The following is a 144,179-nucleotide window of genomic DNA, read 5'->3' on the forward strand; positions in this document are numbered from 1 at the left end:
TGCAAACAGAAACTGCAAAACTTATTTTCAGGAGCATTTGAGATCTTGCTCCCTGACAAACATCATCAGTTTGGTCCAGATAAACTCTCATAAAAAAATCTCTACAGGTTTGGACATTTCTTACATCAACAAAGGTAAGTAATTTGTAGAGTTGGTTTTTACCTTAAGGGACAAGTGAAGGGACCTTAAGTCTATATTTTGAAACATATATGGTATGCAGAGGATAGAAGATAAAGCCAAATATTTATGGAAATTCATTGCATAGATTTGGAATTCTAATGAGAACACTCTCAGTATAAGAGTGAATAAGAAATAAATTTACCTTAAAGATCTACCTTAGAAAAGATGATGTTGCAAAGTTACCTTTCCTTTGGGAAAATGGAGAAAAAATTCCCCCAGTCTTCACAACCTCAAGCAAATGCTTATGTGGATTTGAAGTCCAATTCAAGCTATGTATAAGGTTGCCAGATTTAGCAAATAAAAATAGAGAATGCCCTGTTGAACTTGAATAATCTTGTAGTATATGCCCTAAATATTGCACTAAAATTATTCATTTTTTTAATCTAAAATTCAACTGGTGTCCTGTATTTTATTTGACAACCCTACATATAAAGTATAAAACATTAAGTAGGGCAATTTAATTTAAATTGTTCCATGTTAATAGTGCCCCCTGGGGACATAGAAACAAGCCTATGTCTTTTTTGAAAGAATATAACTTCAAACCAGGCTTGAAAGAATTTACAATCGAAACTTACAATAAAAAATCACAACATATATAAGATATAAAGGAAGTGTAAATAGGAACCTGGAGTGAAAACTAGAAAGTTTAATCAAATCCACAAAGACTTTAGCTATTAGAATCATCAGGTATGGAATATGAAATTACATTGCTAATATGCTTAAAAATATAAAAAAGATACTTAAAAACATAAGCAATAGACAAGAAGAAAATACAAGCAGATTTGAAAAAGAACCAAATAGAGGCTTATGAATGAATAAACAATATAGTCCTTGAAATTCAAAACTCAATGGCTGGGTGAACAGCATATTATACAAGGCTGAAGGAAGGATTAGTGAACTGGATGAAACATGTGAAGAACTTATCCAAAATGAAGCTCAGAGAGAGACTAAGAATTGTAGAATATAGAGAGGTTCAAAGGAACTGAGGACAAAGTAGAGATTTCTAACACATTTCAATTTGCATTCTAGAAGAAGATAAAAGGCTATCTATACAGGCAATTCTAAGTCCTTCCAGATAGTGATATGAAGCTGCTGAGAAATTTCTTACTTCTGTCAGGATTAGCTCAAGGTCTTGGGGTCAAATACATTGAGGTACCACCCAGGAAATTATGAAAGTTAAATGTCTACCAAACAAAAACAAGACAAAGACTGAGAAAAAAAAGTGTAGCCACTCAAAGGCTTTGATCATGAAATTGCTCAATTATCAATTTAAAGATATTATTTAAAAGTATTAAGAAATCTCCTAGATTTAGATGAGATGAGACTTTGGTTTGAAAACATTGATCAGTCAACTCCTTGTTTATTTCAGAAAAAAAAAAATCAAGTCTGTCCTAAGTACTAAGCTGAGTGCTAGGCTCCCTTAATGTACCATCAACAAGAGGATTACCTATAATAAAAGGTAGACTATTTTAAAAACCCTAACAGAATAAAAAATAAAGTACAGGAGAATTTCAGAGTAGAGAATATTCCCATTTGGTTGGGAAAAATAAAATGAAGGGGACATGTGAGATGAATATTAAAGAACTGGTATTTTTTCTACTGGTAATGAAAAAGAGAGAACATGAAATAAACATGATACATTAGAATGTAATTGTTGGAAGTCTTCAAGGATGCTTAGGGAATAACAAATTATTAGTTTTCTTAATGTATTTGAAAAGTATTAGAGAGTAGTAACAATCTATGCCCCCCCCCCAACAAAGAATGTAGAGATGAATTCATAGCTGAATAACTCATATTTAATTTGCTAAGAAATTGTAACTGTCTGGGCAGCCTGCCTCAAAGCTCATTACAGATGGGAATCTGGCTTTCAGACTCCATGCTCTTAAGCCTCCGTGGTGCTGCCTGTGGACAATGATGCCTGTTTATGAGACCTAGTGAATTTTTGGCAATATATTAAGTGCTTGATGCATATTTAACCATTAGAAAAACTTCAGCATTGCCTATGATTTAAGAAGACCAATCATAGAGCTCTCAGTCAGATACACCAGGGGACACTTCTAGTAGTAACACCACAATGGCTGCCCAAGGAGAACCCCAAGTTCAGTTCATAGTTGTATTGGTTGGTGACAGTGGGGCTGGAAAACTACATTCATGAAATGTCATCTGACTGGTGACTTTGAGACATATATAGCTACCTTGGCTGTTGAGGTCCACCCCCTTATGTTTGACACTAATGGAGGATCTATTCAGTTCAATGTATGGGATACAGCTGGTCAGGAGAAATTTGGTGGACTGAGAGATGGCCAGTCAAGCCCCTTACAGTGCTTGATGGTAACTTCAAGAGTTACTTGTAAGGACGTGTCTAACTGGCCTAGAGATCTGGAATGAATGTGTGAAAACATCCCCATTGTGTTGCATGGCAGCAAAGTAGATATTAAGGACAGGAAAGTTAAGGCCAAATCGTTGTCTTCCTCTGAAAGAAGAATCATTGGTACTATGACATTTCTGCAAAGGTAACTACAACTTTGAAGAGCCCTTCCTCTGGCTTTCCAGAAAACTAACAGGAGACCCTAACTTAGAGGTCGTTGACATGCCTGCTGTGCCCCACCTGAGGTTGTCACAGCCCAGCTCTGGCAGGAAATATGAGCATGGCCTAGAGGTTGCTCAGACCACCGTTGATGACGATGGTCTAGATGACCTCCTAGATGACGATGATGATCTGTGAGAAAGGGAAGCTGAAGTCCAGCATCAGAAGTCGAGTTTTGTAGGCAACTATCTCTTGATGTCATTTTGCAGCATTTTGCCACTTTATTAAATAGCTACGCAGAACATGTGTTTGATCTTTGGGATGGTGAGAGAGATGAATGGGCTTTGGAATAAATACAGCAGTTAAAAAATACCTTCATTTTTTTTGGACTTCCATATTTAGCTGTGTTGGAACCCAGTTGTTCCTTAGTGAGTTTGAAATATCACGCTACAGTCACATCTCAATGTCCAGCAGTGAAACCTTGCTTGTTCCCGTCATTCCCATTTCTTTTCATTTAGAATCAGAATAAAATTGTATTCCAGGTATCTAAAAAAAGAGAGGTACAAACAATTAAAAAGTTGAATAATAAATCCAATGTGTTGGGAACTTCGTTGCCTGGTTTCAGAAGCTGTAACTGCCACCCCCCCCCCCACCCCCGCACCATGGGTAAGGCTGAGGGAGCGACCTTGAACATAAGCTACTTAGGAGACAAAAGCTTATCTCCCTGGCAGGCGCGCTGCTTCTGCTCCTTTTACTTCATCCATAACTGGCCCCCAATGCTTGGTCAGTTAGCCAATGATGGGTAAGATTCCCCAAGGTGGGAACAATCTAAGACAGGCACAATCACATGCAGGCCACCAAGGAAGGACTTTGGGGGGTACAGCAAAAGCGAGTGATGGATCCTTACCCCTCAGCTTTGACAAAGCCTGAGTCCTCATTCTGTCTTCAAGAAGTCTACTAATCTCTTGGCTGTCTTACATCCCTTGCTCCACCTAAGCCTGAAACAATGACAGGGTGGTGCAGCTCCGTGCTGGAAAGGGCGGGTTCCCCGGGTAATCAGGCCTAAGAAAGAATATGGAAAATCCTGTGAAATCTTCTTTGTTTAGAATGCTCTCAATTAAATGATAAGGGTCGAAGCAAGAAGTAAGTTTGTTCCTCAAAGTTTTACAGCTCTTTAGCTATCTGACCCTGACTCAAAATAAGCCCTTAGTGTTCTTTGTTATCTGTTGTTTGATCCTTACTGTCTGACAGTGATTAATGAGCTTTACCTGTATTCCTGTGCAAATGAACCCAATAAAAGCCCATTGAGGAACAGGCTCCTGGTGCTTCTCCTTTGAGAGATCAGCCACCTTTCTTCCCCAAGCAGATCATGTCTTGGCAGACTTATTCTCATCCGTGGAGGCGGGTGGTGGTGGGGTCCTGCAGACAGAGCCCCCCCCACACCAATGTAGTGAGGGTTTTTTGGAAGCAGATGCCTTTTACACTATATTTTTTCTTTCTGTCCATCAATCTGATATACTACTAAAAAAGCTGTAATATCAAACAAATTCTTCTTACCTTTGTAAATTTGCTTTTGATGCTTTTGTCAAAAAAAGTATAAAAGAAATAAAAAAAAATCCAAGGATACTTGTAAGTATATTGGTAAGTATACTGAAAAGCCAATGACCAATAACCAAAATGATTGAGGTTTAGAAATTGCTTAAATAATGATGGTATAATAAAACAAAACATGATAACATAGTTTAAATTATGCTATATAAAAAGTACGTATTTGAAATACCTATTTGAAAAAATATTAAATAAACAAGTGGCATAAACTATATATATTGTTTATTTAAATGTAAATTATATTTATAAAATGTATTAAGTTTCTATAAAGTGATAAAGACTGAAAGAGTCAGAGGATTTTGGAGAGTTGATACCTTATAGTGAAGGAATGTTTGTACTTTTGCTGATTATAATGATTTTGGATTTTTTCATTGTAGACCTAGATCAATAGACAATGAAATATGTTGTTTGAACTGATACAATACAATATTTAGGCAAAGAGCTGTTAGGTAGTGACTGTATTCAAACAGATGACTGTCTGTAAGGAAATCCTTTGCTGTAAGGCAGAATAGATCCAAGTTTCCTTCTACTCTGATTCTATTTCTTCCTGGAACTTTTAAACTTGTTCTATTTTTTCCCATTCCTTTTATTGACAAAGGAAACCTCATGACATAGTAATTATCAATTATACTTTGATTGGCATACAAATAAGGTTAATCTGACAGTGAAGTCTTATGTGATATTGTTTGGAATATCAATTACCCTATTAAAAACAAGAAATACTTAAGCCAAATATGCAATGACTAAATTTAAAAAGATGTGACATCTACTAGCCCAGATGTTAATACCATATTAACATAACCTTTGTTAAAATCTCTCCAAGAAAAAAGAATTATAACACACATTTAAAAGGTACAACGGGAAGTTTAAAGATAACCTGAATTAATGCTTTCTAGCACATCAAGAGGATAATGAAGCCAACAAATAATAGCAGCCTTGATGACCCAGAAAGTGGAATTTGACATAGCTCTTAAAACTTTCAGTATTTAGAAGATCTTACTAGAGAGTAACAACAACAACAGAAAAACAACAAATCATTAACACAGAATGGTCTATTGGAAATTATAATGATAGCTGACATGATGTATATGATACAAAAAATAACCAAGAAAACATATGGTTTTGAGCTTAGAAATCTTGTAAAATAAAACTCTCAGATGAGAAACTAATCCCCAGCACTAATCAATTTCAGGAAGCCTAATTAGAGCTGTTAAACCTAATCTCCCAATTTGGCATTTGCCCAAAATGTGGTCAGGAGCACTACTTTAGTGTATAAAAACAGAGATTATCCAAAAACAATATAAGAACATCATTATCTTCTGCATAATGATACAAAGTAGCATATACCTCATAAGAAATTAATGATCCATTTTTGTCTTTTATAAAGATTTTATTTATTTGTTTTTAGAGAGAGGGGAAGGGAAAGAGAAAGAGAGGGAGAGAAACACTGATGTGTAAGGGACACATCAATCAGTTGTCTCTCACACACTCCCAACTTTGGACCTGGCCTGCAACCCAGGAATGTGCCCTGACTGGGAATTGAACTGGTGACCCTTCAGACTGGAGACGGGCACTCATTCCACTGTGCCACACTAGCCAGGGCTATGATCCTTTTTTGTTTGAAGAAAAAGAATCATGTTCTTGAAGAAAATGGTCTTAGCAATTATTTCTTATTTTTACCCAGAAGGAAAGAAACTAGAAGGTATGTATTAGTACTGGCAACTGATGAAATATACAAAAAAAGAATCAGATTGTTTTCCCAAAGATAGAAAGTATTCCATTCACAGTTGCCTAATTTCCTACCTCCATACACTCTTCCTGGGTAACCTCGTTCAAATGCATAATTTCAATGACTGCTTGTTTATCTATAAAGCTTCTAAATTACCAAGACTATGATTTCACCACCTATTTTCCTTTTCTTTTTTTTTATACTTACATCAGACAAAATAGACTTGAATAATTGATGTTAGAGGGAGAGGAGGAGTGTGTGAAAAGAGAGAGAGAAACATTGATTTGATTTTCCACCCATTCATGCGCTCACTGGTTGCTTCTTATATATGCCCTGACTGGGGATTGAACCTGCAACCTTGGTGTATCAGGACGATGCTCTAGCCACCTAAGATACCCAGCCAGTATTTCCGTCACCACTTATTTCCATTAGGAAAACTGACACTTTTAGAAAGTAGCTCCCTTAACCGAGACTCCACGCAAATATGGACAGGATCCATCTATTTTAACTTGCACCCCTCCTGTCTCTCCTAAGATCATGATCTTGGTCTTGTTCTGACTTCTAATATTACTCAATCAGTTTTCATCTTTTACTGTATCTCTCTCTTTACTGGTTTCTTTCCCTGGACATTTAAATGGAATCCAGTTGAATGCTGCTGCTGCCGCCTCTCAATAGCTAGCAAAACGGGCTCAAGGTTTGATGGCATATGGAAATCCAGCCCTCTCCCTAAGATTTCTGCAAATCCTTAGGTGTTTATAATCACAGGCCCCTCCCAGTCCTGGTGTGCTCTCTGTTCTGCAGCCCTGTCTTCGGTTTCCACAACAAAATCACTCATACTTAAGACTGTTGGATTTAATCATTGACTTGTCTGAGATGGGGAGGAGGGTGCCATTACCCAGAGCACACTATCTGCCATCTTGCTCACTCAACTCGTGTCTGTTTCTCCACCCTCTCACTTCTCATCCTCTTCATTTTGGATTGCTCCAGGAACATCCAATTAATTCAATTCCCTCCCAATGTCTTGGTGCCAGCCAACTCATTTTCTTTTTCCATACATCATTAACTGCTAAGTTCCATCAACTATTGTCTTGCAATCACTTAATTCTGTCACTTTTATTTTATTTCTGGGCCAACACATTAGTTCAGATTTCTGTCCCTCACACTTGGTCTGGGTGCCTATGGGAGTCAACCAATCTCTCTTTGTCTCTCTCCTTCATTCCCTTCCTCTCACTCTGAAGGTCAGAGAGGGGTCGTGGAACCGAAGCAGTATGGTAACTTGAACCTGAACCCTTCTGTTAAAAACAAGACAACAGGCCCCAAATGAAGTTGCTTATGTTAAGTCCCAAGTCACCAAGCTAAGACTTTATTATAGTTTCGCCTCTCCCAGACACGGAATCTTAAACCAGTCAATCAGGAATCACCTAATCAACACTATTAGGTAATCTTCCTAAAGAAAAATGACCTTGCCATAACCAATCTGCTTTTTGCCTAGTCTAACCTCTTTGTTCCTGCTCCCTTCTGCCTATGAAAGTCTTTCATTTTGTAAAGTTCCTCAGAGCTCCTTTCAATAAGATCTTTAAAATTTCCTCAGTTGAATTTTGTGTTTTAAAACTTTCAATCCAGTGACCTTGAAGTGTACATGGTCCTCCTGGGAAAAAAATGTGGTTGTAAAAGAACAGGCTGTCTCAATGAATTCTATCCATCTCAGAAATCCAGATAATCCGACAAACACCCACCTTTGCATAGTCTTATGCAAAGCGTAATTTATAAGGAAGGCATTGCTCTTCTAATTTGCAAGAAACTGTTATCCTGAGGGCTGAGAGGATCCACTTGGCCAGGTAACCCACCAATCAACTATGTCTGAAGAGCTGGACTTCCTGGAAGGGAGACTGGACCAGGAGAGCTCAGTGAGGCAAGGACTGGGCCTAGGTGGCAGCCTGGAATGCTTAAGTAGTGATGTCAGGAACTGTTTGGAACAGCAGAAGAAGCATATTTTGGGGTGGCATATTCTGATGCTCTTTGATATTAACGTGGCTTGCTTTTTAGCTTATTACTTTTTGCAGTTCCTCATATTTCTTTCTCTATTAGGTAGGTGATCAACTCCTTAGGAAAAAGACCTGCCTTATTCACCTGCTTGACCTCAGGAGGGAGCTCAGGCATTAAATATTAGGGGAACCTATCACACCTCTTAGTCCCTAACTGCTATGAGTGTGCAAACCACTCGATTTTCTATTTTCTTTTCTTTTTGTTTTTGTTTTTAAATGGATTTTATTGGGTTTGCAAAACCATACAGGCTTCAAGTGCACAAGTCAGTAAAATATAATCTGCACACTGTGTCTTGTGTCCATTGTCCCAAGCAAAGCCTTTTTCTGTCCCCATTTTTCTCCCCCTTGCCCAACTTCAATTAGCCCCCACCCCCTTTCCCTCTGGCTATCACCACAGCATTGCCTGTGTCTGTGTGTTATGTACGTATGTTTTTTAGTTAATCCATTCACCCTCTTTTATCCATTCCCCTACCCCTCTTTCCCTCTGACCTCTATTCAGCCCCCAGTTGCTATGAGTGTGCAAACCAAACACTCAAATTGCTAGAATTATTTTAATATGAGGGTAACAAGCTTTATAACTTATTTTGTATGATCTATATTGTCCTGAGGTCTTTGCTTCCATCCCCATTCTAGGATGCATTCAAAATAAGTCAAATGTCATTCAAAAGAGAGGCTAATTTGTTGAGAAACGCAATTTGCTGAGAAATACCTAATTTTCTTAACGCATGGTTTCTTTGCACTTAAAAGAAAAATTCAGTAGAATTCGGTACCAAGGTCAAAATTTTTTTTAAAAATAAAGTTTTTCTTCCATTTTACTTATACCAGTGATTTAACCTGCAATAACCTGCAGCTGGTTCCCTTTTAATTCGTAGCCATAAACAATTGTTAAAATTGAGATTTTGTCACAATTTGGCTTTTTAAAAAAGCTAAATAAAATATCTAACTATACAGACGGCCAAGGTGTCGTTCCTGTACAACTTGCTCTTCCCAAATATTTTGTAATCAGAGCTGTGTTTTGAAAGCTCTTTGCAAAACTAAACACAAGGATCCTCAGGAGACCCTAGGCCCGGAAATACTTTCAGCCGGGTCCCAATGTCACCCCTCAAAACATGGGGCAGGAAAAGGCGGCCACGGGAAATGACTGAAGGCAGCCAAAGGCGGCAGAGGGGCCACCCCGCTTGGGGCCGAGGCGGTGACAGTGCAGCCCCAACTCTTTGCGGCCCCAGGGTCGCGGCTCCCCGGCTCCTCCCACCCCGGCGTGCAGCCCGAATCCGGGTACCACTACGCATCGGGGCGTCCCCTTCCGCCCCTTCCGGGTCTCCGGCCTGGGCATGCAGCTCCTCCGGGGACTGCGGCTCTGGGGGCTCGGCGCCTACGCAGACCAGATCGCCGCGGCCCGAGCCCCAGCCGCCCGCCGCGGCCCCCGCCCCAGCGCACCGCCCACTGGGTCCCGGCCCCGCCCCAGCCTCCGCTGGGCGCGCAGGCAGGGGCCGCCGAGCCGGGCCGCCACTACTGCCGCCGCCTGCCGAGCCGCGCTGCCCACTAGTGCCGACACCATGGAGCGCCCCGAAGCGGGTGAGCCGGGGCTGCCCAGCTGGCCGAGGGGTCCGATCGGAGCCGGGGGTCGAGGGCCCCACTCCGCCCTCGGCCTCGGGGAGGGCTCCGCCTCGCCCCCGCGCCCCGGTCCCCCGCGCGCGTGGAGCGTGACCCCACGCTCGCCCCGCGCGGATTCCCTCCACAGCAAGACTCGGCGTAGCACCGAGCGGCCCGGTGCCGCCGGTTGTCACCAGTGCTACTCGTAACTAAGCGGTTTACTGCGCGCACTGTTGATGCAACGGGGGCGATCGGTGTGAATGCACCCAAGGTTTCAATTTCATTACCCCCTTTTTGATCTTGTGATCCTTACTTAGTATAGACTTCATGCCAACACACTTTCCTACGGTGTGTGGTTAGCAAAACCTCGAGAATCTCGACTTTTATTCTGTATCATAAACATGAAAGACCTGACCCACCATAGTGTGTCGTTGAGAACTTAATTCTAAGTGTTTGAAGGAGACCTTTTTAAACTGGTGCCAAATTTGTAGTAGGGCCCAGAATTAATTTCCAGCTTAGGTCAGCATTTACTGCGAAACTTAAGAGCCAGTTAGGGGTTGCACTTTAGGTGAAATGGACAGAAATCAATTAGACAAAAGGTGCTCTTCTGCAAGCCCTTTGTAGTGTAAACGCAGAAAAAGATAAAAAGCATTAAAAGGTTAATTGTATTATATAATAGCTGTTAACTAGTGTAAATGCATTTACAATTGTCTTGGAAATAAAATAATTAAGGCTTTGTGGGTGGGTCTGAGGGTTTGGGTGGTTGAGCATCTCTGGGTTTTTTCAACACAAAGTTTAAGATATTTTTGGAGGTTACTGTTTCCTTGCATTCCTTTTCAGTTATCATTATCTTATTTCGTCCATTTCTCTCTAGCAATTGCATTGTCCTTTTATTTTTATGATAAGGAAACTGGAGCATGGCGGTCAAGTGACTTGTTGATTGTCACGCAGCTGTCAGCATTTATCCAGATGTAAGATGCTACTGTTTTTACTAGCTAAGCCAGGACTAGCATAGATGGCCTGGACCCTGTCCTTTGGTTCTTGGGGAATATACCAAACATATATACTTAATAGGGTGAAGAGTGTTGCTTAATAAAGTCATATTTTATTATCCAAATAGGAAGCTGGCATTTTGTGTGGCAAAGAGCAAACTGTCTTTTTTCGTCCCTACTGGACCGTCTTACGATGAACTCATTTGTTGCAGTGCACATATATTTGAATATTAGTGTACACTTAGTGTATGGTTTTTAAATACATTTTAAATGTATACTTTTTCTTACAAAAGTAATAATAATTCTGTTTAAAATATTTGAATAGAAGAAAGTGGGAAAATACCAATGTATTGAAGACAACTATGCCAGCATTTAGAAATTTATATCCTTTAGGCTTTTCCTACCTAATTGTAATTGTAGTGTTACGTTTGCTTTTTTAAAAGTCAAGGTTTGGTATACACTTTTTTTTCGGTTGTTGCAGTCTTCGTAGCCATTATTCTTAGTTGCCATTAGAGTGAGTACATTTTGTGTAACCGTATCCCTATTAGGCATTTAAGCTGTTCCACTTTTCTTTTTTTTTTTTTAAACAGCAATTTATTTATTTATTTATTTGTCTATTTTTTTAAGATTTTATTTTTATTTATTTTTAGAGAGGGAAGGGAGAGAGATAGAGAGAGACAGAAACATCAATGTGCGGTTGCTGGGGGTTATGGCTTGCAACCCAGGCATGTACCCTGGCTGGGAATCGAACCTGGGACACTTTGGTTCCCAGCCCGTGCTCCATCCACTGAGCTACGCCAGCCAGGGCCACTTTTTCTTTTTTGTTTAAATAAAGCTGTGGTGAATCTGTCAGCATACTGTATATGACACATATATGATATATACAGCATACTGTATATGTCATTAAGAAGAACATTTTCATGGCTCCTGGTCTATTGCCAGACTGCTTTCTGAGAGGATAATTTCAATTTACAGAACTATGAACTGTGTATATTAAGAGGCAGCAGGACATGTTGCTGGAAGGAGCAGGTTTGGCAGCAGAGTGACTGGACTTAAATTCCATCCCGAGACCTAGCTGTAACTTTGAAGAAGTTACTTAATTGGCTAGTCTGTAAAATCACTATAATAATGTTGGGTTGGCCAAAAAGTTTGTTCTCCACCCCCCCCCCCCCCCCAGGATGGCTCTAATAGTGCTTAGTTGTCTTTAAGTTCATTCGAAATAGTTTTGTTAGATTGTATTGGGACAGCTGTTGTATCAGTATGCACTTAAAAAACTTATCAAAATTGGTGGAATTTTGCGTTCATTTTAATATTGAAGATGGAAGAAAATAAGCAATATTTTTGACATTATGCTTTATTATTTCAAGAAAGGTAAAAATGCAGCTGAAACACACAAAAAGATCTGTGCAATGCTATGACTGATTGAATGTGTCAAAAGTGGTTTATGAAGTTTCGTGCTGGAGATTTCCCCCTGTACTATGCTCTGTGGTCGCTGGGGTAGACCCGTTGAAGTTGTTAGCGATCAAATAGAAGCATTGAAAACAATCAAGGTTCTACCATGCGGGAGAAGTGCCCACATACTCAGAATTTCCAAATCAATGAAATTATTGGTGAAAATGAAAAATGTCTTTTATTTTGTGGAAAAAACCATACTGACTTTTTGGCCAACCCAATAGTACCTCCCTGATAGCATGGTTGTGTGGAGTTACTAGCTGTAAAGTACTTCTCTGGCTGTGCTGGGCACATAGTACAGGCTCAATGTTGGCTCCTGTTGTGAGTAGTAGTAGTAGTAGTTTGCCAGTTTGACCTTGTTTTTATGTTATTAGTGCACGTCGAAACATTGATTTTATTTGGACTTTTACAAAAGATAGAATTTTATTTTAACTAAGGTTAGACCAAATTTTAAGTACTGAAAACAATGAATTTACAGTTTAAGTTCTTCATTTAAGGGTCAGTTATTTTAAGGCAGTTTCTAAAAATAAAATATGTATACCTTCTATAAAAGTTATGATGGATATGTTTGTCTGTGGATAATTATTGTCTTCCAGCCTCTGCCTAATGCTAAAGCTTAGATTAAAGAACTGAAAGAAGGCTTCTAGATTTGAACCCTGTTGAGAAACATTGCTCTGTAGAATGGCCAGCAGTTTTTTCAAGAGTTACTGGAACAAAATGTTCTCTGTTTCCTGAGTTAATAATTAAGAACTATAAAAAATAGTTTCAAGTATTCTGCAATGTAATGCAACAAAGTTCATTTTTCATGTTCTAGACTCTTGTGGATTTTGACATAACATTGCCATCGAGAGTTTCTCTATGCTTTATTTAAGATGGAGAATGGTGTTGAGCAAGTCATATTATGCGTCAGTATTTGTTTTTGTCATACGGGATGTAGTACCTTTCCTTCATTCATTCTGAGAAAATGAGAATCTGATGTGTTGAAGCTGCGTTTAAGCAGCAGGAGCTATTTTTCGTGGGCGGTGCAATAAAGCTGTATTGCAGCGCGGCTGGAATAATTTATTAGCCACTCCCAAATGTGTACGTGACCTTTATTCAGTCATTTAGTACAAATGTATTGATCACCTACTGTGAGCTGAACACTGTTCTACGCATTGAGGAATCCAAGGAGAATAAGACATGGCACTTAAGAAATTTAGAGTAAAATGACCCTACTAACTGATAGGAGTGTAATTATGAAAAGCTTCCCTATTCACTTTCAAAAGTGCCTGGGTTTGGGCTGCAAACTGTAGGCCCCTTTACCTTAGAGTCTAAAGGGGAAGACAGCCACGTGGACATCTGTAACAGGATGTGTTCGTGCTGTGACGGGAGGAAGCACGATTACCTAGAAGGAGACCGCATTACCTAAGTCAGCCCTGAACTGGGGATCAGGAATGATTGCCTTGATAGTTAACGTCTGGTTCGAGTTTTTACCTTTAAACCAATTGTTATCAGTCGTTAACACAGTCCCTTAGTCTGGTGTAGAAACAAAGTATGACAGAGGTGAAAGGGGGGGTTTTCTAGGGTAGTGTTTTTCAAACTTCCATTGCACATTAGAATCACCTTGCAAGGCTTTAAAAAAATACAGGCGGCTGGCCCGGTCCCCAGAGATTGTGATTTACTTGGCCCCAGGAGGGAACAGACACTGGTAATTTAAAAACACCTCCTCAAGTGATTCTAATGGGCTGCCAGGGTTGAGAATTTTTCAACCACGATGGCCTTGTCATGTAAGAGATCAAATAACTGCTGAGGCCTAGATAGTTCACACGAGTTGCCCAGGATCACACAGCTAGACTGATGTCTAGTCTCAAAACCTTTCTGTTACAGCAGCCAGCTTGCCTTCATCATTACCTAAATGCCACTGTTGTCACCCTTGTCACTGCATGATTCTCTTTTTGGTACAGCCAGTGACCTGCATAACTCTTGTTCTCTGTTGTTGATTAATTGAGCATAACATACTAAATGTTAAACTACTGCAAGAACTCTTTTCGCTAAAGAAGGTGACTAAATTTAATTAACCATGCTATTTAATGTTCCTTCTTGACTTCAGAATGTGTCATTAGAGCATAAAGGTTCACATAATGCCAAGAATCCAGTATATTTCCAAGTGGCCTAGAGACTTGGGAGCTAGTGTTAAGATGTCAGTGTTAAATGGGCCAATTTCATATTACTGTGTTCTTTTCCCCTTTTAGCTTTATTGAGGTATAACTAACATGTAAAATTGTATCAGTTTAAAGTGAACAGCCTGATGATTTAATATAAGTATACACTGTGAGATAATTATCACAATCAAGTTAATTAACACATGCATCTCCTCACATAGTTTTTTGTGTGTGTGAGAATGCTTAAGATCTACTCTTAGTAAATCTCAAGTGTATAATACAGTATTAACTTTAGTCACTATGCCGTACCTTAGATCCTTAGAAATTATTACTAATTACTTAGATTGAGAATAAAATAGAGAACAACAAGTGATGGGTTTATTTCATTTTGTTCTGACTTTCATTCAGACTGTGCATATTGAATTGCACAAACACTACTCTTTGTTGCTGCTAGCTTCCCAGGTGTAAGTGCCACGGTCAGTGATGGCCCTTTGTGTGCAGCTGCGTGTGCCCAGCGGTACAGGAGACGTATTTATCGGTTACAGCTTTTGTATTGGTCTGTTAGAATTTTTATTTAAGTATAAAGTATAGTTTTCAGTGCAAGCATAACAATAGAAAGGAAACAGTTACTTGTTCTTACATATTTAGAATAGTTGCGAGTTTATGATTAGACTCATAGTAAACTATAAGGTCTTTTGTCTTTTAATCATTGAATTTCCATAATAGTATATTTAGAGCCATATATTTTTGACTGAATTTCCAATTTTACTGTAATAATGGAGAGAAAAGATTTAAAAGTCTTTACTGAAGAAAAAAATAAAGGTCAGAACTTATACGAATGAGAATACATAGTGATATTGTTAAAAAATAAACATGAGAAAGGCCTACAAAACTGTGTTGGTCTGTTTTCAAAAGGTATGTGAAAAAATATAGGTTTAGAATTAAGAAAATATAGCTGTAAAAGATCTTGAAGATTGTTTTTAACTAAGTCTTCATCTAACCCTGATTTGAGTATAGTGCTTCAGAAAATTATTACAGCTGCTTAGCATAAAAGTGCATTTATGAAAATGTAGACCATGGTATATATAATATTAATTTAAGTAGTTTCATAATATATTGAATAGAAGTGGTATCATTTCTTAACATGTTAATTTATATTGAAGTCAGTTATTTTTAGCTTAGAATATAAGTTAATTACGTTTAATAATACATCTTTTTTCTTTTTGACATGTTAAAGAACGAGTAAATTCCAATGGTTGTGAAAATATGTCAAGAAAAAGGGAAATAGCAGAAGAATCTGAAGCCAATACTATGGATCCTCTGGTAGATATGCCATTCGCTACTATAAATATTAAAGATGATTGTGGAAGTAAGTACTTTATTAAATAAATATGTATTTAGAAACAGTAGTAAATTTAGCAATATGTGTATATATTTTTCCTTAATAAATTCACCTTAAACACTTGCCATGTTTTTGAGTTTGGGTTGTTAATTAATGGTTATCTGTTGGTATTCTATTGTCAAAAGTATCACAGGGAATATTAAGACATGTCCCACAAACTTTGGGCCAGATCATCCTGTAGTTCATAAGGACCTTCAGCAATCAGGGGGGCAGCACACACCGTAGTTCGTGGCCTCCTTCTTCGGTTATTCTGGAGCCAGTGCTGATTTCAGCAGCACCTGTTCACGTGACAAACCTTCACTGGCCCTGTGATGTGAGCCAGGCACTTTGCTAGGCATTTGGGAGAGTCACCAGTGAACAGGACAGACGTTGTCCCTGCTCTCATGGAGCTTAACAGGCTAGTGTTGAAAACAGTTAAACTTTTAATCAATTATGCATTTACTAGACTGATTAGTCCCTCAGAGCTCCATCCACAGACTTCAGAGAACCGATGCTTACTTGATTAAAGTGCGGCTGGAACTACATAACTCTCTAAATCTGAATTTCCTGTCATTGTGAAAACAGTTCTGTACATGATATGTGAGGCTACCACCACTGAAAATGTGACATATTTGCTTTTTGTCAAAGTTACCTATGAATAGGAAAATAAGGAAAAGCACCAGTGTATTCCACATATATTTACTGACTGTATATTCTGTGCCACCCACCGTCTGCAGCCTTACCTAGAACCTTGCTATGAGTTGATAGTTTTATCTTGACTGGGGGTCTATAACTGGAGATAAGAAATTATCTTGTTCAATGTCTTCATTTTTGAGAAGAGAAAATGAGACTCAGAGAAGTTCATCAACTAAAATCACACAAATGAAAAGAACTAGTTATGAAATCTGTGATTTCTGATTCATTAGTCATTTATTTGATGAACATTCATTAGATACCTGACAAATGCCAGGTACTGGTGCCAGCCAGATATTGGGAAAATTGAAACACATAACAGTGTTGAAATCCTTGACCATCAAAAACTCACAGCTTCAAGGAGGAGCCAATACATTAACAGCCCTAATTCCAACAGATGAATGCCATGCAAGATGCTGCGGGAATCCGTGGGGTGAGGACGTGTGTGAAGAGGGGTATAAAACCTGGATATGGGGGTAAAGGGAGTCCTGGAAGGCTTCCCAGAGGTTTGAGAACAGCGGAGGAGGCCTGGCCGATGAGTGTGAACTATGCAGGATTCTTTCCTCTGTGCTGACCATCTTGAACTTACCTGATCATCAGAATTTTCTGTGGAGTAATACAAAATTGCAGATTCCTCTTTTCCATCTCTGTGTCAGGTGGAACCTTTTTGTTTTATTTTTTAAATATCCCGTGTGATTCTGATGCTCACACGATCTTCCAGTACAGGAAACCTGGTTTACATTTTGGGGAGAAGTAAGGAGGGGTGCTTAAAATGTATGAAATCTCTGGACTCTTACTAGTGAGTTTTTCCTATTCCATGATATTAAGGGGAAAAAGAAGTGTGAAGAGGTGTTTGGTCAGTCAGGACCCAGGTTTCCCATCTTTTCCTTTATAGTTGTCCTGCAGAGAATAGCTTTTATGGTTTTCACAGCTGTTAGAGAAACCATCGTTTGAAAAATGAGTATGCCTGCTAAGTAGAAGATACCCTTTGGAAATGAGAGGCAAGAATAGCAGTGATTTAATCATGTTTTCCTCTTAATGTCCTACTTTTGAGCAAATAAAATGAATATATTTAAAAAATGCAGTCCCTTCTTTCTGTTTTCATTACTCCCTCCAATTTGGATATAAAATGAAGAAGAAAGCTCCTGACTAATCGTGTCTGCGTGCCATGGTGGGCATCTCCCATCCACTCTTCTTCCCTCTGATCTCTGTCTCGGTCTCTGAATCACTGCCTCTGAGTGCTCGTCAGTAAGATGGAAAAAGAGGTGAGACATGTCTACTGTTCCGGCTATCGATACTTCTGACTTACATGTATCTAATATACATGAAACAACTGCTTCTTCTACTGGGGATTGAGAGTGATATTACCACAATCCCAGAAAGCAACTAGTATTTCTATAGCTACTGTCTTCTTATATCTCCGCTGGTAAGGAGAAACAGTGACCAGGGGGACCAGAAAGAAGGGGCGGGATGTGTCAGTGATTCTGCAGTCCATTCTTGCTCTCAGAGATATAGCCGCTTCTTCAGAGGATGGGTGTCGGGAAGATCAGCCAGTCCTTCATAGGAGTAGGGGTCTTCTCCTGCAGTATGTGGTACATTTCTTACCAAAGATGTGATCTTATTCATTAAGTTAGGGCCCTGCTCAGGTCACCCCACAGAAATCCATTTTTGGGCATCCAGCGCTGTACCACTTTTTGATAGTTCAGACTTTGTGAGTTGAAAGTCTTTGTGGCTCAGTCTAGACTCCAAACCACCATGTGTCATATTAACCTTTGTGGGAAGATCGATTTCAAATCCCAAGCTTCAGCTTGCACATAGTCAGTGTGGTATAATTAGAGAAACAGAAAACTTGTGTTTTAAGTTTTGGTTACTTTGTTTTCTCCTTTGTGACCTTGGACACTTAAACGGTGTGAGCTGGCCTTCTTCCACTGGGAAATGTGGGTCATTTCCTTCTGTTTACCTCATGTGGTGCTGCTGTGCAGATCACAAGAGGTAATGTGTGGAAAGGCAATATTTTTAATTGCAAAATAATGTACAAATGCTACTTACTGAACCCTTGAAGTGTATCCCGTAGTTCCTTGGGGGACTACTTGTTCTCTCAGTTTTATAATAGCATTTAGTAAAACACAAAGGAACAAATAGTAAAGTTCTTTGCAAACCAGAAACTGCTAACTAGTTTTTGTGAAGAGAGACTTTTATAGAAATACACAAAATGTGGGATTTTTGTTGTCAACCCTTAAACCTTACGATATAGTCATAGTGCTTGTGTCCAAAACACAGGACAATTCGTTGGTAGCCTGAACGGATTTGGGGCTTTCTCTTACATTTAGTAACATGGAAATTTAATCAGTTGAATGGCTCCGTGGTAGACGACAACCTCAAAATTCTCAAGTGGCTGGTTGTTGCCTTTGGTTCTTTCAGTTTCCTTTGGTGGGTGGAAATTGTGAGCTAACTGCCAAGAAATTCTTGCTGATTGAAACCCTGGCAGAGCGGTGGGGAAAGTGGTGCTAATAAGAAGAACACCGTGGGAAGGGGAACCCTTGCCAGTAGGAAAACTCCTCCCCAGATATTTGGTTCTGAGTGTGTCTCGGTTGCCAGCCGTGCCGCCTTCAGTGTGGGTGCAGTGCGATTGGGTGTCATGCAGTCCGCTTGGCTGCAATGAGACTATAGTTTCTGAGAGGAGACTGTTTTACTAGAGTTATATATTAGAGTGTAAAATGTATTAGAATATTATTAGAATAAATGTAAAATATATGACTTTTAGAATATAAATGTATATTAGAAATAAAATATTCAAATGCATATGCAAAAGAAAATCTTTTAGAAAATTTGAGGAAGCCATGCACCCTGAGCCACACCTCTGGCTCTGTAGGTTGGACGTGTTCTGGGGGAAAATCCAGCATTAGTGAGTTGTTGACCTGGACCTGGATGGGTCTGTTCTCTTTTCAGGGGGAGGTGTCACTCACAGGTTTGAAACCCAGCAGACCACCCAGAAGATGGGGTTGCTGTTAGTCCTGCCCCTGAAAGGTGAATGAGAGTGTGCAAGGGAGAGTCATTTACTGCTGACAGGAAAAACTGAGTGTGCTTCCCATAAAGTATACATTTGTGGAGAGCTTTAGTTTATTTGATCTATTCTCGTAAGAGAATCACAGCCTTTAACTGTCAAGCCATACTTAATCAAGATTCACAATGAAGCATTTGAGTGAGGGTTTTTTGGTTGTTTGTTTTTAAGCAACATGTCTGTCCTACGTGTGGAATTCAGTCCTCCTCGTGGGGAAGTTATTACAGTCCTGATCTCACCTAACAGAGAATTCTAACCTTGTAGTTATTGGAGATTTTGGAGATGTGGGAATTATTATTTTATTACTTATTTATTATTGAATACTATTAAGTTGTATTTTTAAAAATACTTTAACTATTTTAAGTATTTTAAAATATCAGGAAACATACTTTTACCTGAAAAAAATTCTTATAGAAAATGCTGCATCAAATAAAAATTGAATCACTATCTCTGTTATAGTAAGTGATTATCCTCAATTGTTTTTATTTTTTAAGATTTTATTTATTTATTTTTGGGGAGGGGAGGGAGAAAGAGGGAGAGAAACATCAATATGTGGTTGCCTATTGTGCACCCTCTACTTGGGGCCTGGCCGACAACCCAGCTATGGGCCCTAGACTAGGAATCAAAGTGGCGACCCTCTGGTTCGCAGGCTGGTGCTCAATCCACTGAGTCACACCAGCCAAGGCTTAATCAGTTTTTAAAAAGGGTAAATTATGTTCTGTTTCCTCTCTGTAATTGATTGGGGAAGCATACTCCAAATTTTACTATGAAAGACTTAAGGCAAATATTCGTCCCAGATAATACAAAGGGTTGATATCTTTTTCCTTTTTTTTTTTTAAACAAACAGGAAAACAAATACAAATTAGAAAAGCCTAATAGATATATTAATTTACTCAACACTTAATTATTGAATGCCTGCTATGTACCAGCTACTATTATTGGTGTTGGACAAAGGTGTAGAAGATAAAATTCATTTAGTAGACAAATATATGGAGAGTTATTTAACTTTATAAATATCAAAGGGCATATATTAAAATATGATTATAACCTACCAGATTGGCAATATCTTTAAAAAATAGTAATTTTAATGTCGTATCAACGTTGCTCCTGACAGTGTGCTGTTGCAGCTGTTTTAGAATGGAGTTTGTTGAGATCTCTAGCAGTGTTCACATGTGAGAGCCACTTATGAGATTCCCAATAAAAGGACATAGTCTTACTTATGGAGAAAAGTTTCATTCATAAACATGTGTCACAGTGTCTTTGAAATAGTAAAAATATTGGGAGAAAACACAGATGTACAGGATTATGGAATGGTTGAATAAGCTGTAGAAGTGCCTTAAATTATATATCATGCAATTATATATTATGAAAACAATATTTCTAAAAAGTATGTTAAGGGAACAGTTCTATATAGAATGCAAAGTGAAAAAGTGGGGGAAAATATATGTGCTCTTTATGTTTTTTTATAATCATGTAAACACTTTGATTTGTCACCCAAATTCATAGTGATTATGTTAAGATAGGTTTATGAGCAAATTTTTGTTCCTTTCTCTAGTCTTCAAATTTTAGGAATGTTCTTGATTTTTTAGTGAAATAATACAATTACACATTTTAATTGTGATTAAAAACTTGCTTGTAAAGATAAAAGCTTCATTGATTTAGTCAATGGAGAGCTGCATGAACTCATTCCTCTTTGATGTTGTCCTTAACATATCGCTAAGGGTGTTGAACTGTGGTGATGGGGGCAGTGGAGTTCAACGGTCAAGGTTCAAAATCTGCTGCTACACTTCCTTAATGTGTATTCTGGTCAAGTGTCTAGGATCAATTTCATAATCTGCAAAATTGTCATAATAATTGTAGTTATTGAGTTTTTGGGAGGATTCAACTCATGGACAGTTCTTAGCATAGTGTATGGTATGGAACTAGCTTCCGTAAATTAAAAAAATTTTTTTATCCTCACCTGAGGACATTTTTTTCAATGTTGTTTTTTATTTATTTATTTATTTTGAGAGAGCGGAGGTGGTTGAGGGGGTAGAGAGAGAGTAACATCAGTGTGAGAGAGAAACATCATTTGGCTGCCTTCTCATACATGCTCTGATTGGGGATTGAACCTGCAACCTGGGTGGGTGCCCTGACTGGGAGTCGAACCCATGACCTAGAACCCATGGTCTACAGGATGACATTCCCACCAACTAAGGCCCACCAAGCAGGACTCTTGTATGTATTTTTATTAATTTAGTAATACCAAATTTTTTTGCCTAAATATATTTGCCAAATTACATATTTTAAAAAAAATTTACCCCTTGAACACTACTTTATAAGACTATTGGGTGCTTCCAGCACCATGGTAAATGCTGTATATTATCTTACTTAATCCTCACAGAAACTCAGTAAGGAGAGTAAAATTACAGTTTTTAGTGAATTGCCAAAGATTTTCAGCTAGTAAGGGGGAAGAATTCTATCAACTATAAAATGTAATATACTAATTCACATAATTTGGGGGTTTTAAGAATGGTTACTTCAAAGACTTTGCTGAAGTAATAACAAGAAACAAAAAGAATATCAAAACAAAGTGTAGTTTATCTCAGCCTTTGGGGCTAAGAGCAAGTGAGAGAACAATCAACCACAAGTAAAAGATGGACTACCTAATTAAATTAATTTTTTCCATAATTCATTCCCTTGTAGTTTTTGAGGGAATAAATAAAACATTAGGAAAAATTAGATAATTTATATAAAATGACATGTAGTGCTTTAGGTAAAAAGCAAACAAACAAAAAAATTCATGGATCACAGAGTTACAGCCTTTGTCAACAATACTAGATTCATTGGAGCATATTAAATGGCTACTGAAGTCATTATGAAAATTAATAAGTATAATAAATTTATGAGATAGGTTTACAAGGCATATGCTACTCATAATATTTTTCTAAACAAGAAAATTACTCTAAATAATCTAAGGAAAGGCCAGGGCATATGGCCAAAGCTTTCTGCATTTAGCTCCTATGGTCACTAATCTTTAATGTTAAACTAGATCTTACACGAATACTTCATTCATTATATTTTCATATGAACTAAATAAAAAGAATAATAGCACATTGAATTTTGGAACTTAGATTGTGATTTCAAAGTTATAAAGAAAATGAAGTTCAGTAAGGAAAAAAAGGGATTTTATATTCTGGCCAAATAAATAAAATTTACAAATAAAAGACAAAGATGTGCAAACAGGAAAAAAGAGGTACTGTGTTTGGTAGGTAATGGTTGGATATAAATCAGCCGAACTAATTGAATTAAAAAAAAAATATATATATAAATTAACGAGGTTAAATAAAACTGTAGCAATAAATACTCATAGGATTTATCTCCTTTTTTACCAAGCTGTCATCAGACAATTTTAAGTTTTGCCCTGTCTGTGATGCCTACCAAAATAAAATTTAGATAATCCAGTTCACAGGAAAGTTAAATAGTTATTGGTAAGATTAGAGAAAGCTAAGGAAGTCAGAGAAACTTTGTACTACTTTATTTTTACCAAGAGGCTGTATTCTGAATTGGGGTTTTTACACTATGTCATTCTCATGATACCAGAATTGCTAGTATAACTAACAGTATTGCCTTCAGAGATTATGTTTTTTTCCCTCTCTGGATGTCTGCAAAATAGACTTATGAATGTTCAAAATGGCAAAAATAGTTGCTATCCACAGAACAGTTTAATTTTAAACAGTTAAGGTATGAAATAATTTAAAATGCCGAAAGCTTCAGTGGTCTTTTAAACATCACGTTATTGAGTCTGTTTCCTTTCTTAGTATTGCTCATATTGAGTAAAATACAGCAAAAATAATTCTGTGTCTTATGTTCACAGTAAGAAATAAGTACACTTTAATTCCTACCCAATACACATATGTATGCAAAAAACTCAAATTTCATGAAGCAGTACTTAAATTGACCATAAACAACGTACTATCTGTAGTAATTCTATTCCATTTTTTCATCCCATCCCAGTTTTTGAAAAATGCTTTTTTATTATTTTTAAAGATGATTTCATAATCCACAAGTAGATTGATACTTGCAGTTTTAAAAAAAGGAAAACTAGACTATAGGTTTAGGATTCTCTTTCTGCTATGTTAAGTTTAGTCTGGATACTATTCTTTATTTAATTTCACCACCAGATGTGCTAGGTGATAGTCATTGACAGTTAGTACCTTGATCACAGATCACAGAAACGAGAACTTCCCTGCCCTTGGGCTGTGTCTGTGTGTTTAAATTTTGCTCTAGAAACTTCTAAGCATATTCAAAAGTAGAATATTATAATGAGCCTCATATATTCATTACTTCTTTCTCACTGGGTTATTTTGAAGTAAATTGCAGATATTTTTTTTCTGTAAAAAACAATGTGTGCATCTTTAAAAGATACAGAATCTTAAAAAAAAAAACCCAACTATATCCATTTTTACCACACTAGAAAATAACAGTAATTCCTAATTTCATCAAATATCCTGTCAGTATTCACACTTGTCTATGTCATAACTTTTAAAAACGATTAATAGAAAATTTATTTAAATAATACTATGTATAGTCATCATTGCCAGACTTTACATGAGATGTTAAATGTTCAGGCCAATTTTCCTTTCTGTGTAAGTTTTTGTTTCCTATCTCTGGCAGTTTTAAAAACATAATGCTGGTCTTGGGAGTGGGTCTGAAATTGGGATAGACCTTGCTAGTGTTGTGTATGTCCAGCGCATCAAAGCAGGACCTTCGATGGGCCCGTGGCAGCCGGGGTCATTGTACTGAGCAGATACTCCCTTTTAAGCCAAGATCTTATGACCAACTGCTCGGCTCGCACCTTCTAGGTTTATGGAGTCTGTTTACCTTGGTCAAGGGTAGGGGGCAAGGCAGCCAGGTGCAACAGCATGTACCCAGGGAGTGACATCTTGGGGACTTGGTGCACAGCTGCTCTGTCATAATTTTTTAAAAACTGGTTTGAATTGGGAACCAAAGTCTATATGTTATATTTTTGATTGATACGTCTCTTTCATCTCTTTTCACCTGTTGATCTTTTTTTTTGGTGTGTGTATGTGAGTGTATGCATTTATTGTTGAAGAAGTCATGTTGTGTGGAAGTATCCTATTATGGTCATTGAACATAATTCTCTGTTCTTTATGTTTCCAGTAAACTGGTAGTTATATTAGGAGCTTGATTAAATTTTGTAATATTGACAACAATGCTGCACATTAAAAGTGTTTTGAATTTCCTATTGTGTGATATCGGGAGACACATATGTTTGGTGGCCTTGTCTTTTTGTGACGTTAGGATTAATCAGTGGCTTTCCACTGTGTCATCTGATGTGTTCATTGTGAAAGTTCCCCTCAGCTTTCTATCTAATGGATTATTCATCGATGAACTTTGGGTTGATCCATTACTCTATCAAGTATTTCAAAATGGTGTTATTTTAACTCTATCCTTTTGCATTTATTAGCTAAAAATTTCTATAAGGGAGGACTCTACCTTAGTTAACTCTTTGATTTCCTCTATGACTCTTTGGTCGTAAGAAAAGATAGGATAAATGTGTGATTTTTTTTTCTTTCCTTTCATCATCAGATTTTTAGAATAACAGTTCTTTAGATTCCTCAAAAGCTGAACTACTAAGTTTTTTATTTTAAATTTTTGCTTATTATTCTGAACTGAGGGATTTAAAGTTATTTGAGATATTTTACATCATTGAAAGTACTATTTTATCTGACACTCGAATTGTCTCGTCTGTGGCCAATGGGGAGACTTTCAAATTGGCTCTAGAGACCTTCTGACATAGTCTCGGGAGTCTTTGAATGTCCACGGTCCTCTGGTGTGTTTGTGCCCCGAAACTAGAATCAGCTACATCTCCAAGGATTGGCCAGACTCTTAAGTTCTCAGGTAAAGAAATGAAGTGACTTGACGGAAAGATGCTGTTGGAAGACTAGTTTTGGGGTCAGGGCCCTTTTCACTGACTCAGTGCGGCCTCTGCAGGTCTGAAGCAGGCACGCTCGTTGCCCTGCCAGCAGCCTTTCCCTTTTCCATCTGTGAATTACATTTTCCACATCGGCATTGGTTGACAGCTGCCATGTACTCACTGTCTCAGCTTCCTGTGTCCTGATTTGGGCAATGAGATATAAGGGGAAAGGTGTTGGGAACTTATTTAGAATAGGTTTGTAATTTTAGTTTAAAAAATGGGTGTTTTGCCTTTGAAATTTTTTTCAATATTATATTTAGTTTGTAAAAAACTATTATGACTGCTTTTCATATTCCAAGTGGTCTGGACGATAAAAAACATTGGATAGTTTATAAATTATCTCAATTTCTTTTTGAAGCCTCTTAAATGATCTTACCAGGTACAGATTTATCTCCCTAATTACATTTTGTTCTGAGGAATATCTAACAATTATAACTAGTAATAATCTTATTTTGTACCAAGAAGTAGTATAAGAGCTTTCATGTATTAACTCACTTAATCCTCAAAATGACACTATTATTATTACCCTCCAATTACAGGGTAGGAAACTGAGGTAAAGAAAGTTCATGTGATTTTTCTAAGATCACACTAACAAGTCAGGGAGCCAGGATTCCCACCTAGACCCTCTGGGTCCAGACAATATTAAGACTGGTTTTCATTTTCAGAGTACCAGTTTACTAGGAGCAGATGGAGTTGGGCTAGAAATGTATTTAGGAGTGGATTAATATGTGTGGTCCTTCATTACCATGTCTGTGGCCTCGGTTTAAAATTAGTATATTTAGTTTGTGTTACTCCAATCAGATATGGGACCTTTTCTTAGATATCTAGAATTCTAAATAGCTCATCAAACATATTGATTTGATTTTCCATGTTAAAAAATTGCATGGGAAATAAAACCCAGTGGCATCATACGAGGCAATTTAGATCATGCTCATAATACTGATGAGAATGTTGCAGACTACTTAGCAATAGAATTTTTAAAGTTCTGAGAAGCTCGTGAAAGAAGCCAATAATAATTTATATTTGAAATATGTGTTCTCTGTTTAAGCACATTAATTTTTTAACCACATTAACCACTAGGCATATTGTTGAGAAATACATCATTTTAACCACATTGGCTGTTGAGCAATGTAGTAGTGAAATGGATACACACACACGCCAGGATATTTGTCTCAATTCACAATGACACAGTTGGACTTGTTACCCACGTCACCTGCTCTTATTTACCCCGTCTTCTACGTCTCACAAATATATGTTAGTCCTAGAAAGAAAGCGTGTCTATTTCTACCACCCCTTAGTTTAAAAATTTTAAACATACTCTATTTTCCTTAGAAGTTTGCATTAAAATACTATTTGTGGCCTTCACTTAAAATTGTTTGCTATTATCGTTTCAAAGAATAACAAAGTATGGACAATTACGTCTCTTTGGTTTTGTGTGTAATAATAACTACTTAGGCAGAACTGAAGTAGAAAAGTAGTTTGATTGAGTAGAAAGTATACTAGGAGAGTTGAGGTTTAGATATCAGACTTCACTCTGTGGTAGTGAGCAGTTTTTAGAAGTTTTTCTGCTCTTCTGCTTCATCATATGTAAAATAAGAGGCTCGGTAAGGTTGGGGTTGCATAGGCACACGGGCATGCTGTCAGCTCAGCCCCTTCTCAAGGAATTGGGTGTAGGTGGTCACTATGGTCAATTAGAATTGATCCAGAGATGAAACCAACCTATGGGATTAAATGTAAGGTAAGTTGGTTCCTCCCTTCCACCCCTTTCCAAATCACCTGAGAAAATGTATTTTTACAAAGTCCCGATGGGGCATTCTATTTTGAAACAGTAAACTGCTGTTGAAGAAGACACAGCCTGAAAACTCAGTTAATGGTGGGTTTGTATGCATATGGACGTCCCCTGACAGAGTCTGTAGGAAAGGAGACAATTTCGCACTGATTTGGGGCATAGTTTTATAATTACAATTGTTAGGTATTGTAAATGAGTCTTTTAAAGATGACTTTAAAAGGAAGTACGCTAAGTGCTTATCAAATTATGTTCAAGGACAAGTTTTTTTTTAATTACCCGTTCATTGCCAACTGATATTTTTGTAAAATAAGTAAGTAAATAAATAAATAATGAAAAATGCTTTAAATTAGAAAAATGCTTTACAAATGACCAACACAGTAGAAACCAAAATTCAATAGACAAAATTATTTTATCTTATTGCTGTGAAAGTTTCTAAAGCAGTCTTTTAATTTTTACAGGAAATAGTTTGTAGTGTGACATTGGCCACAAACCAAACTTTGCGTGGCATTGCTGCAAGTGGTTATATTGCAGGGGTCACAAATACACATGTACAGGATGGATGAAAAAATAATGTTTCCTACTCATGAAAATTGTGGCATGGGGGTGAGAATGGTTGTTGGTCATGCGTTAGGTCAGAACTTAGTAACACTGGCTATCAGCTTTGTAGGAGTGTTATTGGAACACAGCTCTACACATTCATCTGTGTTTTGTCTACAACAGACTTGGGTAGTTGTGACCGAGAGTGTGTGATATGCAAAGCCTAAAGTATTTACTGTGAGGTCCTTTATGGAAGAGTTTGCCAACTCCTGCTTTAGGTCTGAAAATGACAATTATGAATGACTGCTACTTATATAGTGCTTATTTCTTTTTTTGGACTATATTATCTTTGTTTTAATGCATTGGATATATTATCATTTTGCTTTTTTCTTCTAGTCACTGATGCACCTCAAATAGATTTGGAGAAAGGTGAAGAAAATGAACGGATCAGTAAAGATCAAATAAAGAAGAGGAAAAAAAAGCACAAAGACTATCAACCCAACTATTTCCTATCCATTCCGATCACCAACAAAGAGGTGCTATTTAAAAAAAAAACACACAACTATTTTTACTATAAAGTTTTAAATTATATTTAAAGTACACTAAATACTTAACTTGTAAGCCCATCTGCTCTCAGCTTTTAAGAGTTTTTGTTGACATTGTAACTGGTCCACACAGGGAATATTCCTACTTAAATGGAATATATTTTAAAAATAAGTTTGAAAAATATTATTTCGACAATCATATTTAGACAATTTTGCAAAAGCCATTTGAAAAAGTACTGCCAGATGGCATGTTAAATTCCTTTCTAAGCATTTGTTCACAATCACAGGAAACTTTCAGAAGCTGAGAGCAGGGACAAGGCGGTAAAAGAGGCGTCTGAAATCTTTGCTGGGGAGGTAAGCTGGGATTTCTTGCTGCTTAGTCCTGTTTATAGTGATGATTATTACAACATAGTTTCTTTAAAAATTACTCATTGTCGTGTCAACTTAGTATTACATGACAGACTTGGTAGAAATCTACTAAAAATCTGAAAAATTAATGATATGAATAGGAAATTCGATCAGCCGATTAGCCCATACTAGGAAACCCTTATGTGTGGCTGAGGAAGAACACTACAGTGTCTACTTAAAACTGCCACAGCGGGGAGGTCGGAAATGAGATGCCTTACAAAAGAGTGCCTCACCTGCAGGACTGACTGCATTCACACTGGCCCAGTTTAAGAGCCAAATATGAATTTCTGTTTGATTGTGGGTTATAATCTCTTTTACTAGGCGCATTTTCAGTTTGCTTCTCCCCTTATTTAACTAAAATATTTCTAGGGCATGCTAATGAATTTCTAAAAATCAAACAAAATTGAAGTAAAAAAAAATAAAAAGAAAAAAATTCTGTTGAGGCACTTTAGGAAATATCTGGTCTATGAGGTAAGGTGTAGCCAGGAAGAGAAGACAAAGAAAAAGAGATATTATATATTCCTAACAATAAGATTTTAGAATCACATTCTGATTTTACTGGTACATACTAGTGGGTTAACAGTTCAATAATTCTTAAAAGTATTTAGTTTAATGTAACCAACAAATATATATTATTTTGAAATACTTGTGAGTTATTTTGAAATACTTGTGAGTTATTTGGAAAGGTTTCTCGGAAATAAAGGCTCTCGTGTGCACATGGGATTGGAAGAGAGCAGGAAATCAAAGGTTAGCCCAGCAGTCAGAAGCTAGGTCCTACAGAAACCGAATATGAAATAGGAGAAGTGACCTCCCCAAGGGCATGTGGCTGATGACTGGAAGAGACTCCAATTTCCTTTTTTGATTTGTTGCTTAAAGAGTGTTCCCCTACAGAGTCAGTCAGCGTAGGTGTTGTTAAAGCTTCCATACATTGCTTTCATTAGGCCCTTCCCCTTCCCTTTCTCTTCACCCCTCCCCTGGTGGCTTTCCTGGTGACCTGAACAGCAGCTCCGTGTCTCCCTCCACACCTGCTCCAGGGTGACAGACAGGAAGGAGGACGGGAGACTTGTCTGCAAGTCTTAGTTCTCACGAAACAGCCTTTGTTTCTGCTTCTCAGCTTCTGGGATGTTGTGTGGCAAGAGTACAAGTTTGGAGTCTGACAGACCTTGTTCGAACACCAGCTGGGTCACAAACTCTACTGTGGATGTAGGTCAGGTTACTGAACTTCTGTAGTTTGTTTCTTCAGGTGTGAAATGGAGGTGGTAATGATTATTTTCTAAACCCAAATCTGGACATGTTGTCTGCCTCCTTGCCTGTGTATTTCAGTCTTTTCCCATTGATTTTAGGATAAAGACAAAGTCTGTCATATTCTGTAAGATTCTGCATTTTCTGACCTCCCCTACAGCCCGCTTCCTCCTGCTGGAGGCCCCTCTGGCCTTCCTTGAACTTGCCAAGTGCCCGCTGCCCCAGGGACAGCCTTCTCTGGCTGGGCATTTTCTTTCCTCTCTTGGTTTTACTAATGCCAACGTCTCAGCTCAAGCCTCTCGGCCATGACCACCCTGACTAGGTCAATCCTCCCTTCCCCCCAGAAGATTTTCATAGCTTTCCTTTTGTCATTTGTCATCCTTCCAATTTGACACTTGTTAGTTTTCCTCACAAAGATTTTCAGCTCATTCTCAGTACCTAGAACAGTGGTTGGCCAAGAATAAACACAAGATAATGTCATTTCAGGGACAAAGGATGTGCTTTTGGCACACTAAGTTATAACCAGAACATTACAAATAGTAAATACAATGTTATAAATGTTGGTTTTATAATATAGGTTCAACAGTAGTTTGTCTTCAAGGGGTTAGGGTATCTTGTAATAGTGGGGAATACAGTTTTCAAGTGACCTCGAAACCAAATAATTCAATGTTTCTCTCTCAAGAGACTTATTTGTAGGTAACAGGAAGCTTAAGTATAAACATGGGGTTGAACAATAAGAATGGGACCTCAGGAGATACATTTTATATCTTTTGTATGAGCATCTTCTTTGTTTGTTTGTTTTCAAGTATCTAATGTTAATTTTCTTTTTAGCTACTTACTGGAGCTTTTGTGGGAAGGCCTGGGAAAAGCAGCAGCATTTAGAACATGGTTTCAATGGGAGATTGTATGCCAAACTTCAATTAAGTGACCTGCAAACAAGCTTTTGGGAGCCAGCGCAGTCACAATGAGTTGCTCTACTTTTGGCCTCTACTTGTTGGCATCTAGTTTTAAAGAAAAAAGTTTTCGAACTTACGTGGATCTTTGATTTTTAAACATGTTCTTAGATGTTTCAAATTCTTTATTAGTGGAGGATCATGATTTCATATTTTTACAAAATGGAGTTCGAAAGTCAATTGGACTGGCTGCATAAAAATATCCTAATTTCAAGTATGTGGAAAGTATGTGTTTCTCCATTACCTGCAGTCATATATTAGTTTAAATATCAAAATAAAGAAGAAAATTTAATGGAGTTATAATAAATCTTCAGTGTTTCATAACTGACTAGATTTTATATGCTCTCTTATGAGAAGTAATAATATAAGGTAAATCAACATTAAAAAATGTAAGGGAACAATCAGAAGTGGATTGAAGAAATTAGGAGTATATTAATTTTTTGGTAAGATTTTTATACTAATGGAAAAATACGATTTTCTTTAGAGATTTTAAAAGGCATTTGTTACATTTGATTCTGTATTTCATCATTTTGTAATGTGAAAATTGCTGGTCTTAGGAAAATGTGAAAGTAGACTTGTGCATTCAGTTTCTTTCTGGGAAATGCGATTGTGAAAGGACTTAACATCATGTATGTTAAGCACTTGGTGGATATAGAAAATTCTATTTGAGGATAATGTTTTACTTTTCTTCAGTTATGACTGTATCATCCCATTTTAAAGTTCTTTTTATGGTTGTAGACAAGCAAGGAAAAAACCAGCTTTGAAGACAAGTTAGGTAGAGACATGTGGAAAGTGGAGGTCAGAGACATGGGCTGTGTGGCACAACATGCACACACTCCCTCAGACACTTACTTTAAGGTATTTTCTTTGAGCTCATATATGCTTGACTCAGTTAGAAAGCTTTAAAGATATAAAAATGGATTTTCTCATTGCATTGTTGTCATGCATGTGGAATGTGGCTTAGTGGTGAGGTATAGCAGATGGATGTCTGATTTATCCCCTAAACACCAAGAAATTACTCAGTGAATGAAATATTTAAGAAGTTAATAAAACTTTTTTTAAAATTATATTTTATTGTATGCTATTACAGTTGTCTTGATTTTTTCCCATTTGTCCCCCTCCACCCGGCACCCCCCACTCCCTCAGGCAGCTCCCCCACCTTTGTTCATGTCCATGGGTTGCGTGTATAAGTTCTTTGGCTACTCCATTTCCTACACTGTACTTTTCATCCCCACGGCTATTCTGTAACTACCTATTTGTACTTCTTAATCCCGTCACCTCTTCACACATTCCCAACACCCCCACCCATCTGGCAACCATCACAATGCCGTCCATATCCATGATTCTGTCTCTGTTCTTCTTGTTGCTTAGTTTGTTTTTTAGATTCAGTTGTTGGTAGGCTTGTATTTTTTGCCATTTTATTGTTCATAGTTGTGATCTTCTTTTATTTAAATAAGGCCCTTTAACATTTCATGTAATAATGGTTTGGTGATAATGAACTCCTTTAGTTCTTCCTTGATTGGGAAGCTCTTTATCTGCCCTTCAATTCTAAACAGTATCTTTGCTGGGTAGAGTAATCTTGGCTGTAGGTCCCTGCTTTTCATGACTTTGAATATTTCTTGCCAACCCCATCTAGCCTGCAAAATTGCTTTAGAGAAATCAGCTGATGGTCTCATGGGAACTCCCCTGTAAGTAACTAACTCCTTTTCTCTTGTTGCTTTTAAGATTCTCTCTTTATCTTTAACCTTTGGTGTTTTAATTATGATGTGTCTTGGAGTGGGCCTCTTTGCATCCATCTTGTTTGGGACTCTCTCTGCTTCCTGGATTTGCATGTCTATTTCTTTCCAAATCAGGGAAGTTTTCTTTCATAAATTTTTCAAATAGATTTCAAGTTTCTTGCTCTTTTCTCTTCTCCTTCTGTCACCTCTATGATGCAAGTGTTAGAATGCTTGAAGTTTTTCCAGAGACTGTGTATACTATCCTTTTTTTTGGGGTGGGGGTGTGTTTCTTTTTTCTTCTTGTTCTGATTGGTTGTTTTTTTCTTCCTTATATTTCATATCATTGATTTGATTCTCACCTTCATCCTCTCTACTGTTGTTTCCCTGTAAATTGCTTTTTATTTCAATTAGTGTATTTTTCATTCTGACTGGATGTTTATTATGCTGTTAATATCCTTACTAAGTTCCTTGAGCACCCTTATAACCAGTGTTTTGAACTCTGCATCTGATAGATTGCTTGTTTCCATTTCATTTAGTTCTTTTTCTGGAGTTTTGATCTGTTCTTTCATTTGGGCCATGTTTCTTTGTCTCCTTGCTTTGGCAGCCTCCCTGTGTTTGTTTCCATGTATTATGAAGAGTTGCTTTGACTCCGTGTCTTGGTAGTGTGGCCTAATGTAGTAGGTGTCCTGTAGGGTCCAGTGGCACAGCCTCTCCTATCCCCAAGCTAGGTACTCAGGGTATACCTTTGTGTGGGCTGAGTACACCTTCCTCTTATAGTTGAACCTTGATTGTTGTTCACAGGTCAATGGGTGGGATTTACCCAGGCCAGTTAGCTGTAAGGATTGACCATGACCTCTGATGACCAACCTCCACCCTCTGTGGAGGATCAGCTGTGCGGGGGCAGCATGGTGGTGCTCTGGTGTGGTCTGTAGATGTCCACTGGTGTGAAGGTTGACAGGTTTCCTGGGTAATGTGGGGCAAGGTCAGTCTTGCTTGTGTTTTTGTCTGAGTCTACTCTGCTTGAGCTTTAAAGCAATCTGACATGGCTGCTATTGGTGGTGGGCTTGGAGATTCCCAGGAGAAGCTGTGAATCTAGGCTGGCTGCTGCTTGTTTGATACGATTTAGGAAGTTGTGAAGCATGAATCAAGACCAGCCATTCATATGGAACAACAGCTTGGGTGGGTCGAAAGTTGGGTGGGTTTGTAAGTTGGGTGGGGCAGATTCTCTGTTGGTGAGTCAAACAGTGTTAGCCAGGTTGATGAGTCTCAGATTTGGCACCAGCTTGCTGGCTCTGTGTGTAGGAGGAGGGTTTAGAAAAGGGACTGTGGCCTCTGCTCATGTTGATGCCAGACCCTTCAGTTTCTGTCTGTATACTACTGGTGCCTTTCAAACTTCCACCCTGGTGCTGGAACTCAGAGGGAGTGAGTCTGAGTAGATGAGTCCTTGTGTGGGTTCTTTAAGAGGAACTGCATGGGGCTCCAGAAGTTTCTTCCACCAACTTGATCCCCACTGGTTTTTGCAATGAGAAGTTACAGGGGCTTTTCTTCCTGGCACTGGCACCCTGGTCTGGGACTCCGTGCTCTGAGATATTCCTCCCGAATTTGTATGCACTATATGTGGGGGAGGGGCCAGCTGGTTTTGCATCTGCAGCTCTCCTACTGGTCTAGATGGATGAGTTTATTTAATTCCATAGTTGTGAGAGTTCCATTCAACTCAGTTTTTGATGGTTCTCAGTGACTGTTGTTGTATATTTTAGTTGTAATTTTGATATGGTAGTAAGAAGAAGTGAGCCATGTCTGTCAATACTGCTGTCTTGACCAGAAGTGAAGTTAATAAAGCTTTTTATTTTTAAAAGTTTCTTTCAATGTCATATTTTAACATGACTTTATAGTATTAGTCATTGTGCAATACTGCCAATGGCTGTGGGTTATAGTGAAAGATAAGCTTTAATGGATTTATAGCATTTTAAACAGTGGCTATAAAAATTAGCTTCCTTTGGCCTTTAATGACTTTGGTACTTTTTTAATGGCACACGGACAAGACTCTGAAGTATTTTTTCTTTTTATCCTTTAAGAATGCAATTAGGAATAAAATGTGTTTCAAAAATGTTAAGATGATATCAAGGAATACATAAATTAATCTGGCCCATCAAAGAATAATTAGACATATGTTACTTGATTAGGTTAATGTTATAATTTTCATAGTTTTGAGGTTAATCTTGCATTATAAGTACTGTGCGACTTCAGAGAAATCGTCTTCAAAGTGTTGTACAATTTTTAATTAGCAACTTTACAAGCTACTGGATAATTCAAAGATATGAATGGTCTAAAACTGTTTTACCATGTGTAGGACATTGCACTAAAATGTTGTGTATGCAAATAAATGGAATTCTTTGAGTGTTGTCCTGAATTTACATATAATTATTATTTGACCTTAGAATGAAAACTAATGTTTTAAAACTAAGAAAATGCAAATACTGTACCCATGAGATACAGTAGCAAACTTTAAGTTGTTACAACCAAAATGTGACCAGAGATTGCCAAATAAATATCCTCTGGGAGGCAAAATTGCCCAGGATAGAGAACCACTGATTTTAACAATATCGCCAATGTTGCAGACCTTATGTTAGGCAAATGGTAGAGTTTACCGTGTAGCTTGTCTGCCGTGGTCTTTAACACACCTATGTAAGTTTGGCAGTGCACATTTCATTATTCCTGTTTGGCAGTGAGAGAAACCGAGACTCAGTGAGACAGGGTGACTTGGACGGGGTCACACCTGTGGCAGACACAGGGTTCAAAGTGAGGATTTCTGCGGCATGGCCGGCAGCCTTCGTTGGTTACATCATTCTGTTACATAACAAAGTTCGAATCCTCAGCCACTTTTTCATTACAGCTGAACCAGAATTACTATCAGTATCAGCTAAGGTTAGCAGATGTAATTATATTGTTTTGAGGTCTGACATCTTTGAGGACCTGTTTAGGCCCTTTCTATATGAATCTGGACCTTTCTGAGCTGCTTTGTTATTCCCAAAAGCAAATTTCAGCTCTTTGTTGCACCAGGAAAAAAAAACTCTTAAATTAAAATTTAAAATTTAATATAGACTTACACTATAGCCTTTTTTGGGGGGGGGGGGGGATGGTGTATTCCATTACTTAGTATCTGGTAAGATTTCCTGAAAGAAATCTCCTTCAGATGCCTTTTTCCCCTTGGTGTTACATCTCTTAAGTCAGCGCCCACATCTCTGAGCCTTTCCTTGCCTCCGTGAAAACAAATTTCTCGTAACTCTGACTCCATTGCCCTTTAGCTACGTCTCCTCCTCCTCCTCACCTTTCCTGATCCTTTTCTTCTAGGTGCCTCCCTCATCTTTTCTCATATACTGCAATTTATTCTTGTTTCAAGGTCCTTTACTGTTTGGGGTGTATGATCTTAAAGGGATTTTTTTAACCTCCTGTGTTTCAACTTTTTAGCTAGAAATAATACCGATGTCTACCTCTTAGGATCAAAGAGAGGCTTCGGTGAATTAAGATATGTAAGATGTTTACTGTAGTGCCTAGAACCAAGTGGCCACACAATAACGGTTAGTTACTGCTGTCATTGGTTAAATATTGTTTTTATTATTATTAGCCGGCACTGTGGTAAGATGGTGAGCTAGAAGATTTAGATGTTGCCCTTCAGAAGTTTATAATTTAGTTTTATCAAAATAGAGCAGAGGAAACTGTGGCTCTATAAGATCTTTGCACACTGTTATGTTATGAGCATTTTATATTTACCAGGCCATCAGTATTCTTTTCTTGGGTGGCATAGAAGTGCCATCTTGTGTAGGAAAATATTATGTTCAGTGTTATTGTGTAAATTCCTCCCAGGAAAATGCTGTTTCCTGTGCTCCTCTCTTCTAGATTAGAAGGAGTAGAGAAATGCCGAGGTTCTTTTGGGTGATGTAGATTTATTGTAAAGACGCGTGAGCAGTCAGGTCCCAGGAGAGCATCCCATGATTCGCCCAGTCTCTCTCTTCAGAAAAGGGGATCATTGTTCAGGATGAAACAGCTGCTCCAGTCTCAGCAGTCTGCTGTGCTCAGGATTCAGTTTTTCCTTATCTCTCTGGCTTCTCACTGACTCTGCTTCTGTTGCCAGGCCCTCCTTCCCCTTCTCCTTTCTGACGGATTCCGCTGCCTCAGGGCTCCCTGTTGCTCTCTTTTCTCAGGTAGGGCCCAGGTTACTACTTCATATTTGAACTGTTTTCCAGTACATTCACATTTAGAAGTTGGCTAGCACTGGATGTAACTGGACCCAAAGAGGGAAGAGGCATCCTTCTTCTTCTTGTTTCCAAGTAGAGAGTGAGAGGAGAGGCTGATAAGGGACCTGGGACTTCCCCTGCATGCAAATGGTAACGGCTTTTCTAACACACCTGTTTGCACTTCTTTGCCACTCTTCCTCCTCACACATCTGGAAAAATGACAGTGGTCATTCCAGTTGAAATTATTACTGTTTTAAAAAGTCTTAAATAAGGCCACGAAGGATGAGTTCTTAGACACATTCATTAGGAAAAAAAATAAATATGACTTTCAACAGAAATGGACTGTTGTCTGCTAGTTTGATCTTTCTATGCAAGAATAAAACTTTTTTAGGAAAGATCATAATTATAGTAAGTCATACTGTACATTCAAGGACAAGTTTCTGAGGAAATGCATAGCCATTGAAAGTTTTTCTACTCAACCAGTGACCCAGCCTGCAAAATAAGGATGTTAGGCTCCATGTTCTCAAGATGGACAAGCACTGTATGATTTTTAAAATTTATACATGCTATTAAGCTTTCCAAGCCATCTATTAGAATATTTGAGAACAAATAGACAATTAAGTATTATTTGGTTGAAGAATTTTGCCATTTCTAATTTTAGTTTGTTGCTTAATTTTATTTTTGATTTACATTTTGCCATAAGGAAATTTTGCTTACTTAATCTCCATTTTGTGTGTATGTGTGAGGATTAGATTACAAGAGGAATTAAGATCCTGCAAAATGCAATAATCCAAGAAGATAAGCGGCTGGCCAAGGCAATGACTGGTCATGGTTCCTTTCACATTACCCTGCTGGTGATGCAGCTGTTAAATGAAGATGAAGTAAACATGTGAGTAATGTGTCTCTCTTGAACATTGTTTTTCAAAGTATTACTTTGATATGAATACACATAGCAGAACCCAACAGGCACTTAAATTCTACAGAAGTATTCTGTATTATATTAATTTATTCCAATTAATAGTCAGTGTATAGAATTAGCTGTGTAAATGCTTTTTCTAATCTCTGTTTTTCTTATCAAATGGTAGCCCTTGATTATGCAGTTTTTTGCCCATGTTAATTACGCAGGCACTCTGGAGCCTGGCCGTGTAGGTTAGGATTCTAGGTAAAGACTCTGGAATACGGCATGGCATAATCATCTCCTAATAGGTGCCTGATTTGGGGAAAAATTATTTACTTTTTAAGTAAATGGAGAAAATAACAGAACTAATACATGTAAGAGTTCTCAGTATAGGGCCTGGCACATAGTAGACACTCAGTATTATTATCTATTAGAACTGTTGTTCAGCTAGGTCAGTGTAGAATTTCAGCTTTGCCTCTCTCAGTCTTGGAATCCCTGTACTTTTCCCACTCCCAGTACTAGACTTGTGCCACAAAGGTTTTGACTGTTGCTTTCCAACCTGGAGTCCAGAAACCTTGCTCCCCCCGGGATTCTCTGGGATACTCTGTGTATATATGAGATCACCTCTTTCCTGTTACCTCCTGTATAGCCCTCTGGAATTAGCTTAAGTTTAAGGAATCGAACTGGCAACCTTTTGGTCCATGGGACGACACTCCAACCAACTGAGCCCCCAGCCAGGGCATCATTGTGATTCTAGTAGTTCTGTCTTTTAAACAGTAGAACCTCTTGTCTTCGGAGATCAGGCTTCTGATGTACCCCAACCTGCTCTACCCAAGAGCAAGTCTTGAGCATCCTGCAATGGCCAAGAGGATTGGAAATCTTGGCTTACTTTAACTGTTCATTTTGCCAGTCAGAAGAAAAATAAAAACAAAAACAAAACTCTGTTGGTCGTAAAATAAAAGAGACCAAAGAAGCGGTGGCACAGATGAAAGCCCTAGGGAAAAAGAGAACTTGCCCTGTGTGTGTTAGAAGGGTGTGAGCCAGCGTGCGCCAGAGAAACAGAACCCATCAGATTCCACAGAGCCTCTATGTGGTTATCTAGATATTTTGATATCCCTCTCTGCCTACCTCTATCTATTTATTATTATCTATATCTACCTGTGTATCACCTATATCTATATGCATATTTACTTTAAGGAATTAGCTCCTGTACTTGTGGGGGCTCGCAAGTCCAGAATCTTTCGGGCAGTCTGGCTGGCGGAGACCAGGAAGAGTTGATGTCGCAGTCTCAGGTCCAGCGGCAGGCTGGAGGCAGAATTCCCTCTCCCTCGGGGGGTGGCTGTCCTGTCTAAATTTCAGATACAGTCTTTGGGGCTGACCTCCAGTTTCAGAGTTCTGTTTCCTTTATGTGTATGCTTTTTACTCATTTTACCACACAGAAGTCTTTTTGTAAACTACTCTTGAAAAGATACTCTATTTAAAAGAATTTGAAAGTTAGTGATACTTACCGTAGATCTCTGACTCCTTCTTACTCTGTGATTGATGACATCTCTGTAAGACAAATGTATTGATTTATGCAACTAGAGAACTGAAAGATTGGGTTAAGTTTAGATCATCTATATTTCTTTAAAGAAAAATGGGATATAGAATTTTCTGTCTCTGGAAAGCCCTAACCTCTAGATGGTTTGCTTTAGCACATAGTTATATTTAAAATGAGTATTTTGAATTCTTCTGATTTATGATAGATGAGCCAGAAGTAGCTGTTCTGCTGTTACATGCTTTAACTCAGAGCACATGGCGAGGGACAGTATTCCAGTAGAAATGTGTGCATTGTGTCTTTTTGGATGAACATAAATACAGTCAAGAGAGATTGGATTTAGGATGGGGATTTGGAGATCTAATGAGAAATGTTGACATTTCCAGAGCTATTTTAAGTATTGTGTATTATGCTGTGACAGAAATGAGTCTCACAGTGGAAGCTATGGAGGATCATCACTTAAAAACTTTATGTGAAAACTAATTTATAGATAGGAAATATCTAGAAAAATACCTAAATTTTATATACATTTAACATGTAATTATTGTTGAGCAAATCACTGATCAAGATAATTTAATGGTGGTTCACTAGGAAGGTATTTATTTTAAAGCCCTCTCCATAAACTAAGAATACACTTATTTCTTTTTTGAGTAATTGCTGCCCTCTAGTGAGATTTTAATTTTCTTTCTCATAACAGAGTAGCTGTACCCAAATCCTTTTAAGACAGAAATAACTGATCCTAATTTATAAACTATTCTAGACCTAATAATGTCTAATTAATTAATATAGTAAGTATTTGATTTTATAAGGAAAAATCAAGGACTTGAAATAGAATAGCTCTATAATGACATAGGTGAAGCACATATAACAAACTTATATAGTTGTATTTGGCAAATATAAACTGACATTTATTGTTGAATCCAAGTACAGTAAATTATTTTATTATGGAGACGTATTTTAAGAGATAATTTATATTAAGTTTTAGTAGAGTGCCTTGCAAATAGTAAATACTGGGTAAGTATTAGTACTTTTAACAAGATTCTAATGTACTTTTCACACAATCTGATGTAAGCTCTTGTAGGTGTTAGGGTTCTTGAAATATAAGTCATTTTTTTCTGAAATGTACGTGCAGTATTTCCTTGTTGAAAAGTTTTTGATGAACTATAAAATAGTAGTTTCTTTCATGTCTTTAATATAATAGACATTATAATTAGGTAAAGATTTAATTCAGTTCTTCCATAGTTTCTGTTTAAAAATGAACATTGTGTTTATTTTAATTATACAGATTAGATTTTGAAGATATTTTGTGCTTTAAAATAATTAGTACAAATATCAAGATTACTTTATATTTCTAAAACTGATGACTTTATTTCATGTTTGGTGGTGTACATTTTATCACTTAATATGTTACTGAAAAAGATATTATCTCTTGCTAGTGGTATTGATGCTTTGTTGGAATTACAACCACTCATAGAAGAAATCCTTCAGGGAAGACATTTGACTTTGCCCTTTCAAGGGATTGACACATTTGGAAATCAGGTTGGATTTGTGAAGTTGGCAGAAGGAGATCATATAAACCCACTTTTGGAGATTGCAGGTAAAACAAAAAGCAGCACACTCATATGAAATGTCATCTGTTGAAGAAGTAATTTTTCCCCTAATTCTGCTTATAGAGATTTGACATCTTTTAACTCTGAGAAGCCAGTATAACCTTACTTGATAAGTGAGCTGCTTCAGCATTTTCTTGTGTGGGTAAGAAGCTACATTAAAGGCCCGAAAAGTCATCTTGATTCTTGGACCTGAGGAATATGTTGATTCTGAGGCTTTATGAAAGGTGATGGACTGGATTCAAGTATTTGTTAGGACTCTCCTAATCCTGAACCTGAAAGATCTGGGATGAGCATGACACTTGACATGTACTTGGCATTTGATAAGTATTGAATGAATGAAGAAGAATCACCAGTTGTCCACTCAGAGGTTTGGGGGATTGCCAGCCCTAATCCAGAGAGTCAGTAGATGACCCAGCTGCATTTTCCTCTGTGCTACTTTCTCCCCTCCTCTGTAGGTACTACTTCTGAGCAGAAGGTCCACTTCTCATGGTACAAGGTCTCACATCCACTGGAGAACATGTTACTTTGTGCAGCACAATTGAAAATTGTTGGGGAAGTAGAAGCAGAAAATTATATAACCTGGATGAGTGACTTTTGAGTTGATCCAGATCATAGATTGGGTGCGAGTCTAAAGACTGTAAACCACTTTCATTTTCTTTTCCTTTCATATCTCATCATTTCACATTATGTCATTTCAGGTTCAGTAGTCCTTAGTTCATAACACACCTCGTCATTGGTCTATGCTTAGTCTACTTTTACCTGTTTATCTGTCTATCTAACTAGCTGTCTTAAATTAATATCATAATCACCAGGGAATCCCCAACCTAAAATTAAAGCTATGCAGTAATCTATGATATTGTTTTTGGTAGTAATCTGACCTTATTTTTCTTTTCATCAATCCATCTCTTAGCCTTCTTTTACTTAAGCTAACTGTAATCTTGAAGTCAGCATTTATTTCTTTGTATTCTCCCAAAGTATATGTATTTTTAATTGATTTTAATCTTTTTTTAATCCTTACCTGAGGATATGCTTACTGATTTTAGAGAGAGACAAAGGGAGTGAGAGAGAAAGAGAGACAGGGACAGAGACAGAGAGATAGAAACATCAGTGTGAAAAAGAAACATCTGTTACTTGCCTCCTATACATGCCTGACAGGGGAATTGAACCCACAACCTAGATAATGTGCCCTGATTGGGGACTAAACAGCAAACTTTGGTGCATGGGATGATGCTCAAACCAACTGAGCCACCAAGCCAGGGCAAATTATAAAAAGGGTATCAGGTTGTACATGATCTTTTGAGACATACTTTTTTTTACTTAATATTATATTGTCTCTATGAAGATTTATAGTTTCCCGTTCAAAAGTGCACATCTTTTAGGGTGAGGCAAGCATGAAGATTGGGTTTCATTTCATTGCTGGTTAAGTTCTTTTGTGGAGCAAAGTATATATATGTCTAAACAAACAAATATGCAAATAATTAAATAATATTTATGAGTCAAGTAGGACTAGGACTTAACACGATTGCTCGGCCAAGGAGAAGACGACTCTTGACAGTTTTGATGGGAAAGCCCACAGTTAACAAACTCAGTCTGTTCTCTCTGACTGCTCTGGAGAAAGTGGTTGATGCAGGTCTCTTCTGCTGTGATTTAAATATCTCTGAACTCAAGAAACATTTTAAATTAGTCGCTAATTTATTGTTCTTTTAAATAGTTAAATGGGTGCTTGAAACACTGAGAATTCCATCCATTCTTAGCAAATATTCCCACAAAGACAGTTTCCAATATTGATAAAAGATCCATTGTGTGCTGAGGAATGTGAAATTCAGTATGACTGTGAACCCAACTTTAGCTGTAGTATGACTGTGGATCCAAAGGCGTTGTTTGTCATTTTAGAAAAGACCCCTATCCCTGCAATTCCCTTCTTGATCCCAGAGACTGCTGCTTAAAAAAATGTATATGTTTTTCCATAAATTTAAAACATTACCAAAAAATGGAAAATAGAGGGAGAAAAGCACTCAGTCCCCCTTATATAATCACTGTTAATCTTGCTTTAAATCTTTATGTGTATATTGCACTATTGCTTTTGATTATTGTTTTTGTTGACTTTTATAAGAAATATAAATATTTGAATATGCATATGCAAAGTTTTTATTGAAGTCTAATTCAGTACTTCATTTGTGCATTATTCAGATAGAATGTTCAATATATGGACTTTTGTCAATATTTTACATCATTAGATTTATTTTTTAAAAGAATAACTCAGGTTCAGTTTTGCTTAGTTCAATAGTATCAGTAAAATAATGTGATTTTGTTTTGTGTCATGTTTTATAAACTACTGAAATGGTATAGTCCAACTTTTAGAAGAATATATCTATTGATCGTAGATATACCCATGGATATATAACAAACTTTGTAATAAACTATGTATATGTGTATGCCTATACAAAAATATTAAAATCATATTTGTTCAAAGTAATGGAGGCAGAGCTAGTTTGGCTTAATGGCAAGCAAGATAGTTTCTAAAGAAAATAAATTTAATCATTAAAATATTGATAATGAACTTAAGTACATATCATGAAGTAAAACTAACTTGAAAAGTAGTTTAATATTACAATTCATGAATAATCTTATTTGTCTAATTTTCATAGTGTTTTAAAATTTGCAAGTTAGAAGAAGCATATTATTAAAATGTAACATTTTTGTTTTAAAAAAAGAACTGAATTTTAGATACAAATATGTGAACATATTGCTGAAAATTTGCAGGACAATGAGTAATTTAGAAATTTTAAACTAACAGGTTCTGAATTGATAAACTTTTACATCAATTCTTGAATTGTACATCTGGATATGATGCCAATAACTTAGTTCTGGTCAATACCTGATGAGTAGAGACCGAGCACTTCTTTGTGCACGCCACGTACACACAGGTCTATGTTGGTAGCTGCTTGAGGGAGCTGGGGGCGGTTGACAGCAGAGTCTGTGTCTCAGCTTCCTACTTGGATCCTCTTTTCCCAGAATAAAATAGCACCTTCTCCCTTGCTAGCATTGCAGCAGCTCATAGAGCTAAGAAGATATTGAAAATTATACATTTCTATGGCATTTCTCCACATTTTACAATGATAAAATTGCACTGAAAGTTTTTTGCATACAAATGAATGTGATTTCTTTTTTATTTTAGTGAACTGTAATTTGTTAAGATGTATTTAGATTGAGCTATTGCTAAAAATTAGGCTTACTGGAATTATAATAGTCCTTGCAATTTTTTTAAAATGAGAAAAGTGTGCTGGTTAGCATGATAAAGATTCAAGTGCACTTATCTCATAAAAAGAAAAATGAAAAATTTTAGGATAGTTATTTGAATATTACACTTTTCTTGCTTTGTATTTTCCTCCGAAAGATGGAGAGAATATGCCCTATGTTATGTGCCCTTTGTGGGGAATCTGTTTGGGTGCTGGTATCTTTGGGCCTTTCTAGGCTGTTCTATTAATTCAATTAAAAAACATTAAGTAAAACACATTTGAATGCAGTTTATTAGATTAATATTTGTGGCTTTTATGGTAAATGGTGCATTTGAATATATTCAGAACTTATGAGGCCACTTATTTAAATATAATGTATTTTTTTCCAGTTTTAATTTTTAACTTATTAAATTTTAAAAGGTTTTTAATTTTTAACTTCAGAAGTTTTCAAATTTAGTTCAGTTTATCTATTTTGACTTTTGTTGTCTGTGGTTTGGTATCATTTCCAACAAATAATTGTTAAATACACAGTATGGTAATGAAGTTGTTTTCTTTTAATGAGTTTTAATAGTTTTAGCTTTATGTTTATCTTTTATTTTAGATCCACTTTGAGTTAATTTTTGTATATGGTGTAAGGTAAGGGTGTAATAACTTCATTCCTTTGCTTGTGAATATCCAGTTTTTGCAACACTATTTGTTGAAAAGTCTGTACTTTCCCCATTGAATGGTCTTGGCACCCTTGGTCAAAAACCATTTGATCACATACATGAGAGTTTATTTCGGGGCTTTCTGTTCTATCCCATTAATTTATATGTTTGTCTTCATGCCAGTACCACACGATCATGATTATTTAGCTTTGTAGTAAATTTTGTACCCAGGAAATGTTAGACCTCCAACTTTGTTCTTCTTTATCAAGGGTTTCGAGCTATTCATGGTCCCTTGAGACTCCAAGTTGAGTTCTAGGATTATTTTTCTATTTCTGCCAAATGTCACTGGAGTTTTGATAGGGATTGCTTTGGGTAGTATTGACATCTTAACAATATTAAGACTTCCTGTCCATGAACATGAGGTGTCTTTCCATTTATTTGTGTTTTCTTTAATTTCTTTCAGTACCATTTTGTAATTTTCAGTGTACAAGTTTTTGCCTCCCTGTTAAAGCTTTGTCCTAAATATTTTATTTTTGATAATATTTTAAATTGAATTGTTTTCTTAATCTTATTTTGGATTCTGTCATTGATCTTTTATAAGACTCATGTCAAGTGTTACCTCTAAAATAAAGGCTTTTTTAGTTCTTCAAAATATTGAGTTGACAGAAAAGTTTATTTAGTTTTTCCATACAGTGGCTCTAGTAGTGCTTAGTTGTCTTTAACTTCATTTGAAATAATTATGTTAGATTTGTATTATGACAGCTGTCATATCAGCATGCATTTTAAAAAAACTTATCAAAATTGGTTAATTTTTGTGCAACCATTTTAATATTGAAGGTGGAAAAAATATGCAACATTTTTTGGCATATTATGCTTTATTATTTCAAGAAAGGTAAAAATGGAACTGAAATGCCAAAAAGATGTGTGCAGTATACGGAGAAGGTACTGTGACTGATTGAGTGTGTCAAAAGTGGTTTGTGAAGTTTCTTGGAACTATTGACATTTTGGCCAAACAATTCTTTGCTGTGGGGCTATATGCATAGGAAGATGTTAGCAGCACCCCTGGCCTCTGCCCACTGGAAGCCCATAGTGGGAGTTAAGCAGAAATAGTGGAACTACCCAAATCAACAGTTATTGGTGAAAATGAAAAATGTGTCTTCTATTTTATGGAAAAAACTAAACAGACATTTTTGGCCAACTCAGGAGAAATGATCATTTTCCTCCTCTAATGCCCCCATACCCTATAGACAGAGAGCTGTAGAAACTGTGATACCACATGGCATTTGGTTATTCTGAAATCTTATCTTTCTAACTACAATGAAAGCTCTCTGAGGGAATCTTTCATTTTTCTGACCCTAGAGTGTAGTACAGAATAGAGATTCAATAAACATGTATTTTTAAATAGTATAAAGCAATACAAAATTAGATATAAACCTAAAAGTCTAATCGAAGAACATTTAACTGTAGATAGTCTCTCTCCCCTCATTGACACTCATGTCTAACTGTTTGCATGAGAATAAAATCCAGTCCTGGTGTCTAGAATCTCCTGCAAATGTACTGGAGCTCTTGGACAGGTTATTCAGTTGTTAAGGACTAAGAAGGGACCGAGAGAAGGGACCTCATCACTTCTCCTGCCAAGTTAAATGACCCACCCAAGAACACAAGCTGAATAATAGGAGAACTGGGCCAATGTTACTAGGGTGCTCAATTTTGGGTCTTTTTTTTTGTTTGTCAATTACAGTGGATTTAATGTGATTCCTCTAGTATCAAGGAGTAATTTTAAGACTTGATTTAATGTTTTAAAGGTCCTATTTGATAGTTTTACACAGCAGATCGATTGGAAATATCTATTTAAAATGATGACTATAAAAGTTTTAAATTGAAGTTGGTTTTAACATTATGTCAGCCTTTATGTTTTGAACATAGAATTCAAATGACTTACTAAACCATTTAAAATGAAATAGTTGAAGCAGCATATGGAAATAAGAATCCTTCCAATAGTAATAAAATGGAAATGACAAAAGCAGTTGTATGGTTTTTATTTCTTAAAGTTTTAGATGCTAAAAAGTGACTCTAAAATTTTATTGAGATTTTAGTATTACATGTGACATACTTTTATTATATCCTTACAATAGTATTAGAAAGTGTCTACCAGTTGGGAATTAGGAAAGAACTTAGCACACTTTCTATTATATGGTGTATTGTTTAATCACAAGTCAGCTTTTAACTAAAATCTACTTACTATTTCTGTTGCATCCACTACTAAAATACAACATATATAGCTAAGAATATATTAGGACCACCTAATTTACATTAGTATCCTAGACTATTCTTATAAATAAACCTCTTTGTGTATCTCAATAGAAAATTACCTCTCTTTGTAAATGTTCTCAAATCATGGATCATGCTATTATGTAAAACCTCACTATTTTAGAAAAGGGGAGTGGGAGAGCTTTGCCTTCAGAGCCCCCTGTCCGTTGCAGATGAGAATAAGTCTACCAAGACATCTGCTTGGGGAGGAAACGTGGCTGATCTCTCAAAGGAGAAGGACCAGGAGCCTTTTCCTCAGTGGGCTTTTATTGGGTTCAGTTTGCACAGGAATACAGGTAAAGCTCATCAATCATTGTCAGGCAGTAAGGATCAAACAATAGATAACATACAAAGAACTATGAGGGCTTATTCTGAGTCAGGGCCAGTTAGCTAAAGGGCTATAAAACTTTGGGAAACAAACTCATTTCCTGCTTGGACCCTTATCAGAAAATTGAGGGCACTCTTAGCAAAGCAGGTTTTATGTATTCTTTCTTAGACCTGATTGCCCCTGGGGAGCCTGCCCTTTCCAGCACAGGGCTGTACCACCCTCTGTCATTGTTTCAGGCTTAAGACAGGCAGGGGAAGTAAGACAGCCAAGAGATTAAGAGACTTCTTGCAGACAGAAGGAGGACTCACACTTCGTCAAAGCCAAGGGGTGAGGGTCCATTACCCCCTTTTTCTGTAGCCCCCCAAGTCCTTCCCTGAGGGTGTTGCCTGTGATCTTTTCCTTGTGATCCTGCCTGTCTGAGGTTGTCCCTCCCTTGAGGAATTTTACCTGTCATTGGCTAACTGGTCAGGCTCAGGGCCAAGCAGAGTGAAGTAAAAGGGAGCAGAGGCAGTGCCCCTGCCAGGGAGATAAGCTTTGTCTCCTTAGTGACTTATGGTCCCAAGGTCTCTCACTCAGCTTTAGCCATGGGTGGTACAGCTTCTGAAACCAGGCAGGGCGGTTCCCAACAGGGGAGATAATGGCAAAAAGGAAGAAAAGGAGAAGTATTTGCCTCACAAGAAAGTGTATGTAATTAAAAATACACAAATTTATTGAAATTGATATGTCACAGTTTGCTTTTATACAACTTCCAGCAATTTCTTTACATTTTAGGTATAAATTTATTGTTACTACATATTTAAAAGAGTTTACCTGGAGAAATTTTCTCTATAAAAAATATATAAAAAACTTAAATAACAGATAAAACTGCCCAGTACCAAGCAGCTCAATAAATATTTGCTGAATAGATGGAAACCACCCCCCTCCCAACAAGAAACCCCCAGATAAAACTATGTTTGTTAGGATAACAAAAGTATTGTTTCTTTATTAAATTATTCATTCTGGTGTTCATTTATATAACAAAGTCTACTGTAGTTATAATGTATTTTAAGAAATTGTTCTTCAGACAATTTTCATCTTTAGCTATCAGGTAAATTACATTATTTAGGAAGCATTCTTAGGCGACTTGTGAAGGATATCTGATGAATTTGCTGTGTGGTTTTCTATTTAGTGCTTGAAGGAATGTCTGCGGTACTGGAAGGAATTGAACAGTCTCTTAAATTATTCATAAGCTTCTTTTCCAGAATATAAATTAACATAGATGAAGAATGACATGTGGTTTTCACACTAGCAAAAACTCTTCTTATCTCAAGAATGATATATCTATAACTATTATTCAGTACTCTGCCTAAGCAATAGATTATACAGTTATTAGGAATATAAAATCAATACTAAGAAGTACTTTTCAAAAAGAAGGTGGCATTTTCTTTTTCCCTATATCTATGTACCTAGAGAATATACTGTCCTGGAAAAACACATTAATGAAAATTAAATGTGCTTTGTGACAAATAAATAAATCAGCTTGTGAATAGATTCTATCTTCAGTGATTTCCATGAATAATGAGAACTCTTGGTTCAAAATTTGACCAGTAAATTGAAAAATGCTGTTGTTTTTAGAATCAAATAATGTGTAAAGACTAAGGTAGATGGTAATGAATAACACAGATGCCTACTATTTTAGTTTTTGTTAACAAAACTCCTTTCATTGTATCTCTTGTACGTTTTGATAATTCTGAACATTGTTAAGCCCTTCTCTTTGTTGGGCTGGAATCTGTCCCATGAGACTGCAAGCTCCATAAAAGCAGGGACCTGTGTGCTGTCTTTAGCAGGTAATGTGCCTGACCTGTTGGGAAGTGCTCAGAACATAACAGAACAAAGGAATTTTTGCTTTTGTACCTTCACACTATTTCTGTTTCCTGGGTTGGTCTGAACCTCTTGGTAAATTTCTATCATCAGCTCGTCTATATGATGATTCCTCAAATACTCGAAGACTTAGAGAATATGCTCTAATCCCTTAGAGAATATGCTCACTCAAATATTAGGAACTTAGTAAGTTAGTTTACCCTGGTGTTTGTTAAACCATCAGACATTGCCAATGTTTGACTGTTTTGTGGGCTCATAAAAATGACAATTTTGTTATGATTCAGCCTAATATTTTAACTCCAGGTCTATTAAAAATAGTTGAGAACATGTCAAAATAGAGAGGGTCAAAGGTGGGTTATGACAAGGTAGTTGAGAAAAGGTATACCTGTTTATAACTTATATGAGCTAAATGTTGATAAATTAATTACATAACAGTACTTGTTATGTATATTCTTTATTGTTTTAAAAGACATGTATGTTGGTCTGTTGCCTTTCTTTTTCTTTGGCTGACCAATATCTAAACTCTTCCTCATTATCTCCCATGTCAGGCACATTCTATCACAGATTCCTTTGGTGGTAGGAACATGCTCTTGCTTTGGCCCAGGCCTTGAAATCAGAAGCTAGTAACTGGAACAAAAAAGGACTGGACTGAACCCATTGTTGGGATGGGTTGTGTTGTCGGTGGTAGCTGCCATCAGTCCAAGGCCGACGGCAGCAGTTCTAGCCCTTTGCTGTGCACAGTGTCAGTGGTGCCAGTGGGAAGAGCTCGTGCTGTCACTGAGTCTGTTCTCTGTAACTTTGGGCATCTTGGCCTCACACCCTTCCAGCCTGGTGCTCTAGTCCTCCCATGCTCTTCTATAGATTCCTTTCCTGCGTAACTGAGCCAAAGTTGTCTTCTGCTGTCTGCAACAAAGAACCAGTGTTTTCTTGGCTTTTTACTGATCAATTGCTTAGCCTTCTGTATTACCATAGAAGAGAGAAGAAAGATCATTTGGTGCATTGACTTGCAGCAAAGGGTTTTTATAGGATGTAGTTTGCTCATATGTAGGTGCTGGTCTGTGAATACTCAAGGGGACCCTGTATGGATTTCCGGAGTTTTGCTCTGTGCAGGTCTCACTCCTCCGTTACTCTGCTCTGTGAGCTCCAGATGCCTTGGTCTTTCCTACTCTTAACTCTTTTATGAGCCCAGTGAGGTGACTGGGCTCCATCTGGGTTTCTCCTCCTTGAGCAGGGGCCTAGACATGCAGGGAGAGCACTGACCTTCAGTGCTTGGTGTGTACAGTGTCTTGCAAACCACTGTTTCATATACTTTGTCCTCTTATTGGTTGTTTCAGATGGAAGGGCAAATCTGATTCCTATTATTCCATCTTGGTCAGAAGCAAGGGTTTTAGATGTGAAGTTTACAGATCAGCTAGTCCTTTTTATACATATGGACACCACTGGTATAATCAGTGGAAGTCAGCATCTTATCAGCCAAACAGTCATTTTATTAAACATTTCTCTTTGAAATGTTGCTTTTGTGCATTTTACCTGAAGTTTGAAATCAGTGCAGATTTAGCTGTAGTAAATATATTTACCATGCACATGGCGTTTTGCTCTTTTTAAAAAAAATATGTCTTAAAGAATGTACATGAAGTAATCTTCATTATAAGATACTTGTTATTTTTTGAATTGCTATTTTTATGAAGACAGCCATATGTTGCAGTTACATTTTTGTGTTTCTTATTTACTTTAGAGGCTGCAAAACGGACATTTCAAGGAAAAAGGCATCATGGCAGGAGAAAGCAGAACTTTTAAGCCTCATTTGACCTTCATGAAACTATCCAAAGTACCATGGCTCCGGAAGATGGTGAGTGGACACTTTCATTGCAAGCCTTGTTTTGCTGACTACACAAGCCTTAAGCATGGTTGGGGGCATGAGTGACATTTGTAGTGCTTTTTGACACCCTACTTACTATTGCTCCCTGGGTCCAGTTCCCAAGGATGCTGACTGAGCTGGCTCACGAGCCTCCATGGCGGCTGTTCCAGTGCCACTGTGGCTCTTACTTGTATATTCCAGCTAACACTCACTGCTGCTTTGTCTGTTGCCACATCTGCTCTATCCCTCAAAGAGCCTTGAGGTAGTGCCAGGGTTTTATTTTCTGCTTTCTTTGCTAATGGTTGTTTGCAGCCTGCTGCTAAACTAAGCATACTTCTCCATTGCCCTGCATACACTGGTGCTGCCCACTGCAGCGGGTTCCTGAAGGTGGGGCAAGTCTTTTAACCCTCTTTCATGTAGGTCTTTCAAGGTTTCAGAAAGACCACCTTGCTCTGTCAGTGGCTGTCTCTACTGGGGGCTCTGAGCAAGTGTTCCTGGGACTGGGCAAGACAGTAACTGTGGGGAACCCTGTACTTAAACGGACTTCTCCCTTAGGATGGTCAACAGTGACGCAAGCCAGGGTACCTGTGTTTGACTTCCCCCTGTTTCAGGGTGACTTTTTGCCTTCCCAAGCCACCCCCTCTCCTTCAGAGGTTGGGGTGACTTTTGACTTCCTTCTGGATTCATGAGTATTTCTCCTGGAATCTTAAGGGCACCCTTCATGTCTTTCCCATTGCAGCCTAGGGAGTTTCCTCACCAGTTAAGACATCTGCTGACCTGCTCTGATATACCAGAGTTGTGGAGGTGGCCATGCAGATTAGTGTTCGCTCCTGCTCTCCATGACCCTCGGCTGCAGTTAAGACTGATTTGCAGCTCTATAAATGAAGGTCATGTTTATTAGTAAGTAGATCGTTCTCTAAATTTGGCACATTTTGTATTTATTGTCTCTGTGCTCAGAAAGCTTTTGAAACATGTGGTTAAGTGATTGACCATCCTGTGGTTATGAGTTTTCTATGAACTATTGTAAAATCCTTCTGAAAAAGAGAGCTTGCATGTGGTTTTTTTTTTTTTTTTTTGTGCTAACTATGCCTCACATTCGATACTAATTATATTAGGTGCCATTCTAGAATATTTAGAAAATAATTTGAAAATAATTTGTATAAGTAATCGATTTTGAAATTTGGAATGATAACTGACACAACTTGTAGACTGACATTTTACTTTTTTACTCATTATCTTTCTTATTTTGCTTTCAAATGGATTGTCCTCATGGTTAATCACAGAATGACAAAGTGGTGAAGGTAATAATCCACATTTCAAAATGTTTCTTTGTCTTTACGATATTAAGTTTAAAATGATAGCACCCAAGGACATTTGTCAAAGGAATATTTAGACAACTCTAGAATCTCAATTTCAGTATTTCAGACTGAACTGAAATGATTCCTTGCAGTTAATTTCACACAGCCTGCTCCTGTACTTTACCGAAAGGGATGGGAGACTTAGGAAGGTTAAGTGGCAGAAATGAGAGCACGTTCTCCCCAGTGGCAGGGCCCTGTGTGGGATCCATCTTGTCTCATGTTCCTCCCTCCCACTGGCCACTCCCAGTTTATCCAAATTAATTTCTACATGTGAGGAGTAACCTGGTCCAAAACCATATGAAATTTTTTTTAATTTATCTTTTTTAAGATTTTATTTATTTATTTTTTAGAGAGGGAAGGGAGGAGGAGAGAGAGAAAGAGAGAAACATCAATGTGCAGTTGCTGGGGGCCAGGGCCTGTAACCCAGGCATGTGCCCTGACTGGGAATCGAACCTGCGACACTTTGGTTTGCAGCCCATGCTCAATCCACTGAGCTACGCCAGCCAGGGAAAATCATATGAATTTAACAAATCTTTATCAACTGCCTACTCTGTGCCAGACACTGGGTGCTGGGCCTAGAGTTGTGATCAAAATAGAAGCAGTCCCTGCTTGTGTGGTACATAAACTCTAAATCAGATTGGGTTTTGTTTAGGTTAAATTGTTTAATCTTTAAAAAATGATTTATGACCATACTGTTTTTCAGAAAGCCAAATAAGAGTTTATTTTTTAAATTTATGGAGTGGTTCTGTTTACTATTATGATGTTCAGTGTTTCTCAGTGCTTAAGATTGGACCATATTTTGCCATGTATATATAATGCTCACCCACATTTTTGGTCATAAAAGAATTAAAAACATTTATACAGGTATGGAATTAGTACTACCCATGTATAATGCACATACTTATTTTTCCCTAAAGAATTTGGGCAACAAGTACACATGGAAAAATACACATATCTTACACTTTGGGATTCTTGAGTCACCTGCGCTGCTTGGTGAAGCTGCACATTTCTACCCTCTAACTTCAGATCTGGAGTTAGATGGACCAAAAGATCTTGGCTTTTGATGTTTAATAAGTCCCACGGGTGATGCTGACCCAGATAACCTGCAGAGTAGCACAGTAAGCCCCCATTTAATGTCGTCAGTAGGTTCTTGGAACTTCAGTGAAAAGAGGTATAATGAAACCAATTCTACCCTGACACAAGCATGCATTAAGTTCCTGGGGCATCTCATCAACATCATAAAGAAATGCTGTTATTGGAAGCCGTGCTGTATACTCTGAGACCTGCAGGCTTAAGTAAATATGCAGCGTTTTCTTTCTGCAGCAAATCATTGGTTCCACTGTAAAAGTTGAAGGCAATATGAAAGGTGACATGCATAAAAGTAGGTTTTTATTATGCTTTGTCATTTGGAAAGCAGCTTATTTGAAAATATGTGACTCTTAGGTCTTCTTAACTTTTTTACATTCCCCACTGTTTGTTTTCCTGTCTCAGCACTAATTCTTTTCTGGCTTTTTATTCTGGTCCACTCATTTACAGCGGAGTGGCCACTGTTAAAATCAGGAGTGGACTGTGTTGCTAGCATTGTTTTGTTTAGATTTATAATGAAATAAAAGGAGAGAGAGAGAGAAAGAAGTATGTGAAATAATAGGTTTCTTTTCACTCAAATGTTAGCAAGTTTGTCTCATTCTAAGAACTTTTTTACTTCAAAAGTGTATTTAGTATAAAGTATTAGGTAAATATATGCTCACTATAAACAATGCAAATACATATAAACCATGTAATTTTCCATATTACCACCCTGCCATTCCCTTTCTTTCAATATAATTTCCCTCTGTAAATTACCACTGCAAGTATATCCTCCTGGCCTTTCCCTACACACTGAAAATATATATAGATGCATATACATGCATATAGTTTCTTTAGAACAGAAATAAATATACTGTTGACCTGTGAACAACGTGGGTTTGAATTGTGCAGGACCATTTATACACAGATTTTTTTTTAAAAAATAAAACACTATAAATGTGTTTCCTCATGATTTTCTTAATAACATTTTCTCTTCTCTAGCTTACTTTATTGTAAAAATACTGTTTATAATACATATAACATACAAAATGTGTGTTAATCAGCTGTTTATGTTATTGATAAGGCTTCTAACCAAGAGCAGGCTATCAGTAGTTGAGTTTTGGGGGTTTCCAGAGTTACATGGAGGCTTTGACTGTGTGGTGGTAGGGTTGGGCATGCCCAGCTCCTGCGTTGTTCAGGGTCAACTGGATATTATATCGATGTGTCATAATTTATTTTCCCTTGATGAATAATTATGTGATTTCTGTTTCTTTGCTATCATAGAAAATACTAAAGTAAATATCCTTGTCAGTTTTTCCTTGGGTAGATATGCCAATATTTCAAAGAAGCAATTCCTTAGAGTGGCATTCCAAGGTCAAAGGATTGTATATATTTTAACTTTTCAAAACACCATGAATTGCCCTTTAAAGTAATGGTGTCAGGCTATACTTTCAACTACAATATATGAGAGGAATATTTGTGAGGATAACTTGAGGTAGAAAGACCATCAAAGATTATGATGCTGGCTTACAAAATTGGTATGGCCCTTCGAACTGTAATTAAAAAGTTCCCACCAAAAAAAAAATTGAAATACTTATTTTTTAACTAAGAAATACATGCTGTTGAAATTATCCTAATGAAGTATTTTTAATGAGATATAATTGACATATAACATTGCATAAGTTTAAAGTATACAACATAATGATTTAATATATGTATATATTGTGAAATGATTGCCTCAATAAAGGTAGTTAACATACCCATCACCATTACCATTTTTTTAATGGTGAGAACTTTTAAAATTGACCTCTTTTAGCAAACTCTCAAATATACAGTACAATATTATTAACTGTAGTAATTATGCTGTACACTGCATCCCCAGGACTTACTTATTTATAACTAATAAATAATTTAAAAAAAGAAATTCTTTATGAATGAAGATGCTTACTGAAATATTACTTATAATAGGGAAAATTAGATAGCTTCTATAACAATAGGGGAATATTTAAGTCAGTTATGATAAATCATATCAATGATTAAGAAGCTATAAAAATATATACTTATAAGGACTGTATAATAGCTTAAAGAGGTAAATAAAATGTAGACTATATACTATATTTAAAGTTGTATAAAAATAGTTTCCTTGGGTTTGTCTTGAACACATCTTAATGTGCATCAGTGTATTTCGGAGGTAAAACGTGGGTTCCTGCAAGTACTCTTTAGCTCAAGAATTTTGTGGTAAATCAGTGAATAGAGCTGACCTTAATGTTACCTGGAGTACATGTATAGTGAGTCCCCTGACATACTCAGGATTCCTGTCTTGGTTGGGTGGGCGTTTGCTAGGGTTCTGAGGAAGAGTGGAGCCTTGGGGGGCTGAGGATAGAAGGAAGTGATGATGGGCAAGTTCGGCCCCATGACACTTCAGGGTGAGGGGCAGCCGCTGGATGCAGAAAACGCGAAGGTTTTCCATGATCTTTGAGGAGCGTGCCCTTAGTCTTTGGTGTGGGTGGGTGGTGCATAGTGAGACCGTCTAGGAAAGAGCTAATGACATCTGCAACAAAGACACTCTGTTTTGAAGGCTGGTGGCAGTAAGCGTACTCCTTATCTGTTGATTTGACCTGCTGGGAGTTCGTCTGGAAATCACTTCAGGTAGTAAGTGGATAACTGGTGCACTCCTAGGATGCTGGTGGTGCTGTCATCAGGGCAGGCGGGTAAAAAAGGGCATCGTGGGTGGGGGGGTGCTGTAGATCATTAGAGGCAAATTCTGAGATAGTAAGATACATGATCCATTCTTTATTATCTACAGGTGGTGTAATCAATTATTCTGTAGTAGTACAATTGATTTTTTTTCACTGTATAATATGTTATTTTTTAATAACCTAAAAAGCCAGTATCCATGCTGACATAACTAAAAAGGAGTGAAAGTTGGAGCCATACTCGGGTTGTTCTTGAAGATTAAACATGTCACTGCCCTAGAAGATGAGGCCAGTTGTCTGGTGCAGGGGATGAGTGCTCTTCTCCCCTGGGGTGGCCATGAGAGCAGTACGAGGATTTCCCAGTGCTGTTCAGTGCTGGCTGCGGAAGTCCCTGGGCTTCTGGGGTACCACCCACTTGAAGACATGTAATAATACCATTCAGGAGAAGTAATCAAAAGCCCAGTGGGCCAACCAAAAGCTCTGTAGATTGTGTTCAGAAGTTTGAAAATATAGAAACTCTACTTTAGACTTCCTGATAGGGAATATCCACTGTTATGCATGGTATTCTGGTTCCCCAGCCAGAGCACTGAGTTATAACTCACGTTCTGGGAAACATAAGGCTTTCTTGGGAGTTATATATTTTTTGAACATCTAGAGGCATTTAGTCTATGTGTTGCTTTTGTTTGTTCTTAGTTTAACAAAATGCTGATGGGATATATCACATAAGAGAGTATTGAAAGTAGTTGTGTATCTTGAAGCTATTTTGCTTATCATTGTACTTGCAGAGTTGTAATTTTTTCATCAAATGAATGAAGCCTCAGAAAATCTTACTAAATTATTGTATCTCTGATATAGTAACTAAGATTCAAGTTATTTGTATAGTGTCCTTAGAATATTTCTTCACATAGTCTGATACTTGTTTAGCCCCGTGCTTTTCATAGTCCATTCTTTTGGACTTAATTTTCTTATTGAGCAATCTTGTATTTCTGTGACGGAAGCATTGCAGAAACTGGTTGCTAACACTTGGTGGCAGAAGAAGACCAGCTTCAAATGAAACAAGCGTCTTAGTGCGATCTAGATGTCTCAAGAAATAAATGTGACCTTTTCAAGGATACATCCCTTGTTTTTAAGCATAAATCATTTTCTGGAATTTTTAGATATCTTTTCAGATTTATGACTCTTTGAAATTACTAACATAGCACTTAAACTATCACAGTTACAGTTTATGAATTGGCACTTCTTTGTAGCAGCTTTTCACAGTCAGACAGTTAGAGAACTCTAGAATGAAAGAAATGATCCTTTTTGAAACTACTACTGTTGCTACTACTGTTGCTTAGAATGGTTTGTTTCGAGTGCAGAATTTGCTCTTCACAGAGCAAGGGCGGAGGGGTGGTTATTGGAGAAGATGATGGAGAGAGGACGTAAGTTGTAGGGCCGTCATCAGTACGAATAGCAGCAGGGAATTGAAAAGGAGAGTGTATGGAGGAAAATTCTGTTCCGAAGGTAACCCAGTCCCTGAATTGTTTGGTGACTGAATATATAGGACTAAGATTATAATGAAAATTCTACATTAGGTTGTCTGAATCCTTCCACATCCTTCCCCAGCCAGGACCCTCTACTGCCTCTTTTTTCTCCTACTGCCACTATTTACTCTGATATACCTATCAGAGAGCACATTTTCTCAGGAATCTGTTAACCAGCCTCATATAATTTGGCTGCCACTCACTTTTCTGGCTCTGCATGTTAATGGGCCTTTATAAACCATTTTAAAACTCAGGAGTACTAGACTGTTCCTTCTCGAAGGAGTCTGTAGTAAATTTGAAGGGGTGTGGGTCTTCCTGTTTTAGCTCTCCTGGCTAGCCCTGGAAAAATCTCAGTACCTGTCTTAACCTCTGTTTACTCATAGTGAGCTTGGTCTCAATGACTTTTGACTCCCGTGCTATTCTGAAATGTCTATAAGGTTAGCATTTTGACCAAATAGGCTAGTTTGGCTTCCCAGAGATAATTTTTTTTTTTAAACCACAGACTGGCTGTCTCGTATGCAGGGAAGGAGAATGACAAAAACGAGAATAGGTCTTTGAGTACTGATAGGAAGATGGTGGCACTTTAAATTGGGATCTTTCCACCTCTCCTCCTGGAAATCCTACAGAGCAGTAAGACAATGGGGAAAACACCACCAACTTCATCTTTAGTGACACTCGGAGATAGAGAGACCTGTAAATAGCAATTATGTGTAAGTATGTTGGGCAGCAGTGGGAACCAGCAGGGCTTGCATGAGCATTTGTCTTAGGGTGTGGAAGACTATTGGTGACAGATGTCGGCGATCATCAGCAAAGTTTCCCTCACAGAGGGTGAGGGCTCCACTGTAAGAAGGCATAGAAAGCAGGAGAGGGGTCCCAGAGGAGAAGAATCTGAGGAAGCACCACCTTCAGAAGGGTCAGGAATGCCTCCAGGTGCCCTGAGGATGTCCAGGGCTGGCGCTAGAGGGGATGAACAGGGGCCCATCTTGTTAAGAACGTCAGCCCTCCACGGTAGCAACAGAAGAGGAAGCCTTGAGCAGAGAGGCTGGAGGACAGCCTGCCAATTTCTGAAGCTCGTCTCTGAGAGAAGGCACTGTAGATGCCCTTGGGATCAGTGAGCCTGTGTTATTCCAGACAGAAGCTTGTAAAAGGGTTCTTCATACGAGATAAGGCAGATTGTTTTAGTAACCTACTCCTGAGTTTCTCAATACCCAATGACTTACAGTTTTTAGTTGGTTTGAGTCTCCTTTTGTATTATCATGTACTCTTAGGTCTAAGGTTATGGTGTGGAATTCTCCTTAGATGGTTCTTATTTAAAAATCAGCAAATAAATCACAACACATCTCTTACTGTTCTGGTGGTTTTTTTAAAACTAAAAATTCAGGGAAACCTGCTGGGAGATGGAATTAAAATTTCTTTGGAGGTTTTCTAAGTGCCATAGGCCAACTGTCATCTCTTGTGTGTCTGAGTTCTGTTTATAGTGAGTGACTTCACTCATGTTTCTAATGCACACTTCAGCTGCATGCTGCGGTGTTACCCATCTGTATATACTGCAAGAAACTAAATAAGTTTATTATTATTTAATAATTGGAATAATGTCCATAGAAGCAAACTGTTCACTTGAAACCTTTCAGTACTATACATATTGAAACATTGAAACATGGGAAATAAGTACACAGGAAGCTGAATTATTTCAAGAGCAGATTCTAAGTATTGACTAATGTCAGAATAACAAACGACTCCCAGTTAACTCGGACTCTGTTAGAGATTTTGAAAACTTTTGCTCCAGAAGAAAAGATATAATCAGCCCTGACTGGTGTGGCTCAGTGGGTTGGGCGTTGTCCTGTGAAACGAAAAGCAATAGTCAACTTAACGTTAAATCCGGGCCAAGCGGACTGGCTGTTTAAAACAAGCATTTTCATTGGCATTTCCTGCAATTCTTTTCTCAGAACATCTCTCAGGTTTTTATGTGAGACAGGGATTCTGTGACTAAATGAATGTTAGCAATGACGGGTTAAATAAAGTTAATCTGTTTTTTTCTTTCAAGACTGCTTAGGATTTCTGACATGCTAATATTTATTGTGAATCTCAAGAGGTTAGAGCAACAATGGTTTGTTTTATTCTTTGGTTCACGGACATGGGTCATCGGTGCCTCTGCTCCACAGTGTCTTTGCTCGAGACCGTGGCTGAGCAGCTTCCATCTGGCACCTTGTTGCTCTTGGCAGGAGGAAAAGAGGGATGGTGAATCACACGCTGATTCTTTTTTTTTTTTATTTAATCTTTTTTTTCCCATTACCATTTAGTCCCCTTATACTCCCTTTCCCCCACAAGCTGATTCTTAAAGCCTCTGCTAGGCAAGGACACACGTCATTCCTCCTCACATCTTGCCACAGAAAGTCACACGGTCCCTTCTGAGTTCAACAGAGCAGGATGTATGTAGTCAGGGACACCACAAGGAGGGCAGCAAATCTTTTGAACAGTTACATAATTTAACTAAGGACTGTTTCCTAAGTGTACTTGACCTGCCAGTCCTTTTTTTCCCATTGGTCATCTTGTAGCATTAGTGTTTGGCAGAACATGGTTTAGGAAAAGTTGATCTTTATAATTCAGGCTTCAATGTTTTTTTTTTTTTTTTTTTTTTTTGCTTCAAGCATTCAGATTCAGTGGACATATTTAGTTATTTTCTAGTATTCATATCCACAGACAAAATTTCAATTTAAGTATAATTAAGGAACAGAGTTTTAGAACTGGTATTAAATGATAAAATAATGAAATATTCAAGGTAACTAGAGTTCATGGTTTTGCCTTAACTATATTAAAATATAAATGTTCTGTTTATCTCAGCTGTTACCATCAGTGATGGGAAAGTTTTTTCTCAACAAGCCAGTTATTATCTATTATTTAGATATTTTGAAACTTCATAAATGCCATTTTCCTAGTCAAGGAAAGAATGGCGCATAATGATCTTGCAGGAAATTGGAAAGCCCTGTAGTAGATTGATTATGGTTAAAGGCAAAATAGGATCTATGATCAAGAAAACTTAAACTTTGTTCCACAATAGTATTGACACCAAATTAGCTTGTTTCATAAGTGACTAATGACTAATTTCCGATCCCTCTGAATAGTCACATAAAAGTTAACCAGCTCAAATCATGTGAGTGGCAATAAGCTTTTCTCTACTAGTGGAAAGACTGGCCACACTCACTGGTCAACCACCTCTTGTTAGTTGTAATTAACTGCATGATTAGAAGAAGGTAAAGCCATAGTTTTGTTGAGAACCCCACTTAGATCTGAGGGGAAACTAATGTTGTAATCCAAAACTAAAACTAGTTTACATTAGTATTATACTTGCATTCCGAAACACGAGCTGATTAATTTTGACTATCCATTAGAATTTTATTCTCTCATGGAGAGGTACTTTAAAAACAGAGTGATACTTGCTCTTTGAATTACTGAACTGCTCACTGAGATACTTTATAGCCACTAGGTAGAGCATCTGGACCACGGCCAGGCTGTAAACAGCGCGTGCTGGACCCGGGACCAGGCAGAACCCAGCCCTATAAGCTGGCCCAGGAGGCGATGGGAAGGCTGCACAGCAGTTGCCACTGGGCTGCTGGACACTGGGTTTGAAATCGCCACACTGCTCTAGAGCCCACTGGCTGGTGCGGTGAAGACTCCTCCTTCCATCCCTGTCAAGAACAGGTGTGGGCGGAACTGAGCCAGAGAGGGAAGGGCCTCTGCTATCCCGACAGAGGCTGACGGAAGACTGCAGCTGACTGGGGTCCATCAGGGGGTCCGTGTCAGGAGGGAGGTGGAATGAAACTGTGCAAGTAATAGCCAAAATGTAGTCAGCCAAAGGGAGAAGGGGTCATTAAGAATTACAGAGTAGGAACCTCTTGGCTGGTGAAGACAAGGAGTTTGGAGAGACCTGTGTGCTGGGAGAGGAAATGGAAGCGCATCTCTTTTATCTGGCTGTTCCTGAATATCCTTTTATAACAAACCAGTAATCTGGCACTTGCTTTGTCCATAAATCATTTACGGACATCAGAGTAGAGCTGGACCTTTAGATTCTCTCTCCCAGGAAGCTGGCCCACCCAGAGAAACAAATCATTCTCTCTGGACAAATGCATAGCAAGCAAATCAAAAGCCCCTTCAATGACAGTGAACTAGGGAGAGAAATCGATTCTTCAGGCATAGGAGAGAGAGGAGAGATGAGAGAGAGGGAGAGAAAGAGGGAGCGATAGTGCGAATAGAGCATTCTGAATGCACTAAAGTTGCCCATTCCTCATTTCCTGAAGATGACTGCACGACCGTGTGTTATGGACTGAACTGTGTGCCTGCCCCCAGCCAAATGCATATGTGGAAATCCTAAACTCCAGTGTTACTTATTTGGAGACAGGGCCTTTGAAGAGGTATTTAAGGTTGAATGAGGTCATAAGGGTGGTGCCCTGATCCAATATGACTGGTATCTTCATAAGCGCTGGAAGAGGCACCAGGGGTTTGCACACACAGAGGAAAGGCCATGTGAGCACACAGCGGGAAGGTGGCCCTCTGCAAGCCAAGGAGAGTGGCCTCTGGGGAAGGCCAAGTGTGCTGGCTCCTCGGTCCCAGACTCCCAGCCTCCAGAGCTGTGAGAAAGTAAATTCCAGTTGTTTAAAAAAGAATTATAGAAAAAGAATTATAAAATAAGATTTGCTTCAGAGAAGCCCCATGTCAATATATAATCTTTTGATAAGTTTGAGTCACTAATATATAACTTTTCATTAGGAACAGTGACCTTTAAAAATGACTTTAGTTTTTTTAACTAATATCATACCACTAAAGGTATGTAACCTTTATTGTACTTTATTTCCTTATTGTACTCAGGAAAATGAATGTAAAAAATTACCATTTCTCGTTAACCAGTTGATGTCCAAGATGACAAGACAGTTTGGGTTGACTCTTAACTTCTGAATTTTGGTTTCAAATCAATGTATACATTTCTTTTATAACCACTGCATGACAGGAATAAATGATTGGAAAACATAGTAGAGCTCTAGGAATATCAAGCTTACCATCAGTAGGGCACATAATTTCTTTGTCTAATATGCAGCCTATTTGTACTTTCATCATGGAAACTGTGATTATTATAAAGTCACTATAAGAAATTAGCTTTGTGACCTGGCTGGCGTAGCTCAGTAGATTGAGTGTGGGCTTTGAACCAAAGCATCGCAGGTTCGATTCCCAGTCAGGGCACATGCCTGGGTTGCAGGCCACGGCCCCCAGCAACTGCACATTGATGTTTCTCTCTCTCTCTCTCTTTCTCCCTCCCTTCCCTCTCTAAAAAAAAAAAATAAATAAAATCTAAAGAAAAAAAAAAGAAATTAGCTTTGCCCTGGCTGGTGTGGCTCAGTGGATTGAGCGCTGGCCCTTGAACCAAAGAATCGCCAGTTTGATTCCCAGTCAGGGCACATGTCTGGGCTGTGGTCCAGGTCCCCACTAGGGGACACACAAGAGGCAACCACACATTGCTGCTTCTCTCCCTCCCTTCCCCTCTGTCTAAAATTAAATAAGTAAAATATTAAAAAAAAAGAAGTTACCTTCTGTTATACAAAAAGCCTTAATCTTAATAAAACTGACATTTCATCTTTCCTTTGATGGTAATAAGTTTTTCATAGAAATTGAAGAAGAATAATCAGTAGTTTATCTTTCAGAACCTTAAATGAATGATGTTCACATTCAGATTGTTAACTAATGTGAATTTTCATATTTCATGGCGCTTCAGTTTCTATATTGGAAATAGAATTGGCTGCAGAGTAATGTAAGTCTGAGCCCTCTTCTGTCCATATTAAATGATATACACCATTTAGCCAAATGGAAACGATATGGTGAGTGCTTCCTAAGTAAATAATTCCCATTACTTGTCAGATGCAGCATTTAGGTGATTCTAAAAATACTCATCATGCTCTCAGTGGCCTTTTCCCTGTATTGCTTGTTTGGGTGTCAAGTTACAATCAAGAGTAAGGTTCCTTGGGGTTTCACTGTGCATTGTATCAAAGGTTATCAAATGCTTTGAATACGCTGATAATTTTCCCTAAACTGTGACCGAATCTAGGCTAGTGGGAAGTAAAACTTCAGTGATTTCTAATGATTAATTAACACAGCCTTGAAAAGCTTTTCTGTTTGAGGTTTATTGCCACTAATTTATTGTTTCAAAGTCAGATGCCCTGTATTTAACTTCCTGTTTTCTCTTTCAATATTATGTTGTATAATCGATATTGGTACAGTTATAAATGTGAAAAATAGACCTTGCCCATGTTAGATCCAAGGCAAAATAATTTTCAAAAAAGTTACTAGACAATCAATCAGATATACACAGAATTCTGGGGAGTTGAAGCACCCTTGGCATAGTTTTATTGAAGGTACCCTATAGATTGTTTCTCTGCATTTGAAGTAACCCCAAATCTCTTAGCCTTTGCATAGGTCAAATTTTCCTGCCTTTAACCATTTTTGTGATTTTCTTTGAGCTCTCCTAATATGTTGTACCTCAGTCTTAAATGACAAGTACTCTGGCCTATGAAGAAGGAAAGCAGAAAATAATTCTGGGGTTCAAAACCTGAAAATAATGCCATCACCGAGCCTTCTTAGCTTTAAAATATAACCTTGTAGTATTATGTCTTTGCAGCTATTTCAGCAACCCATTGATCTGTTCATAACATAGGAGATTTCGTACCCTTGTTCTAAGTGATTTCCAACTTTGATATACTCATTTATTTCCTTAGAATACTAGGTATTTATTTTACTATGAAAGAGAAATACCACCTGCTACAGCTGGATGCAGAGTCAAATTTAGCTGTAAGTGTTACTGGAAGAGAAATATGTTGGCATGGGACAAAGGGCCTGAAAAAAAAAAAGAAATGTATTGCCAAACAAAAACCTCCCTGGAGAACAAGGAGCATGTTAATATTATATATCAGATAAAGCACATTATGTCTCTATATACATTATTATTGATAATGTTTTCTGATAAGCACTTATAATTTCAGTGCCTCCCAGGACTCATGCCTCTTTGAACCTCAGCTCTTTCTCTAAATTGAGTTGAAGAACTAATTTCATTTTACTGCTCATGTTGGGAGTTATCTCTGAACAATTCTTACAAAATAGTTGGTTCCTAGTTTTTGCTAAAATTAAATTAATTCACCTAACAGATAAGAGTCTGTCTTATGTTTTCCTTATTTCTTACCTTAAAAAAATAATGATATCTTTCAAACTGAAATGGAGGTTAGAATGGCTAGCCAGTGCAGCTGGCATTGATATCTAAAAATCCTTCTTTTTCTGCTGTCACTTGCTTCCATCTGGTCTAAGGGTCTGGCCTGATACTCCCACCCCCCAACCCCCGGCCAAACACACAGTCCCCTACAAACCTCCCTCCACCACACACATTTAAATGAGAAAAAAGAATGGTCAGTTTCCATTTACTCAGTCTTTAAAAATTTTTTAAATCTTACCTCTACTGGAGTTATTCCCTAAAGTTCACTAATGATAAAACACATACCCACCCACACATACACAATGGCATTTACTGCATTTCACTGGTGTGAGCACTTTCATAAATTCACTTCTTTAGTCCATATAACACTTCAAGGTAGGTACTATTGCTAACCTCATGTTATAGTTGAGGAACTGAAACGAAGCACGTGGCTGAAAAATGGCAGAGCCTGGAGTTGAACTCGGATTCTGACTGCTCCTCAGCGTTACTCAGCATAATGCTCTGCTGTGGCATTCTACTCACCAAATCAAAAGAAAGCCACTTGCACTCATTGTTATCAGGCTCTCAATGAATAGCGTTTGATAGTGAACAATCCTCTTCTTGCAGCTTTATCCTCCGTTGCACTCATGACAGTTATTTATTGACCACTGTTCTATGTCAAGCACTGTTCTAGGCACTGGGGATATTCAGTGACTAAAAATCAGACGAAAATCCTTTTCTGTGTGGCATTGACATTCTAATGGAGGGGGATAGATAATGACACATAATAATAAATCAGCATAACAAAGTAAATTACATAGTATGTTATGTAATGGTTACATAGATGGTAAGTGCTATGGAAAAATATACACAAATGTATATATGAAGAGAGAAGGGTAGAGAGGATTTGGGGGTGGGCGTACAAATTAAATGGATAGCCAGGTAAGGCTCTTTCAAGCAAGGAGTTAATGGAGTTGGGAGATGGGCTGTAAGGATATCTGGGAGAAGAACATTCCAAGGGGAGGGAACAGGTAGTTCAAAGGCTTTGGGGTGGGCTTGTGCCTGTCATGTTCAAGGAACAGCAAGGTGGCCAGGGAGGCTGGAGAGGCACAGGGGAGAATACTAGCAGACCAGACCCAGGAAGTTCGGAGAGGACAGAACAGGACCTCGCAGGCTGTTCTGGGAATTTGACTCATTGAGAGAAATGGGAACCCTTTGGAGAACTATCAAAATAGCTGGTTATTAAATAGTTCTTATAGCACAATCACATGCCTATAAAGAAATAAAAAGTACTTTGTTTTGCAAAGGAAAGTCAAATACATAGCAAAATTATAGTAGTAGCAATTTGGAGTGATTTAATTTTTAATTTTTTTTATATCTATTTACATTATTTGTAATAAATTTTTGTGACTAAAAAGGTCAAAATATATTCTAATTACACTTTGTAGTAAGATTTATATAACTATAATCTGAAAATAATATATATGCTTAGAAAAGATTTAAAGGATATACACTCCAGTGTTAATAATGGATTTCATATAAATAGGGTCATGAATGATTTTTATTTCTGCCTAGATTCATCATATTTTTAAATTTTTAACGCATTACAAGTATTGCCAATGTAATATTAAAAAATTATAAATTAGAAGGAAAGTATTGCACCTTCACGTTATGGACTATGTTTGGAGACTGTAAGGCTGGGTGTAGGAACATTTGTATGATAAGGGGACGGGAATGTAATTTTTCCTGTTTCGGGAAACTGCAGAGGTATCAAGGGCACCTCAGCCGGATTTTTCAACCCGTCTTCTTTCTGCTATGAAGGACACTGAGAATGAGGGGCAGGCAGGGAAGCACTTGGAAATGCTTAAAACCGATGCTCTGTCCAACTCAACCTTTAGTGGTGTTTCATATAATTCTTACTTAAGGAGTTTAAAAATGGCATCCATCTTACTAAAACTGTTATATACTCTAAAATGTTAAAATCCTATCACTTTTCAAAATTCATCCATTTCTCCATTGTTGTTGGAGATAATTATTCTTTTCTCGATATCGCAAATTTCAACATGATATACTTCATTACTTCTAAAGCTTAAAGTATTTGAAGTTTTGAATATTGACAAATTTAAACACAATATTTCTTTTTTAAAAGATTTTATTTATTCTTAGAGAGGGGGAAGGGAAGGAGAGAGGGATAGAAATATCAGTGTGTGGTTGCTTCTTGATCACCCCCTACTGGGGACCTGGCCTGCAACCCAGGCCTGTGCCCTGCCTGGGAATTGAACTGGTGGCTCTTTGGTTCACAGCCTGGCACTCAATCCACTGAGCCACACTGGCCAGGTCATAACACAATATTCTTTAATTATTTTTTAATAAAACTCATCCTAGGCCAAGAGACTTTAAAAACAGCTTTATAACAGTTTTGTGGTATCCATTTTCAAATGCCTGTAGGCGGTACTGTGTACCAAAATGTAATGTCAGATTCTAAGAAAGTGATATAAATATGAACTGGCTGGCTAGATGAAATGATTGATTGATGTAATTTTGTTTTGTCATTTCAAGGGAGTGAGAAAAATAGACCCCAAATTATATGAAAAATTTATCAGTCACAGATTTGGAGAAGAAATGGTGCATCGCATTGATCTCTGTTCCATGTTGAAGAAAAAGCAAAGTAATGGTTATTATCATTGCGAGTCTTCGATTGTGATTGGTGAGTGCCTTTTGAAAATCATTTATTATTTTAATTTCAATGTATTGAACATTTTTACTTTTGATTTCTTTAGCCTTTATTTTGGCAAATATTTAGGACTAATTGCATATGTTTTTTTCTCAATGATATAATTTTCTAAGTATGTTTTAGGAATACTTATTGAAAATTTTATAGAACATATCTAGTATTTATATTTATCAGTCAAGATTTTAGTACATGTAGTTTCTCTCCTTTTGTGCTTTAAATATAATTATAATGAAATCTTAAAATGTTGATTCAAAATGTGTTTTAGTTTATTTCATGAATACGAAGAAAGCATGTTCTCCAGTAAAGGCCTAAATGACTACACCATTCTACACCAGGCATTTTCATGTTTGTTTGCCACTTTTAACTAGGAATAGAATGTTCTAGCACATAGAGTTTCACTCTGGGAAAGCCTTTGTAGGTGGACTGCAAAGACTGAAAAGTCATCCTTCAGTTTCTTCCCTCAAGGAAATGTGTTTTGTGGGGAAACAACGATTCATGCATGCATGCTCTATCTAGCATCTTATCAGAGAGACGGCATGTGGAGACAGGCCCACACAGACTTACGTTTCCAGGTGGAAATTGTGTGCATCAAATGAAGATTTCTTTAAAAAAAACCCACAAAAAACCAACAACAACAAAAACAGAACAGGCCTTTCCCCATGGTTGCCATGTGAGTGTATTTTATAGGATCCTGGTCTGTTGTGATTCAGGTACACTGTTTCAAACCAGGCACTATTCTTATAAAATTGTGAACTTCAAGACAACCTAACATGAAAATACTCAAAGAAGATAAATGCATGATTCTAACTATTTCAAGGTCTTCAGCCAAGAGAATTTCTTTCCACTTCAGCTTGAAGAGAACCTGTGAAAATATATGCTCTGAAAGAATCTTAATCCTGAAGTCTATTAAAGCACATTAAAAAATGTTCAAGAGACACAATTTTATTTCCGAATTCTCACTGGGGATCTTCAGAGAAGTCATCGTTTTCCTTCCAAAGACTTTAGCTTCCTTAAACAGAAGATACTCCGTATGTCATTTGAATTTTATGGTGTAAAATATTTCAAATCTATTTTAAGGAATTTTTTTTTTGGTTTCAGAATCTCATATTTTCAGAGCTGTCTTCCACTAAAGTTTTATTTTTCATTTATTTTCTTTTTCTTTTTTTTTATTGTTAATCCACTGAAGTTTTGATGAGGACTAAACATTTCTGCTTTGGCTCATTGTAAAAGGCAAATTCGAATCCTTCTAGAGTAGTACAGATTTTGGCTAGCTTTCCATGTCTTCTCTGTTATTACTTTAGGTCAACCTTTATGGAGAACTATGTACTTCATTGCTTCCCCTATACCCAGTCTCATTTAAAAAACTAAACAAAAAAATGACATGTAAATTTGACTGGAGATATTGTGGGACTGCATTATATAGGTTACAGTGTCCTTCGCCCAGACAGGTCTGTTCTGCCCTCCCCAAATCACTATGTTTTGGCCACTGATTTTTTTTACTGCTCTTTTCTAGCTTAGTTTCAAAAATTCCCCCCAATTTCTCTAGATTTAGGCAATTTCTCTAGATTTTTCTTCCACTGGGCTTCTTTATATCTCATCCTTTTCTAATTCAGAGCAATTTAGCTTCTTTCAGATTCTACCGACCTTGTATCCCCATATGGATCATTTAACATTATTTAAAAAAATTTTTTTTTTTGCTCATTGCAAACTTTTCTTCAGTCACATTTTGGGACACTAGTATGAACTGTAAAATAATAACTGCATCTAAAATGATAATTATGTTAAAATTAACCAAGTTTAATACATGCTAGGGTTCTTTTATTTGCTGTGGATAATTATTGATTTTCTCAATCTTACCTGAGTTTTGAAACAATGTTTACCAGAATTTTGGGATACTTTCTTTGTGATTTCATTTCTTGATCGGATTTAATCGGTTTATATTGGTTTGGCTTCTCTTTGACTTGATACTAGCACAAATTTAACGTTTGTTTCCAGAATCTTGTGTATATTGAGTGGGTCAGATTTCTGATCTTAAGATATTTTGTATTCAGAATGCTTGGGTGGAAGTTGGGTTTCAAGGAATCTGGGAACCTCCTGAAATTGCTTATGAAACTGTGTATGTAGGTACATATGTGACTTTTCTGGGGAAAGAATTTATTAGATTTGCACATTCCTATCTCTCAATTTGTTAATGGTGCGTTCTTGGAAACTGGTAGATTCCAAATGACCCCAATTTTCTTTGCAACTGTTTCTATATCATTTAGGGCATCTTGTTGTTTGTTTGTTTATCTTTTAAAGATATGTCTTTCTTTAAAAGTATTTATTTTTTACGGCTTTATTGAGATATAATTGACATACCTTGTGTAAGTTTAAGGTGTACAACATATTGACCTGATACATTTATATACTGTGAATTGGTTACCAGCATAATATTAACACCTCCATCCCCTTACATATTTACCATTTTGTGTGTGTGTGTGTGTGCACGTGTGGAGAACATTTAAGAGCTTCATTGTTAGTAACTTTCAAGTATATAATACAGTATTATTAACTATAATCATCATGCTGTACATTACACCCCCAGATATTATTTGTCTCGTAACTGGAAGTTTGTGCTTTTGACTGATATCTCTCCATTTCCCTCCTCCTGCCCCTGTAACCATCATTCTGCTCTGTTTCTGTTCCAGCTGTTTTATATCCCACATATGTGAGGCCATACAGTATATGTCTTTCTCTGATTTTTCACTACTTTTGGTTTTATTTTAGCATGGGTCTGTTTTGGGAATTCATTTCATGTTTCTTGTATAAATGACTTGTCAAGTGTCTTTTTAAAAAATGTCAGTGACTATATGCTTCATTTCTTTTTTAAAATCACTTTTTAATTGTTATTCTATTACTGTTGTCCCAGTTTTTCCCCCTTGGCTCTCCTCTGCCCATCCCACCCCCCACTCCCACAGTCCATCCCCACACTGTTGTCCATGTCTGTGGGTCACTCATACATGTTCTTTGACTAGTCCCTTCCCCTTCTTTCCTCCATTATCCTTCTCCCAACCTCCCCTCTGGGCACTATAAGTGTGTTTCACATGTCCATGCTTATGGTTCTATTTTGTTTGTTAGTTTATTTTGTTCTTTAGATTCCTCTTATAGGTGAGTTCATATGGTATTTGTCTTTCACTGACTGGCTTATTTCACTTAGCATAATACTCTCCAGTTCCATGCATGCTGTCAAAAAGAGTAGGAGCTCCTTCTTTCTTTCTGCTCTGTAGCATTCCATTGGGTAGATGTACTTTATTTTTTTGATCCACTCATTTACTGATGGTCACTTAGGCTGCTTCCAGCACTTGGCTATTGTAAATAGCACTGCTATAAATATAGGGGTGCATAAGTTCTTTTAAATAGGGGTTTCAGGATTCTAAGGATATATTCCAAGCAGCAGTATATGCTTCATTTCTAGTTGATTCTTTTTCATGTTTTCCTGTTCTGCTCTTTGCTTCATGGATGCTATTCCTTCATTTTTCTCTTGGAGGATTTCAACCTAGTTTGTATTTAATGTTCTTTTCATATTTTTTAAGTTTCTAGTTCCTCGGGTATGAATTCTTCTATATGTTGGGTCTGTTGTGGCACTCCATTTCCTCTGATGGTTTTTAACTTTTTCTGAGGGCCCATTTGCATGTTTCCTCTTCATCACCCCATGTGTGGTTTAGAGATGTCAGCCCTAGTCTCGTAGGTACCCTGCTCTGAACTGGGTGAGGAGCTGGCAGTTGCAAACCATCCTTGTCCACAGGGTTGGAGTTCATTCTTCTTGTGTCTCACCAATTTGTGAGGTTTTTTTACAGAGTAAAGAGCATTAGTGCTTGCCATATTGGCTTCAAATATTTTCCAGATTTTATTTTGCACTTAATTTTGGTCACAAGTTATTTTTCATATTAAATGTTTAACATTTTTGTTAAATTATAGATTGAAAAAGTTCTACTATGATTGGTTTAATTATTATGACTAGAGTCATCTCCAAACCAGAGATTTAACATGCCAACATAAGAAATGTCCAAACCTGTAGAGATTTTTATGAGTTTACTTGAACCAAACTTATGACAATTGCTGGGAAGCAAAATCTCAATAGATTGAGAAAATGCTCCAGAGGATGGCAGTTTTGCAGCTTATTTTATGCATCAGAATCAGAGGAGAAGTGAGGAAGGTTACATGAAATCCAGTGGGGTAGACTAAAGAGGTGGGAGAAAGCAAATTGAAAATGTCTGAGATTGGATAAAAAGTAAAATAGAGACATACTTTTTTTAAATTTTTTATTTATTTATTTTTTTACATTTTGGGCAGAGGATGAGTTACTAATGAAACTTTATAGCACTTAGAGATGGTATGGGGTGGTGCAGAGTAGTGAGGTCTCTACTCGAGTGTGGTTGTGCCCGAAGGGGTCTGGCAAATGAGATTACCTGACATTTCAAAGGTGTGTTATCTTAGATGCAAAAAGACTGGAGAGGATCAGTTCAGGTAAAGGGTGACCTTTGTCAAGGAAGCTGCAGGCCTAGGATGTGGCTATCCACCACGACTCGAGTTTGGTGAGGAATTTTTATGTTCAGACCGTCCCATGCGATTACTGTTGGTATCTGAGTTTGTAAGGTCGCCGTGAAGGTTTCCCCTGAGATGGTCAGTTTTAGTCGGTGGTCCCTTTTCTGTCCACAGGTACAGATATATTTATATTGTCTTATAGTTTTTGTCATTTGAGCTTTTAAAATTTTTAAATTTTCTTATTTATTGATTTTGGCAGTGGGGGGGATAGACAGACAGAGACAGAGAGACAAACATCCATTTGTTGTTCCACTTTTGTATGCATTCATTGGTTGATTCCTATACGTTCCCTGATGGGGGATCGAACCCACACCTTGATGTGTTGGGATGATGCTCCAAACGAGCTGCCTGGCCAGGGCTTTCATTTGAACTTTCAAGCTACTTGTCATGATCATTAGTATAAGTACTCAGACAGAGTATTAACAGAAAATCCAGTCACTAAAGGTGAGTGTGAAGTAGGGATTTAGTTTTAGGAATATATATTTACAAACTTTTTATACCCCTACAACCTTAGTCTGTGTTCCAAAGATCAGAAATTATCAGCCTTTCATGTTGTACTTGATTAAAAGTTTTTTTTTTCTAATTTGAATGACTTGCCAATATTGGGGTGATTTCATTTTTTTAAAAAGCTGGGTTTCTACCATCTTCTGAACTATCTGATCCGACATTCTTGCATGGCAGTGATTTACTGGATGGGGTAGTGGGCACATTGACCTTGAAAGTAGCTGCTTTTTATCATCTCCACCCCTTACTCTGTTGTTTTTCTTATAAAATTTGCTTAACTGCTCACACTACCTACTTGACTCCTGAAGGCACTTGAGTTTGCCCCCCCTGCCAGCTGTTGCTATTACCTGTGCCTACTTTGCATTTCCATGCTGTGCATTTTTGTCATCTCTGTCATCTGTACCTTGATGTGGAGTGTTGGGGGAATTTGCTAGGATATGGACGTAACATTTGGATTTTTAGATATAAGGAATGGTACTACATTTTAGTTATTTCATAATCAAAACTTTGAGTAATGCTATGCCTACTTAGTATTATCAGGCTATAACTCTTTACAAACCTAACTATACTAACCAGCTATAATTCAACCACTCCCTACTCTATCAACCCACCCCCCCAAAGGGAAGGAAATTAGGAATGAAATGTGATTCAGATTTCTTAGGGTGGTGCAAGCTGTTCTGCATGAACTACTTACTGGAGTTGGGTGAATTAATTTTTCTCAGGCAGCTATGTTCCATTTATATTTCCTTAGGGAAGGTAATTGACTAAATGACATCCTCTGTAAGACTGATGAGCAATTTAGTGCTTGCAAAAACTAGTTTGCTTTCAGCTGTCAGACTATTTCATAGGGGGGCAGTAGGGAATTTGGAAAGGTCTGGAAGGTATTTCTTTTGCAGGCCAGTATACTTCTTTATAATTTCTACAAGCCCAGGTGGGAACAATGATTTTCTGGGACCATCACTCTTTTTTGTTTAATAATAATCCATCATTAATTTAATATTATTGAGCATTTACAATGTGTATACTACTCTCTTGGGTATCATGAAATAAAAAGAAATATAAGACACAGTCCTTAAGGGCGATGTGGAGTCACTGGGCGGCTAAGACTACATCTGAGAAACAGAGATGGAAGAGGAATGGATGAAGGGGGCTTTGTGCATAGCAGTAATGGGCTTTGGTATAGGACACAGTGGAAGAAGCTTGCAATTTCACCTTCTGAGAGAGTGTGAAGATGGTGAGTACAAGAGTTTGGATAAATAGGATGAGATCAAGGAGCAGACAGATGGACAGTAAAGAAAGCACCGTTTCTAGGAGCACTAGTATGATTTACAGGGGTAGAGAAGCAATGGACTGGGAGGTAGGGTGGGGGCAGTATTAGTGATAGGAGCCACACTTCAAAGGCTGTAGTGATAGAGTCTACTGTCTTGTTAGTGGAGGAAGCTACAAAGGAGGCGGTGGCTTGGTTTGTGTGTTTGAGGAGTTGGTGAGGGAGGTGGGAAAAGAGATGGGCACAATCATGGGTACTGAGGCAGGGAGTGTACAATAAAGGAGACTGAGTAGATAGGTATGGGATAAACAGAGGATGAAGTTTAATACTCAACGTAATGACACAGGGTTGGACCCTAAAGATAAGACCTTCAAGACTATAGCACAGAGGCAATGAGTGGGTAGGGTTATGTCAACCATAGGCTCAAAGAGAAGCAAACAGGCCCACGCAGATATAGTGATAGAAGGGGGAAAGGGTCATATATATCAGGTAAGTTAGAGTCATCATAGCTACAGTCTATTCAGTCTGTATTCAAAGCCAGACAGATCAGATCAAGATGCCAGAATTTATGGGCTGAAACTCTATGGAGAATTCTTAGTGAGTCAGTGAATTTATTCTATCCAGATGTCCCTGCTTTTTGAGAATCCCCCTTAAGAGACGTGGACAGCTTAGAACAATGCTGTCAGTCTTAAAATGCTTGTCATGGTTCATCCAGTGATTTCCAGTAGTCATACCTAAGTCATATTTCAGCCAAAAGGAAAGGACCTTTGGGGTTGCATCTGTAGAGACCCTCAGCTCTGACTTTGGTGCCCTAATCTTCAGTGCCATTTCATCCTTAGGGACCATGGCAGAGCTCCAACAGCTCTGGATCTTGCCTGACTTTAGTGTGTAGGTGTGGGATCTTCTCTGTGAAAGAAAATACTGTCCGAGTCATGCCTCGTTGGTGGTTACAGCAGGGAGTGCTGGAGGAAGAAGTCAACAGTTTTTCTTTATGGCTGGAAGGCAGAGCTAGGGCAAAAATCTTTGAGCTTTCTAGAATCTTTAAATCTTAACCCATATCAGATCAATGATAAATAATAAAGTTTTAAAATATTTAATTTGAAAATGTTTATATTGCTTAAATGTCATATGCCCATGTGAAGGTCTACTTAGTGGATAGCAGTATTGGCAATAGATGGGCACTTGAATGTTGATTTTTCTTATGCAGATTTTTTACTTTTTTGCTGTAGAAAAATGTAATTCACTGAATGATTTAATATACTAATAATTTATAAGGCTACACTCTTGTTAGATTTTAAATTCTTTTAAAATACACTTTTATTCACTAGTTCTCAAACTTTGGTCCATGGATCCCTGGCAGTCCCTGAGACACTTTCAGGGGTCTGTGAGGGCAAAACAATTTTGATCATAATGTTAAAACATTATGTGCTTTTCCCATTGGGTTAACATTTATACTGATGATGCAAAAGCAACCGTGGGAACAACTGTGCATGGCCAGTATGAATCAAGGTGGTTGCAGTTAAAAACTTTTTTAAGTCAGTTTTATGTAAGAATGTTCTTGTTGAGTCATAAAAATTATTAATTGCATTTAATCTCAACCTTTAAGAATGTGTCCTTTTAATATCCTGTGTAACAAAAATGGAAGTGAGCATAAACACTTCTACTGCATATTGAAGTAGGAGGCTGACTCCAGGAAAAAGCATTTGATTGGTTAAGCTGCATGATAAAGTCGCCACTTTCTTTCTTGGAACGCCATTTTTTTTTTCTTGAAGAATGATTGATAGACAAACCATCATTGTCAGGCTTGGGCCTAACAGGTGTTTTCTTAAAAATAAATAAAACTGTCACATCAAGGAAACTGGCATTATTTATTGCTAATGACAAATATAACCCACATAAACAAAAGCTTTTATTGGAGAGGGAGATTGTCAGAAGTTTTTAAGAGTGGAAAGCGGTTCTGGAGCCAAGGTGTGCACAAATTCTCACGGTCCAGAGAAACCAGAAAACAGTGTGATCCTCAGATAGTTCTTCAAAATTAATTTTGATTAATAGTTCTAAGTTTTTCTTCTGACATTAATTCTGATGGCTACTCAGCTGTCTCTCTATAAAATATAAACTGGTTTTATTCCTCCCACCTAATTTTTTTTCTATATCCCTCCTTAATTTCTGTTCAAGCATTCCTTCTTTGGTAAAGATATGAGTGCAAATACTCCAGGCTGACAGTAGCATATCTATATGATGTGACTTACTCATAAAACACTATTATGTTAATATTTTATAATATACAAATGTCTTTTTTGTGATGGTCAGGACTAAAATTTAACCTTTTTTTTTTCTTTTTTTTTTTGGTGGTGGTTGCACAGACTGATGGGGAGATGATTCCAAAAATTTTATCACTACTTAGACCAGCAATTTTCAACATTTTTCATCTCATAGCAACTATAAACTAATCAAAAAACTCTGCAGCACACCAAAAAAAATCATATTTTTTGTCAAAAAATAGGTATAATTTTTATTTATTCACACCAGATGGATATTGTTGTGTTGACTGTTGTCATTTTTTATTTGACAGTCTAAGGGAAAAGAGGTCAGCACCTCTGACTAGTCCGGTATGGCATATTTTAAAATTCTTGCGGCACAACGGTTGAAAATCACTGACTTAGACTAATTAAGATGAATCTATTTCAAGCATGTTAGAAGAGGGAAATAGTTTATCATCTGAGAAAACTACACATTTTTTTCACTCAAAAACTTTAGCAGTTGGAAATTTTCTGTTCAAAATTATCAAATAATTTAAGAAGAACTCAGTAGAGGGTATTTCATTATTTTCTTTATGACACAGAAATTGAGTGAGTATACAATTTATCATTCAAATGGTATACTTACAAGTGTGCTATGCCTGGATAAAAGAAGAAAATCAAGACTATCTGGGTTTAACTGGGACTCATGTCATCCTACTTAGAAAGCATAATGCTCTTTAAAAAGCAGAGCCTTTGACGTGTTAACATACGATATTTCAAATGCCAATCTGGTTCCTTTTGTAACCTAATTTTCCCTCTTTAAATGTTCCTTTGATGAAACATGTCTTCTGAGAAGAAAGTGTTTGAAATTTCATTGTTATATGCCCTACAAAAATGAAAAGCAATTCATAATCGGAACTCTCAGGTTATTTTTATATCTACTTGGGTTAGAGGAAGCTTCGGATTAAGTAACTGAGAAAATTAATCTTAGTGATGGCTCACTGTGTTTTAACTGGTGTATCAGCGTTTAATCTGGACACTAATACAAAGTGGCAGCTGTGGCTCAGGCTATTTTGAAAATTCAACCATCTGTTGGCCTGGTTTCAAACCTTGTGATTTATATTAGATGCTTTAGGAACTCTGCATATTAAAGGGGCAGAGCTATATGGTATATTTAACTATCTGAAAATTAAGCTCCGCTGCTAGAATGATGCAATAAAAATTTGTCATTTTATGATTTATTTTTAGAGCCTTCTATTTTAAGTGTATTCTGGAAAACATGATAGTAAATTTTTCCCCATGTGTATGCTTATTTTATTTTTTAAATTTAGTTTTCAGTTGCATTTGACATACTAGTTCTAGGTGAACAACGTAGTGATTAGACATTTACATACCTTAACGAGTGACCACTCCCATAATCTAGTACTCATCTGACACTATGTAGAGTTATTACAGTATTATTGACCACATGGTCAACGTTGAGTTCCAAATGAAAAGGAAAATGAACTGCGTGAACGAAATGATTGAAGTGGTGAACCTGTGGTCAAACCAACCCATTAAGGTATAGCTAATTAGTGTTAAGAGACCCTTTCAGTTGCCAAAGTTATGGCTAACTAGCCCATCATATTGCCCAATTGCCTCCAAATACATTGTTTCACTATACTGAAAATGCTTATTAATTTTTTAAAAGTGCTAACCACAGTGCCTGGCAAATAGTGTTATAAAATGTTACTTATTAATGTTAATAGTCTTACTAGTTCTATTAGAATGCTTATTAGAATGGTATTTTTACTTTTCTAATATCAGGATGCTCATTTCGGTTATATGGATTTGCATTATTCTTTGTGTTTTCCTGAAATTGGCATGTGATTAACACTGGTGCATTTCAAAATAAAAATGAGTATATATATGTATACTCATATACACACAGGGGTGGGCAAAAGTAGGTTTACAGTTATGAGTACACAAAACACAGTTTATTCTGTTGTTATTTATTAATTATTGTATTATTTATTTGCATTACAACTGTAAACCTACTTTTGCCCACCTCTGTATATGGCAGGTACTTTAATTTATGTATTTATGCAGTATTTTATATTGCATATACATATTTATACAGGGTGGGGCAAAAGTAGGTTTACAGTTGTGTGTACACAAAACACAGTTGATTCTTGCATTATTATTTATTGTATTGTTTCCCATAAGAGCAACTGTAAACCTACTTTTGCCCCACATTGTATATAATTTATATATATACATACAATGGCAAAGATGAAAACTTGACTTTTGGGAGGAAACAATAAACTAGGCAGATCTATTCTGTTTAATGTAGAATTATCTAAAAAATTAACTTGATAATGTGGTAAAATCACAAGAGCCAAACATGCAAAACTCGCTAATTCTTCACCATTTTAGTGAAGCATGGAGGAATTGGAGAGGATGCAGAATAGCGGAGAGAGTGTGCTAGAGTGAGAAAAGCAGAGCGCCCCAGGAGTTCCCAATCAAACAGTCCTTTTCTAGTGGCCGCTGCCGCTTCCCAGCTAGCAATATTGTGCACATTACTTAATGACCCTAAACCTATAAGGTAGGGCTAATAATGGTGTTACCTCGTAACATCATCAGAATGGAATGAAATAATACACAAAAAGCATTTAGCATCATGCCTGATACATACTCATTGTCCACTCACTAGTGTCCATTATCATTGCCATTTTTATTTCGAATCGTATGTAGAATTCTTATGTCCAGGACAGAATAGCCCAAAGACTGACTTAAGGAAAGGTTAATATTTTCTTTTAAAGATTTTATTTATTTATTTTGAGAGAGGGGGGAAGGGAGGGAGAAGGAAAGAAACATCAGTGTGAGAGAGAAACATTGATGTGAGAGAGAAACATCCACCAGCGCCCTGCTTGGGAATCGGACTGGTGAGCTTTCACGTTGTGGGGTGATGCCCAACCAATGAGCCACACCAGTCAGGGCAGGAAGGGTTAGTATTTTGAAAAAGTCAGCTTCTTCTTAATCTTTACTAGTTGTACACTATTCTAGGAATTAGGAAAAACTCTGGGCTCTGAAAGATTGTTAAACACTGGAACAAGGTGTGAAGGGATTTGTGAAATGTCTTTATGTTTAAGGGGGAAGAGAGAGTACCATTTCCGAGGTCATCCAACTTGGAGGTCTGAGTGACCTCTTGATGTCTCTTCCATCATTATGATAACTCACAAGTTCTTTATTTTGTGTTACATTGTTGTATTTTAGTTTTTGCTGAAGCTAGACTTTCTGATTAATTGGAAGAGAAGTAGTAACATTCTCATTGTCCAGCTCTGTCTGAAAACCCATCCCACTGTATTCTTTTGTTACATATTTACTCTTAAAACAGGAATTGGAAGGCAGAGTATGACTGTAGTGAGGAAACGGCTCTTGGTTGGCGGCCCTGGTGGAGTAAACTCAGGATTCACTGATGTTGCCTGAACCATCAGTTCATTCCTAGTTCCCCCGGTGTGTCTGAAGAGCTGTGCACAGAAAGACTCCTCCTTCACTGTAAAACTCCTTTAGTCTCTTTATGGTCATTGCAGTTTATTTATGCCATTTATTGAACAGCTATTTATTGAACCTGCCAAGTGCCAAGCATTATGCTTCTGTATATGAAAGATGTGCCGACATAGACCGTACTGTCCAGCAGTTTACTTTCTAGTGGGTGATCATGCAATTACAGTTTAAGCTGATAATGACTGTGATGAAGTTAATGGGAACCCAGTGGGGGTTCTTTTAATTTGGTCTGGGATTAAAAGGAGAGACTGCATGGAAGAGGTAGGGTTTGAGCTGAAAAATGAGAATGTGGGGAGGGAGAAAAGGAAGGGTTTTCTCAGAGGAGTGTAAGTAGTTCGCTCTGCACATGAATTACTTGTCATTCAGGTCTTATCATAATTCAGATCTTACCTTGTAGGGGATGGGGATCATCAACAATATGGGAGCTTGAATGTCACAATCAGATTTGTGCTTCAGAAAGGCCAGTCTTCCAATAGTATAAGCACTTGGTTGTCGAGAGGGAATAGAATGCTGAATCAGCGAGATGAGTAAGAAGGCTACCAGCGAGTCCAGGCAGGTGGTGATTGCCTGCAGTTAGCGTTTGCAGTGGAGATGAGAAAGGGGGGGTGCATTGTAGATCTAGGTAGGCAGGAGAAGCAGTGTTTTCATGTTTAGGCTGGAGTATGAAAGACAGAATTCTAGGATAGCTCCCACGCATGGGGCTTAGACAGCTAGTAGGTGGTAGTGCCCTATGCCTGCATAGAGGATAAAGGAGAAAACAGATTTTGGTGACAAGAAGATGACGAGTTCAGTTTTAGACACACACACACACACACACACACACACAAAGCACCTGTGGCCCAATAAAGCGACAGATCCAGAAGGGAAATCTGGGATACAGATGATATATCCAAGAGACAGATGTGGGGCACAGTGGCATTAGGTTAGTAGTTAAAGGTGTGAGTATAAATGAAGTGGTGAGGGGCACCTGGGCAACTTGGGACTTCTAGCTAGTTTCTCAGCTAGTTACCTGAGATAACTCTTGGGGAGGGAGAAAGGAGACTTCTAAAAAGGGGCTAGGATAGAGATAAAAGGTTGTGGAAATTATTTAAGTAAATATGACATCCATTTGTTGTTTCTTGTTGGCTTATGGAATCTGGACAGTAATGACATAAACATTTCCCTTTACTATTCAAGTTTACTTCCTCTACAGAGACTGTGTAGAGGAATGTATTCCTCATAAAAACAGAGGGATAAGGAGAGTAAAAGAAACACAGAGTATACATTATTTGCCTTTATGAAGTTTAAATTTTCTTTTTTCATTAATCTCTAAAGGTCCTTTGATATTTTATCTGATTTTAATATGTTTTATATAAAGTACCTAAAACACTAATTGTAGCTGAGAAAACATTTTCTCAATTCATGAATTGTGGTTTTATTTGATCTTCTATTGACTTTAGTATTCAAGTGAATATTTTGTCTTGATTCTGACTACGAGTAAAGGAAACTGCATTAGAACTTCACAAGTTTTATGTTTCAGACCAGGGAACCATAGCTGCCAAATATATTTTCATTGCTAACAGCTCTTATCCAAGCAAAAGGTTTTGCTTAAGAAGTCAGTCTTAGCATAATAAGGTTTAGAGAGAGGCAGTTCACAGTTTTGCTGCTTGTTCTCCAGCTACACATTTAACAAGAAAGTAGTTTATAAATGTGGCATACATATCCGTATATGATGGTTTTTTTTTTTATTAGTGTGAAACTCTTTTTCAATGACTTACTTTTTTAGGGCTTTTTTTTTTTTGCTATACAAAATAATTTTTAGACTCTTTCAGTCACTTCCCTAATTTTAGTTGATCACATTTTTACTAAATGTGTATACCGCCTTTTTACTAAAGCAAAGGTAAATACAAAGCTGCAGTGGCCACTAGTGTTTTCCCTGTTCCGAGTCCACTCCCTTTGCCCTTTCTTTCCCGTTGACAGAGCCCCCTCCCCTCCCTATGAGGCCGTGGGCTTCAGGGCGTGTGGGCCCCGCTTTAGCCTGCAGGTGATCGGGCCCATTCTCCTCACCAGGGATGAGTTTAGGAAGTGGCATGTGACCTCGTTCTGATCTGTGAGGGGAAGTCTGCTTGGAACCTCAGAGAACAGTTTTTGGTGATACATAGATATTTGTAGAGAAGAAAATGTCATTTTCTAAGTTGGAAATTGTTGGGTATACCTGTGTGCCCGGACTTAGCAGCCACCATAGTGAATCTTGATGATCTTGTTAAACCATGGAATTAACCAACCCTGGAGCCACTCCACCTCAGATTATAGAGATGGCATTATTTTTTAACCATTTGAGTCAAGACGTTTTGTTACCTGCAGCTGAGTGCATCCTAACACACACACATTTCAGATGTGAAATAAGAACTGTCTTAATGGAAAATAGACTCAGCACTTTGGTTTTATGAATGTTTAAACAGCAGTTCTGACAGTTATCAAATGTTGTTAGAAGCATGCGTAAACAGAATGGAAGCTGACACGTGCATCAGAAGGATGTCAGCCTGGGTCGCGGGGGGTCATGCCAGATCCTGAGACCTGCCAACACCAATCTTCACTTAACTGCATTTCGTTTGGTATATGTGAATTTTCTTTTTATTACCTTGGGGATTCACTCTCACTTTTCCTTAGCCCTTTAAGTGTTATTAGAGGAAAAATGCTTTAATAACAGCACTCTGAGTTGTTAAAGCACCTTCTATGTGAAGTCTTCAAATCCTTTACAAAGCGGGAAATGTGACTGACTGTCGCCTGGTCCAAGGTCACAGTGGACCACTTTCAGAGCTAAGTGTGTATTGAGGAGATTCCACATAAAGAATAATTAGGACCTATGAAAAACCCCAATAAATTAGGGACTATAGAACCGAATTTTATGTTTATATTGTGCAACTACAAATAAAATCTTCTCATTGGGGCCCTATTGGCTTTCCTGAAGTTTATTTTATTTTTTTCTTTCTGCGAAGGATGTTGCTTTCTCTCTGAAAGTCTTGGGCATTAAAGGATTAAAGGCACTTGAATAAGAAAGCAGCCCTGTCAGGTAATACAAACACTAGCCAGAAGATTAGTTGTATCCTTTACTTTTTATTCTTAAATAGGTTTTAACATCCAGAAGTTTAATTTGTCCTTCAATGAGTAACTCTAGTCACGTTTTGTGATTTTATTGTTAATGCTTGAAAAGAAGGACGGGCTGGAAGAAGCAGACCAAACAGTGTCTGTCTGGAAGATGACTGTTACCGGCCTTGGTTCTTGGGTTCCTGCACTGTCTTCACGGGGCTGTCCAGTGCGCACGCTGAGTGAATGCTCTGGTCTGCAGGGGCGTGCCTTCTGCTGCCTGCCTCCTCCCTCCTTCTGCCTCGGCTTGCCTACCTACTCTGGGGGTACATCTCCCCTGGAGTTAACATCACCCCAGGAGCTGATGTAATTACCACGTAAGCACATACTAAGTGTTTAATAAATTGTTCCTTGAATCAAATTGAATTGATAGAATGGTATAATATAAATTCCAGGTGTCAAAAGACACAATGTGACTTGTTAGGCCTTCTTCCAGCCTTCTATTTCAGGAGCTCCACTGCCTTCTGTTCTGTAAGCGGAGACATAGGTTCTCTTCCCTAGTTTATGTCTCACCAATTCTGGACTTGTCTTTAGCTCTACCATCGGCTAAGATTGGTCCACACACAGAAGAGAACCAACGGCATAATAAGTGTGGAGGAGGCATTTGAAAATTGGCGGGAAACAGGAACGCATCAGCAGACATTCAGGAATGCCCATTACGGGTTGGTAAAGGACTTCTTTTGGAGTTCTGGTTTCTGCTTGTTTCAGCCCCCTTTCTAAATGCACATATGCTGTATATGGTTTTTCTCACGCGTTTCATGGGGGAAAACACAAGTGTCTTTGCAACTGCACACTGAAATTATATAGCATATGGCAACTTCAGATACAAATACCTGCAATTTTCAGTTTTCTAGAAAAACAGCTAAAGCCCTGCAAAGAGAAGTAAAAAGTCCTTGAAAATATGACTAAAGTAGGAATAATGGTAAAAAAAAAATAGATTCTTGGCTCTCAAATTTCACAGAACAAGATTCTTTTCCCTGGTAATTAAAAACAGGACTTTAATGGTGAGATTTACAGATAATTCTTACAGTTTTCAGTTATGATTTTTTCAGTTTCTTACAAACATTCATAAGAGCAGCTTTCAAATATCAATATTTAATGATATAATTTTAGAAGCTTGCCCTTTGGTTACAAAATAGCTGTGAAGACGCAGCAGTGGCTAAACAGTGGAGGGGCGTCTGTGTGATAGATACACGCTTACTGTGGGTTGCTTATTGAGACCTGAAATTTGGTTTTATTTGTTTATTTATTTATATTTTGTAACACTAATACAATCTAGAGTAGCAGAGTCCAAACAGGCTTTTTGTGATGATGGAAATGATGTAAATCTGTAGTGTCAGAACTGAATTCTAATTGTATTTAAAATTTTTTTAATATTTTATTTATTTTTAGAGAGGGAAGGGAGGGAGAAAGAGAGAGAGAGAGAGAGAAAGAGAGAGAGAAACATCAATGTGTGGTTGCTGGGGGCCATGGCCTGCAACCCAGGCATGTGCCCTGACTGGGAATGGAACCTGCGACACTTTGGTTCGCAGCCCGCACTCATAATTGTATTTAATTTTTAAAAAATTTTTTATTGTTGTTCAAGTACAGTTGTCTCCATTTCTCCGCCCACCACCTCCCCCTACTGTAGCCATCCCCACTTCCCACCCTCTGTCCCATCCCCCTTTGGCTTTGTCCATGCGTCCTTTATACATTTCTTGAAATTTGGTTTTAAAAGAATATAACTTAAACAGAACACAGTGTTGGGTATTTTCATCCAGCCATCTTCAAGTCCAGAATAATTGTCTTTTGGTAGCCCTGTGTCAACATAAAAAAATTGAGATGTATTCTAAAATATTCCAATTTTCATGAGTTGTGTTTCCATAAATTGTTGAGCACTTCTGAACTTACACACATTTTTACTGAAACGGCAACATTTCTTGGAAACATAGCAGTTTCCATTAAGTGTGCATCCTGCTGTGTAATGAAATTTTCCTAAAGTGTCTTTTGTGCTTAAAGGCATGTCTCCTGAGGTTTGCTTCTAGAATTTGGAGGGATAAAGCACTATTTTTCCCTTTCTTTATACCTCATGATTTAAAGTCCTCTTTCTTCCTGTTTTTTTGAATATAGAAACATTCTTTTCTTTCTCATGTGTTTCTATAGTTGTCAAACTCAGATGTCCTTTAATTAATGAGTTAGAGGTCTCAGTAGAGTTGGCAATCTGTATAGTTTTATAAAATCAGGGTCTTATAATGAAATTTGTTCTTTTTCTTGAGTCAGACTTTTATAGTCTAGTAAGGTTGCTCAGAAATCCAAATATATACGTATTCAGTCCAAGGTAGAAAATAATGCCAACCAATGACACAGAGAATAGAGCTTTTAGTCATAATAAATAATTTTTCCCACTAGAGACAATAATCAGAGCTGTTATCTTGAAGCACATGGAGAAGAGGCAGGTTTTTAGTTTTATTCCTGCCATATTAACCATTACAATGCAATTGAAATTGCTACAGCTGATACAGGCAACTGTTCTAACCATGACTTGTCCATAGCCAGGCCTGTGAGAAAAGAAACATGCAAAGGTTATTCTTTTGAATTCGTGAACATATTATATCAGATATGTTTTCTCATTGAAGTTAAGCTTACTTTTGAAAAAAATCTGTAAGTTATGGTGGATCTCTGTACATTACTTAAAAGCAGTCTGATAATTGTCTGATAAAACCCATCAACATCCTTGGGGATTACTTGTGAATGGCACATGTTGCCGTTTTCCTGGAAGACGAGTGCTTTGGGGCGTCGTGGTCCCTCTGTGCTCCAGATGGAGTCTCTCCGTGGCATCAGGCAGCAGTGCCAGTCCAGCTCAAGGAGAGAGTCTGTCTTTGTGTCCTTTGCTTTAAAGTAGGAGTATGTGACTCTAGGAACATTAATAAAGGAACTTGGCACCAAATTTGAGAAACCAAGACATTTAAAACGTATTACCATAGAGCTTGGTTAAATAACTATTTTTCTACATGTTATCTGTAATTGCAGATAGCTGTTTCATAAAGTATTTATATATATCTGACAACACATGTAAGTTGTATTTAATAATACAGACCTCTGGGATCAGATGCTCAGGGTTTATGTGGCCAAATTGAGTTCAAATCCCATTATTGTTACATACTCTCTGAGAGATTTTGGCCAAGTTACTTTTTAGAGCTCAAACTTATTTATCTGTAAAATGGGGATAGTAATAGTACATACGTCGTAAAGCTAAGCAGTGATTAAACGAATGAGTAAATATAAAGGCCCTTAGCAAGTGCCTGGGCACTTATCGCCTGGGCACTTATCTCCTGGGCACTGCATTAGGGTGAGAGGCTTTCTTGCTTGGAGGTCACGTGTGTCGTATAAGCAGTAACTCCGGATGGCAGCCAGCAGGGCAGGACATGGGAAGGAGGAGACGAAATCGCCTGTTGGTGCTGAGAACACTGACGTGCACACAGATACAGCCTTCAGCCAATCTCTTCTAGTCTCTTCCCGTCCTCCCAAGCACTACCTACTTTGCAACAACAAATTAAAACTTTACAATGAATTTGCCTGATTTACAGATGAAGATATCAAAACTCTGACAAAGAGGTCAGAGTTTCATAACTGACAGATTTGGGCTTTAAACCTCTGGCTTTCTTATTCTGAAGATTGTATCACCACTATTTACTGCAAATATTTCTTTCTTTAACACAAAAAGTAATCCTTAGGATTAAAAAATGACAATTTTTATTCTTTCAGACTGCACACACTTTTTGTTTAGATGAGTGTGAAAGTAGACACACTGCATTCAGAACTTTAGAAATCTTCATTATCTATCCTCCTCTCTTCCCGCCTCGTCGTAAGTGGATGTATGTGACGAGCTAGGAAGCAGATGAGTAAAGGAAGAATTTGGATGGTACTTCTGGCATTAAGAACAGAGGACAGCTCTTCCCTATATAAGAGGACAGATTTGAACAATGACATGAAATCAATGATCTCATGTCATGGAGTTCTAAATAAGTTGTATTTTGCAATTAGTTGTTTTGCTGCCCCTGAATTTGCTTAACCACCTTGTGATTTAAATGAGAAATATGCTCTTATTCCTGATCTTTTTCTCAGTGATGGGTCTTGATTTGGAGAATTTTCTGGGCTATTGACATAGTTGACTCTACCATTTCAAAATTCATAGTATTGATTAGTGATATAGTAGAACAAAGCAGGGTTCAGAAAGCAGATCTTTAACTTTACAGGGTGTGCCCTGACATACAGAGAAGAATCCATACTCCCTTTTCTCCCCACTTCCCCTGTCATTTCTACCTTCCATGCTGTGTGTTAAGTAGTTAATGGTGCTTTACACAAGTTGTGCCTTCAGGGTTGGCAAGGTCAGGTTCCCCATTGATAAAACAAACAAAGAAACAAATCCTCTGGGGAAAAAGAAAGCTGTTCCTCATTAAAAGCAGACAGAAAATGTTTTTTGTTCCTTTGAATTTCCCTGTGTAATTACTGTGTCTGTCTGTAAGACCACTCATGGTGGTCTGCTCTTTCTTACCTTTTCTATAGACAGCTCTAGAGATCCATACAGCACACGTGGGACTTGCCCATGGCCGCCAGCCCACAGTTTTGTAGGATTAGTCCAGCGTGTGGGCACCCCTTCCACTGAATGCCAGTCCTGGAGCAGCAGAGCAGCGTGTTGGGCTGGAGGACTGGGAGGTGGAGCCTTTTTGCTCACTGCAGCGAGTTCCCTTCTCTCTCTCTCTCCCGGCTGTGCACTGGCTCTGCACGCTCCGTGCACTGCTCCTCGGAGTTGAATAGGCAGGGTGTGCTCACAGACCGGGTGTGAACTGCATTTTCTGTTTGGGGTGCCTGGGGAAAGAGCACCAGGAAGGAAGGACGGCACCAGTGCCATGGGCCAGCTCTGCTGCTTCCCTTTCTCCAGAGATGAGGAAAAAATCAGTAAGTGTGGTTTGTACTGTGCAGAATCCTAAGTGCTTGACTGTTTTGTGTGGCTGTCTTCTAGGGGTAGTTTTTTTTTTTTTCTTATGGGAATGAGCAGAATAATTAGCTGTGATTTTTCATGGGTTTTTCTTAAAAGGATTGGAGGGTGTGTAGTTAATGATTAACTGTAAAAGTACACTAATTCAATAAAGAGCCTAGGTTAAATGTAAAATACTGAAAACTCATTTTTGATATTCATCTGTTGGTAATCTTACAGTTTATTTTTATCACACTGTCTGGAGTCAGAGTTTAGTTTTGAATTTCTTCAAATCACTGCCTACCGTTTGATATTATGGTACAAGCCAGACTTCATTTTGCTTATTTGAAATTGGGATATTTTCAAAGCAATGCTCAATAACAATATATAGAGAAGTGAAGCTGGCTCTAAAATGACATGTGTTATATATTTTTAGATATTTTCATGTTTCCTCTGCTTTGTTCACATGTAACTTATAAGGCTACTCCAAACAAGTGATGCCACTTTGCTTCCAGCAAAAACCTCACTGAATATTTTTAAACAAATGTCAGGCAGATTCCACATTTGCTTATGGCCCAGAAAACAGAACTTAAAGTGATAACATTTGCATTGATTTTTTTTCTTTCTCACTGGCTTGTGTGTATTCACTTATGATTAGCTTTGTGAAATACAGTACTGGCATTTTAATTAGTGTGCCAAATAGAACTTGCCTTACCCTAGTTGCCCCAAAATATTGAATTTTTACTTTTTTCAATAAAATGTTCATAGTCATACTTACTAATTCTGCATCCACATTTCTGTCTTGTCAGTGCTTTATTTAAATAAATTTAAGTAGGTCTGTAGAATCTTATGATATCTGGTTCAGATACTCAAAGGTCCATGTCTGGCTTATATTTCCTGCTGCTTGTTCCTCAGGAAACTCAGCAGAAATAGTTTTTTTAAAAAAATCAATACGTATCCTATACCTATTCACTTGGGAAATAAGCCAGTTTTGCAACAAATCTTCTGGGAATGCTTGGGATAAATTTTAGAAGAATTTGGAGCCCCTGATTATTACCAAGAGCCAATAAGTTGTGCTCTGAATTTTACTTGTGAAAATTATACTGTGCAGTGCGTGATGATCTTGATCTTAAAACCTGAGATGACTTCACAGGAAAATTCTTCATTTTCTAACAACGAGCATTGGCATTCGTTTGGCAGCCTGAAACTTTTTAGGTATTTGTCAGAATGATTTATTTACAGTTCCTGGGGTTTTTGATTGACTGATTCCTTCCTTAAGCAATATGTCTCTGAAAAGCCTTGGTATGGACAGATGTAGGGACAGTGAGTTCTTTCCTGCCCTCCCACTTCCTGTTCCACCGCTCCAGGTTTTCGCTGGGAACGTCTGCTCTCCTTCTATTGTTCCTCCCCTGCCCTGTCTGGAAGCAGTCTTCTTGGCTCCAACTGAAGTCAAGTTTCACCTCAGTGAAGAATTTGCTCTCTTCTGTCTTATTTTGGGTCACTGGAGGGCAAAGTCTCGTGTTTTACATACAGTGCTTCTTAATATTGGTTGACAGGAAGTGGTATATACTGCTTTCTGGGTTTGTTTTCTCACGTTCCAAAATTTTAAAAAGGAAATGAAGGCAGGACACTGTGTCTAAAGTGAAGTTGTAATCCAGAAGTGCACATCATGGTTAGAAATCAATGTATTTGCACCCCCTTTCCTCTCATTCATCCCACTGGCCCCTGGGCCTCCCCACCCTCTCCCGTCAACTGTCTTTGATTTTTGTCATTGCTTTACCATTTCTCTCCTCCTAATTTGCTCCACATTCCATTTACACACCCCATCCGCTGTTTTCTGGTGCTGTGTTTAATTTTGTTACTATAGGATGCTCTAAAGAGAAGCTTCTCTGCCAGACACTGCTATATTGCTGGTAATACCTGTCTAAAAGTGCTCACAAAGAGGACTGGAAACAAAAGTAGCAGAGAATTCATTAGCTAGCATGCCTCAAAAAACATGTAAATTAGCATTAATGGTAGATATCCAGTCCACAAGTTGTGTTGATACCACGTATAAGAACCTGTAGCAGACATTTGGGAGGGCCTAGCATTTTTCTGATCTTGCTGCTAGATGTATGGTAATCTCCTGGGTCTTACTCATCTTTGTGTCCCTACCTAGAAGCCTCCTTAGCCTGCTTGGAGACACACAGACACATGCTTAGCGGGACCTACTAGGGGCCGAGCACAAAAACGCTAATGCCTGCACTCTTCTAATTCTGCTGTAAAGAGTGATGGGCCCTCAAACTGTAGAGAATTCAACGAGTTTGTGGTGGAAGTTTACATTTGTGGATGTCATTCTCAAAACACAGGCGAGTCCGCTACCGTCCTGCAGAGCTACAGAAAGGATGTGCCCAGCTGGCCGAGTGGTAAGGACCCAGTGACCCCGCTCCCTCCCACTGCTCTTTCATTCTGCTTCTGCCCTTGGTGGTGGTAGATGGAAAGTATTCTCATTTGATTGATTAATTAATGCTACAGTTTTAATCTATGGATAGCAAACAAAATGATTTTTTAAAAAATCAACTAGTTGTGCAGGGGCTTAAATTTATGTAGAAAGTTAACTGTATGCATAGCTAGAAATCTTGATAATGGGGTGAATAGTCAAATACAGTGGAACTCATCATGGCCTATATTTCAGTTAATGCGTTGCAAAGCAGTTAGACCCCTTTGGTTTAAATCCAGCAGTTGAACATTTTTCTCAAACTGTGCTCTTTGGCCACAATAAGTTGAATATACTGACAATAAATGCATGTTTCTTGGAAGACTAAGCTCTTTATTGTTACACAGGAACTTTAAATATTACTGTATATATTGTAGGATTTACAAATGTTGTAGATCATGTCCTATGTAGTTCTTGCTGAATTCTTACACAGCACTTGTTTTTTAAAACCATCCAGTTCCTCACAACATACCTCTTGAAGGGACTGTCCATGAACAGGCTTCTTGTTGCACAGGCTTACCAACCACTGCAGCTTGTCAATCTTACCAAGTTAACCTTCAAAGAAAACTTCACTAAAGAGACAGTTTTGTAACTAATTAGGAAACATTCCACTCGTGCTTTTCCTGTTGCAGATTTCCCTCTTTGAAGAGCATTGCTTTTGTGTAGGATGAAATAGGTGACTGTCCAAACGTGAGCCACCCCGCCTCGTGGGGCAGGCAGTTTGCAGGCATGGGAGGCAGTCCAGCACAGGGCGAGAAGCCGCTCCCAGGGATGTTGTAAGGAGGACTGGAACAGCTCAGGAACGGGACACTGTCAGCCCAGTGACTTCTAGCCCTGATAGTCTGTGCTGCTGAAAATAAAATGATGTTAATATGTATCGTAATGACACATTTTAATTTTATAAGTATGTGCTTTAACAATACATACACATTGTACTTTCATATATAAAATATTGTCCAATATAGTCTTTTTGTGTGGGACATTACCAGGACCATATATAGCATTCATTTCATAAATATGAGTCAAAACTCAAGATAGTTTGTTTCTTTTTTTTTTCTTTTGATGGTTTGTTTCTGATGCTTTGTAATGTGATGGTATAACACTATATACAAATTGAGGTTAGCAGTGTCAATTTCATGTCTGGTGAATACTTAAATTTTTGAACCTTAATTACATGGTGGTTATTGTTCAGTTATACTAAAGGAACTCTGTGTTTACGGTTCCAGTACTCCAGAAGGCTTCCTATAAACCCTATAGCCTTATACTTTGCTTCTCATTTGCACTTAAAAACACTGACTTTGAGGTTGGCTTTCATATGTGTGCTGTGTCTCATGACAGATTTCAAGCCCCTCTTTGGCAGGGGTGCTGTGGGCCTGGAGCTGGCAGGACCCATGGCACATGCGTCTCTTTCATAGCAATGGAACCAGATTCAGTGACTTACCCAGGAGGGCGTGTTCCAAATGTTCATTAATGAAGAGAATGATACCCATTTCCTGTAGTGAATATGGAATCACTTTCAGTATAAATGAGCCTATCAGAGGACAGAATTTGGGATGACTCTGTGTAATGTTGGAATCTATAAAGGACTTTGGTTACTGAATGTATCAGAAAAACATTTTAGCAGGTTCTCACTTAGATGCCCCAGCGTGGGCCCCAGGAAACATGTGATGGGGAACCTCCCATCAGTGGACAGCACCATTCATTTCCTCCCTTGTGAGTAGAAAGGTGTTTGTACACAGGGAATGCAGCGTGACTCCAGCTCAGCTGCCGCCTGGTAAAAACATGAGGTCCCTCCCTTGGCATGCAGTTTTCACAGTAGGAAGACACAGGACCAGGAGTTAGGACACCTGGGTGACAAACCAGGCCTGCTGTCATATTCTGTCTCACACTGGGCAAGTTGCTAACATCTCTGGGCCTCCGTTCCTCATAGTTGAGAAGTGGTGACTGAACTACCATGATCTTGAAAGTTTATTCATTCCCCCTGACTCCCCATTGATCCTTAGAATAAGAGTCTAAGAAATAAATATTTTAGATATGATGCAGTGTTTTGTTTTTTCTATTGTTCTTCCTCTTCCTCCTGTTCCAGGATAGTCTAAAGACCTCCTCTTCTTCTTTTTAATTTATCAAATGCTTATTGTGTGCCAGGTACAATGCCATGATCATTTGGAAAATTGTTTATGAAATGAAACTGAGAAAATGAATGCTCCATTTCCCATGTAAGAGAGGAGGTGGCTAAAAGCTAGTAGTTTGGGGCAGTTTTCAGTTACCATCCCCCAGGGGTGCTGTGGGCCTGGAGCTGGCAGGAGGCTGGGACCCAGGCCCTGTTAGGTGCTGCCCCCTTCCTGAAGCAGTGAGGCATGGTGGCTGGCGCTGCTGTGGAGCCAAGGCTGCATTTGCATCAGATGCCTGTGGGTAATATTGTAGCAGCAGTAATATTGTGCAATATAAAACATTTAACCATAGTCACTGAGGATTAGGTTTTACTCCTTCTTTTATTAAATAATGTACACCCAAGAGGTTTATGTTTCTAAAATTAAGTATAGGAACATTAGAGCAAATGCACAAAGTTACTATTCTGTCTCACCTCCCTGATTCCTTTTATTTATTCATAGTCTATATGGTAATTATATTTCCTTTCGTTCTGTTCTCAGACCTTAGAGTTTGCCTGGATTCGGTGATCAAATGCTGAGTAATTTTCATGGGGAGTACGAGGGTTGTGTGTAGGGTTTTTCCCAGCCTCTAGCATAGTCACGGGCTGCTGGGAGCCACCCAGATGCCCTGTCAAGCAATGTGATGTGGCCCATCCTTGTGTCTTATTTCTGGGGATCATGTGAGAAGAGGAGTGGGAAATCATGGGTATAAAGGTTTTGGTTAAAAAACAAAAAACTTCATAAATTACCCCTTCCGGAGGAATATGCATTTTAACAATACTAAATTATCCTCTGTGCTCTTAGGAAATACTTGTAGTAAATGACAAAATAAATTAAGCAGTGGTAATGACTTAGTCCAAAATAATCTCTAAGGGAGGAATTTCAGGCAGATAGTAAAACTCTTTCAGGGCATCTGATAAATCACTTCCTGTGGATAATTGCCTTCTGTTTAATTAAGTCGGCCCAGCCCAGTATGTAGTTGTCTATGAGCTTTTATCCGTAAACTTCTGATACTTTCCAGTAAAGAAACTAAAAAGAGCCCCAAAGTCTCAGTGCTGAAATCAGGGGTTTTTGGAGATGGATGGACTCATTTTGCATTTTTTGTTCTAATATTTACTATGTAATTTCTCGAAGCCTCTGTACCTTCATTTTAAATATCTACTTATTGTGAAAATTAAATAAGCTAATGTCTATAAAATGCCTGACACTGGGGTTGGCGAATGACAGATGCAGTAAATATAATTTCTTTTTAACAAATGAGAGTGTATTGGGTAAGTGGGCACCTCAGAAGTCAGCTGAACTGTAGTTTTATTTCCATCATGCCCAGGAAGGGAAAGAAGGAACTTAAGAGTTTCAGACCTTGAATTGTTGTGTAGACTTCCAACATTTATTTGTTTAACATCCTTTCCTTTGTGGGACTCCCTCTCCTTCTCCTTCTGGGCTTTGTCTATCATGATGCCTTGCTTCCCTGCCCTAGGAGAGACATGTGGTCCAAGAGGAGTTGAGCAGAGTCTTCCTTAAGATTTGATAGAGGATCTGTCTTCCTGTTGGGTCGTGAGTGGAAAGGATGTAAGCATAGGATTGCCAACTCATAGGAAGCCAGAGTGAAGCCAGCACAAGCACAGAAGAAAGAGGCTGGAGGAGAAAGTCCTGATGATATTTTTGAGCCTCTGATTTCAGCTGTGACTAAGACTTTCTTCATTACACGAAGCAGTGTGTGTGTGTGTGTGTGTGTGTGTGTGTGTAAGTAAACTGGCTTGAGTTAATTCTTTTTTCGTTACTTGCAACCAAAATATTTCAGGTACTATTTTTGAGGACCCTCAGTGTATGTAAGCGTAGGCCCATTCTGGAACAAATATATTTCCAAACCCAGTGAAGAAGTGAAAACTCTTTGATATCTTCTGAAGCTGCATGTGCCATTTCAGTGGCAATGAAATTTGTCTGAGGTCTGTTATGAAGAGTGATTCAGTTCACTTCCGCGAATATCATTGACCACACCTCATTTTGAAAACTCTGAGCCAGCTGTTATGGAAGATGCAGTGATGATACGTGGTACCTGTTGCTGGAAGGCTACTTTTTAATTTACATGATTAAAAAAAAAGATGTGTTGGGTCCCAGTGTTTGCTCTGCCCCAAGTGAGGAAAAGCAAAGATAAAAGGTCTTGAAGTTCTCAGTCTAGGGGGTGAAGCCACACCTCTTCCATACCAGCCAGGTCCAGTGGGAGGGAGTTAATCACCACCAAGAGCAGAGCTCCCCTCCAGGTCCAGTCACAGGCAGCAGCCACAGCCTGATGTGGGCAAGTGCAGTTTCTAAAACAAACATCTTAGCAAGTAAAGTTTCCTATAACAAACATTTATAATGTCAAAGTACAAGTTAACAGACCTTGGAACTGTTAAAACCAACCTCCCCGCTGTACAATAAAGTGCTTTGCCCTCAACAGGTAGTCATAGACAGGGATGGAGCTGTAGGATAAAAATATAAAAAGTAAGGGTATTTTAACTTGAAGTCTAACTTAACTAGGATATAATGATGTTAATTTTACTAAAGGCTGAGGCAAAGATATTTGAGAAATTAAAATTTTCGGTTTGTACAAACTGCCCCCAAAAGTATAAATATAGTCAAGCACATTTGTAAGCCTAGGATATTTATACAGAAGAACTACAGTGCCAGGGAGAAAATCAGAATGCTTAGAGTAGATGGAGAGGAAATTTCATATTCCCAAAAGAGACAGAGCTCCTCAGTGTAATGCTAATGGGAGAGGGAAGAAGGAATCTGACATTTTCTTCCACACGTCTCAGCGGCCCCTCTTCCCACTTCCCCTCTGACTTTGTGGCTAGATAGTTGGTGTTGGTATTTGCCATGTAAATTACATCGAATTTCAATTTGATGCCTTACATCTGACTGTTAGATCAAAAATAAAATTCACACTTTTTCTAGTATTTAAAATATTCAGCTAAAGTTAGCTGTGAAGCTTAGCTTTTTCAGTTTTGATTGATGTAATGGTAGCTGATAAACTGGCAAGCAGATGATCTGTTAATCTAAGACCTTCTATCTAGGTCTCTAGTAGTGAGTCCTGTAGAGAATTCTGGCGAGCAGGAGTGTGTCCAGAGGAGGGAGGTGAGGGTGGTGAGGAGCCTGGAAACCACATTAGAAGAGGAGGGCTGATGGACTGACTGCTTAGCTAGGAGAAGAGGAGGCAGATGGATCAGCTGCCTTGAACTATTTGGAGGAGTCTTTCATGAGGAAGGGATAGAAGAGTTGTTCTGTGTGGCTCCAAGGGACAAAATTAGGACATCAAGTGCTTGTTTTAACACATTTCCTTTCGGTGATTTTAGAAGCCAAATGGTAAAGGTATGTTCAGTCCAGTAGTATTCTAACTATGTTTGCAATAATTCTTGTTTTCAGTAATGGAAATACTGAAATGGAGCCCTGAAACTGAAACACTGAAATGGAGTCATCGTCAAATGTTGCATTAATAATTCTCAATCACTGCCTAAAGGCAGATGTTTTAAGGCAGAGTTTTGAAACTGTTCTAAGCCACAAACCCTTTAAGTGGAAAACCAAAATTTTTATGAAAAAATATATACCTTTTTGTTATTTTTTATTTTATAATAACTATTACATGACCATTTTCAATCAGTACCTTCAGGATCAAAAACCTTGCCTTAAAATAGAGATGTGACACATAACTGTGGGCTGTCGTCTGGGGACACTGTTGTGTCACCCGTGCACCACATAAAACACTGCTTACCAAGCCTGGCAGTGACAGCTGGCAGTTGGTATCAGTAAGTTCTAGTGATAACAAATGAAGATGTGTTGCCTACTGTATGATCATCTTTATAAGTGAAATTTTTATGAAAATATTTGTCCAAACTCAGATTTATTTTAAATTAGTTTTCTCCAATATGGGCATAGTAAATTTAAGATAAAAATTCATCATGATGCTATAGTATACCTGCTACTATATATACTGTACACCCTACTTAATATTCAATGTAAAATTAGATTTACAGGTTTTTAGGTTTTTTAGAAACTAAAAATGTAAACTTAAAATTTATGGAATTTGAACATTAAATTAAAAGGCAAAATAAACAAATTGTTTTATGGAAAGCAAGTTAATGAAATATGCAATTTTTCTAAGAAAAATCAACCTCATAGTTGCTTCTAACTTTATATCCTTTTCTTTTGTCATTCATGTCTTAGTCCATTGTAAAAGTAACATGGTGAGGGAAAAATACAGAAATAGGTTGTTTCAGGTAGGAGTCAGCCAAGAAAGTAGGAATTACACCAGTTGTTTTAGCAGAGAGAATTTAGCATAAGGAATTAGCTGAACACATTTTAGTGGAAAGGCAGGAGTAAGGAAGAACACAGGCAGTAACATTTCAGTCTGAGGGCCCAATGGAACTGAGACCCAGAGCTTTTAGGAGAGGTTGCTGTCTCCCAGGAGGTGCCCCAGGACACAGCAAATGGACATGCAGAAACTATGACTATGGCCTCTAAGCAGGGGACCCTGGCCAGCTTTGCTGTTAACTCGGAGGAAATGCAATGAGGCGAATTCCAGGAGTGAGTGAGGAAAGAAAGTGGACACTGGAACCAGTGGCTGCTGTCGGGGAGACTGGCTGTATTTGGGGCAGCACCGATGGGAAGAATAGGCTAATAGCAAAGGGCAAGTTGCCTGTCCCTCCGTGCAGCCGTCCAGCTTCCCTCTGGAGCCCTTTCTTGGAGAAACCCAACAGGGATCTTGCAGGCAAAGGAGGAGTGTGTTCGCTGAGTCTCAGCTGCAGATTGTTAGGCTGAGTGAGGAAGGATGGGCTCAGAGCTCCTGGACAGTAGTTAACTACCGGCACGCAGGTGGTGTCTCTGTTTCAACGTCTTTCTTTTTTTCATTGTTCTAAGGTAAGTGTTTAGTTGATGTCAATTTGCGGTCCTTATTTTTTTTGAGACAAAAATAACAATGATATTAAATAGTGTTGTATGAAATTCCACGAATTTTAATAAATTATGTAGGAAAGTGAATAATTCTAAAGGAATATGGTTTTTTTTTTGAAAGAACATAGGTAGGCTACAGTAATTCAAACAAATGTTAATAAGATGTTTCTAAAGAAAAGCCTTACCCATATCAATTTAACAAACTTAAAAGAACAAATTACTTTTAAACTAAGTCAGAGTTTATAAAAATTCTCTAAAAACTATGTAATCTTTTAAAGTTTGTGTTCTGCAAGGAGTTTGATAACTCACGACTTTTTTTGGTGAATATTTGTTTCAGTTTCATTTTATTACAACTAAGTTAAGTAATGTTACATGATATATGTTATGAAAACATAAGTATGCAGAGTCCTCAGACTCACTATGCAGGACACTAGGTCTGGGGGGAAGGGACATGACTCCTCAGCCTGCAGAGCTCCAGGGAGGAGACCCCAAGCAGATGCAGGCTGCTCGGGTTTGTGGTTCGGAGAGAAGCAGTGGACGTGATGGGGGACAAGACCGGGACCATCTCTTATCCCCTTCTTCTAACCATCTTTCAGTGCCCTGCCTTCCCCAGGCATGTCAAGCTTGTCTTGAGAATGGTTGGAAGCGGAAGCCCAGTGTGATCATGATTGCCCTTTGTCCCTCTGGTACCACATATATGCCTTTCTTACTGTACTTGCTATTCCTTTGAGTGGGAGTGGTTCTTCCACACTTAGAGATCAAGAACTTGAGAAACAAACATCCACTGATGGAAGAAATGAACTTACATTTCTATACATCAGCGTGTCATTCAACAAGAGAAAATGCTAGTCTTAATTTCTTGTGGTAGGAATTCACATATTCAAAGAACTTTAATCAGCAGTAGCTATCACCAAAGAGAATTTTAAAACTATTTGACTTTTGTCTGAATATTTTTTGGAATCCTCTAGTGAATTGTGTTAGGTCATTGAGAAAAGAAAAGTATGTACTAAATTATTTTATTCAGTCGTTGCTCCTGAAGCTAAAGCAATACATTTATGAGTTTACCAAGCTTCAGTTTTTTGAAAATGTGCTCAGTGTCTTTATTTGTTATTATCATGTGCCTGGAAGAATGGTCATAGATGACCTTATTTATTTAATTTTCTTTTCTTTTTTATTATATTTTATTGATTATGCTATTACATTTGTGTCAATTTTTGTCCCTTTGTCCCTCTCCACCCAGCACCCCCCATTCCCTCAGGAAAACCCACATCTTTGTTCATGTCCATGGGTCATACGTGTAAGTTCTTTGGCTACTCCATTTCCTATACTGTACTGTACATCCCCACGGCTATTCTGTAACTTCCTATTTGCACTTCTTAATCCCTTCACCCATTCTCCCACATCTCCCTCCCATCTGGCAACCATCAAAACATTCTCCACATCCATGACTCTGTCTCTGTTCATCTGGTTTGCTTAGTTTTTTAGATTTCATTTTTGATAGATATGTATTTATTGACATTTTATTGTTCATAGTTTTGATCTTTTTCTTAAATAAGTCCCTTTACCATTTTGTATAATAATAGTTTGATGATGATGATGGACTCCTTCAGTTTTTTCTTGTCTGGGAAGCTCTTTATCTGCCCTTCAATTCTAAATGATAGCTTTGCTGGGTAGAACAATCTTGGCTATAGGTACCTGCTTTTCATGACTTTGAATATTTGTTGCCAGTTCCTTCTAGCCTGCAAAGTTTCTTTGAGAAATCAGCTAAAGGTCTTTGGGAACTCCCCTGTAGGTAACTAACTTCTTTTCTCTTGTTGCTTTTAAGAGTCTCTCTTTATTTTTAACTATTGACATTTTAATTATGATGTATCTTAATTATCATAAGTAAGAAGTATGATGGAGTGGGACTCTTTGCATCTATCTTATTTGGGACTTTCTGGGCTTCCTGGACTTGCATGTCTATTTCCTTCACCAGATTAGGGGAGTTTTCTTTCATAATTTTTTCAAAAAGATTTCCAATTTCTTGTTCCTTTTCCTCTTCTGGCACCCCTATGATGTGAATGTTAGAATGCTTGAAGTTGTTCCAGTGGCTCCTTACACTATCCTTGTTTTTTTTTGTGTTCTTTTTTCTTCTTGTTTTCTGATTGGTTGTTTTTTTTTTTTTTGCTTCCTTACATTCCAAATCATTGATTTGATTCTCGAATTCATCCACTCCACTGTTGTTTCTCTGTAAATTGTTATTTCAATTAGTATATCCTTCATTTCTGACTGGGCCTTTTTTATGCCATGGAAGCCCTTACTAGGTTCCTTGAGCATCCTTATAACTGGTGTTTTGAACTCTGTATCTGATAGACTGCTATCTCTGTTTTGTTTACTTCTTTTCCTGGAGTTTTGATCTGTTCTCTCATTTGGGCCATGTTTCTTTGTCTCCTTATTTTGGCGGCCTCCCTGTGTTTGTTTATCAGCTGGGCTGCGATGACTCCCTGTTTAGTAGTATGGCCTAATGTTGTAGGTGTCCTGTAGGGTCCAGTGGCACAGCCTCTCCTATTACCCAAGCTGGGTACTTGGGGTATACCTTTCATGTGTGCTGAGTATACTATCGTCTTATAGTTGAGCCTTGTTTGCTGCTGGCAGGTCAATGGGAAGGATTTACCCAGGCCAATCAGCCACAAGGACCGGCTGTGACCACTGACACCAACCTCCACCCTTTGTGGAGGATCCACTGTTCATGGGAAGAGTGGTGGTACTCTGATGTGGTTTGTAGCTGTCCACTGGGTATGCAGGCTCTGTGGTTTCCTGGGTGGTAAAAGCCAAGGTCAGCCACCTCCTGTATTCTGCCTGGGCCCACAATGCCTGAGCTATGAAGCAATCTGAGATGCTACTTGTGCTGGGCTTAGAGATTCCCAGGAAAAGCCAAACTGTGAATCTAGGCTGGCTGCTGCTAGTGACAGGCCTGGGACCACTTAGCAAGAGGCATGGGGCCTAGGGGTTTGCTGGGGGCTTACTGAGGCCAGCTGTTGCTGGTTTGAAATACTTTCAGAAGTTGTAAAGCATGAGCCAAGACCAGCCATTCTAATGGAAAAGCTGCGGTTAACAGCTTGGGTGGGCCCATAAGATGGGTGGGGTGGAGCCTCAGGGAATCTTTTGGGTGGGACAAACTGTGTTAGCCAGGTTGATAGAAACTCTGATATGGCTCCTGCATGGTGGCTCTGTAGCTCTGTAGGGGGATGGTTCAGAAAAGGGACAGTGACTTCTGCCTGCCTTTCTGTCTAAGAAAAAGCTGTTCCCCAGCTTCTGTTCCTTCCCATATGCCTCTAGTGCCTTTCAAGTTGCTACCCCAGAGATGGAGCTCAGAGGGAGTGAATCTGAGTAGGTGAGTTTGTGTGTAGGTTCTTTACGAGGAACTGCTTGGTACTCCATAAGTTTCCTCTACCAACTCAATCTTTGCTAGTTTTTGCAGTCAGAAGTTATGGAGACTTATCTTCCTGGCACTGAAACCCTGGGCTGCAGACCTAGTGTGGGGCTGGGACTCCTCATTCCCAAGATATTCCTCCCAAATTTTTATCCACCACACATGGGTGTGGAACCAGCCTATTCTGTGTCTCTCTGTCTCCAACCCTCATACCAGTCTGGATGGATGTCACTTCTTTAGTTCCCTAGTTGTCAGGCTTCCATTCAACTCAATTTCTGATGGTTCTGGGTGATGGCTGTTATATAGTTTAGTTATAATTTGGATGTGGTTGCAAGAGGAGGAAAGCCATGTTTACCTACGCCTCCATCTTCTCTTTTTTAAAATTATATTTTATTGTTTATGCCATTACAGTTGTACCAATTTTTCCCCATTTCCCCACCCCCCTTGCTAGCTCCCCCCACTCTCTCAGGCAATCCCCACACTGTTGTCCATGGCCATGGGTCATGCATCTGTGTTCTTTGGCTAATTCCTTCACCTTCTTTCAACCAGCCCGCTCCTCCCCTCTGCATTGAGACAGCTGTCTGTCTATGCCAGGTTTCTGTACCTCTTGTTCTGTTTGTTAGTTTATTTTGTTCATTAGATGCCACTTACAAGTGAGATCCTATGGTGTTTTTTTCAGTTTACATTCATTGCTGTGGATGACTTAAAATTTTAAGTTTTCTCTGAATATCATTTTAATGGTTATTCATCTGTAAGTTTTCTTTAGCATTACATAGTTTTTTCACTGAAGCATTACACATTCTTTATTTGATCCAATATTATGGCTTTTATAAAACCCAGTAGAATCAGTTCACAGATTGCTCAGTATTCACAAGGCAAATACACTGACCAAATGGTCCTATGCACCTGGCTTTTCATGGTCAGACTTTAAAAATTAGGTTTTGGAACCCATCAAAGAAAACAAACACTGGCACTTCAACCAGTTTTATGTCTTGGGTGATTGAATAAATAGATTGAAATTTATGTGGTATAAAATGCATTCTACATGCTTATCCAAAAAGGGTTTGGTTTAGGATTAAGCAGCTGAGTTAGAGAGAGCTATGTTTTGAATAATTTTTGAAAGTACAATTTCTTCCATCCTATGATATTTAAAGTATTTATGATGCTCTTGATTACACTTTAGTTATATTTTAGTGTCTCTCACTAAGCTTAATGACTGGTTATTTGCATTGAACCTAAAACAAAATGAAGTAAAATCACTGGTTAGTGGTGTATCTGATGTTTTCCTAAAAATAGTAGCAATGTTCTGAGACCCAAGCTTACATTTTAAAATATTATCTGTGTTCTGAAAAATCTAATTTTCTTTAACATTATACCTCATGGTTTGAAATAAGTATTTCCTTAAAGAGAAGCCTTAATAATTTGTGTGTACCACAGAATGTGGAAACATAATTTGACCATAATAGGTGCTCCAGATAAACAAATGTTGTGCAGACTTCCCAGTATGTCCTCCAGGAATCTTTATAGTCTCCCCTCTGTGTACATTTCCAGCCTCCTCCCTCTCCTCTCACCTCATCGGTCACTTTATACGAGACTGAATTCTGCAGTTACCCAGACAGGCCACTACTAAATTGCAGGTGTCTTAAAGGTTGGGCCCACGTGGGAGTCATTTCTGTATTCATTGCAGCAGTGCTTCTCACAAAGAGAGCATAGTGAGTGTGCATAGAGGGAAAGATGGGTGGAAGGAAGGAGGGAAAGAAGGCAGGTGGAAGAAAGGGGTTGTGCTGCATTAATCAATACCCATGTAGTATAAAAATTTCAATCTGAGAATGAAACCTCCTGAATTTTCTTCTTTTCCAGTGAACCAATCATTAAATTAAGTGGTGTTTCTCACGTGTGTACGTCATCCCCCCAGGATGAAGGTGCACCAGAGAGCTGTGGGGGGTCTGTTTGGGGGTGGGTGCCGTGGAGGAACTAATTTTCCTGATTTTGAGTGAGAGCTACTGATTCCCATCACTCTACTGTGTGATGTTAGACAATTTGCGTAACCTCTTGTGTTTCACTGTTCTCACTTGTAATATGGGGAGAATAACACTTATTTTACCTCATAAGCTTTCTTTGAAGACCAAATAAGATAATGTTTCTGAAAGCACTTTGAAAAATGTGAAGTGTTCTTTAAGTGAATGGAAAGAGGTATTTCTGTTACTGCTGTTAGTGACCTGGCACCATGGGGATTTTCTGAGGCTGTGGAGCCTTCTGATCAGGGTGTGTGTGTCCTTACTGCTTGTAGAAGAGGTAGAGTGATATCTACAACTATGATTTATTTAACTAGATTAGATCGCTGGCAACATTTATGCTGCTGTTCTTCCTTGGTGAACATTGCCTCAGAGCAGGAAAGTGACCTTTATTTCTGCTTGAACTAGCTCCTACCCTGGAATATCAGCCTAGAAAGAAAAGTATATATTATCATGAACAGGAGTGTTAGCCAAACAAGGGAAAACTAGTTCCAGCTAGTAATGCATTTAAGTTTTATGTAAAAGTCTCTTAATAGATAATACATACATGAACAAATAATTTTAAGATTTGAAGCAATGCTTATTTTCCGGCCTAATTTTCCTGCCAAAGACCATGATTGCATGAAAAGTTATCCTTTTGGCATGTTTGAAACCATATTTCTTCTTTGTCATGAGAATAATTTTCCAGTGACAGCTACTTCTCTGTACCAGGACTTGTGTCTGCATTGTCTGCTTCTCGTATCACTGTTCAAACTGCAACTCGCACATCAGTGGCAGCACAGAAGGACATACAGTGGTTCTGATCAAACAGTCAGGGATATTAGAACTCCTTACATTTCAACCTGAACAAATACAGGAATCAGAATTCAGGGAGGAAACCACCATGCTTTATATAGATAGTTTATGATGTGGAAAAGCACCTAAGAATCTATAAACCGTACAAGGTAAAACAAGCGAACAGAACAAGCCACAGTGAGCACAGTGCCCCTTGGAAATAGGTTTCAGCAACAGAGTTACACTTAATAAAGTGAGTAAACTAATGATTGGTATTTATTAGGCATTGAGCTCATTCTTCTTAACCATAAAACATGTATAAAATCTGCTGATAAAATAACTACCATATTTTGAAGGCTTACTGTGTTCCAGGCACGATGTTAGGCACTTCTTATAACTTACCTCTGATGCTTACAGCAGCAATGCAGGGTATGCTGTCCTCATTAGTGGCCCGCTGAAGGGATATTTAGGGTTGAAGAGATTGCGAACAATGTTGTGCAGCTAGAAAATAGCAGAATTGGATTTCAAGCTCATATATATCTCATGCGTTTTCTTCCTTACACACACAGTCAAAGTTCTGTCATATCACCACAAGTAGTTCCGTTACCTCACCAAGGTTTCCAATAAGAAACACCACCATTATGATAGGAATTGTATGGGGAACAATGTGGATCATAGTTTGGACTAAGAGAACTAATATTACAGAACTGAAAAAGAAAAGCCCTAGTAATTGATGAACCTACGTGAATATATTGTAATGACTCCATAGTGAAGTCCATAGTTTACATTATACTTCACTTGGTGTTGTATCTTCTGTGGGTTTGGACAAATGTATAAATGACATGTATCCTTCATTATGGCATCCAACAGAGTACTTTCACTGCCCTAAAAATTCCCTGGGCTCCGCATATTCATTCCCCCTCCCCTAAACCCTGGCAACTGCTAATCTTTTTACTATCTTCGTAGTTTTGCCTTTTCTAGAATGCCATATAGTTGGAATCATGTAGTATGTAGCCTTTTCAGATTGGTTTCTTTTCACTTAGCATAATACCCTCTAGGTCCATCCATGCTGTTACAAAATGTAAGGTTTCATTCCTTTTATGGCCGAGTAATATTCCATTGTATAAATGTACCACAGCTTTTTTTATCCAGGTATCTGTCGATGGGCACTTGGGTTGCTTCCATATCTTGGCTATTGTAAATAATGCTGCAATGAACATGGGGGTGCATATATTCTTTTGAGTTAGTGCTTTGCATTTCTTTGGATATATGCCCAGAAGTGGAATTGCTGGGTCATAAGGTAGATCCACTTTTAATTTATTGAGGAAGCTTCATACTGTTGTCCATAGTGGCTGCACAGATTGGCAATCCCATCAGCAGTGCACTAGGGTTCTGTTTTCTCCACATCCTCATCAGCACTTCTTTGTTGACTTATTGATGGTAGCTATTCTGACAAGTGTGAGGTAGTATCTCATTGTGGTTTTGATTTGTATTTCTCTGATAATTAATGATGTTGAGCATCTTTTCATATGTCTGTTGGTCATCAGTGTGTCCTCTTTGGGGAAGTTATCTATCTAGGTCTTCTGCCACCTTTTAATTGGGTTGTTTGATTTCCTGGTGTTGTCTGAGTTCTTTATACATTTTGGATATTAACCCCATATAAGATGTTTTATTGGCAAATATCTTCTTCCATTCAGTAGGTTGTCTCTTCATTTTGTTGATGGTTTCCCTTGCTATAAAAGCTTTTTAGTTTGATATAACCCCATTTGTTTATTTTTTAAATTTTGTTTTCCCCCCTCAAGTAGATATGTCAGAAAAAAATATTGCTGTGAGAAGTGTCTGAGATTGTACTGCCTGTGTTTTTCCCTCCCCTAGGATTTACTTGGTTTCAGGTCTTACATTTAAGTGTTTAATCCATTTTGATTTTATTCTTGTATGTTGTGTAAGAAGGTCTAGTTTCTTTTCTTTTCTTTTTTTTTTTTTTTTGCATGTATCTGTACAATTTTCCTATCTCTACTTATTGAAAGACTGTCTTTACCCCATTGGATGTTCTTGCCTCCTTTGTCATAGATTAATTGACATGTAGGTGAGGGTTTCTTTCTGAGCTCTCTATTCTGTTTCATTGAAGTTCTTTGTTCTATTTTTGTTGTTGTTTCATTATTTAATTTTGAGTTCTCTACATATTTGAATAACAGTCCTTTATGAGATCCATTTTTTGCAAATATTTTCTCCCATTCTGTGGCTTGTATTCTCACTATCTAGACACTGTCTTCCACAGAACAAAAATTTTTAATTTTAGTGAAGTCCAGCTTATCAATTTTTTCTTTCATGGATCATGTCTTAGGTCTTACATCTAAAAAGTCATTGCCATACCCAAGGTCATCTAAGTTTTCTCCTATTGTCTTCTAGAAGTTTTATAGTTTTGCATTTTATATTTAGGTCTTTTGTCCATTTTGAGTTAATTTTTGTGAAGTGTATAAGGTCTGTGTCTAGGTTTATTTTTCACACAAGCATGTCCAGTTGTTCTAACACCTTTTGCTGAAGAGACTATCTTTACTTCATTGTATGTCTTTTGCTCCTTTTCCTAAGATAAGTAAGTTGACTGTGCTTGTGTGGGTCTATTTTTGGGCCCTCTATTCTGCTCCAGTGATATATTTACCTATTCTTTTGCCAATACCAAACTGTCTTAATATAGTTTTATAGTTAATCTTGAAGTTAGCTTCTGTCAGTCTTCCAACTTTGTTTTTCTCCTTCAATATTGTCTTGGCTATTATGTTCTGTTTTTTTTTGTCTTGCTATATAAACTTTAGAATTAGTTTGTTGATATCCACAAATAATTAGCTGGGCTTTTTATTGGGACAAGTGAAAACTTTTAATATCGTGGCACTTTTTCCCTTAGTCTTACATGGCATTGTAAAGAATATTTTTTTGTTTCCTTTTTAAAAATATTAGTGTGATTTATTCTTGTCAGGACAAATAGGCACCTAGCTATTGGTGGTAAGTGGGGGTGGTAATGATTTCTGGGGCCCTTCAGTTACTAGGTTAGATCACACATAAGAACAGCTGAGCCACATTCATGTTGCCTTAAATCAACTTAGTAGGCAGAAAACATTTTTGCTACCAGAAAGGAGTTCACTTACTTTCTTGTTTTTGACCACAAAAATAAATTTTATCCTTGCACTGGGTTGGTATTAGAAATCAGGTAATATAAACAAAGACACAAGTATGGATAATACCATGGATTGATGTTTCAACTCTTAAGAGAGTAGAATTGCTTACTTTAAGTTTGTTTTGAACAAAAGTTTTCTTTTTTAGGGATAGTGCTGTGTTTAACGGACTTAACAGAATTTTTTCATTACCTTTAAAAAAATATTTTTAGTATTCTCCTAAGAAATTAATCAAAGGTATTCTGGGGAGATTTACAAAATAACAGTGCCAAGGACAAAGGTTAATCTGTCATTTTAAGTAGTTATGATATTAAATAACCCAAGTAGACAAAAAATTATGTTTTTTATCAAGAGTTTGCTGCATACTCTTGATATTTACCATTGCGAATGTTTTCATGTGTACTTTTGTTGGAATATTAAAAGGTAATTTGTGTACCTTGCTAACTAGGCTTCGGGTAAAATGAATGCAGTTATTTATCTTAGAGGTCAGTGCAGGAGACAAGTACCTTTATTCAATAGTGAGCAGGAGAAAAATACAGTATAACTTTAACTTAAGATACCTCCTTAATGACATTGAATTAAGTTTGTTAAAAGTGTGAACACATTTGAATGAAGATGCACACACTTCTTGATTTGCTGCATTCTTGTAGGGCTCTGTGATGAGCCTTCCGATAGACTCTTCCCTCGGCCAACATTGAGAGTCTAGGGATGTTTGTGGAGATCGGAAGGTGAAGTTAGAATTTAGTACTGATCTGGAAGATTCATTTATAAAATTTTCTGTATTATTTTGTTGATTGGTTAACGAGTTTGTTATAGCCTATAGTTAGTATTTGCCCCATAGGCTGGATATTTTGTCATAGTGATCAGGTTCATCAAACAAAGTTGATAGACATTTTTTACATGGATATTTGGATTATTTTGGAATTCTTTGCTCTTGATTTAAGTTTCATATTAAATCTAAATTTCTGGCCATGAGGGCTATCCTTATAGGAAGATAGAAACATTAAAAAATGCTGTACTGGCTGCAAGGACTTGAATCAATAGTTCACTTGATGGAGTAATATTGTTGAGCCCGTATTATGTTCAGTAAACTGTGTCATACATTAGCAGAGTAGAAGATAATTGAGAAACCTAGGACACAGTCTTTGCACTTAAGACTACTATGTCTTTAGAAACTTGAATTAGTAGTTTTTGAATAAATGCATCAATACATAATGCTTATAATTTGTAAGAAATTATGAAAACTAATGGGCTTATTTTTTTGTTCTCTGCAGTGTCCCCATAGGCTAGAATAACCATCTGGATAAGTAGGTCCTCTGTGCATATTTGAATGAATGACCAAATGACCATGTACTGTACATGTAGTCAGAGCTATTGGAATCAAGTAGAAGTTCATTACTTTTAGCTGGTTAGTCAGGGAAGGCTTCATGGTGTAGGTGGGATTTTAATTTATGAGAGAGAGGGAGTGCCATCGAGAAATAGGGAATGGTGTGGAGGCTCCTGAGAAGATATTGGAAGCTGACAATGGAAGTGTAGCAATGGTGGGTGATAGAGGTAAGTTTTGGAAAGCCTTGCAAGACAAATTTAATTTTTCTTGTCAAGACAAGGAAGAGTAAAAGGGATATTTTAGAACTATTAATCTAAAAAGGTTGTATCAGATACATTGAAGAAGTGCACATAGATAAGACTTGGTGATTAAGTGAGTTGCTGAGGGAAAGATGGTAGTCAAAGGTGGTTACAATCTTTTATTGAGCTTAGTTGACTTGGGATAATAGTAAAAGCATAAACAAATAGGAAAGTTAAAAGGAAATAAATAACTGTTTTTATCCTTTTTTTTTACTTAACCTTTTTTGTATTTTTTTGCCCATTATCATTTAGTTCCCTTATAGCCCCTCCCACAGTCACCACACTGCTGTCCATGTCCATGAGTCCTTTTTCCTTTTTGCTTCACCCCTCCACCCCTTACACTACCTCGGACCCTTAGCTGTCATCCTGCTCCCTATCTACAAGCCTGTCTTTGTTTTGCTGGTTAGTTCAGTTTGTTCATTAGATTCCACATATGAGTAAAATCATATGGCATTTGTCTTTTTCTGGCTGGCTTATTTCACTTAGCATAATGTTCTCCAGGTGCAGCCATACTGCTGCAAAAGGAGACATTTACACAATGAAATACTATTTGGCCATAAAAAAGAAAATTAACTTTCTATGGGAAGATTTTTCTGTTTTAAATCTTTTAATGTTTGAAGTAACAGGTATACTTCATTGTGGACCAAGAGAAATCACAGAAGCACTGATTATGTGACTGCAGAGTAGGATTAGACCAAAATACAGTTCTGTTATTTAACTGGAGTTAATGTGGTATATCACATTAATTTATTTGCATATGTTGAACCATCCTTGCATACTAGTGGTAATTTTCACTTGATCTTGGCGTATGACCCTTTTAATGTGCTATTGAATTTGGTTTACTACTATTTTGTTGAGAATTTTTATATTTCAATTTATGAGGACATTGGCCTAGAATTTTCTTTTCTTGTTGTGTCCTTATCTGGCTTTGGTATCAGGGTAATGTTGACTTCATAAAATGAGTTTGGGAGTGTTTTCTCCTCTTTAGTTTTTTGGTAGAGTTTGAAAAGAACTAGCATTAATTTTCTTTAAGTGTTTGGTAAAATTCACCTCTGAAGCCATCTTGTCCTGGGCTTTTCTTTATTGGAAAGTTTTTAATTACTGATAATAATAAGTCATACTTGTTATGTGTCTGTTTAGATTTTCTGTTTGTTCATGATTCAGCTTAGAAGGTTGTATGTTCTAGGAATTTATCCATTTCTCCTAGGTTGTCTAATTTGTTGGCATATAATTGTTCATAGTAATCTTTTATGATCCTTTGTATTTCTGTGGTATCAGTTATAATGTCTCATCTTCCACTTATAATTTTATTTTTTTAGTTCTTGATTTTTTTTATTGTTAAGTCCACCTAAGGTTTTATCTATTTTGTTTATCTTTAAAAAAAACTCTTAGTTTTATTGATTTTTAAATTGTTTTTCTATCTATATTTCATTTATTTCTGTTCTGATCTTTGTCATCTTTGTTACCTTCTTCTGTTAACTTTGGGCTTAGTTCTTGTTTTTCTAGTTCATTGAGATGTCAAGTTAGCCCGTTAACTTGAAATCTTTTTCTTTAATTTTTAAATTTAAGTATAGTTGACATACAATATTATATTATATTAAATTCAGGGGTACAATGTAGTGATTTGACATTTATATATTTTATGATGTGATCACCACAGTAAGTCTAGTAACTAGATGTAATATGAAGTTATTATAATATTATTGACTATACTCCTTTTTTTCTTAATACAGGCATTTATTGCTCTTAACTTACCTTTTAGCACTGCTGCTGCTGTATCCATAAGTTTTGATGTTGTTTCCATTTTTGTTTATTTCAAGATATTTTTTACTTCCTTTTTTATTGCATTTTTGACTCATTAGTTGTTTAGGAATGTGTTCTTTAATTTTTACATATTTGTCAGTTTTCCAGTTTTCATCTCACTGATTTCTAGTTACATGCCATCGTGGTCAGAAAAGATACTTAGTATGGATTCCAGTCTTTTAAAATTTGCTGAGACTTGTTTTGTGACCTAACATATGGTCTGTCCTAGAGAACATTCCATATGCACTTGAGAAAAATGTGTATTCTGCTGGTGCTGTTGGATGGAATGTTCTGTGTATGTGTGTTAGTTCCATTTGATCTAAAGTATAGTTCCAGTCCAGTGTTTTCTTACTGGTTTTCTGTCTGCATGATCTATCCATTGTTGCAAGTGGAGTATCAAAGTCCCCTGCTATTATTGTATTGCTGTCTATAACTCCTCTGAAGTCTGTTAGTATTTGCTTAAGATATTTAGGTGCTCAAATATCTTTGTCTCCAGTCATCTGCCTTTCTGAGTCCACTGCCCAGTGGAAAGAGTTGAGAGACTGAATGGACACAAGTGATGAGCTCTCTTGTGCTTTTCCTCAGTGAAGGGAGACAAGGAAGAGAGTGAGTGGGAAATGCATAGCATGAGAATAGATGAGAACCAGCCGTTTTACAGTAAAGTGAAAGAGAGTAATTAAACCTTGACCATTGCTAACAGGAAAACAAAATGGCCATGAAATATCAACGTCTCCTAGTTCACTATCGTAAGCCTAACTCTTCCTTGAAGAGTTTCCTATTTTATAAATTCTAGTGACAGCCCTGAGATTAAAAAGAATATTAGTTTTACAAGATTTTTTTTTTTTTTACCAGTTCCTAGCCATAGTAACTGCCTTTATCTTCATGGGAGTGCTAAGAGTTAGTTAACAACTAACTGACAGGCAAACACTGTAAAATCAGTGACCCTAAGTAGTTAGCTGATAGGGAAACCTTGATTCCCTGGCATTTGGTATTGGAGAAGGAGAGGCGGACACAGATCTAGTTGGTGAATTCATGTCTAAGGCTCCAGGTGGTGGGCACATGAACTTCAACAGCAACAATTGGCCTTGGATAAGAGAAAAACAAAAATTCCATGTAGAAATGGGAAAATTCCAGCATTATAGGTAGAATATTTTTAGGCTGGGGCTTATGAACTACTTTTCAATCTGAAGTCTTCAGGAGTAAGCAGTCTTCTGCTTCTGCAAATTCCATATGAAAAGCCAAACCAGTGTTCTTTGATTTGTAGATTTAATTTACCAGATTGAAGGACATTTGCCCTTTTTAAGTGAACTGGCCGGCCCATGCATGCTGGGTTTCTATGGCACTATGATCTCAGTGACCTCTCTTCTCTGTTGTGGAATGTAGGTGATAAGAATGGAGGTGAGCCTGATGATGCTGAACTGGTAAAGCTCAGTAAGAGGCTGGTGGAGAATGCAGTGCTCAAGGCTGTCCAGCAGTATCTGGAAGAAACACAGAACAAAAACAAGCCAGGGGATGGGAACTCTGTGAAAACTGAAGAGGCTGGTAGGAATGGCACTGACAATGACAACAACAGGAAATGAGACCCAAAGGCAGGCAGGCCCCGCTACTACGTGAGAAGCATCCCTGCTCCCCTCTGCTGAGTTGATGGACTGATTTGCAACGTGCTGTTGAAGTGTCTCTTGTCCCGTCTGTGGAGGTTGCCTGATGCTTTCATGATCAATGTGTTTGCATTTCTGAAACTCAACAGAAGAAAAACAGAGTGCTGGGACTATCAGAGAAAATTAATTTATGAAAGAAGAATGGTCCAATTTTCACTTGCCCTCAGCCATGGCCAGGGAGAGGGGACTTTGGGTTATGCCTCATGGACTCAAAGGCCGTGGAAGGGCCTTGCCATAATTGGAATACTGCCGTTTATATTGCTTAGCAGGGCATTTGACTACTTTATCTGAGGCCAACACACACACACAGCTAACAAGTGCTAAGTTTAAAATAATCACTGTTGAGATTATACATATAGTCAGTCCGTAATGTTTTATGTTTGTCCTACGTCTGCTGTCACTATGCAGTGATCTTTATTTACAGCAAATTTGTTTCAGGTAAATAATATATTTTTGGCAAAATGCAACCTTTTCTATAAAACATGGGCAACATTTTAAAGGTTTCTTTTTAACCCTCTTTTGATAAGTCAGTGTGCCACATTTAATGTTTTTCATTGGTGTTCGTATGTAAAATGTTTCATAAATCTTTTTTTCTGTAGGCAAGAGACGTATTGGAATCCGGGACTTAATTAAGGAAGCTTTGCATCGAGAAAGAATGGTTCTGAAGTCCAAAGTGAAACAGATAAAAGAACTTTTATTAAAGCCTGAGATTCAGGCCAAAATTAGAAGGGAGCTTTTTGAAGGAAGACCCATTAATAGCAGTAATCAAGAAAATGATGTTGATTTCAGTGCAACTTTGCCATAAGGTCTGCCTTAATATCATGGTACCAGTTTATGAAATGTTTTCGGCTGATTAAATAGCTCTTTGGTAAATGCCAAAGAATTTCTTTGATAGTGTCTTTACTACAGCACACCAACATTGGGTAAGGATTTCACAACTTCTTGCCAAAGAAAACTGATTCTGTCCTGTTATTTTTATTTTTAAAGCTAAATGTGTGTGGGAATGTTTGTTTCTCTAGTATCAAGGGTTATTTTATAAAAAGTACTTCTTAATTAGCTGTTGTAAAATGGTCCTTGGGTCTTCACAGATAAACTATACAGACTGTGAAAAATCATTTACAGATTAAAAAATAGAGTATTTAAAGAGTCACTTGCTTCCTGTTGACATGATTTTTGTTGTAATAGTAAATCAAAAAGAAGTATCGTCCACACATGACTATATCTGGTGTTACTTTAATGGGAATTTGAATGTTTATTGAATACTAGTACTTGAATGAACATTTATAAGTGTAATTATTGCAATTACTGGTTGAGAATGTTTTATAATAGCCATATGTATTATTTTTCAATGATCAAAATGTAGTTTGCCTTTTCATTTCTTAATGAATAAATGTTTGGGATTTTTATTTTATACTTTTCTGAAGATAAGCCCGGGTCTTATTGTATCCCTTATAATCTGAATTTGTTTGCACTGGATTATTTTTAAAGAAAATTCTTGAAAATTTTCCCCTTGTATGATAATCATTGTTAACAGCTTTTTCTACGATCATTGTAAAATGCTGCTACTGAGAGATCATGATGGAGGGGAAATTATTAGAGATCAAATATGTAACCATTTCAAATATAAAATCCAGTTTACTCCTGGAATTTAGCTATTTTTTCACTGGGTAAATTAACTACATTTATTTATAAATGTGTTTTTGCATTTTCATGCTTCTTAATAAACGTATTGTTTTCCCTTGTCGCTTTTCCTCATTGTCTGTCACTCTTGGAAGTTGTTGGCTCTGTGTCGGTGTAAGGAAGTCTAAAGGCGGCTCTGTGGGTTTCAGGGTGCCTTTACCTGAGGTTCTCATCCTTTATGCTAAGACAGCGCAGTTGTCAGATCATGTTCAACTTCAAACTGTTAATCACTTCAAATCAGTCAGCTTCTCAGAGCATTAACAACACAAGGTTAAATGCAAAGAAAATATAAATAGCATCTCATCAACTGCTAATAATGTGTCACTGAAGTGACATTAGTAGCAAAGATGAGAGGAGCAGGTCCATTCAGATGCAAAGACCTGGGAGCTGCTGACCAGGAGACCCCGTTCAGTGGGAGAGGGCTTTGTCTGTAAGCAGAGATGTGTGGGGACTTGCCTTATTTTTCAAATGAGGAAACAAACTCGAGGTTGAGTACATTATCCAAGCCACACTGCTTGCTGTGAGGGACCTGGCCCTGAGCTACAACCGAGGGTCCTATTTTGAAATTCCAGAACTATTTTCTTTTCTTTTTAAATCCTCACTTGAGGAGATGTTTATTGATTTTAGAGAGGAAGGGGGAGAGAGAGAGAAAGAGAGAGAAAGATGGATGTGAGAGGGAAACATTGATCAGTTGCCTCTTGCATGTGCCCTGACAGGGGATCAAACCTGCAACCAAGGTATGTGTCCTGATCAGAATCAAACCCGCAACCTCCTGGTGTATGGAATGATGCTCCAACCAACAGAGCTCTCCAGCCAGGGCTTCAGGGCTATTTTCACTGTCCCATAACCTAAGTTAACAATACTTCAGAGAAAGCCCTTCCCAGCATATATCTATAAATATCTTGTCCTCAAGGAGCTATTGCCATCTTTTCAAACAATTTGGAAGACTAAGGTAGAACATTTTTTTGATCTAGGGTTACATGCCGTACTGTTATTGCAGTTAAGAATCATAGCTTCCATTTGTTAAATACCTGGCTGTGTGCCAGGTGATTTAGGCATGTTACTACATTTCTTTCCTTTATGTGACCACGTTCGGAAGTTGTACTGTTTTACAGATGACAAATTAAGAAACCGGGACTCTAAATGGTTAAATGGTTATAAAGCTAAATGGCTATTTATAAAGCCAATAAAAGGTAGGTCTAAATTTAAACTTGGATCTGTTCTACTTCAAAGTCATACTCTTTCCACAATGCACTTCCTCTCTCTACCAGGTACACTGTATTTCACAACTTCGGGATGTGTAACAAAGGGAAAGTCACTTTCTTTTGACCAAGCCAGCTTCCTTGTAGCCTTGAAGTTTTGTGAACATATTTGAGAGAAGTCAGTTGCCATGATAGCACTGGAAAAAAAAGAACCCAGATAATCTAATTTAGGAATTAAAGATTCTAACCCTTATCAATAAACCTTCATTTAAACAGGCTTACAAAGACAATGGATGGTACACAATAAAACACATTTTGCTGATGGTTCCATTAAAAAAAAACACTAATAAAACATTAACTTCTAAAAATCTAAGTTTGGGTTCTGAAATAGTCAAAATGACATTGCCCCCGTTAATCAGAGTCATAGAACAACTGTTCGTTGGGTCACACAGTCAGAACGCGTTGTCCCAGTTGGCACTGTACGCTGTGAAGGCTTGTCTTCTGACACGGAGGCTGCGCACTTAGGGCAAGAGCATTGGTTTGGTCCAGGAGGAAGATAAGGGGCCACCTCTGACAAGTAAGTGATCTTGAGCAAACCAATTTACTTTTTTGGGCTTCCATTCCCAATCTATTGTTTGAAACAGTTTGGCTGGGTGATTTCCAAAGATTCCAGATTCTTTGTGTCTGTGCCAAGATGCTGCTTGTACTGATGCCACCGACTTAGCTAGTTACTCAGGTGTGAGGTCTTCTTGATTGGGCCACTCTGAGTGAGTCTGTCGTCAATAACCATAGGAATTCTAGAAGATTTTATATTGTGTCACATTGTGTTGTCACTTCCATTCAGGGAAACTGCAGTGGCACATACTCACATTTATGACCAGATTTCAATATTTTTAGTCACTGGAAAAATAGTAGATCCTATATGGATATATTTTTAAAGATTTTATTTATTTATTTTTAGAGAGAGGGGGAGGGAGGGAGAAAGGGAGAGAAACATCAATGTGTGGCTGTCTGTCACGTGCCCCCCACTGGGGACCTGGCCCACAACCCAGGCATGTGCTCTGAATGGGAATCAAATTGGCAACCCTCTGGTTTATAGCCTGCACTCAGTCCACTGAGCTACACCAGCCAGGGCATATATGAATATTTTAAGGAATATAAAAAAATATTTTCAACATCTGGACAAGATTCTGTCAGCTTTGAACTTGGTCCTGCTTTACTGAATCTTAGATTATTATTGTATTAATCTTCTCAGTCTAAACTAACTATAGGCCTTTGAGATATACTAAATTTATATCAAGGACATACTTAAGATTCAAACTATTCACTCCAAAACCTCAAATGCACCAGTCATCCCAGCAGTCAGGTGTTCCCAGAAGGAGGTAATTAAAGCAGTTTGGCTTCGTATTTTAGACATTATTTTAGGCTTGTGACCAATAAGATGTTTGCACCTCTGCACTTGGTCACAAGTACATAAACCAACTACCACATTATGTAACAAATTAATAAGTTACTCCATTTTATTAAATACAGCAAACCTATAGTATCTCCAAATGTAAATTGATGAATGGATACTCTATCATCATCCATTGTTTATATCCTTTTCAAATCTCATCCCAATAGTTTTATCTTGAACACATTGTAGATGCATTCCTGAGTTCCAGTCTTTTTCAGGTAGAGAGAATTCATATCAAAAAGGAAATAAACCCAGTCTACTTAAAAAAAAAGTTCCTAAGTCCCGAAGTGAATTGGATGGCAGTGCACCCACTCACAAGGCAAAACTGTGGATTATTTCATTCGTAGTAAAACTGAGTATTGGAGCAACCCTCTCTGAGTCCGCGGATTTCCAGTGCGGACACTGTCCACAGCACTTCTTTCCTGGATCACTGTTTGGGGGGTAACAAGGTCATTTGAGATCTGGAGGAAGGTGCTAATATCTCTAGTGTAATATGTGCAAAACTACTTATTTATATCATTAAATGTAACTGATAAGTTCAGGCAATTTAGGATCATTTAAGGCGTCAACTGCAATAGTTATTCCTCTACATATCCCATCACTAGCCACTCATTGAAGGCCATGGAGTTCTATTACACCACCAAAGACAGGAACAATAAAACCGAGAAATCAACTCATTGTTTCCAGTAAAAGTAATGCTTCTTTCCCTTTAGTGGTTCAAATTATATTTGGAAAGCCAGTGTCTTGTGACACTGTCCCGTATATTTGTGTGATGTTTTATGACCCCTCTGCTCGCGGTCCTGTCAGCCTAAGCAGCTGTAGGGTGTGCGGTGCTCTCGTTCTTAAGTGACCGCAGAGAAGACAGACACAGCGCTCGCGATTACTCCCCACGCTTCCTGCCAACAAACGTGGGCACGATGTCGTGAGGCTCTCTTTGAACCAAAGCGCACTGTAGTTTCTTTGCTTATTTTTTTTAACCACATGAATGTTATCTTACCCATAATTAAAATACATTTTTATAAACACTATGTGGGGTGTAGAAAGGTGTGGGAGCTAAGACGACAAAGAAATGAGTCTTATAGCTAGCTGCATAGGCATTGCAGTGCTGAGGAAAGAAACAGAAGTGCTATGTGTGCTCCATCCGAAAAGTATCTGATATGGTAATGGCGGTAGAGAAAATAGAATGAATATGCAAAGTAGGGAGACACTGAGTATATAATTTTTAAGATTCTGGAAGACAAATTTGGAAGCTATTTTTTTTCAGGTCTACGTGGAAAGTGTCTTTATGGAGGGGAATGTGACAAGGGTTTTCAGTGATTTCCTGGACACTTGTCACTCTTAGTGACCACCCAGCACCTTTTGAACACCCTTCCTATGTTGGGGGAACTTTCTACCTTGTAATCCCTGCTCCCCAGGGTACAGGCCCTGAGGTACAGGCCAGGAACTCACCTTCTCCACCTTCTTTGTCACTGGAGTTCAGTGACCATGCAAGAGGGAGACCCTGCCTGTGATCAGTCCACTCTGGGGAAGGTGTTCTCTGGGGTCCCCCACCCCCTGCAGGTGGTGCACACTGGCAGAGCGTAGTACCTGCCAACAAGTTTCCCCAGGAGCAGCTGGCAGTGTCATGGGGCATTCTTCTTGCTGCCTGGCCATCCAGGCTGATTTTCTGGACCCACTGGGGATTCTGTGAACTACCAACTATCCTTTAAAGTTCCATTTTCACTTAAACTAGCTAAAATTCATTCTGATGTTTGCAACTAAGAGCCCTCAATGATATAGGCTACATTCCACTACATCACTGTTTCATCAAAGGGCACAGTTGGTATTTTGAACTGGACACTTCTCCGTAGTGTGGGATGGTTCTGTGCATTGTGGGAAGTCACCATTCCTGATCCCCTAACACTAATAGCAGCAGCAGATGCCAGTTACTCTGACACCTAAATGCCACCTCTACTTTCCAAATCTCCAGATGGGGGCAACATAACCCCCAGGCGGGGAGCACACTATTAAATGGTGCTTTTCTAGTACACATGAGCATTAAAAATGCTCCTTCTTGTGGTCACTGCATGAGGAAATAATTGAGGTCTTAAAGAGGCCATGCTCACTAGGGCTGTGTACACGCTCTGTCAGGCACCGGACGGAAACAGGAAAATGTAACTGCCTGCATGTTATGGATCAAAACACCTAGTTGGTGCACACGGAAAATGGCTGAGTGGATCCATTGTGTTGGCAGTGAGGCCATTGTTGAAAAAATTTTCTTTTTCTTTGTTGATAGAATTCTTTGGGCAGAATTAGAGATTGTAAAACAGATGATCTCCAAGTTCTAAAATAATACATCATATTAACATGCTTATTAGGTCATATAGTAGCAAGGCTATTTCTCTTGCATTTTATAAAAACATAAGTTAAATATTTTGCATCATATGCTTAAGAGAAAAAGTTTACAGTAAACAGATGTAGGGATATTTTAATGTAAGAAATATTCAAGATATTAGGAATGTAGAAATGGCTTAACACGCAAACAATATTGACTGTCCCTCGGAGGCGTGGTAGAAAGAGTTCAGCTGTAGGAATGTAGGAGCTGCTCCCCTGGGGCTCCACTGAAGCCTGGAGGAATGGCGCACCTGAGTTAAGTGACATGTGAAAATACAGAGCAAAGCTTAATGGGGCATTCAAATCAAGGGATGTGATGGACAGGAAAATAAGTGCATCACATTAATTACAGATCGTGGAGGATTTACACAAGAACAGTTCAGAATCTGAGGAAAGGGATCAATGGAGTCGCTGTGATGGACAAGGGCGAGGCAGTGGGGATGGAGGTCAAACTGGGAAGAGGGATTCTTCTCAAGGGTAGAGATGTACCGTATTTTGCTGTGTATAATGTGCACCCATGTTTTTAGCCAAAACGTTCAGGAACAAACGTCTTTCACTTTAATTTTTTATTTCAATTTTTATTTATTTATATTTAGAAACAAAACTGATGGTCGTATTCCAGGGTATTATTTTGTATATGGATATCATTACTGCTTTCTAGGGTTGTACTTGTAATGCATAAGCATAAATAAAAGAATTAAAAGCATTTATATAGATATGGAATTAGTACTACCCATGTATAATGCTCATCCTTATTTTTCCCTCAAAAATGTGGGCAAAAAGTGCACATTATACACGGCATAATACAGTCAATATTAAACGCTCAGAGCCAGTTATGGGAGGTGTCTAGAGATCCTCAGTGAGAGTCCCTAAAACTATCCTGGTGAAGGAGAAGCGAACCCCGCGGAATAGTGTTTAAGAGATGGGGAAAACTAAATAAAGCTGTGTTTGTGTAATGTCACCAGTCCTGTTTGTCCAACAGGCTGGTCGCTGCAAGATGACCGGCTGCATTAGGCTCTCATCCCCTCTGCCCAGGCCAGATGAGAGCGTCACACCTGGGCCTGGGCAGGGGAAGAAGAAGAGCTGGGTACTGAGGGGAATGTGAGCAGGCCCACGCTCTCCATGCCTCCCCTGTCGTGCTCTGGTTTGGGGGATGCTAGGGCCCCTCCCCCCTTTAAGTTGGGGAATCTGCCAGTAGAGCGATCCTTTGCCCCATTTCTGGTGGAAGTGTTAGAGCGTGGTCAGCCTAAGTTAGAAGTGACCCTTTGCTGCTGTCCTGGAGGTCATGTGCAGGGGTAGAAATGGTGGCAGGGCTTCTTCGGGCGTGAAGGGAGCCCAGGCCCCACTGCTGATGAGTTCTCTGAGCACTTCAGAGTGCCGTGGGAAAGACTCTCGTCCCACAATGGGCAAAAACATAGTTCACGGGAAAAGATATAAATTGACTAAAACTATACATCATACACAAAGATACAAACCTCACTCATAATTACACTAAAGTTAAAACAATAATGAGATTTCTTTTACCTTTCAGAGAACAAAAATGTAAGATTTAAAAACTTGATAATACAGCTCTGGTAGAAGTGATGCCTACTTGAGTGTGGTTGGTGGGGGAATAATATCGGTGTGATAATTTATAGTTTTAATTTGAACATTTCACCTAAAATGTCACATGGTGTACTTGAGTATGATATTGTTATGTTACAGAATTCCATGTTTATGATTTTGTAATGAAAGATTTTGTAATAAAAAAGGGGTATTATTTGTGCCGGACCCTGTATATGAACTTTCTGGCTATTGTTTTAAAGAAGGAAGAGCGGAGGAGCAATCAAGAGAATTTGTGGTGAGACATACCTTTTTGGTATATGACAACAAAAAAATCCTATTATTTATGTGTTTTGCTGGTTATGTATCTTCCTGCTTGTGTATTTAAAAACAGTGGCTCAAAAGCTACAGAAACAAGTTGAAAGTCAAGAAAATGAGAAGAGAGGATGCTTCACACCAACCATTAACTACTTCGGTTTGAGTTATATTACTTCAGAGGTGTAGGAAGCTTAGATGACACTGAAGTAACAATGTTGTAATGATGCTGGAAATAGTAATGCTGTAACAGGCTCTGAAGCTGCTGAGTTCTGCTCTTTCATATGATGGAAACTATTATTTAGGCGGGGAATTAATAGTGTGCTTTGGAATTTCCACTGAGATGAACATATTTAGCAGCAAAAGAGTTCAATACCTGCTGAGTAAGTAGAAGCAGCAACCTCCATTTCTAGCTATGCTTCACACACACACACACACACACACACACACACACACACCCCTTCATGCTGTAAGTGTTGTGGGGGTGGGGAGAGGTGGCCTTCAGGGAACACTCTGCATTGTGAGCTGGTTTGCTGCTGCATCTTTAATGCTGTGCTGCCATGAAGATGCACATCTGTGTGGAATATGTGGGATGGACTTGAGCCCAGAGAATGGCTATATGAACACTTGCTTGATTTATTCAAATTGTTAATATAAGGCCATTTGAATTGTTCAGGTTTGCCAGTGAGCTCAATTCTGTATTTCCTAAGGTTTTCTTTAAAATCTGTTAGACTCACAAATGAATTTACTTCAGCTTTAATTTTCTGTTGCATTTCCTTTGTGGCTGACCATGTTCTCTGTTTGCTTACGAAAATTCTCTTGTTTGAAATTAAGACTACTTTGTGTTCAGGAAGCAGAGAAATTCAATGACCAGGCAGAACACTGAAATATGAGTCCCATTTCTCTCACTGCCGCTGTGCTGAGCAGACTGGGAAACCCTTCCCTGGGTTGTCTTTCACATGGGAGAGAGAGAAAGTACTGGACTGAAGACTAGAAATCGAGTAGACTGTGGTCTATAGCAAATCATCGGGCTCATCGGGCAAATCAAATCGACCGTATTTCTTCTGGCTGGCCTATCTTCTTTTGAATTCAGGGATTTCGTAATGAGGACCTGTTTAGAGCTGTACAGGTTTGGCTGTCATCTAAGCAGCAGTGAATGCTCCTGTTTTGTGTTGCCATTACACCTTGAGCAGACGCTTATAATCATGGGCTTCATGCAGCTGTCTCTCGCTTAGGTGTCTCTCAGGTGTCAAGTGATGGGAACTTCCTCTTTGCATACACAGAATCCCAACAAATGTTAGTGAATAAATGTTTGCATATTGAGAATTATAGTTTTACTGAGACTCAGTCTTAGCCTTTTCCTGCTTTTCCAGTTACACTATAGTTTAAAAAAATCTCGTTGATCAGTCTCAGGTCATAGCACCAACACGACCCAGTCCTTGGGAATAACTGGTCCTCCGGGATGAATACATTTTGGTGCATAGTTTTTTTTCCTTTCTTAGGACTTCCTCTCTTCTATGTCTAACTCTTTTCCTGCAGGTTTTTGGATTTTGTGCTTATTTGCATCCTGCAGCATGCAATTGCCTTTTCCTCTCTCATTTCCCCTTCAAGTTTGTTGAGGACTAGACTGCATCTCACACATCATCATATCCCCCATAGCACCCAACACACTGTCCTGCAAATACAAAGCACTCAGAAGAGGGCTGTGAAGTGGGCAAACGAGTGAAGAGTGACTGGGTGAATCACACTCTGCTGATATGCTTATATCACACAGAAGGACCAGAGTGAAGACAAACCAGTGCTGCTCAGCTTAATAGCAAAACCTTGAGATGAAAACTTCTAACAAATAGTAAGAAATAACCAGATTAGACCTCTTATCTAAGTCCTGTATTGTGGATGACACCTGGCTGATTCCATATCTGGAATTCCATTTCCACACAGAATTGAAATTTGGTCAAGTTTTAAGTCAAAGCAGCCAAGGGGAAAATGTACAGTGACTGTAAATGCAATGTTTGTGCAGCACCCAGCCCCAGTGGTTCATCATCAAAATCTCGAGGCTACATCGGAACCAACAGCCCTGGATGGGCAGCTGGGTTCCAGCTTCGGCTCTGCCACCCAATATCTACTAAGCCTTAAGTAATCATTTCCAGACTTCGGTGTTCTCCACAGCAGACCAATAATGTTTGTGTGGAGTGTGGGTGGTATTAAATGACCTCTAGGGATTTTTTTAGCTCTAGTGTTTTTGGCGTTATTCTGTCATGAATAAACACCATTCTTTTTTCAATTGCTCCAAGGACATTTTTCTTCAGATTTCATGTACAATTAAGGTGGTAGGTTTTCAGAAATTGAAGAGTTGTGAACAAAGAGGGTGGTTAAAGAAATACTCCTGAAATAATGACTCATGCTAAAAGCGCTGTAACTGAAAATATCTGTTCAAAGATATATATATATGTGTGTGTATATATATGTGTATATATATATATATATATATATATATATATATATATCTTTGAACAAATATAAATATATTTGACTGCCTCATGTGCTAGGCTTTGGGGGTTTGGAATGAACAAAACAGTTACGCATGAAAACTTGACATAAGTTGGTAATAAGCTCCCTTAGTAGGGGATTTAATTCAAGGAAGGACAGCAAGTATGAAATCTAAACCTTGAGACACTGAAAGAGCCAGTATGGTTCAAATGTGAGGGTCACGTAGGATGTGGCTGAGAGCCTGATCACCACTGGATGTGTAAGGTGCAGTCTAAAACCATTCTTTGGGTTTAGTAAAATTCTGAACTTGAGTGAGGCCTTTTTGAAGGATTGGGGAGGTGGCAGGCACAGCAGAGTGGGTGGGGGATCATCTAGGAGATGTGGCCACAGAGGTGGTAAAAATGGACACCATTTTGAGAAATTTGGTTACGAAAAGGAGGGAAAGAGGGAAATAGATGGGGAAGCAATTGGTTGATTTCCTTTTTTTTGTTTTGTTTTTAATGAGGAGAGACAGAATGGAGAGGCAGCAGTGGAAGATGTCGAAGAGAGAAGGGATGAGCAGTGAGGACACTGGTTGAGGCACTAGTCGAGGTATGGGGTGTGGGTGGGGCATACGTGGAAGAATTGGCCCTTGGTGAAGGGCCAACTACAAACCATGGCCAGATTATACAGAGGGGGATTCTGAGGTTTTCCTAGTGGAACTCTGTAGGAGTAGGTGCCCTAGTTGTCAAAGTGATAGACTGCATGACTCACAAAACCAACTGAGAACTGTGAGATTATGCCAGAGACCCTCTGAGTCTATAGTACTGCAAAGAATGTTGCAGAATATCTGTGTGACACTCTGATAAGCTGGGATATTTGTTAACATGGTTTGTCTTTTGAAGAACATACAGTGTTTTGTTAGTTATTAGTCTTCACTAGACTAATACACTGTGGGCAGAGTTTGCAGTAGGCTCTATAGTAAGATGCAGTTATTGATTATATAGTCTCAAGCCAACAGGACTGTCAGAACTCGGGTCATTTATAACAGGGGCCTCCAGCCCAGGGATTACAAATTTGTACCTTGTGATGAGTTGAAGAAAGTATACTGAGTTTCTCCACAATTTCCCCCATTTCTACCACATGCTCCCTTCCTGCCCAACTGCCCTCCTTTTCCATTCCCAGAGATGCTTTTTCTTACTACTTTTGGATACATGTCTCTGGTAGGCCTTAGTCGCCCGTATCCTTGGGCCAGTAAGTTTGATCTTAATTCTTCTTATTCTTAGACCTAGTCAAGCCTGTGCTTGACATAAAAAGACACGTCGGTGAACTGAGTAATCCTATTTTCTATTACTATTAGTTAAAAAATACTAGGGAGGCCAAATTTTCTTTGTTAACAGAGAGCCTTCCAAAAGATATCACTAGGCTTTTGTAGCCTCCACGCCTGTTATCGGGTGTGTGTTTTCTATCATGATTCAGTTACGAAGACTGAATTGGCAGCAGGACTTCCTCAGGGGCTGGGCGATGCTGGAGATTATCTCTGCCCAGTCCTCAGATGGCTTCAAAGGTCTTCTAAATGTTTTAAGTCTCTCCACAGACTCCTTAAGTAATGTTCGAGGCCTGGATTCTATTATAATGAGCAGAGACAGGATATAAAATTCTGGCACACAGTTACTATAATTTACTTCATTCAGAATTGTGCCGTATGTCCAATCCAGTTATCAATCTTCTTTTCCAAGATTTGGCATTAACACTGGGAAGAGTAAGTGAGGATGTCCTTTTTCTCTGAGTGCTTTACAGTTTGTTTACCAAGGAAAGCAATTAGCCTTTCCTTTTCCTTTTGACAGCTTCTGAATATTTTGACAATAGGCTCGTCAATAGGACACGAACATTATGTAAATAAATAAATGGAGTTCACAATCACTGAGTGCATACCAAATACCATAGATTTTATTTTATTTTTTCCCTATGTTTTAATATATATTAATATATTTTAACATGTTAGCACAGACAGACTGAAAAGCATTAGTGCTAGGACTTGGCACCAGACTTGGGATTTCTTTCACGCTGCAGTAGTTAACAAGCAACAGAGCAAGCCTGGCCACCCCTACATCCCCATCTCTACTGCTTTCACTAACATAGCGCAAGGCGGCGTTGGATTTTTATAGCAGAATTCATTATAACTTCTTTAAATAGCAACCATCCTTCCCAGGTTTTTTCTTACAATCATAGAAGAAAACTAAAATATCTGTAAACCCATCAAACTACATTTAAATACAAAAGCTTACAATTTTTTTAAACGTTAGACAGTCCAAGAGTTCTGATTTCCTTCTAAGTTGCTCCTCCCTCGCATTTCACTTTAAGTTAAAATATAATTTATATATTATAAAATTCCCCCATTTTAAGGACATGGTTTAGATCTTCACATTTTAACAAAAATGAAAGTAAGTTAGAAAGTAAAACCATTTGTTAAGATCTTTTTAAAAAATTTGCACAAAGCACAAATATGAAATAAATTGAGAAAGTTACTCATATTCCTCCATAGGCTCTAACCTTGAATTTATTTTAACTGTATTGCTTCCTTTCAAGGATTAGATGATTTCCAGGCTACAAAAAGGAATTTGGAATAGAAAAAGATGAAATATTGTTCACTTCATTTTATAAAATAAACCCCAAAGTCGAACAGATGCAAATCAGAGGCTATGGGCCAATCTCACTTATTGATATACATGTAAAAATTATGAATCAAAGGTCAAATAAGATTTACTAGTATGTACAATAATAACCTACCACATGCAATGGGTTTTTTTCCTCTGGGAATACAATGGTGGTTAAATGTAATAGCAGTAAACATACTGAAATAACATAACATTAATGAATAATTTAAGACTGGACTATTTTCATCTTTAAGTAGGTCACAGAAGTATTTGAGAGAATCCCCTCATTTTTTATTTAAATAAAATAAATTTCTTTGTGAAGTAAAAATGAAAGGAGCATTCCTTAATGTGAGAAAGCACATCAATTTGAAATCAAAACCTAGATTCCATTTAATGGTGAAACTCAAAAATATTCCCTTTGCAATCAGAAACATATGATAGATGGTCCTTTATCAACATTATTATTTCATAACACCCTGGAATTTCAGGTCAGTGCCATGAGATATGGAACTGGATTCACAGAAAGATCTGTTAGAAAAGAAGTCTCAGTGTTTTTGTTTCCAGATGTCATTTTCATGCACTCTGCACATTATCACACACACACAACTCAAAAGACATGACAGAGAAATTCTTGGAATTAATTTTAAAGTTCAATAAAATGGCGAAATATGAGATAATCACAACAAAAATGAACATTTATGCCAGAAATGAGTTTTAATATAATTTAAAAAGTGGCACTTTCAGTTGAGACCAATATTTAAACAACCAACAAAAACTTCAGTAAAAAATGATCAGTTCTAAGATTCATAGTACTCATAAAATAATTGCAGGAAAGGAGTTTAGGAGGAGTGCAGATTTCCCAGTAATGAGCTCTGGGAGAGGGTGGAGTGGTAAAGAGGACATAACTTCCTCAACAAGAATTTATAAGGGATACAGAAGCAAATTTTTCTAGGGGTCACTTGAGTATTCATCAAGGCATTCCAAAGTCATAATCAAGCCTACGGGCCATTTGGTGAAAGGGCCAGTAATATATCTCAGATCTATGGTTATCTGGTGGTCTAGCTTGATTTAAGTACAGACTAAGATAGAATTAGTGCAGAATTGGCCCCGAACAAATGGCAAATGTTGGGGTTGGGTGATATATACAAGGAGGTTCATTGAACTGCTCTGTCTATTCTACTCTTGGGTGTGTTTGAAATCCTCTATGATAAAATCTTAAACAAGCCTAAAGCAGCCGTTCTTAGTACACAGGCTCAGCTGACCCACTGAGAGATTTCAGTGACTCAATAACTCTCCTGAAATTATGTACAAAGCATATGAGCATATGTTCATTTTATTTTCCTGTGGAGGAGGTCCAAAATTCTGATTAGAAGCTTAGGAGTCAGTTTTGCTAAAGTAAGAGCAGTTGGAGTAAATAGCTTTCCTAACCTTTCCTGAGGATTATTTCCTGTAACTGATGGTTATAATAGAAATTGGGAAATAGAGATCTTACAGTTAAGATCTGTTACACAAACTTGAAGTACAAATGAGACTTGCTAAAGCACCAGGGTTCTTGAAATCATTGTGATTGAAGAGTTCATGACTGAGGAACCTAAGTCTTATGGAAAAACAGAGCTGGGATTGTAGAATTGAAGATACAAATTAAACACCGAAAGCTGTTATAATATGCTGTATGCTTGTTAAAACAACACAATAGAGGCAAAACATTAAACAAATCAAGTGAAAGTGACATTTTATAAATCTTAAATGAGTAAGCATGGGCATTAAAAAATGTATTTCCATTTACCATTTCTAACCGGAGAAACATATTCATGATCCCCCATTGAGAAGGCTTTTAAATTCATTTGCTTTGCTGCTAATCATTTGCATTCTAAAAAGCTCTCCTCCTCTCTGCCTCCCACTGCCTCGTTTGTCTCATTCTGAGTCCAAATGTTCAAGACCTTTTAAATTTTGTCACTGGAAGTTGTTGATTTCCACCTCCCAAACCTGCAATGTTCTAGAGACAAATAGAATGAAATGGCACTTGTGAAGAATGTTTCAATACCCTCTCTTAGAAAAGAGTCAGCCCTGTGATGAATTTTTTTTCTGTACTTCCAATATATTACATACATTTCATTAGAAAACTTCTACTCTGTCTTCTGCTTTGTCTTGTTTGTTTTTATAAGTAAACAATTTTTAGTAAATTAACAAAAGTTTGAAAGGACAGCTGTGATGATGGTACGATGATGATGGTTACTGGTGCCAGGCACTTTTCTGTGTGCTTCCCATGTGTTAACACATGCAATTCTCACGTCAGCTCTCAGAGGTGGTATCAGGAAAATCATGTGAAACCTAGCAATAGGTAAGAGAGATCAGTGAGTGTCTTTCCAGGGTATTCCTGAGCTGGCAACTTTTATTGATTTTCTACTGCCTGATAGACTGCTTAACAACTCAACAGAGGCAAAGGTTAACTTGTAGATTTCTATTGAGATATAAATAATTTCTACTGGGTTGATGGGGTGGGGGGTGGGTAGTGGTAATCCCAAAAGCTGTGATTCATTGTCGTCTTGGACATTAACCAGCAATCTCATCTAAACCTTTGTTTGTTAAATTGAACAGAAATGCCTACCTTCTCAAATACCCTTTGGACCAGTTTTAACATCTAATGGTTTCTTCATTAACTAATGAGTTAAAACTTTTGACACATTTTTGTTTTTTACCTTTTGAAAATCATACTCTAACCCTAGGTTATGTTGCACTATAGCTTTTAATGGTTGTGTATTGTTCTATTATATGGATTAAAATCAATTTACTGAATTGATTCTCCTGTTGTAGGATATTGAGGTTGCTCCCAATATTTTTCCCTCTAGGAAAATGCTATATTAAATATTTTGCATTGTATTCAATTATAACAATACAAATGAAATTTCTGGGTCAATACTATTCGTATTTTAAAGACTTTCAATAGACATTGCTCAGTTGCCCTTCAGAAAGCTCATCCAATTTATACTTCAACAGAATATAAAAATATTCACTTTCATTCCTCAGGTCCCTTTTTTCCCTAATGATTCTCAGTAGGAGCGATTCATACATGTAACACAAAAGGAGGAATTGATGAAAATATAGAAGAAAAATTTTGAGGAAAGAGAACTTAGAGTGGGGAATAATTTGCTACATCTACATACTCAGAGAAGATTATATAATTTGAGACTCAACTGAGTAGGGCTGAAAATATTTAAGTTATTTCCTAACTAATCTAACTAATATGCCTGCATTGCTACCTAGTTCTGCTTTGTGTAAAGATAGGGCAATGGATTATTTGTAGACAGAACCAAATTCTTTTCCTCCCTCTGACCCCTCATTCCTTCCTTCTTTCCTTTCTTTTTATTGTTCAGAAAACATATCTGAATATTCTATAAAACATAAATGGCTCATTAAAGCCTCATATTTCTATGCCAGAAAGCATGACAATGCTAGTTTCAATGTGGAAAATATTCACAATTATTTATCAGAATCCCAGAATCCAGGGAGCAGAGAGGAAAGATAAGCAGGCAATCCCTAGCTAAAGAATCCCGGACTTCAGGGAGCAGGGCTCCATCTCACCAGATCCCTAACCTGGTCGTCAGACCTGGGTTTGGAAAAATCCCCCCATCATGCTGTTCCAGGAAATGCATGTTATTCTTCTTTTGTGTGCTTACTGAATTTCCTCTTAAAGCACTTAGCTCTTTTTAGCCCTCAATCGTGTTCCAGGTTTTCATAGCCATCAAGGTAAACAACAAAAGGGTTCCCAAAGCTGTTGACCTTCGTGCTCAAATATCCAGATGTTGGGGATGTTTACCAGAAATGTTCCCTAATGAGCCAGACCTCTTTGGCCCAGGTTATGGGAGTTAGAAAGACTTCCTTGGAAATTAGTTCAAGAACATCCTCTTTGGCCAAATGACAAGACCCCAGGTCCCGGATATTAAAGATTTATTTCTAATTGAGACATTTTCAAGATAAAAAGGCAATTCTAAACTCGTGAAGAGTTTGAAGGGCTGAGCTCTCCATCTGCCATAAAGTAGAGCTTTGGGATGGGCGTGTGTAACTCGAATGCAACTAACAGGTTAGGTCAGTGAGTAGACACGCACTGAGCTTTAGAATTTATACTTCCCCGACAACTCAAGTGACAAGTCCTCGGCACACCTCAGTGCTCATAAATCACATTTTAACTGAAGAAACAGGGGCAAAGAAGACTTGATTTCCCGAGCTTGTCTGTCTAACTTTCTTAGGAAATGCATTATCCTTGAAATTCGGTGTTCACACGGATCTGCCTGATGTGGCACTCCTCGCTCCTCTGCCCCCCAAGGCCAGCTTGGGGTTCCAGCACTCGAGTCACGATGCTGTATCAGGTGGGACAGGCCCTGGGGGCCCAGAGAAATCCTGCAGCTGCCACAGTGCGGGGTCTCCCAAGTATGTCATTGTAGCCCCAGGCTGAAGTGGGATCACAGGCCATCCACAGAGGAGAGACTTTAGAGGAGACACAGGGCCAACCCAGACTTCTGAAGGCTTTCTCTGAATGGGATTATATAAAACAAATAAGTGTTTATCCTCAGGGTATTGAAAACACAGTTATTCATTCTCGGGTTAGATCAGAGTGGGATGTACCTCAGTGAAGAGTTGAGAAAAGTTGAGACAGCTTGTCACAAAAGAACTTTCTGAGTATATTTTCTCCTAGGTCAGACATCAGATTTAACTTGACCCCTAGACAGTTGGACAATGACTTAATTGCATGGTTGCTCTATACTATGCTGCCATTCTGGTAATAGACAAGTGGGAAGAATGGAAAACGGGAGTTATGTGGTACTTCTCAGACTGGAGTGGTGGGGAGGAGGACTGTGGCCGAGAGGGTGTGGTTAAGAGCCCCTGGGGGGTCACAGAAGGGCGCTCCAGGTCAGTGATGGCAGGGGAAGGAGTGTCCCAGGCAAAGACCTATGGAGGCAGCACGACACCTTGGACAGCACGACTGGGAAGAGGTCATCATTTCCAGGCCCTTCTCCAAATGCCTTCTCAGCCTTTCGAGATCTGATGGGACGATCATCAGAAAAGACCAAAGATGTTTCCTTATGAACGGGGGTTTGATCCAGAAGACACTCAGGGAGCTCTTTGGAAAACTATAATATTAAAATGGTCTGAGACCCATTGTTTGCAGATCATGTTACTTTGGATACTACATGTTGTGGTTCTGAAATAGTAAGACTCAGGGTAGGAGTGGCTTTCTGAATAGATGTACCCTGCCTTTTGAAAAGCCCTTCACCAAGCCTCATTTGATTTTTCTACAGGCTCCCTGTGTTCTTTTCATTTCTCAGAAACCAATTTCAGAGGTAAATGCTTATCTGTCAGCTTCACTGGAATATACAAATGTAATATAATTGTATAATTTTTCACTGTTTCCCAATTACTCTTCTTCTTATGCCTCAGATGGCTGTAGGAGCACATTTACCCATGATATTAACATGTTGATCTAAATCCTAGACACATGAGTTTCCAAATAAATTGACACTTATAGTCTTTTAATATGATATTGCAAATGGAAGGCTAACATTTATCATGGAAAAAGGAATTTAAAGCACATGGGTCTATTTCCAATTTTCTTTGTTCTCATTACTTCTTAGGCTATTTTATTTTGCTATCTCTCAGATTATTGCAAACCCTCTAAGGAAACTCTTCAGATTTGTATATTTTTGGTGATAATTTCTAATCCTGGTCAGATATACCAGGTGATTGGAATATATAGACCTCAGGCTTTGTTTGGCATCACTATGAATGTGAAGACCGATGGGTGTGTCTCTCATACCAGTTGAAAAAAACCACTAATAATGTTTGTTTTAAAATGTATATATTTAGCTATAATCTCATCAGTTCTGAAAAAAGCTGTTCAAATTGTTAGGTGGGTTATACAGCTGAACGCCAACAACAACTATAATAGTTCTGTGCCCCAGGAGTTGAAATAAACTCTGTGTGCGTTTTCCCATTCAATTCTCGCATTGTGAGGTGGAGATTCAGACGAGGAAACCGAGGGCTTTATCTGTGTCACACAGCTGGTAAGGAGCAGACTGAAAGTTGAGAAGTAGGTTTCTGTTGCAATGCCTTATATTCCCACAAAGTCTTCTTAGCCAGATTTAGAATAATAAACATACAAATGTAGCCATATCTTTCCCTAAGATTCACTAGACTTCATTATTTGATTTTCAAATTTTTTTATTTCCTAATGAACAATTTTGTCTGCATGAACTATCACATGATGTTTAGCATCAGGAAAGTAGGCTGATAAAGGGTGCAAGCGCTCAGCTTGATATCCATGACATTTTCCTTTGGTAGCCATAACTTTTTAAAGAAGTTTATAAACTTGTCTCTGCGATATACCCAAATACTCATTTATGGTTATAACAACATGATTTGGAAACTGAAACTACACTTCTGTGTACTTACCACTTAATTCTTTTAATCTGATCTCTAGGCTTTCCTATGGTGAAAACATCTTTGTCTTAGGCTTGCCTCCTTCCTGGGTAACTTCATGCAAGTCATCAGAATTTTTTTTATAAGTCTTTGAAATAAAACCTGGTTCAAAGTCCCTCTGACTCTGACGGCTTATTCCATGAGCCACACCCCAACCACCTGCAGGGACATGCTCTCTAGGCACTAGGTCTCCTGAATTCATTGTCAGCACAATGGTGATGACAATTTACTCCACTTTTTCCACCCATTGTATTATTTCATCCTGGGTGTCTCTATGTGTCTTCTTCGGCGTTAAAAAGTTGATTGTGCCATTATTTAGTTTGATTTATCAGCAGCCATTTGGATCCCAAATAGCCTCATTTGCGATGAATCAGGGCTCTAATTACTTAATGGGGTAGAATCATATTCTAAATGTATGTGTTTTTATTCCTAATTTTGGTCCAGAAATAGGATCAGATGTTCAGAAGAATAATGCTACCTCAGCCAGTGTTCAGTACACACCACATCTGCCATTAGGGTTTCTTTGGCTGCTTTGAAGTTCTGTGGATTTGCACATTTTTGATTTTGCTTTCAAGTGTCCTATCAAGACTTGTCCTCATAATATTGAATCAAGCAGCCTTTGAAGAAATTCAAAAGATGACCCTTTGACTTTTTTATTTCATATTATTGTCTTGCAATAAAATATATTGTAAAGGAAAGAAAACCCAAGGGGGAGCCTATCAGAATTGAATCTTGTGTTCCTTGCAACTTCCCCAAGGCCAAATTTCAACCTACATTGTTTTCATAATAATGCAGCTGATTTCACATAACATCTGTCGCTATGGTGACAATAAGATAATGATAGCTGGAATAACTAATAGTGTTTTTCTAACTTGTCTTCTGGAATGCATAGCAGGTGTGGAAGTGGCAGCAAAGCAATTACTGAGGGGAGACGTCAGCGAGCCTATGGGGGACGTGGGCATTGTCTTTTCTCCGAATCCAGAAGCACACGGGCCTTGGCCAACTGTTCCTCCCGAGTTCCTGCCCAAGTGCCTATCTCTGTTTCACAGCCTGAATTCCTTGAGATGAAATCCAAAGAATAACAATAAACATTTAGGAAGAACGTGATGGAAGGGAAGAAAGAAGGACAGAGACATGAAAACATAAGTAGCAATGTTGTGGCTTCACATGATCTGAATTGCAGTAAGCGCTGTGAGGAGGGGGCGGGAGAGGTAGTGGACATTGCATCATGGTGCAAATGCGGAGGAATGGAGGAAGGCATGGAGGTGTGGCTTGCCATCGTCTGGGTGGGTAACACAGCCTGTGTGATTTGTAAGTGTGGAAGCACTAGCATGGTAATGTATGTGTACCTCTGGCTGTGCAGCACAGATAAAAATATGGAAGGGTACAGGTTACATGTAAGTGGCTTCCATGGATTACCTCGGACATGAGAGGATAGAAGACAAGTGGGAACCAAGAGAAAAATAAGGTGAAGCACATATGTGAATAGGGTCAGGCTCAACACAAACAATCCCTTGGTTCTTGTTGAAAGGGATTTTGCCTGGCACAGCGAGGGACTGACGTGGACTGGAAGACAGTGTGTAAGTGGTTTCGTGCTGCCCCAGTACTCAATTCTAGATCCTTTACTTACAGTTTTCTCATGCTTTTTGCAGGGCAGGGCAGGGGAGAATGTTTTACAATAATCTGCGAAGGTAGCAGAACAAGCATTATACCTAAGGGTAAAAAAAAAGAAAAAAAATTGAGTGATTTCAAGGTACTTCCAATATTCCTCTGTTTCAATATCTTACTTATAGATGCCTATAATTTTACCTAGAATTAGGAAAGGGATGATAAATAGGTTTCCAGTCATAGACAACTCCTTTCCATTGATTGTCACTACCTAGTGTGCCATTCTAATGATGTACTACTGTCTATCAAACCGTCCCAGAACTTAGTGGCTTAAAACAGCAATACACATTTTATTATGACTCTTGGCTTCTGTAAGTCAATAATTCAGGAAGGGCCCAGCTTGGTGATTCTGGCTCAGGGTCTCCCACGTGGAACAGTTAGGCAGAGATTGGGACAGTGCAGGTCTGGAGCAGCTGGGGACTGAGAAGGCATCTCTCTCTCTATCTCTCTCTTATGTATACACACACACACACACACTGTATACATAATTCACACACATATATAGTTCTATATAAATATACATATATATCAATTTGTATGCATAAATGATCACTCTTAAAGGTGTGTGTGTGTGTGTATCTTCAAAAGTTATCATTTGAGCTAAGAAGGCAGAAGTTATAACATCTTTGATGACCTAACTTTGGAAGTCCAGCAAAATTGCTTCTGCTACATTCTATTGGTTACAAGTGAGCTACAAATCTGTCCAAACTCAAGAGGAGGGATATTAGACTCCACATCTCCACGAGGGAGCAATAAGGTTCTAGAAAGCTTACAGGATGGGAAATGCAGTTGTGGCCATCTTTGAGAAATGCCACCTGCAGCAGGTGCTTCATTGAGAGGGATTTACAGGTCGTGACACATGGGCGTGCTGCAGGTGTGTGTGGCAGGGGGTAACGAGTGATGGGGCCCTGTGTCGTATATTTGCTTTCCCTGCACTATACACTTCCTTCTCTCTAGCCCTTTTATAAAATGAAAGTACCCCTGCTCACACTAATCACATATTATTTTCTTCTTTGACAGAACAAAGCAAACAAAACCCAAAACAGAACACCCCCACCCCTCCTCAGAATCCAAGCTGAGAGTAGGAAGAGAGTATGCAGAAAAGGGTTTGGAAAAAGTAGCCAAAAGCTGGCTCTGCAAGATGTTAGAGGCACCTGCAGTTGTAAGGGCTAACAAATGCAGAGAATGCCTGTGTGTTTGTTGGATGGAGGTTGTAGTGGAGGTAAATTCCTTAGACAGAAAAAAAAGCAATAAAATTTGAAAAATGTTTTTAAAAGCTTCAGTCTGGCAAAAGAAAATATTTTTAAAAAGTCAGAAGACAATCCAACAGGCTGGGAAAAAATGTGTGCAACACACATAACAAAGGATTATATTTCAAAGTGCTTCTAGCAAGCGTGCCAGCAAATGATAAATAATCCAATAAAAAATGGCCAAGGATATCAAACAGGCCGTCCACAGAAAGAAAGGAAATGTTTAATAAATATGAACCTTTGTATGGGGGAAATTAAATTAAAACAAAAAAGGAACTACCACTTTTAACCACTGGATTCTAAAATTAAAAATAATGGTAATGTTAAATGCTGGCTGAGGTATGAGGAACTCACATGCATTGTTGGTGTAATTGTTAATTGCTATAATTTATACAGAAGTAATCTGGCATTTTTATTACACCAAAAAAAAGAAAAAAGTAACTGCATATATCTTTAAAACAGCAATGCATACCTTTGAAAATATATTCAAGCCCTGGCTGGTGTAGCTCAGTGGATAGAGCTCAGGCTGTGAACCAAAGTGTCTCAGGTTCAATTCCCAACCAGGGTACATGCCTGGGTTGCAGGCCATAACCCCCAGCAACCGCACATTGATGTGTTCTTTCCTTCTATCTCCCTCCCTTCCCTCTCTAAAAATAATAAATAAATCTTTAAAATAAATAAATAAAGAATAAATAAATAAATAAAAATTATAAAAAAGAAATATATTCAACAGAAAAGTGCAAAGAGTGTATATTAAATGCATACATTTGCATATAAATGATATATTAAAAAATGAGCCTGGCTGGTGTGGCTCAGTGGACTGGGCCCCATCCTGGGAACTGAAAGGTCACCTGTTCGATTCCCTGGTCAAGGCACATGCCTTGATTGAAGGCCAGGTCCCCAGCTGGGGGCATGTGAGAGACAAGCAATTGATATTTCTCTCACATGTCAGTGTTCCTCTCCCTTTCTCCCTCCCTTCTGCTCTCTAAAAATTAAAAAAAAACTTATTATGGCAATTTTTTATTTACAAAAACTAGGAGAGAAATTGAAGGTCTGCCAATAGGTAGTGATCAAAATTTTAAGTTACAGACTTTCAGTTTATAGAATACTATGTAGTCAAGTAAAATAATGAGGTGTATTTCTGCAGATTGTTTTAGATATGTATTAATATATAATAAAGAATTATATATAGGAAATAATATGTATATATAAATACTATAGTTGATAACATAAATATAAATAAAATGATAAATATATGCACATGTACTTTTTTCTCTTTTTTTAGTTTTTCCTCCTTTTATATTTAACTTTTTTTATTGTTGTTCAAGTACAGTTGTCTCCACTTCCCTGCCACCATTCCTCCTACCCCAGCCATCCCCACCTCCCACCCTCAGTCCTATTCCCTTTGGTTTTGTCTGTGTCTATTTCTTAAATAAAGGAAATATAGAAGGACTCATTTGAACTTGTTAGTAGGGTAACAAAGTTGTTATACCCTTTTGAGGCAAAATGGGAGGCAAAACACTTTTACTTTATAAACATCCTTATCTTTGGAAACGTTTTGCAACCACAGTTTGCTGTTTGCTCCAAATGACTACAGTGAAAGGAAAGGCCACTGCTTGGCCAGTCAAGCTCCTGGTATAAATAAATACCTGTTGATTAATAAATAAATGTCCTGGATCCATCCTCTCACCTCTGCAAGTCTGTGATCTGCTCAGAGGTGCCCTGGGATTTCTACAGTTAAGCTTCCCCCCTTTTTTAAGTTGTAGGGATAATTCTTTTTGTTCTTCCCACAAAGAAGGTTATTCCAGCAAATCAAGTTTCTATTTTGATAATTCAGGCCTACATAGTATCATCAAAATAATTATAGTTAAAAAAAAACAACCCACCAAACAAACGATTATAAATGCCTCTAGTGCATCTTTATTCAGTGAGAGCATCAAAGATTTGCAACACAGATTTTCTGACTTAACTCAGTTCTCTGCTCAAATTGACTAGAAAATTCTCATTTCATTACAATTGTAGATCTTTATTGCTTTTCATTATGGAATGTTTTCCTTAAGGAGTAGGACTTTTTTGAGAAAGACATTTTCTGGAGTGCTTTAAAAAATTACAGCACCTCATCCTTTTGAAAATCAAATCTGAACAAAATTCAAGCACTGAATGTATGAAAACTCAAAGTCCTGCTTTGGAGGACTTCATGGTCAGCCCAAACAACAACTACAGGTACTGAGTAAGACTCTGTGTCATATTTATTGTCTGGTACAACAATAGCCTAATTTTTTCATGAGATAAAATTCACATGATTATCTGTACTTGAACCTGGGTGGTCACTAACTATGTGCATTCTCAAGGGAGAAGGGGAGAAGCATCTTTCTTCTTCAACATCATTACTTCTCCCTTATGCATCCAAAGCTCCTATTACTAATATCTCTATATTATCACTCACACAGCAAACAGGAGCAGGATCTTCTCTGCAAATGACGTATGAACCTGTGCCTCATCTCCCCAGCTGCTCTGTGAAGGCAGCACACCCACTAGACAAAGAAAGGTCCCACGGACTTCTGCTTTCCCAGCTGCTATGGACCTGTTCTGGTCTGGATAAGGTACGGGAAGGCCGTGCCCCTTCAGGAAGGGAGCGTTATTCTCCCCGCTGCAGATGGACTGGGAGGGTTATGCAAGCACCATAGTGATGCCTACACAGCAGAGGCAGGAACATCTTGGATGGCTTCGAGAGTGTTTGGAAATGTGATAAAATAAGAGTTTTTTTTGTGTAGATAGGAAATTTTCCCAGGGGACAGGGTTGCAATTCAGAAAGTCTTGTCATCTGCCAGAATGATGACACGTGCAGCCATCCCGTGACAGTGACAGGCGACAGTAGGAGGTTCAGAGCAGAGGGAGGGGCAGACAGCAAACTGCACGTTTTTCTCTGGGGACAGACATTTTTTAGAGCGATCAGGACTCAGAAGGAACTCCTTCAATTCTGTGTAATTAGGGAGGGAGAAAGAACACAGAGACCAAATTGATACAGTTTCCGTTATAAGATCCAGACTTTGAAAAATTACTGGAAGCCTGGAAATGTTGGCATACTGGCATTTGGTGTCACATAATCAGGAAATGACCATTCCAATGAGACCAGCTTAAAATAGAAGAGGAGCTGGGCACAACGCAGGTGCCCAACAAAGGGGGAAAAAAACCAATCCAGACCTGATCAGGTAAAAGATAACTCCTTTAACCAAATCTGACTAATGATTTTACCGATTCCTAATGAGGAGGGATTGAAAGTTAATGGAAAAACCACAGGATATTTAATTTGCAGTTTCAATATATTAGCAAATGTGTTCATGCTTCAGTTACTTCTTAAATAAGCTTTATGTAATACTGGTGTTTGTGTGTGTGTGGAATTAGCATTTGTATCTCCCTCCGCCAGTGTAGATCTAATGGAGGCTGTTTCAGTCGACAGGGTCCTGCAGGTACTGAACCCACTGTAGGAAATCCAGTTGTGCCCATGGGTACAATGACAGAATGAATGCTGGCCTCCCCAACGTGGCCCCTCTGCACTGCCCTGTGATCCTCTCAGATGTGGTCATGATCTGACTCCCTCGGCCATTCTCGACCTGAGTTCGTAGGCCAGCAGAGGTAGGGAAGTGATGAAGTCACAGGCTGGTATTACCTAGACCATACTAGCTGGCAATTGAAGAAATAAGCCATAAAGTTCAATTCAAATCACATTTATATGCTCTCTAAAGCCAAGTTTTAAAAACTTGTTATTAATTACAGATGCTTATTCATTAGTAGGTCGGCATCAGGACCCAAATATTGGCCTCTTATATAAAAATGTCAGATGAGTCTGATGCAGGTGGTCTGTGGCCCACAATCTGGAAACATTGCTTTAAGGAAACTGATTCCTGAGCTAAGGGATTTGCAGATTTATTAAAGAACGAGCAATTGAAATTCCAGGCAGACACCTCCAGTCGGTGTGCAGAAGTGAGCTGAGATACAGGGGTTGTCAATGAGCAGATCTGGGGCCCAGCTGGCCTGTCACTCTTCAGGCTGCTGTGAGCGTTTTCCACACCTTACAGTCATTTCCTTCTCGGAGATGTCGGATCAGACTGCTATAAATATGGAAAGGGAAAGAGGAGATATTTTGTGCAGATTAAAAAGAATACCTCTTCGATTCCCAGTCAGGGCACATGAGTGGGTTGCAGGCCACGGCCCCCAGCAACCACACATTGATGTTTCTCTCTCTCTCTCTCTTTCTCCCTCCCTTCCCTCTCTAAAAATACATAAAAATAAAATCTTTAAAAAAAAGATGCAAACCATTTAATTTAAAAAAAAGAATACCTCAAGTTCAGCTTTTCTATCGAACTAAGTCAGTCAATAAGAATAAAAGCTAAAATAGGCAGGAAAGGGTACCCCTGTACAGTAAAAAGAGGCTCTGAGAAGAAAGAAGTCAGCAAAATGCATTGTAGGGGAAGAGGGGCCAGCCTTCTGGATGCAGTGCTCACCCGAGGGCCCACAAGACTCCCTGTGCTCCGTGCAGGGAGTTCCTATTTTAGCTGCATGAGTTAACACCGAGACAAGTACTGGCCTGGGGTGTTAATTTTTTTCCAAGTGTATACTTACAATAGAAAAAAATGCCTTTGCTGTGCTTGCAGAAATAAGAAATCTGAGTTCTTCTGAAGAGACGATGAAAGGACCCAGGGCAGGATACATCCCCTGGAGCTACCCTACGATGAGAATCAAGATTTATCTTTCTTGACCTCTAGGTCCAGGATGGTTGTTTTTACATTGGGGTGTGCCCCCAAAAAGGTCTTTCAAAGCTGATTTTAAAGTTCGTCTCCTACCTCCTTCTAATATCATCAATGATAAGGCCAACTCTTGACAGCTATTTAACTCGGACCTGGCTTAGTGAAATCTCACAGATGATGTAGCCCTGAGCAGTCCTGATGTGATGACAGTCAACACTTGGTTTGACTCATCTCCTCCATTCACCCTTTGATGAGGATGCTGATAAGCCACGATGAACAAGACACAGCTAACTAATGTAGGTGGGGGACAGGTGAATAAGATACAAAATACTAGAAAACGCTCTGGTTCCTGACCTTGGGGATTTTAATGATCTACTGAAGGGACCGTCCTGTCCCCCCACCTTACACACAGAACTGGTCTGTGGCTGGGTACACGCACGAGATCCTTACTAAAGATGGCATGGAAGTCAACATGTGCTCTGTCAGTATTAAGTTATAATGGTATTGATATCCACCTTTTAAAAAAATCCACCTCATCTCAATAATGTGTTTAAAGTCGGTTCTCCTTTCTGGAGTGAGAGAGGGTTCCTGTGTACTCAGGCCAGCCAGCAACCTACCATGCCAGCCCTCATTCTTGGGTCATGTCAGCTGTTTGGGCACAGAGCGTCTATGTGCAGGTGACTGTGGAAAGAACTTTGGAGATGAGAAGAGGGTAAAGAGAAGGAAGAGAAATAGAGACTAAAAAGCCCCCTACTTCAGGAGGGAAATATCTGTGTTAAAAACAAAACAGTTCCTGCCAACTAATGTGTATGGATCACTTCGCTTTGCTTACTTCCTGGAGCCCCAGGTTTCTTACCTGTGGAACGAGAACAATGTCTGCTTTAAGGTTTGCCCTAAGGAGCAAATGAAATAATGAGGGTTGCCAGATTTAGCAGGTAAAAAATAATGTCAATACAAGTATGCCCATGCTATATATTTAGAACATGGTAATACTAACAAATTATTCCTTATTTATCTGAAATTCAAAGTTACTCGGTGTCCTATGTTTTTTTTTTTCTGGCATCCCTAGAAATAATATGTGATAATAGCAGTCTTTGTCGAGTGTGTTTCATGGGCCAGGCACTGCTGGGCACTTCAATTACACTGGTCATCACTCTAACAGCAGCTGAAGGCAGTTATTACTAATCTCATTTTTCATCGAGGATGTGGAAGTTTTCCAAAGTGAAATAGCCAGGAAATAGCAGTGAAGATTCCGATCCACTACATCATGCTGTTCTTTGGTTGGTGAGAACACTTTGACTTGGAGAGCACCCAAGTGTTTATTATGACAAATGATCTCTCTGCTTATTAGTCCTATCCTGGGTACAGCAAAAGGGACTAGGGAGGAAACGGGGGTGTGGGGATTGAAAGGTGCCACCAAGTGTAAGAAGAAAGCCTGGTATTTACTTCTCAACTTCCAGGATGATGGTCTCTTGTCAGGAGGCTTGTGTTTCTAGGGATACCAAGGGAAGGGCACCGGGCTCTATAACAACATCACAGTGCATAGGCTCTGATGGGATGGGTGGCTGCCAAGCCCTTGCCAGAGCAGAGATTATTGACTAAATTAGTTATGTCATCAGCTGCATTCGTATTTTTACCTCCTCAGTAACCTTTCAAACACCCCAAATCCCAAGTGAGATCTGTGTTTCTTTCTCTCTTTCATACATATGCCCCCCACTACATACCCTAACGAACATTTTGTAGCAACACATTTAACACAAAAAGATATATACATACATATCAGAATAGCTTCCTTTAGAGGAGCAGTAGAAAGGGAACTGGCTATGAGAATAAGATAATAAACAAACAAACAAATGATCTCATTAATTTGTTAACAGCACAAAGAAGAAAACCTGGTATATGATGGCTGATGATAATGCGCTATGAACTGAGAACAAATAATTCAGCCACTCTCACATGACATCCAAGAGTGAAATGTACACCCATAATTTCTGATCCTCTGTTTCTCTAATCCAAAATGCTCCTGTGTTTGTTTCCCAGGCTTCTCCGTCCTCAGTGGTCAAGCATTGCATGCGGAGGGTGACCGCAGGCAGGGGGCAGCGGAGGCCTGCTCTGCAGGGAAATTCTCACAGGGACTGAGGTCAAGGTAGGGTGGCATAGTTTCCTAGACATCCCTACCTGCAGGCTAGAAGGGGGAGCCAGGCTCAGCCTCAAGCCAGCATCAAGGCAGATATGGGTATTGGAGAGCCAGGAAGGAGAACCAGGAAGGAGAAGCCCTCAACTGCAACTGTACATGCTTTTAACTGCCACTGGGTGGTAATGGGAAAGGCTTTTTCCTTTAATGCAACTCTGTAGTTTGCAGTGGTAAAATTTACATAAAATACTAAATGCAATTTGCTTGTACTAAAAATGGTTCAGAGTTTGATTTTAATATGGTCTGTGTACGAACAATGGGCTTAAGCTCCAAATGGGGAATAATTATTTCCTTATTTGGTATTTTTAAATTTTATTTTTTTCCACTTTAAAAATGCATTGATAATAGCAAACAGTGCAAATATTTAATAAACAAATATTGTAGAGTAGATTCTTTTGAACAGTATGAGTAAGAAATTTGTGGATTTAAATTTAATTTGAAACCATAATGAATTCTAGGTACCACTCCTTGGAGAGTTGTGTAGATGGAAATAAAAAGTCTTAGTGTATTTGATATGTCCTAAGGGTATATCATAAAGTCAGACAGTGTCCTAGAAAAAGACTAACAAAATTTCTAGTAAATATGTTGGGTATTTTTTATATCACACTTCCAGAAGAAATTTAGAAATAGGGTTTTTGCTCTAAGTACCTAGAAAAAAATTATTTGAGCAAGGGCTCAGAAAAATTAACAGTGTTTTCATTTGGTACAGAGGTGTTTGATCACAGCCTGCTTAGCTCTCTCGCGCTGTATCTACAAAGCACTCCAGCTGATCTCCTTAGGTGGATGGTTAGATTATTTCTGCCTTCTTAGCCCTGTGACGATGAGCCCTGATCGATTGAAATGGCTCGCTGTGGCAGAATGCCTTCTCATCACCGATGCAAAAGATGCATCCTACGTAATGGCAAATTATAAAATCTCTGGGTAGCTCCTAGCTGAAATTGTTTGATTTCTCCATATAAACCCTTCTTTTAACGCAGCCTGCTATTTCAGAGAAGGTCCTAGGCATGTAAAAAATCTGGGTCATTCCCCATGCATTACAGAAAGAAGTCTGTGTAGACCACGCTTCAGGACCCATCTGTAGCTTTGATGGAAGTGTGTGAGTTTGGAAATAAAGCTTGTGAGGGCGCCCTCAGCAGCTTTCAAACCCTGATCCTCAGCATTAAGACTACCAAATACTGAAAACTGTGAAAGGGAATACACTAGAAAAAATATGGCCTTTATGTAAATATATTATTGGAATGCTAATCCTATTCAAATTAATAATGAGGATTTGAATTTTCAAAAACAGATGACAAAGGAATTGGGTTACATGGGAGGATGATTGAAATGCAGCAAATAATTTTTTTCTATTGACCATTCCTAAGGAACAATCACATTAACCTCTTTTTGATTAAAAAATGTCACTGGTGTTTATTAGAGCAAAGGTTGTTAACAGCAATTACTCTGATCTGTCAAGGATTCAAGTGGTAGAAGGTAGGAGATTCACTTCCCAGTTTATTGATGGCACACAAAAACTTGGAGACTTTCTTGCTATTTTTACTGTCTTTATGTTTTCAGTATTTTCTAAATATTTTGAAAGAAACACATTGTATCACAAAGCAGTGGAGAGTGGTGGGTAAGAGTGTGGACCTAGAGCTGCAGTCACAGTGTTAAATCTTGACTGCTCAGATGGCTGATCCACGCTGCCTTCCTCATTCCCCCGAGTCCCGAGGCCCCTCGGAGAAGCTTGGCCAGCTCCCACCTGCCAGCACCTGCAGCTCTGGGCCTTCCATCGCAGAGTCTGCTCTGCTTATGCATGCAGCAGGCCTGGAGGGAACCCTCGACCCACGACTTGAAAGTTACCTTTCAGTGTCCTTCAAGTGGGGACAAGGGAACTCTGGGGAAAGCCCATTGTGTTTTGTCCTGTTCCCCAGATTTCCCTTGTCACCACCCACTTTAGTAATTTGCATAATGGTGCGTCTTTAAGTGGCTACCTTCCCTTTCCTGAACCACTTTCCACTTTTCCTTGCTAGGGCTTCCTGCACTTCCCAAATATCTGTTTGCATCAGAATGCTTGTGTCAGGCTCTGCTTCTGGGGAAATGTAACTAAGACAAATGGCAAACTATACATCCTGGTCGCTGATCGATGTTTCTAGACCAGCCTTCTCTCCTGAGTTCCTGGCTCAGACATCTAACTTCCTGGCTGCATCTCCTTCCAAAAGCTGACAAACAGTTTGAGCT

General features: G+C 38.3%; 2 protein-coding genes and 1 pseudogene across 4 annotated transcripts; all 3 read left to right on the top strand.

The window, feature by feature from the left end:
• Positions 1–2,254: 2,254 nt before the first annotated feature.
• Positions 2,255–2,905, top strand: LOC114495090 (annotated as a pseudogene).
• Positions 2,906–9,369: 6,464 nt separating this feature from the next.
• Positions 9,370–113,673, top strand: LOC114495248 (A-kinase anchor protein 7). The gene is given in 9 exon segments (XM_036024727.1): positions 9,370–9,664; positions 15,505–15,636; positions 28,105–28,244; positions 37,562–37,698; positions 40,681–40,841; positions 50,974–50,996; positions 50,998–51,087; positions 67,523–67,670; positions 112,531–113,673. Coding segments are annotated over 9 exon segments (1,281 nt in total). The 5' UTR covers positions 9,370–9,420; the 3' UTR covers positions 112,737–113,673.
• LOC118500328 (A-kinase anchor protein 7 isoforms alpha and beta-like) lies at positions 87,149–113,120 on the top strand. Of its 3 annotated transcripts, none has more exons than XM_036024728.1 (3): positions 87,149–87,911; positions 90,270–90,326; positions 111,657–112,623. In XM_036024728.1, exons 1-3 carry the CDS (start codon positions 87,854–87,856, stop codon positions 111,851–111,853), a joined length of 312 nt encoding a protein of 103 aa, XP_035880621.1. In that variant the 5' UTR covers positions 87,149–87,853; the 3' UTR covers positions 111,854–112,623. The 3 variants fall into 3 exon arrangements, with proteins under 3 accessions (XP_035880621.1, XP_035880623.1, XP_035880622.1); XM_036024729.1 differs by having other exon boundaries at positions 87,719–87,902; positions 111,657–113,120; XM_036024730.1 differs by lacking the exon at positions 90,270–90,326 and having other exon boundaries at positions 87,156–87,902.
• Positions 113,674–144,179: the final 30,506 nt, after the last annotated feature.

This window comes from Phyllostomus discolor, chromosome 4 (assembly GCF_004126475.2).
Source record: "Phyllostomus discolor isolate MPI-MPIP mPhyDis1 chromosome 4, mPhyDis1.pri.v3, whole genome shotgun sequence".
Classification (NCBI taxonomy): domain Eukaryota; kingdom Metazoa; phylum Chordata; class Mammalia; order Chiroptera; family Phyllostomidae; genus Phyllostomus; species Phyllostomus discolor.

Excerpts from the sequence above, each read along its gene's own strand:
- LOC118500328 (XM_036024728.1), top strand. The coding sequence starts at position 87,854 with ATGGGCCAGCTCTGCTGCTTCCCTTTCTCCAGAGATGAGGAAAAAATC. Across the intron at positions 87,912-90,269 it reads GGAAAAAATCAGTAAGTGTG|GCGAGTCCGCTACCGTCCTG; the intron begins GTTTGTACTGTG and ends CTCAAAACACAG. Across the intron at positions 90,327-111,656 it reads TGTGCCCAGCTGGCCGAGTG|GTGATAAGAATGGAGGTGAG; the intron begins GTAAGGACCCAG and ends TGTGGAATGTAG.